At 41.7% G+C, this 125,972-nt stretch overlaps 2 protein-coding genes across 7 annotated transcripts; both read right to left on the bottom strand.

Annotated features, from left to right (window-relative positions):
- Positions 1–16,510: 16,510 nt before the first annotated feature.
- On the bottom strand, positions 16,511–31,573 carry LOC310760245 (uncharacterized protein). Of its 6 annotated transcripts, none has more exons than XR_014546843.1 (6): positions 31,075–31,573; positions 26,159–26,212; positions 24,937–25,118; positions 21,754–22,208; positions 20,174–20,224; positions 19,130–19,328 (listed from the first exon to the last, which is right to left on the bottom strand). XR_014546843.1 is itself a non-coding variant. In XM_083608452.1 (5 exons), exons 1-5 carry the CDS (start codon positions 31,075–31,077, stop codon positions 18,996–18,998), a joined length of 483 nt encoding a protein of 160 aa, XP_083464578.1. In that variant the 5' UTR covers positions 31,078–31,573; the 3' UTR covers positions 16,511–18,995. The 6 variants fall into 6 exon arrangements, 3 of the variants coding, with proteins under 3 accessions (XP_083464578.1, XP_083464577.1, XP_083464579.1); XR_014546844.1 differs by having other exon boundaries at positions 21,754–21,795; XM_083608452.1 differs by lacking the exon at positions 24,937–25,118 and having other exon boundaries at positions 16,511–19,328; positions 21,754–21,795.
- A 5,652-nt stretch (positions 31,574–37,225) lies between these two features.
- LOC310760202 (hormonally up-regulated neu tumor-associated kinase-like) lies at positions 37,226–60,129 on the bottom strand. The gene is made up of 9 exons (XM_083608348.1): positions 59,719–60,129; positions 58,674–58,966; positions 56,805–56,860; positions 55,264–55,402; positions 53,301–53,428; positions 50,505–50,640; positions 49,173–49,350; positions 41,103–41,325; positions 37,226–39,172 (listed from the first exon to the last, which is right to left on the bottom strand). The coding sequence occupies exons 1-9, from the start codon at positions 59,962–59,964 to the stop codon at positions 38,406–38,408; spliced, it is 2,166 nt and encodes a 721-aa protein (XP_083464474.1). The 5' UTR covers positions 59,965–60,129; the 3' UTR covers positions 37,226–38,405.
- Between the last annotated feature and the right edge of the window lie 65,843 nt (positions 60,130–125,972).

Raw genomic sequence — 125,972 nt, 5'->3', positions numbered from 1 at the left:
TATTTCAAGCAGACTAGTATCATGTGTGGTTCAACTGGCTACGGTAGAGTAATGACTGCTACAAGGTGGGTGGAACAAGGGGGAAGAAATGGTGTGTGTGTGTGTGTGTGTGTGTGTGTGTGTGTGTGTCTGTCCCCATAATTAAGAATAAGACAGAAACTATGAACAGACCCCACCCTGTTGGTTTAAAAAATGTATGCACACATAAAGAGGACATCTGTAGGGGCAAAAGGTCAGCTGGGTTTGTCTTTCTCTAGACTTTCTGAAGCAGCCATTGAGTACATTTTTTAACCACAGTCTGAACTTTAGCCGTTTTAGGAGACTTTTAAATGGCAACTTTTGTGGGAGGAATTCAATACTGCTGTGGCTTTTTCTCCATGTATTTGCAGGAAAATCTGAACAATAAAAAAGTTCCTATTGTAAAAGAAGAAGTTAGTCAATGCCTCAGGGCATTGTTCGTTTTAACCTACCATTTTTTCCTCTTTTCCTCCTTGATATATTTTAGAAGGGTGGAGGAATAGTGCCCTTTGCTGATTTTAAAGGTCTTTTTGTCTTGTTTAATTTATGGAACTTGATAAGGGGTTTGATGAAATCACTGGGGTATCACTCATCTATCTCAGTTGCCCAAGGTCTGGTCTTCTAAGAAGTGTAATGAAAACTCCCCAAAGCACATGATTTTTATTCTAAATTTTTATTTATATTCTACAGGACTTTTCTCCTACATGATACTGACAAGTTGGAACATGTGCAGAGGACAGCAAGGGTCTGGAAACCAAGCTTCACGAGGAATGGTTGAGGGAGCTGGGTATGGTTAGCCTGAGTATGGAGACTGAGAGGAGATAATGATGGCCATCTCAAGGGCTGTCACATGGAAGACGGTGCATTTAATTTTTATTTTTTTAATATAACTAATATGAAGATGATTTTGATGCATGTTATTGTTAGATTTTCGACTGAATGATTTTTTTGTAAGTTATTAAACATTCCTGGATGAAAGTGTGAGTATAAAGAATGGGGGGGAATAAAAATTAAATAAATAAAATAGATAAAAATCTTGGGGGGGAAACATGGAAGATGGAGCATGCTTGTTTTCTCCTGCGCTGATGACAAAATGCATTCAACCTAAACATCAGGAAGAACTGATGTTCTAGGAGGCTAAAATACAGGCTATTCAATACAATGCTTCAAGATTATGTTGGTTTGCAAATATGAACAGTGCTTCACCTTCAAAAGAGACAAATGGCTTTCCTAAGCAGAGGATTTTTTTAAAAAATAGTGGAAGGAGGAAAGCAAGACTTCAAATAAAAAATGAATCTCCAGGAGTCTCCTCAGCTTACTGCAAGCTACACTAAAATCAAATCTAGCCATATCATAGTTTTTTGTTATATTGTTCCATTCATAATGTTTCTTCATATGGGATTTCAGCCTTAATTTTTAAAATAATTCTAGTTCAGGCTGAAAAACGGAATCTCCAGAATGAAAAGCCAACAAATTGAACTCCCCTGGGTTGAAAATATCTCTCTTAATTGTTTTTGTTTTAATCTAAGGTTGTTAACAGATGACAACTTCTCTTTGTTCATTTCTCTTTTCCCCCCCCTGAGAAAGCAGAAGGGTTTTTGTGAGTGGAAAAATATAGCAAATATTTCCCGCCCAGCTGTTGTCAAGATGAATTTCAGATGAGAAGAAATGTCTATTCTGCTTTTACACAGTAAGTGATTCCCAACAAGTTTATATTAATGACAAGAAAATGGTTTTCAAGTACTTTGGAATAGGATGGTTATAATTATGTGTCTATGAAATGATGGGTTCCAAATTTTTTGGTAACTTTTTTTGTATGCTGTTGTTTGAATAAATAATATACTTGGTAGAAGGGATAGCAGCATATCCTGTTTGCTCAAGGTCTTGTCCCCTCACCTGGCCAGCCTGTGTAGCAACCATGTGGTGATTTGGCCACAGGATGGTGTTTCTGTGGAAAACTTTCCTGAGGTCAAATCTTAGGTGGGTCCCTGTGCCTTTAAAAAAAGGTCAACCATTTTGGGGGTTCTCTCCCTAAAAAAAGTCAACAACTTTGGGGGTTCTCTCCCTAAAAAAAAGGTTGACAACTCTGGGCAACCTAGGGGTGTGGGGCGGATCTTTGCATCCCAGCGCTGCATTTGTTTAAGACGGCCCTGTGCATATGTATAAGCTTAAAAATAGTTACTATAATTTAAATAGAAATATATCTTATAATCTCATAGGGTGAAGGGTAAGTAAGAAAACAACACAACAAAAACAATGGCCAAGAGGCCTATGTACCAGCTCAGTCTGCTATTCAGATGCTACCTATGATGGACAATTTCAATGCCCCTGATCTCCCTTCATATTTGTAAGTAATTTCCTCCCAAAAGAGATCAGGGCAGTTCTTTGTCTTCAGATAGAAGACTCCTTCAAATACAAGCTTGTCCTATGTGAAGTAGGGTATGTGCCCATACTATCTATCCATGCATCCATCCATGTTGACATATCTCTATTCTGCTTTAGATTCCCCTTTTCACAGACCGATCTCTAGAGAAATATCACATGCATATTTCTTTTGACTATTGACTAGGCCTCAGGAGTCCAAGTCAAAATATTGGTTTTGACCTAAAAAGCCCAATATAGGTCCATGCTGTATAATAGCCCTAAAATTCAGTGTTGTGGAGGGAACACCTTTCTCCAGGTAGGCATGGGCTTCCCATCTAATAAATGCAAGTAGTGTGATATAAAATACTTGGGTTCTGGAGATACTGTGCAACAGGGCCTGATATATTCGGCAATATAATAAACCTGAAGCAAATAAAGACCAGAAAAACTTATAGAAGACCCATCCTCACCAAAAAGAAAAGAAAGAAAAACCCTGAAAGCTACTTAGGAACAAGGGTGTGTCATTACCAAATACAGAAACTTGACATTGTGAGAGGCTAGCAATGAACTAGAAAGATGTGGCTTGCTTTTCCCTTTAATATTGTTCTCCCAAAATGTTTGGATTTTGATCTTTCTACCGGGTTACGGCGTCTTTCCCCTGTTAACCACACATGCCCTGGTTTGCTGCATGCAGTAAGTGAGATTAGCTTAGTTCCCATGCATTAGTGCATCTAAACCACAACAAACTCCTTAAAAACAGCAAGAGTAGGGTTTGGAGGGGGGATTTTTTTTGTTTTATGAACCCCACCATTTGTTCAAATGCTTACTTCCTCTTCCCCATGCCTTGCACTCCTGCTTATCCACAACAACAAAAACTATCTAGTTTGCACCCTCTGTTTGGGTTCTCATTCTCCTTGCCATCCCTTGCTATTTCCTCCCGCAATCCTTGCCAGATCTACAGTATGATCCCTATTGTCATTCACACATGGTCCTTGTTAGCACTTCATTGCTCCACTTCACAAGGCCCACTATCTGGCAGGTTAGTTTAGTGCTGTCAGTGAAAAGTGTCTCTTGTTTTATGCAACTATGGAGTCGGCTTACAGGGAAGATGCCATATACAGCATAGCAAAGTCACTGACAGAAAATCTGTTGGAGCAGCACCTTCTTGGCAATGTGTCTACCACATTTTTCTATACCTGCTTTCAATTTATTGCAAGCCATCATTTTTTACAATGTTATTCAATGTACCTTTCCCAGTATACTCCCAGTGATTAGATCTTCACTATTTATGCCTTTCCAGATGACTTTTCCCCATCCTACAAATGCACAGTTGTGATGTGGTTGTTTTGTGGGATCCAGAGATACTTTTCCCATATAGGGATGGCAGACAAATCAAGTCCAGCCCACATTTAAAGGGGAACCTACCTAATTCACACTTTCCAAAACAATATGCAAACCAAAACACAGACATCCTTTTGAAATTTGCACCTCTCTGAATTTTGCAATGCAGTTCTCCAGCCAAGTAATATGTTAAAAAAAAAAAAAGCCTACTACTAGGGCAAAAGCATACATATAAATGCACATACTGGTGAAAATAACATACAAAACTGCATATTGGGGAAATTACTTTGCAGAACCATGTATATAAGGAGAAATCTGACCTAAAATGTTGGTGAATTTTCATGTTAGAAAACTTTTTGCAAACTGATGTGGAGAACCAGATTTAAGATGGGGAAAATAAGAAATTGAGAGCAACCAAAATTGACACATTTGCCTGTCCTTATCTCAATATAATGCTGCTTCTCTTATAGGCACCTTGCATTTTCCTGGTACTTGTTACAATAATGCCCATTACAGTGATGGATGGAACATAGAATGCCAGTGCTCTTGCATTTGGAGTGCCTGCAATGTGCCTCTTCCCCACTCACCAATGCCTGTGGCATTTACAAAATCAAAAGTATCACAATCATTTTTAAAAGTTTCTTTTTTTAATAAAAAAGAACACTTTTTAGAAGCTGAGTTTTCTCCTGGTGTAGCTCTTTACATTTTTATTTTAAAATGATAACACAGAAAACATTCCCCCTCCCACCACAGAAAAGCCGTACACTTTCATGAACTATTCTTACTTCTTTTCCTTTCTTCACATCCCATCAACACACACAGACATAGACACTGTCATGAACTGGCAATGCGACAGGGATGAGGAAGAGGATCCTGGTGTAGCTGGAACGGGGACACACTGGGGCAAGCTGGGTTTGGGGAAGGAGAGGTTGGCGTAGGAAGTACTTACCAGATGACGGAGAACCGCGAGGGGATGGGAGTCAGTGCACAGGAACTAGAGAAGCAGGACCCGTCACCAGAGCCAGAGGGGCCCATATCTCCACAAACATGATGGGCTATGAGGTGTAGGGAGCAGTGGGAGGGATGCTCTAGGAAGCTGAGGCAGGCAAGGGCCCACAGCCCTGCTCCCTAGCTGGCCAGGTGGAGCTCGCTAGCTCTGGGAGGAAGCGTGTGATTCCTCAGCTGGAGTAGGCTTGGAATAGTGAGGGTCACCTGCCTTGTCAAGCCCAGATGCTGCAATCAGCAGGCAAAGTTTAAAGCAAAAGCAGAGCTGAGGTGCTATGCTGGCTCAGCTTCTTATGTTGGTTGGACCACAGCTTGGATGTTCCAGGGAGCTCTTCAGGACTGTGCTTGTGTGGGACTGACCTCCAGGCACCCTGGCCCCTGGATCACCTGCAGAGGTGGGAATATGGCCTGTCAGGACTGGATTTGCTGGCCTGCTGGACTGTGTGCTAGCATCTACTATGGGATAGTACACTCCAGTGGGGCTTGTCACCAATTAAGAACTTTGGAGTCTCGTTGATTTCGATGGGAGAACTGAGCATGAAAGTTAAGTGCAATGCGTGTTCTTTGTCCATCACACATGCCCTCTCTATTTTTAAAAAGTGGAAACGCTTCACATTCTACCACACTGCAAAGTGCTTTGCTGCTTTCTATGCACGTTCGTACCTCACTTGTGACTCCCTAGATTGCAACTGTTTTCTCCTTTTGCTTTAACTTCCATACCTGAAACCTTCTCCTTACTGAAACATGCTATATTGCACATATTCAAAGCACAGGTGTTTAAACTTATACATGAAACCTGAGCAGAATTGCACTGTCACACCATTCCCACTTTTAAGTTCTCTTTCATCAAAGCAAGAAGCCAGTTCTTTAGAGTGTCTAGATCAAGGGTTCGGTATTCACTGACTCGTGTGTGAATAAAGAGATGAAAAGCAGCCTTTCTGGCAGCGGGTGGCTCAGGAAGCCAAAATGGTGTACACGATCATCTTCAGAAATAACCAGACTTTTCCTTTTGTGTGTGTGCATTATCTCTTGTCATTAAGGTGTGAATATTTCACAATGTCAGATGATTCTGAGCAGAAGATTGGTCCAGTTTTTCTTTATATGGCACAAGAATCACTTGGAGATTAAACACTTGTAAATCCACAAACATGTGGTAAACGAAGCACTGGAGAGCTGTCAGTTACCATTCAAACACTCTGCAGGGCTCCCCTTCTTTTCTTTTCAACACACTCGCATCAAAAGACACCTTGCCAGAGCTTACAGCAAGCCCTTTCTTAAATCAAACCTTCCCCTCAGTCAGGAATGAGAAACCTTTTGCAGGTTGAAGTCCACATCCTCACATAGCTAATCTTCTGGGGACTGCACACTAGTGGTGGGCAGGAGACGGAGTGGATGGGGACCTGATTAACTATTCCTGGTCCCTTTTGTGCATCTCTGGTATGGCGCCTGATAACAACATCTGCACTTCACATCCTTAGTGCCACACATCTGGTTTTCAGGCTTTCAGCTTAGGCAGAAACATAATAGTTGTTACTTCTTCATCCAACCCACAACACACCTCCTTTCTTGTTGGATTTACATTGGCTTAACCATCGTGTCTTCCTTCAAAGAACTCTGGGATGAGGTTGCTTAGAACTTTCTGCTCTGAACAGATTAGTGGTCCCCAACATTCCCTGCTGGGCATGACTGTCAAAACAATTTTAAGTCACCATAAGGACCAACTCAAATATAAAATGGGGGAAAGTGAAAATTTCAACTCCATCAAATGGAGGAAGGGAAGGACAATCTTTCATTGTGGGTGCCTCCAGACGGTCAGTATTTCACAGTAAGAATTCAAGTAAATACCAATAAATTGAGGTTTGCACAATTAAAGTGCTCTGCTGCCCTAGCACAACAAATCTACTTCAAAAAGAAAGGGAATTTTGCATTTATGAAAGCGATGGGAAACTGCATTGAAAAGTGTAGTATGAACAAAGGATTAATGGAAAGATGTTGAAACCTCATACAAGCAAATCAGAATGAAGACTCGCTGTCATATAATCTCCCTAAAAACAAACAAATAAACACTGGCTATAATCTAACCTTGGTGAAAGCTTTGTGCAAGCAAATTGGGATGGATGTTTGATAAATAAATATGTCACCTACAAGAGCCCTCTACATAGTCCATTGCCCCAGGAATTTCTCCCAAGCTTGGGATGATAGATCGTGGGGGGAGATCATGTGGGAGGGCTCAGCTCCCTTTTGCACCCATACCTTTTAATATTAAACTTAGACCCTCACCTTACCCACCATACCTTATATATGAATTAGACAAACAAACAAACATAAGTAGCTCCATCATATCTAGTTGTCTTCATAGATATGCACAAGGACTGCAGGACTCAATAGCAGGAGAAAGCAAGGTTGCTCCGTCTTCCATGTGACAGCCCTTGAGATATTTGAAGATGGCTATCATATCTCTTCTCAGTCTCTTCTTTTCCAGGCTATGTTCCTCATAAGGCTTGGTTTCCAGACCCTTGATCATCTTGGTTGCCCTCCTCTGCACATGTTCCAGCTTGTCAACATCCTTCTTAAATTGTGGCGCCTTCCATTAATCCTACTGCAATACAGATGTGCTATAAATCTGGCAAAAAAAGATAGCTTCTGCTAGTATGAGCCCTTATTCTATTTCCACAGCTCTTCAAATTGCTTTCTACAAAGAAGCATAAAAAAGAACATGGTGCCACTATCTATGCCTTGAGAGTAAAAGTTGGCTACAAGTACCCAACCCCTCCTTTCTTACAGTGACTTCCCCCCTCTAGCGGGGTCAAAGGGAAAATGGGGGGGAGGGACAACAACGACAGAGCAGTAGCTTAGTAGGCATGTGGCATTTCCTCAAGTCATAGGATGGGTTCCCCATCTGAAATCAATAAATAGCAGTTTGGGAGGAATTCTTCAGAAAAATCAGTTGTGAAGTTGACAGTCCTGATGTACTCAAACAATTCTTACAGCTGTGGAGTCCTTAAAGTCAATGAGCTCCAGGCAAAATGACAGTGGGTTCTGGAATCTCTCCCATAGCAGTGTCTGGGCATCAGAATAGAATGTTTACTTGACAATGTTAATTCATTAATCATTGTAGATACTTTTGTTGCACCCGCTTTGAAGCTCGCCACAACTTTTCTTTTCCTTTTCAGATGAAATGTGGTCAATTATAGCAATACATAGTCAGAAGGATCTGTCCCACGTTATGTCTATTTCTTAAGTTCATCAGCCCTCAAGCTCTCAGTTCTCAGTTATTTCTCAGTTCCATAGGACTTAAAGAAATGATGCTTGTCTTTGAGGGGATATAGATCTTGATGAACCAGCAGCAACCTGCAGTTGCTAGTATATATGATCTCCCAGTGCCCAGAAGTGGGTACTACTGAAGCACCAGTGGTATGTTAAGATGAGTGTGCTATTTTAAGCATGTTACTGGAACAAGGCACTTGGAAAAAGCAATAAACATGTGGCTAAAGTAGGGCTGGATGAATCTGTCACAATTTTGACTTCTTTCACTTTTTCCTTTTTCTAGTCTTACTTCCAGTCCTCCATACTTTCAATTCTTGTGAACATTCAGCAGCACTTTACTGTGAATTTCTCCCAATGGACAATTTTGGTATGCAACTTTGCCTAAAATACACATTTTTGTAAAGCAATTTCCATTTGATATGTTATTTTCACACACATATGCACATCTTAATGCACATTTTGCCCTTTTGTATGCATTTTATATAAATTACTTGACTGGAGAACTGCATAGCAAAATTCAGACAAGTGCAACCGTATTACAGCCGTATTACAGGTAGTGAATTATTTTGCATTAGGTACGTTTTCCTTTAAATATGGACTAGACTTGATTTGTCTGCCATCCCTATATGGAGAAAGTATATCTGGATCCCACACAACAACCACATCACAACTGTGCATTTGTAGGATGGGAAAGAGTCACTACAGGCCTATCAGAAAATTGGTGGTAGCACTGATCAGACGTTTTGGAGGGGCAACTGGATTGTCCTCTCTCACTTGGCCTTCCTACTAATCAACTCACCAGCACAAATGGTGGTTTTCTGAAAGGGCTAAGTGTATTAAGCTATGCATTCAACCTTGGTTTGGGTATTACCAGTTCACATGTTTGGTACAATTGGTTGTATGCAACCCACTCAGCCAAGAAAATTATGTTTGCCAAGAAGCAATATGTTGTTTGTGGGGGGGAAACCTCATATTTCCCTCCCCCTCTTATCTGGCTGCTTGGTTAAGTCTCCAACTTCTGCTTAAAAATCTCCAAGGAAGGAGAGTCCACCACCTCTTGTGGGATTCTGTTCCAGTAAAAATACAGTAATAACAACTGGTTGTTATTCACGGCTCCTAGAATCGCTGACTGAGGTGGCCATCTCACTCTGCTAATGGTAGGGCAGGCCTGGCCCTGACTTCTATATCCAGCAGACCTTCCAAGTGTCCCTTATTTAGAGAAGCCTTCCCGGTTTCTGATTTGAACCCAAAATGTGCCACTTTTCCTTAGGATGTCCCTATTTTCATTGGATAAATGTTGGAAGGTTTGGAGTTTTCTAGCCGACGAGCCATCTGAAGGCAATCCTGTATAGGGAAGTTTTTTAATTTTTTTTTAATATGTTGCAAGCTGCCCAGAGTGGCTGGGGTAACTCAGTAAGATGTGTGGGGTATAAACAGTAAAATTATCATTATGGAATGGGACATTCCTATTTTCATCAGAGAAATGTTGGAGGGTATGTATTCATACGGTTTTATTTAGTGATACAACTACAGCCATTAATTTAAAACAGTGCTGAAGTTCTCCTGCAACCTAAATGTAGCTTTTGGATTTATACATGCTGAATGATTGAAATCTCTTGATAATGTCCTAAATTTCCTTTTTGAATGTTCAAACCATTTGATTTTATAGGAGGGTTCTATATACTGCACTCGCTGTCCTGTGTGCCTTCTTTTGCAATTCTTAAAGTCCAAGGAGGCTGCTTTCCATCAATTTTAAAGTTCTTTTTATCTCTATTTGCTGACATTTTAACTCGCTATGTAATGCTTGATATAGCTGTGTTTGCAAAAGACTGGCAGCCACAGGCGGAAGTTCAGTCTGCAGCATCTGCCCACCATCTTGCTGCGCAGCTGCTAATTACCTTGACGTGCAAATTTGCCAGAAAGACGTTATTAAAGTATTTCCAAGGGCCAGATCTGTTTCCTTCCCTAGGAGAGAGAGAATGCTGAAATTATCTTGACAAAACCTCTAGCTTTGAGTACATCTGGCTTCTCTTGAACAGTCTTCAACCAGAGCCATGTCAACCAAGCTATGTTCCAAGTTATGAACCAAGCTTTGTTCGTTGGGGTTTGAAGAGTCTGCAACTTTCTTACAACTGCTTAGCACATGATTAGGTTTGCACACTGATATAACTCTCGAGTATAAAATCAAATGACCTTAGATGCTTGCCATCATGTTGGATGAATCCTCATGCCACAGGAACTAGCCAATGACTGGGGCTTCTTGCTGCAACGATGCCACAGGCACTCAACACATTTGGTAAAGTTTCTTACACGGAATGAAAGGCCCGTGTACAAATTTTGTCATGTGTGAACTCTTTCACTGGCCATGAGTGTAACTAATTTGGTAGTCATTCGTGACTGTATATGTGTCACATAGCAGCCAATTAGTAATATCCTTATCCTTTCAGCTTTCATGGAATACATAGCCAGATAACACACACACAAAACTTCACATTAGGCTGCAAAGTGGCTGAAAACTCGCCACACACCAATACCGTAGATTCTGGCATATAAAACGACTTTTTAACACCGGAAAATCCTCTAAAAAGTTGGGGGTTGTCTTATACGCTGGGTATGGGTTCACTGGGCAGCGGCAGTGGGCAGCGGGCTTCACGCCAGGAGGAAGCTGCCCAGCGAAGCTGCCACGTACAAGACTGGGCGTATAAGTCGACCCCCCAAATTGGTAGCTGCCAATTTGGGGGGTTGTCTTATACGCCCAGTCGCCTAATACGCCGGAATCTATGGTACATTGACCAAGCAATTCTAGCTTTCGATACAGTCTGATTTCCACCGGTATTTTCTGATATATTCTTTTTTCAGGATCGTTGGAGAAATAAGTATCCTGGAATACAGTAGGGTTTATTCCAAGTAAGTGTGCATGTGATAGTAGCCCTACAATGCAATGCTATGGTTGTGTACTCAGAGTAAGCCCTATTGAATTCAAGGGGGCATACTTCTGAGTGGGTGTGCAAAAGATTGCAGCCTTAGGCAGCTAATGTAGAGTTCTGGGACAAGAATAGAGGAAGCCTTTCATCTCTGTTAAATAATGCTCTTCATAAATATTAACCTATTTATATAATAAATATTACTTAATATACTTTAGAAATATTCTGTTGTTTGGGGCTTAAAAAGAAATTCACTTTGTCTGTGTGTGTCTATATCTATCTATCTGTCTGTCTATCTATCTATCTATCTATCTATCTATCTATCTATCATCTATCTATATAGAATTCTGTTTCCCTTTCTGTCTTAGGTTCAATAGAGTGAGTATGGCTTTTATGCCAAGAATAATCTAGAATTTGAAATCAGATCAAGCGTTTTCTTGCTATTGAATAAACAACACAAGCAGCCTGGAATTTTACCTTTTGGGCCATTGTTACCTATTTTGACAGTTTACAGTCACTCACTTATAAAAGGGTGAAGTATTTTGCATTTATATCTCTAGACTATATTTGTACCGGTCCTTCGTCATGCTGGCAATGGACTCTGCATGCTCCAGGGCTAGAGAAACATAGGCAGGAAGCAGGCTGAGCCAAGTGGGCTTGTAGTGATGGATTGAAGTGAGCTGAGTTGGCAGCAGTGGGTGGGATGAGCAAGAGGGGTGATACTGCAGTATGGGCAAGGGAGCAGAAGGTGGAGGAGGTGAGGGAGATGGGCTGGTGGCAGCAGCCCAGGTCAAGCGATAACAGGGGCTCAGGCAAGTTATGGAGGTTTGACGAGGAGTAAGGGGAGGGGAGAGTTTGGTGAGGAGTAGTGAGGGAGGGGCTTTGGGGTAACAAAGTGAGAAGGTGCATCAGCCCCTGGTCAACTGATATCAGAAGTGAAGCTGAAATGTTCTCAGTTGATTGTGGCAAAAAAGTTTGACCTCGCTCTGCAAGGCACCTTGAACTGTGATAGCCAACCGACCAGTCATATGAGGCGCACACATGCACACACATTCTATTAGATGATATTCCCCTTCTTGCTATGGATTAACTGGCACGAACATAAAGGTCTACATCTGTATTAAAGATGTTACTGATTACTAAATGAATAATGCAGACAACTGTCATAGCCTGGAGAGTTAGTGCTTTATGTGCATATACATCAATATTTTCTTCACATCAAGGACTGGCTGAGCATCCTAGATTAACCCTTGAAACAGAGAACCATTTTACCATAGCAAATTTGGGTCAAGGATATCCTTCAGTGAATCTTCACCAGTTACTATTCTCTTATTAATGGTAATTTACCAGCACAGGCTGTGCAGTGCTTATTGTCAAGCAATTTACTTGTGTTTAAGGAGGCTACTCTTGAACGTAATGGCAAATAAATTAATCCTTTGTCCACACAAACCACTGTGCATACAGTCAGTTTTCTCTTGAGCGCTTTAGCACTGCTGTCATTTATATATATATAAAAGCACCAGTGATTATTGTCAAGTGGGTGAGAAAGAGAGGAAGGCGCCAGCTACAAACCTGTCACATGGTATCCTAACACCCCAAAGGTTCTAAGAGAAACAGGAGTTTGGCGCAACCCTGCATGGAATTTTCTTGAAAGCAAGCGCCTGGATGTGGGTGTTGTGTTGGCGGGTTTGCCAGCCTTTGAATGCCTTGTTAGCTGTGGTGATGCAGGCCAACAGATGTACAGTTTGGGGGCTGCCAATTATACAGCTGGAAAGAGAGTTTTGCAATTATTTGCGTTCCAGCCTTTGGCAAATATCCAAGCAGATCCTACCAATTTTATAGGAACTTGCACATACACGTATGGCCAGAATCCAAACCACTGTGATACCAGTTGTGTGCGTCATCCAGTTTTGTACAGCAAACTCCTTATGAAATGTAAGGGGTTTTTTTTTGTTTTTTTAAAAAAGTACTTTGTGGTAACTTGCCATGGGGGTCAGCTGCTTTAAAAAAGCAAAATAATAATAATAATAATAATAATAATAATAATAATAATAATAATATACCACTGGAATAAGAGTTTATCCATACCTTTTGCCTTGCTCTTTCCAGGTATGGGTCCACAGCTCTGTGTCTGAGTGCCTCCCCCCCCGTGAAAACTCATTCTTTAAAGCTGAATTGGAGCAAATGGAAATTTAGGTTTCCTGCAGATCCTCGTTTACTCTGATTGAGCCTTAAATAGCGGGTTTTCACAGGGAAACTTCAGTGCAAATAGGAGGGTGCACTCAGACACAGAGCTTTAAAGTGCAGTCTATGCCTGGATAAGTCCTAACACAGGCCCCTTGAATGCACATAAACAGATTTTTGGAGTCCAAGATGATGAGGAAGACCAGTCTTGAACATAGTTTAGAGCTTCCCTTAGTAGTGTAGTGGCCTTATTAATTGCAGTGTAGTGATTTCAGGTGAACGAATGTAGATACCAATTCTTCTTTACATATGCTGGAAGCTTCCTTCGATTGCATAGGTTTACAGTTTGGTAAGGTTTTTGTGCTTTGGTCAATCTAAAGAGCACATAATATTTTAAAAATGTATTTGCTGTTCTCAAATCTAAAGAATTATTCTTTCATTAGATCAGGGTGGGGAACATTCCATCACGGGGAACCTTGGGGGGTTGTGTGCCAGTGGTGGGTGGGGCCACAGGCAAAAGTGGGCAAAAAAAAAAAAGTAGATCACATTCACCCGGTGCTATACCAGCTGCACTGGCTCGCGGTAGAGTACAGGATCAGGTTTAAGGTGCTGGTTTTAACCTTTAAAGCCCTATACGTCCTAGGACCCTCATACCTATGGGACTGCCTCTCCTGGTATGTCCCATGGAGGACCTTACGGTCTTCAAACAAAAACACCTTGGAGGTCTCGGGCCACAGAGAGGTTAGGCTGGCCTCAACCAGAGCCAGGGCTTTTTCAGCTGTGGCTCCCATCTGGTGGAACGCTCTGTCACAAGAGACTAGGGCCCTGTGGGACTTGACATCTTTCCGCAGGGCCTGCAAGACAGAGCTGTTCCACCAGGCCTTTGGCCAAGGCACAGCCTGACCTTTCGTAATTCTTCACAGAACTCTAGCCCAATGGTTGCCATCAATTTGATTCAAACTGATTTTATAATGAATTGATTTCAGAATGTTGTATTACTTTACTGTTGTTAGCCACTCTGAGCCCGGCTTTGGCTGGGGAGGGCGGGATATAAATAATTTTTTTAATTATTATTTATTATTACTTGAAGCAATTGATGTGACTCTTACCTTCATACAGTAGGCTATTCCAGTCATGCAAAAGTCAGTAGTTTATACGTGTCCCTGCCCACATCTCTCCATCATTCAGCCAGTCATTGCTATAGTTCCTCATCCCTTTTCAGCCATGCTTAGTGAAGGGTGTAGCCTGGGAAAAAGGTGTATCCTAAAGAGAGCCCTGAGAACCAAATATAAAGACCTAGAGGGCTACGTTTGAGCCCTGGGCCTGAGGTTCCTCACCTTTGCATTGGAACTTCCTGCATCTGACAAAATGCACACAGGAACCGTAGATCAGATCTACCTTTCTGAGGGCAGAGAGAGAGCTCCAGTACTTAGAAAAGCAGGCCCAGTCTTGGATTCCTCACTCCTTTCTACTACCAGCATCTCTTGATCCCAGCACTGGAGCTCCAGTATCAGAAGGCCCATAAAGGCAGCATTCTGGGGCTGTTTCAGGAAGCAGGTTGGATCCAAGGGATCCTAAGGCATTACAACCCTCTGGCATGCCCCAAACTAGAGAGATGGCTAGTTAGCCTTTTTCTAATGGGAGGGAAACTTTTTTAAAAAGGACATAGGAATGTGAAGTGTTTCTCTGTAATCACTTCTGCCCTGCTAGCTTGAGCTCATCAGGGTGTTGGATAGACCTACTTTTATATTTATACTACCACCATGGGATTGCACCGTCCATACATTAATGTACCTGCTGCTTCTTTTGCATTTATTATTATTATTATTATTATTAACTTGCATTGATTTTTTTTTTTGTAACCGGCCTTGAAATCCTAGATAAATGTTTAAAGAAAACCAGTAAGCATTGGTTTTTGAGCTCCTGTAATATACTTTGGTTATCCTCAATTAAACAATGCAGTACTATGCTGATCTTATCAGCCTTAAATGTGACAGCTCAGCTCAACTCAACTGGGGAAATGCATTAACACCAAACTATTTAGTTCACATCATGATTCTCTCCTGCTCAGTTATGTCCTTTTTAGCATCTGCGAGCAGTGATGAATTATGAATGCAGTTCATCAGAAACCTGATGAGTTGCATTAGTCTGCAGTTATTATATCCTTCAGAAACATAAGTCAGGCATTGCTCTGGTTTTCATGTGTGCAATGTCAAGGAATCTCAAGTTTCATATCACAGTAGAATTATAACAAACATACAGGGAGCAATGAAACAATACCAGTGTCATATACAAGTAGGGATGTGGGAGAAATTTGATTCATTTCACATTTAAAGGTGAGCCTAATTAATGTGAAATAATGTGTGAACTAAAACACTGCCATTCTTCAAAATTGGCACTTCTCTGAATTTTGCAATGCAGTTTACCAGATAAGTAATACGTACAAAAATGCATATACTGTGGTGAAGTGTGCATTAGTGAAAATAGCATACAGAAATACATTATATTAGGGGAAATTGTTCTGCAGAGATGCATATTCAGCCTCTGAACTTAATGAATCTGCTGGTGAACTTTTTTGAGAACTTTCTAAAAATAAGTGCAAATCACTGTGATAATGTGGAGAACCTAACCTGGAAAAAAGAGAAACAGAGAGAAACCATAACTGACAGATTCACCCATCCCTACCAGGATTCCCTCAGTGGAAAAAATAAAAATAAATTCTGAATTCAGGAGTTCAACAATATTCTGAAATCCAAAAATTGGATAACTCCTAAAGACTTGTAAACTCCAATTTTAGTTGCAAGGCAATATATGCTCTAACTAAAAGCCCACTATGGCTCCCTTTCCTCCCCTGAACAACCCAATGACAAGGCACAAAGCCTGAGGGCATTTCACTGTTTGTGGGTGGAATTCAATAATATGCAGACAAACTCAGTTTACACAATAAACATTGATTTGGTGCGCTTGTGCAACAAACCCACTTTCCACGAAATCAGACTTTTTGTAATAAAGAAAGGGGAAATGCACTGGAAGTTGTGGAACAACACATGCTTGTTGCAACATTGTCTAACTTTGATGCAAACAAATAAGAATGAATTCTCAATAAATTTCCATTATCATCTAACCTTCTTGCATATTTTGTGTAAATAAATCATGATTAATGCTGTGTAAACAGGTTATCTGAAAGTGACCTGAACGTGTAAGGAAAGTAATCCTTTATTAATTAATGTGTTTGTTTGGCTTGGAAATCCTATACTTGACTACATATAGACTATGAACATTTCAAAAGCCTGTAGATCATATTTAACAAGAAGACTATGGTATTTTTTTAATAATATGTGTGTTTTACTGGATCAAATATTAGTTATTTTCAAATGCTATCTTTGTCTTGCCCAATCTCAGGGTGGAGCATTCTGAAGCCCATAACTGCAACCCAGTGATAGATAAAAACACTTAATAGAACAAAGACACACAAATCTGCTAGAAACAGATTACTGAATCTTTAGCACATTTCATGTGGAAATAAATCCCACTGAGATCAATGTGATTCAGTGCATTTCAGTTGAGGATTGGGCTAGAGTTCACCTTGATTTCAACAGAACTGAAGTGTACTAGACTTTTCCTGGAAAAAACACTTTGATCATTTATTATGATTTTTCTTGGTAGAAAGACCCGGATTCCACAAAAGTGTAAATGTGTGGTATAACATTTATGGTAAATGGCTTTCTGTATCCACCAAGAGAGTTTCATTTCCTGCCAATGACCCACCACCTCCCCTCTCATTTTCTATTTCAGGACTGCCACTCTGGAACATAGGAAACTTCTCTTATACTGAGTCAGGCTGCTGGCAAATTTCCCACAGTGCCCGAGACAGTGACAAGCATTTATTTCATTTGCAGACTGCTTTTCATTCAAAAATCAGAATAGTTTACAAAATTGGATAAACAATAAAATACAACCATCTCAGCACCTCACTAAAATTAGAAAATACTTGCAATCACAATACAAGTAGCAGACACAGGGCAGAGCACCTAGTGTCTGGAGGGTCCTAAAGTCTAGACCAGGCTTCTGCAACCTCGGCCCTCCAGATGTTTTTGGCCTACAACTCCTATGATCCCTAGCTAGCAGGACCAGTGGTCAGGGATGATGGGAACTGTAGTCTCAAAACATCTGGAGGGCCGAGGTTGAAGAAGCCTGGTCCAGATGAATAGATGCATCTTAAGCTGACAAGAGAGCACTAATGATGCTTGACACACCTGCAAAGGCAGGAAGATAAGATGCGACTCTATGCAGCTAGATGCATGCATACAGCTTGTTTGTTTTTGCAGGTCAACCTTTATTGTCCTTTTCTCCTCTTCCCCATTTTTGTGAGAGAAGAATCCCAAAGGTTTTGTGTACATGCAAATACCCAAGCTCATAAGTTACTTTTTGTATGCGAGTAACTATATCCAGTGCTAGCCAAGCAAAATAATTGTCATGCAAGAACATCCCCTGCTGTCTCCTCCCCATTGCAGTCCCTTGTGGCCCCTGCTAAAAGCATCCCATGAGTAAAGCTGCGCTGCACTGCACTGGGAGAGGCAGTTTGCAGTAGTGGGATTCTTCCTCCTTAGTGTGACTCTACTGGATACCCAATGCAAGGCATATACAAGGAGAGGGAGAGTAAGCCTTTGCAGTGCTCCAGTGCATGTTCAAGATTTGCAGCCTACAGCATGTTGGGCATGTTGGTGCACTGACAATCTGTTACAAGAGAATGGGCAGAAATGTTACATCTTGGAAAGCTGCAAGGGCAATTTCTGGAGACGAAAACCATACCATTGGAAGCAAATATGTGCTTAATGAAACATTTGGAGTCTGTTAGTTTTAGTGTGCTTTTTGCTTGTTATGAGTACACGAGGTTCTAACGTTCTCCTAAACCCTTCTTAGCAAAATAAGGGTTATTTTGCTTTCCACTGCACACTAAGTTCCCACCCTCATCTGAGACATGTGTTGATTGGCAAGGATTCTACCTTAATGTGCTGAGAAAGAAATGATTTCCTGCAGGGCTAGATCTCACCTGCAGGCTGCTCGTCGTTTCAGAAAAGAAAGAGGAAGCCGGAAAAGCTATGACAGCCTGGATATGCCTTGGGGGACATTACATTGCCAACCCTGATCTCATGGAGCTAAATACACTTAGGCATAGGTAAAGGTGTCTAGAGGCCTCCCCACTTGTTAACTGAACTGAAATAATGATTATGGTGTTATGTACCCTGAGCTGATGGGATAGATTAGGAGTCTATCAAATAATAAAGACATCACAGAGTTTCTTAGTTCACATTGCCAGTGAAAGTATTTCATATCTATGATTGTACACACACAAATTTCAACAAAGAACTGTAGAAATGTGGAATGGGAAGAGCGAGGAGGTATGAGTCTATTACTGATGAAGAACACAACAGAACTTTCTGAAAGTTTCTCATAAAATGACTGGCTGCCAAAGTACACCCCCCCCCAGTTGCCAGCCCTGCAGCAAAGGGGGGTGTATAGATTGTGGTAACTTGTTGCAAAAGGACTTGTCTGCAGACCACCTTGGTCAACTCCTGCATTACTGCTGCTTCAAAATGGCTGCTGACCACGGTATGAATATTCGCCTCCTTTTCAGTTTCTGAAGATCATGAAAGTGGGTCAATATCATTTGTGGAATGAAAACAACAAACAATTTGTTTTAAGAAAATAATTCGGGAGCGGTAGCTTAAGCCGCTCATTAGGTGATTTGACTGTCGTTAAGCACCGAGAAGGAACGAGAGGAGGGGAAGAACCAAACTTGCTTCAGGGTGACACCAGGTCACAGGAAAACACAGCTGAAGCTCCCCAGCCCTGTTATAATGACACACAAGGGAGCAAACACCAAATTAGCTAGGCAGTGGGCCTTGAGATGTAGCTGAGCGGCCAAAGGGATCCTGGGACAGGCTGAGCAGATTCTGTTTGTGTCCAAAGAAAACTGACACAGGCAACACATCTGCTGATCATTAAAGAACTCTCAATGTGGCTGAAAGGCTCAATAATATATTTTAAATTGTACGAACAAATTGTCACTGGCTCTTGCTTTCTCTTCACGACAGTGAGTAACAATAAACTTCCAGCCAAGGTCAGCACAGCCAGTGTTTCATTCAGGAAAGAAGAACGGGCCTTCAACATATTTCCAGTTAACACACCAATTGTATCGCCCAGTATAAGAATCATTAAAGCCTGGCAATGGAGAAAAGAAGGGTTGTTGTTGTTGTTATGGCACATTTAACTTCCTGACTTTAAAAACAACTAACTAAATGGAACCTAAAGTTTCTGCTCTAGCTGGCTAGGCATTACATAGTGTTATATGGAATTGCCATGTGTGTAAGAGAAAGTCATCAATTCAGTAGGATTTTAGTAACTCCACCCTTACCCTTGGAGAATTGCTGAATCCAGTAAACTGAAAGAAACAGCAGGTGTGCCCCAGAGACCAGCCGGGTCTCATAATTGGAAATTGGTTTCATAAGGTTTGCTCTCTTCTTGTCCAGTAGATGAGAGTGGGGAAATTGATCGGTCAGAATTACAGCAAAAGCAGTTCTTACACGAAACAGCTGAAAACAGCATTGTATTATAGCTAGGCTGGAAAGGTGACTTCTTTTGGTTTGACTGTTGTCCTGTTTTGTGTGCAGGGAACTCGAGAACTAGATCAGGGACAGTGCTTCCAATTGCCCATACAAAGACATTCATGTGTACAATCACTCAAGGAACACATGCATAAAGCACAGCCTACCACCCTCTCCCTGTGCACGTTCCTTGAATCTGATTCTCGAACTTCATTTTAGAAATCTGACCAGCAAATTTTTTAACGGGCCAACAAATGATTATATACATGGCTTGAATCAGATCAGAGACATCACACACTATATTCTGCTGTACTGCCCTTTATATGATTCACCCAGGGATAGATTCTTCTGTTCATTTCAGAAGGTCAGTCAGATGGTTTCAAAATTAGATGGCTGCTGGCCAATGAGACATTTTAAGTTATGAAAATTTGCAGCTCTGAAAATGTATATGTTTTGACTTACCCTTGGACTGTCTTGGTTGTTTGGCAGGATTTGTATTGTAATGACCACTGGCTATAAACAACAATAATAATAAAAACGTAGGCTGTGTACATGCAACATTTTATTCTAAACTCACTGGAGCCCTGAGTACTTCCACATAGTCCACACAAAATCTAGATCTATTGCATATTCTTTCCCCCTGAAAAGCACTTCCTGAGAAACTATTTCTTTTCAAAAACACAAGCTCACTGCAGATTGATTCTGCATGACTCCACTGTTTGCCCCTTTGAAAGCAGATGTAAGCAATGACAGTGCAGGTGGGTGTATGCCAAGATGGCAATTACCACTTCCTTCTTCCTTGACAGAGAACACATGTAGGGAGGAAAAGGTGTGGACAATCTATCCGCTTGAAAGCATGGGGCCAAACAATCCCCCCCCCCTTTCCATTGCTTTCTAGGCATGGGTCTGAGAGGTTTTGCCTTTGGCCTGCCACTTTCATCCAGAAAACCTGCTCTTTAGGACTAAAGTGGAACAAACTGCAATATGCGGAAAACCCAATTGCCATTCTGTTCTGATTTAATGCTAGAAAAATGCAACCTGTGCTGCTGATAGTAGTGTGACTCATGCAACACGTTGGCGATTAATATACACAGAATAATAAATTATACATTCTTTATCAAGCTTCTGAGAAAAATACAAAACATTAAACAAAGCCACAGAGACTTGCGAACTACCCAACCTTGCAGGTAGCACACTCCCAAGATAGTTTTCTGGGCTTCTTCAGTGGTCTAATCTCAAAGTCTTGATACATATATTGTTATTCAATCTTATAGAGAATACTCTTTCTTGGCTTAAGCTTAAGAGACTACCTGCAAGCCCTAGTAAAAGGGCCCCCCTGGGGGCGAACAGCAGCCTCTTGATTACTTGGACTGCCAGGGCAAAACAGGTGCAAAACGCCGGCACCCTGTCGTCTGCAACTTCATTAACATCTATCTACAACTCCACTAGCATCTCTGGGTATTGTGAATCACACCAAACTTACCTTTTGTTGGTATCTTCATGAACTTATCTAAAAGACTGAGTTAAGCATTTGAAAAATCTATTGAAACCAGACATTGTAAGTTCATCTTAGGTTGGGTAGTTCACAAGTCTCTGTGGCTTTGTTTTAATGTTTTGTATTCTAATTTATTATTAATTTATTATTCTGTGTATATTAATCACCATTCTGTTCTGATTTAGCACTAAAAATGGGTTTCCCCAGGGGGGAAAGTGGCAGGAAAAATGGAAGTATGGATAAACCCATGTATCATGAAGCTATACCCACCCTTGTAGACAGCAGGCTCTAGAATAATTCTAGATTGAAAGCAGCATGTTGAGGATGAGCACCAATGATTCTGGATGGAGAAAAACCACATTTTTGTCCTGTAAACAGGTTAGTGTGTATGCCGCCTAAAAATAATGTAGGATCTCTACAACAGAAGATTGGAGAGGAGGTACCTGTGGCTGCATAGGAATGTGATTATTGCACTAGAAACTCATTGCACATAATATCAAGAAAATATATTTTTGAAATTGAGAGTGCAAGATAGCAGAGTGCCTACCAATAACCAGCTGTCTCTTCCACTTCCATCATCTATGGGAATCTGATTCAACGAAAAGAAAAGAAAAAACGGGGTAGTATACATATAGTATTCAATATACACAGTATATTGAAAGGGAGCTAAATAAAGTGTCATTTATAAAAAGGAAAGGAAATACAGGATTATGGACAAAAGGCACTGAACTGGGCTTGCAGTATATCCAGATTTATCTAAAGAACAGCCTTTGTCTTTATTTCTGAGAAATAAAGACAAGCAGCACTAAAAAGAAAATGTCACAGATTCTTCAGATGCAGCTCTAAAGTTTTGCCCAACCCAGCTTTGAAAATATAGCTAATAAAACTGCACGTGCTTAAGGTCTCATATGGGATTTCCATAAAGTAAAATCCTTCCCGAAAGGTGTTTCATATTCTCTGGAAGCCAAAAGGATGCAAGATGAAACCTTAAGAATGAAGCACCTGAAAACAATGACAAATGTTATTTCCATTGCATCAGTGCATTGCGGTATCTAGTGGAGTATTGTCTACACTGACGGGCAGCAGATCTCCAGGGTTCCTGGTAGTGGTCTCCCCCTGCCCTACCTGGAGATGAGCTAGGGGTTTCTGAATGCAAGGCAGATGCTCTGCCCTTCCTCAAGCTGTGTTCGATGAAAAAGCCATCCCCTTTCCCATCACACTCCCCTTCCCTCTTTTGATTATGGGCCTGTGGGCAATGCCTTTCCTCTCTGTTGATCTATGCGTATCTCTTTTCTTTTTAAAACATATAAATAATAAATATTATTAACAGTACTACTAGTTTTGGCATTATCATCTCATTTTCCTTGACAAGTGATATGAAACAGAAACATGCAATCTGAAGAGGTTTTGTTTGGGGTTTTTTTTTGTTATATCTGGCTAGGATTAGATAGTGGTGGTGGGGGAGAGTGTGCACTTCTATTAAAAGACAGCTTGCAATGCAAGAGACTGTGAGAAGTGGAGAAATTGTTTTTACACACAACGTTAGTGATTGTCTTCCACTTTCTCCTAATTTGTTCTCTGGAGCCTAATACATTTGTTCTCTGGAGCCTAAACAGTGCTTAAGGCTCCTGTTATTTGTCAAATGCCTGTCGATTGGCCAATGTGAACTCACTCAGGTCACCAGTCATTATCTCTCCTACTCCAGGGAAGGGCTGGCTGGGACCTGCTGAATGGGGACGGCTCTATTTTGAGCAGTAGGCTTGAGGCCTCCCCAGCGGTGGCTCTGCTCAGAAGTAAACACTCAGACTTGCTGAAAAATAGGTGTGCTTAAAAGCACCCCCCCCCAATATTGGCAGGCATAAACTTCCCAGCAGCAGAAAGATTCACTGAGAGCTGTGATCAGCAGGACATTTAGCTTGTTCCTTTTCCTGGGGCACAGAATTGATTGGTGTGAACATGTCCCAAAAATATGAGTCCATTTGGGGAGGATTCTATAGATAACAGCAACAGAGAAGTATTAATCACATCAGGCTGTGCTGGCTTGCCCTGTGTTTCTGCTACACCTTTTCAGAGATGTGTGTGAAAATACCTCGAGTTTGCCTTAAGGAAGGTTTATAGAGAGAGTTTGCTCTCATTCACTCATCACCACATACTTTGGTATCCATAACAAGGGTGTGGAAACAGATATTGCTATCCAATATCATGACCCCAGGACAAGAAGATCAGTGGCTGATGAACCAATCTGTCAACAAGTTTTAGAGCAGAGGAGCCCGATGAAAATAACCAGCTCCCAATTTCGTTTCTTATATATTCTATTTGAAATAATGGTATATCATAACCAGCACCCATATAAACATTGTTCCATTTGACCACCCCCCCAAAAATGGAGAATTGAGATGGAATGAGACAATCAGGTCCTGGGACAGTGGAATAGTCAGTTTTCGTTTATGTACACATTATCAGATAAAATGAAACAGAGTGAATAGGGGTGTGGATGTCATGTTGCAAATGTGTAGTTAAAAATAAGGGCTCTGGTAATACAAGAGCATGGATGCTGCAATGACCATGAAGAGGTACAGAAGGAAACACCTGTCCACACCAATCATGTAAAATGTTGTACCACTCAAGAAGCACAAATATTTGCATGAAAAAAATCCAGGAAGTGCAATGGTGTGACAGTTCATGGGCTGTAATGGTATGAGCTGCTCATGATATTTGTTTGTTTGTTTGTTTGTGTCCAGTTGCTTACTGGTCAATAGCATTTGGGCGGTAGTTTCCAAAAAACACCATGAGTTAGATCAGGTGTTGAGAACCTGTGTTTATGTTGCTGAACTACAATTCTCATCAGCCCCAGCAAGCAAGGCCAGGGAAGATGGGAGCTGTGGTTCAAGTCCATGGACAAAGCCATGGTGTATACTCCTGAAGGGAGAATGCCATTTAACAGATCTGCCTGTGTCTTCATTTTATAGCTTTTTAAAAAAACAACAATTCCTGCCATGTGGCTCATTCTGCATTCCATCACACCCCGGAAAGAGCAAACACAATAATAGCTAACCATGTTCCTCAAGCATTTCATCTTGACATGTTCTGACTTGTATATTGAGCAATTATGAGGTGATGTTTCAGTATGGCCTCTGTGATTGGGACATATCTCATTTTGAAATGATTTGCAGTCTGTACTTTCTGGAGATATCTTCCTTCCTCATTTCCCCATTTATGAGTAGACAAAATCAGTTTTGCTCTAAATACACTAAATGTCTCATAATGCAAGATGCTCCCTGTTAACAAGGCTGTATGTAGATCAGGGACTGGAGAATCTATGGCACTCCAGCTGATGTTGGGCCCCAACTTCCTTAGCCCCAGAAAGCATGACCAATGGTCAGAGATGGGCCCTGTAATCTGACAGGGTACCTAGTTCCTGATCTCTGATCTTGTTGGTGAGACCAAACGTTCACTTTGTATTGTACCTAACACCAGCAGTATATTCCCTTGTTTTTATTTAGGCATTTGTCTTTTTTGAGCTTTTGCATCTAGGGTTTTAAAAAATGCGGCTTTGATGTAAATTGCATCAGCTGATAGTCAGGATTACAGCAGACTTCAGGAGCACTGACATGTTACATTCAATAAGTGTACAATCTGTGCACCTGTATATACAAATAGTTGATCTGTACAAATCAACAAGCATATGCTCTTTCACACAACCGTGTACATGTATAGAGAGAGCTTGCACCTGTGTTCAGTGTAACTTGCACTAGGGAGAGATTTGAATCTTTTCCTCCTGCAGAAAATCACATTTCCAAAACTGATACTTTGCTTGGGGTGGTGTTGGTCAAATCCACCACTGGAGTAAATACAAAAATACGCTTAATGACATGTCTAGTTTGGCCCTTGATTATGAATGAGAAGAGAAAGCTGGAACAAAAAAGAGAGACAAAAAACAGTATTTCTGAGACTTCCCTTTAGCTGCTAGGACTACCACCTTTTCTTGACAGCAGCTTTGAACTTTTAGAAGCTGCCTGAGCAGCAAAAAGTTCAGCAGCTTCTGCTTTCCAACACCTCAAGACAGGAGAAAGCTGTAGTTCTTTCTGCTTGTGCCTTTGCTAAAGTTGCAGTAAGACGGGTGGGGGAAATGATCACCCTGTAAGCCATGCAAGCGTGGGTGGGCCTCCAGATGTTGTTGGGCTACATCCCAAGATGACGCAGCCAATGGCCAAGGATGATGTGAGTTGCGATTCAGTAACAACAGGAGTGCCACCCAAGGATACTTATGACAAACTGTGGTGACAACATTGTGTAAAATGAGCACTCCCTGCCCCCCATACAGATAATATCTGAAGTGCTCTAGCTGGTCAACCAAATCAATGCTTGTTCCAGATTTGAGGGTCTTTGGGTGAGATTCTCTCAGTGGACCCATCTCACTAAGTACCCGCCTCTTCTGTGTACAGTTGTTACTGCCCATTCAGTGGTTTCTTCCTTTGGGCCTAGTTATACCATCTCCTAAAGAAGGTGTGCTGGCAAGATGTGTTGTGGTTACTGCTCCTTGTTTTGTTCCTCCCAATGCTCATTCACTTGGTGAGGGCAGGTGAACAGGCAGCGGCAGAAGCAAAGAGAAGGAGGAGGCCAGGAGGCTCTAGGGATTGGCTGTACCCCTCCCCCCAATTGGGGCATGGGCCTAGGAAGGTGCCTGACTTTGCCAACCTCTGGTGCTGGTCCTTAACCAAATCCATGATGACCAGTTAAGAGGATCTGGTGGATGCTTTCACCATTTGTCAGTACAGGGAAATATTAGAGAACCTATCAAAAAGAGTGGGGCAGATAAATGCACCTTTCAATGACCACCTGCTGAATCCCCAATACTATTATGGGAGATTGCACAGAGCAGCTTTCTTAGGTCCCATGACCTGTTTATCACAATAATCTTTCTCTTCTGGTATTATCTTGTACAGTCATACCTTGGGTTGAAGTTGCTTCAGGTTGAGTGCTTTCGGGTTGCGCTCCGCGGCGACCTGGAAGTAACAGAAGGTGTTAATTCCGGGTTTTGCTGCTTGCGCATGCGCAGACAGTCAAAATGACGTAATGCGCATGCACAGAAGTGGCAAATCGCGACCTGAGCACACGCAGACACGGGTTGCATTCGCTTCTGGATGCGAACGGGGCTCCGGAATGGATCCTGTTTGTATCCAGAGGTACCACTGTATATGGTGATGTTTTAATAGACTTTGATTTTAGGTGGCTTTAAAATAATAGGCAAAAAAATGTGCCTTAAAATCACCTGGACTACAATCCAGCACACACAAGCAGTTTAAATTCTATCACAAATCAATTGGATTTTAGAGGCCTAATTGTGTGCAGGATGGCAGCCAAACCATTTAAAAAACAGATCCGTCAGAGCTGAGCAACTGCAGAGATTTGTGTCTCTTGAAAAACAGTTAATCCCCCCGCAGTGTGTGTTTCTAGTAAAAGTTTAATAATTCAACTTATTTAGGAAGATAACTCATCTGGAATGCCAACGATGATCTGAAACACTGTTTAAGAAATGTTTAAACTATGTGTGCAAAACCTACAGGAATATGTCTTTAATAATCTTCTGGGATTTTTTTCTCTTTTTTTAAAATGCAGTTAGAATCTCATTAAATCTAAATAGAAAGCTTACTCGGGAAACAATTTAAAAATAGATATTGAAACCCAAGAATTCACACTCTTCTGTATTTGTTCTCATTACAATGCACACCTAAGAATTTGGTAATTTTTTCCAGGTGCTTGAAAATAAAAACTGGTTTGCATTTGTAGTTAGTTTCAGATTTTAAAGTAAACAGGGTACTTGAACTGAAGGACATGGTTTGTCCATAATATACATCCCATCTGGGAATGTTTAATTTTAAACACATCATTAAAAAGCAGCCAGTTTAATGTTTTTAAAGAAATTCCCTACCATGGTAAAACATTTGGAGGAAATTTCCTTTTAGTTAGGAACACTAAGAATTTTTTCTTTCTTTTTAGAGCTCTAGTTCAGACAGGCACAATGGGGTGAAAACACAGATGTAGTAAGTGGGAATTACTTTTCACAAGGAGGAGGGGAGGAAAAGAAATGAAGGTGAAAGGCCCAAAAACCTGAGGAGGAAAATGCATGTTTGGGTATGCTGAGGAAAAGTTAATGCAATGTGATGCTTGAACTCACTGTAGGAGAAACACCCTTCACCTGTGAGGATTTTCCTATCCAGATATCACGGCGCTGTTGCACTGTGGCTTGGTCTGCAAACACTTGCAGGTGATCATATTTATCTCACTGCTGTAAAAAATCAGGGCTAGCCAAAAGTAGTCCCCATTTTGCTGGGTGTAAAATCAGCACCATTTGGGTCAGTTTGGGGGGGTGTTGTGAAATTCGGAGGTGGAGAAATTTAAATCAAAGGCTGTCATATGAGAACGCTCAGCTCAGCATTAGTACAAAGCTTTGGCACATAGGTGCAGAGAGCTTGCAGAAATATCAGTGCAAAAAAAAATATGTTCCTTTTCTCTCTCTGCACCTATGTGCCAAAGCTTTGTACTAATGCTGAGCTGAGAGTTCTCATATGATAGCCTTACACAAGCACACCAGGGTGAAATGGCAAAGCTGCCACTGATTTGCCATTTTGGGATGCAGATGTGTGTTGACAGATACTGTGAAGGCTTTAATCTGTCAAGGTCTTAGTGCAATATTTTCTGTTTGGAATATTTCAGATTGGTCACCAGCGAAGCAGCAATATATGGTGGAGCATTCACAAGGTCAATTGTCAGGCAAGCTTGGCAATGCACTGCAACGTCACCTCACTGCTGTCCTATAAATATAACCATGTGAGTGTGCGTTGAGTGGGCTTGGATCAAATGATTTTTAATTGAGTTTCAGGCATTTAGATCTTGGCTCTAGCCAAGGACCTCCCCAAGCCTATTGACTAGCTTGTAGTGCAAAGTGTAGTGCAAAGTGGTTGGCGTCTTAGCTATATGACAGAAGTGGGAATCATAAGAATGAATTTATAAAACTATACTGATTGTAGGAACTAGGAAGCTCTAGGGTACAGAAGTAGTACCCAGAAGCATACAAAGGGGTTTGTGAAACTGTCCCTGCTGAGTATATAGGTCAGGCCCACCACCCTCTGCAAAAATAACCTACCAAACTATGGGGTGTATGACATATATGTTGGTGATGTGCCACCGTTGTCGTGGAAAGATCAAACACAGGGGAAGCCTCCCATCCTTCTCACACCACGGCACAAAGGTGTGTGATCTTTTTCGCCCTTCCTCCTCACCTCGCTCTCACTCTGGACACTTCGAGTACTTAGGTTGCATAAAATGTAGTAATTTATAATGTGGCTATTGTGGTAAAGTGATTTTTTTGTGGGGGGGCATTGATACAGCTCCTTGCCAAGGATGCAAGGGACACCAGGTACGCCTCTGGTAGTACCATGGGGGGGTAGTTTAGAGAGGAGTAAAAAATCCACTTTGATGTCTAAGTTGATTAGCTTGAAAAATGATAAAAGTAGGGACTTGTGTTTGATTTTGTACCTATTCTGTAAGAAAGCATGAAGACTGACAGTCAGGCACCTGTAAGCCATATGCTTTAAATAAATCTTGTAGCTAGTCTTAGAGCTACTTTTCCTCATATTTCTCTCAGGGGGAAAAAATCACACAAGATCCAGAGTTGGATTCCACAGATGTGGCAGAAATTAACAAAGGGTGCAATCCTAAGCATATGTACTAGGGGTGTTTACCAACCACAGTATTTGACTTGCATCTGTAGCTTTAGGAAACCGTCTGATCTGTCATAAAATAAAATACACATCCCCCTGCTACTTCAACATCCTCTCCTTTCTTGAGCTTTGAGCATTTCCCTCAGGAAGTTTGGCTTCATTTCTTGGGATGGGGGTGCGGGGTGGCTGTGGCAAATTTTTTTGGGAATGGCCGTTCCCACAGAGCCACCCAGAAGCTGAAGGAGAAGCTCAAGCCCCCTTGAGACACTTTGTTAGCAGTGCAACCCGGCTTGGAAATGTGATCACCCTGACTGATCACATGACAGTGCACACACACCATTTGAATGGCATTGCCCATCAACTGGGGGGGAAGCCCCCCTCAAATATTTTATTGGGGGGGAAAGACCCCTTGGCCCCTAGGAGTTGGCTCCTATACGCCTGAGGCAGTTGTGGCAGTTGGTACAGCTATGACAGTCTTAACTGTTAGAGCAGCAGGTATGCTCTGTTGTGCTGCTGTCTGCCTCAGAGTTAGTCAGTCTGTAACAGCCTGCAACCGTATTTATCTTTGATACAAATCTATGTAATATGTATTAGTAATATAAGTAACACCCAGCTGTGGTATATTTAATCTGCAAGTGCAAGTACACAAAGTAAAAGTTATTTGTTATTTAAACTTTAAAAGAGAGTGTCTTGAATAGTTTTTATCGGACGGAACCAATTATAGGGCCTGTCTTCTACATAACTCTGTAAAGGGGAGCTAATTCCCATAAAAAGGTAGCTCCACTGAAACAAATGAATGACATTTCTTAGCTAAACATTTATAGAGCTGAGCTACTGATTGATTGTGGAAATTATCAATCTAGCTGAGCGCTTAGTCACCCTGTCACTTTAAAGTGTCTATCTGAGTGAAAAGCAATGCTCATCAATGTGAGAGAACCTATTGCATATAAGCTGAAGATTTTTATAGCCCTTGTATTACTCATGGCTCACCAATATTAAGGCAAAATTGGGTTCTGTTGCTCACTGGGTACATTTCCTGTGGAAATGGCAGTATGGCTGCTTGTAACTTTTATTGGTTTTAAAAGTTTTTATACATGAGGCAAATAGCACCACATTTTCTAGAGGCTGGCATCCTGGAAAGGCTTAGGAGTTTTCCACCTGCATGACTGGAAAGCAGATGATTAAGTTTAAGTGCAATGTAGCCCTCGCTGTCACCTTTCTGAACCTTTGACCCAATACAGTTAACAGAGCATTAAAAATGTAACAGCGTTCATCTTGTGGCCTCCCACAGAGATCTCATCTGAGGGAACATTTCTGCTCCAAGCTGGTATATGTCCTTGAGCGGAGAATGTGTCCGGAAGGGCAGGAATTCTACCGGCCATTTCTGATCCATCTTCTTCTCTGTTTCTCCTAACTACTCTTACCCCTCCCTAGACCACAGTTCCCAACCCCCACACCATACATCACCATTTCTCCTGTTCCCCCAATACCTGTCCATTCACCCGCTGTCACCCATCGCCCTCCTTTGTATCCATGACTATGCCCTTTTGTCTCTCATCTCTTAATTTAAACAATGGTCTCACTCCATATATATCCTGTAAATCACAAAGTTCTGCAGGAAAGGCCCTCCTATATATCATCTTCTCAAGAGGCCCATTCTGTGCAGTGTAAGAACTGGGTCTTCAGCATGGTGGAACCTACCCTTTGGAACTTATTCCCTCAGACCAGAACCATCTCTACTGTCATTCCGGCACCTATTGAATGCCTTCCTTTTCCCACAACTGAAAATCTTGATCCCAGTTCTGGTCTCTGTTGGATTTGTGACTGTTCTTACATATGAGTGTCCGTAATTGTTTTAAAACTGTTTTCATTGATGTAAATATATGAAATTGTAATTTCTTTTATTACTGATGTTTTCATTGTGCAATCACTTTTAGATATTTTCTGGGAAGCAATGAATAAATGGCAGTTCATGGGAAGCAATTAATAAATGGCAATAAATAAAGAACAGCTCCTCTGTGCCATGCCTCTTCTGTCCTTCCTTTCTACCATCTAAGGGTTGCCAGGTCTCTAGGTTTGATTTAAAGTTTCAGGGTTTTAGATTTAAGGGCTATTATCTGTGGGTCAGAATAACACCGGCTTACCATTTCCTGTAAGGTTTTGCAATTTGCTTCTCCCACAATCCATCAGGCTTCAGCCTGCAGCACCAGGAACAGTCCAACCTTCCACCTTACCACCAGGAGCAATCCTATGCCCACAACAGAAACAAGGCTCAATTCCTATCCCACCAGGCACCAAGCTAGTTTTGGCAGGCACTGTGGTGTTTGCCCTCCTAGGTGACATCATGCTGGGTCATAAGGAAAGGGTTAAATGAGTGTGAAGTGATTGGCCAGTGGGAACCCAAGGGGAGGAGTTAGAGTTACAGTTAGAGTTGTTAAGGAGTCAGTCGGGTGTTAGAGAAGAGAGAGGGAGGATAAGTCTGTGGGTTGGGATAGTTTGATGTGAGAGAGTGAGAGAATCTGTTAAGAGGAGTCAGATAGACAGTTGGGATAATCAGTTAGAAGTTATTAGAAAGGTATAGGCTGGTAAAGAAACTAAGATTAAGAAACTGACAAGAAAAATTATCTGAAACCATAAACTTGTTAATGCTTGTACAATAAACTTGTTTATTTGGTTTAATGTTAACAACTGTCTGGACTCCGTGTGTACCTGAGAGAAACGGGTTGGTGGCAGCGGGGAAGCAATCACAGTGGTGGCACAGGGACCAATAGACCATCAAACGTCCGGGGACCCTGTGGGCACCATTCCTTAGCTACCAAGCCCATCTTCTGCATACCTAGCCTTAAGAGATTTTGCAACCCTACTCTCCCTTTCCCTTCTCCCTCATCTCCTTTGATTCATTTTAGAATTTCAATGTGCTTCAGTTAAAAAACAAACAAAAAACACCCCTTCAATAAAATATATATACGGTATATATGCAGAAATGCACAGTCATTACCAAAGAATTCATCCTTTGATCTCTATCAGCCATAGATACTCAGCAGATTGCGTGTAAGAAGTGAACGAATGGGAAGTGGCTTCTCTCACTGGTGAATATGAGCAGCCGTCTTCTTTTTCATTGGCTTCTGATTTGGAGAGCGTATTCATAAGCCGTAATGTGAGAGTCTTCGGGGGATGGTTCATTCATTTCAATCTCTCTTCACCATTTTACACGAGGTGGATGTCGCTGCACTGAAAAAGCTATCTGGTGTCAGAACGCCTTCTCAATTATTCAGAGGCTATTTAGAGGCTAAACAAAATTTCCCTGACTGCTAAATTATTAACTGTACTGTATTTTTATGGCTAAAAGGACAGTGTGGTTAGGGTTGCATTATAAAAAGCAATGGATAGTCCTGAGTAACTGTCTTCTATTTAAATCTATCTATCTTAGGCATCCCTTAATCAGGAGGGATGAATTGGTCAACATTGGCTTATCTTGGGTTCTCATTTCCCCAGTCTTAGGTTCAGTTCACACCATTTCCACCTCAGTTTGCAAATCTTTGATAAAAGCCTTCATAAAAAGATTATATGCATTTTTGTGTGCATTTCACCTAATTTACACATTGTTGCATATGATTTGTACATGTTGTTGCAAGTAATTTCCCTAAGATAATCAATTTCTATATATTATTTTATTAGCTAATGTAATAATATTTGTGTGCACTTCCTCCAATATAGGTTTCTTAAACTGTTTTTTTTTTGGGGGGGGGGAGTTAGAAGCCTGTGCTTCAAGTTTTGAAGGATACATATCGCTGGATTACATATCGCTTTGGGAAGTGCAGTGATCTGTGGGCCTGACAAGATGTCTCGGGAAGTGTGCTGTCTCCCCGGGGCTAAGATCCAAGATGTAACTGAACGACTGCAAGGAATCATAAAACCCACTGACAAATACCCCTTCCTCTTGGTTCATGTGGGAACCAATGACACTGCAAGCAATAGCCTCCAGAAGATCAAAAGAGATTACGAGGCTCTGGGCAGGAAATTGAAGCAATTAAATGCACAAATTGTCATCTCATCTGTCCTCCCAGTTGAACGACGTGGCCCAGGGAGAGAGGGAAAAATAGTGGAAGTGAACAACTGGCTTCGCAAATGGTGTAAACAGGAGCGGTTTGGATTCTTAGATCACGGAATGCAGTTTCTTGAAGATGGACTTCTGGCAAGCGATGGGCTGCACCTCACAACGGTTGGGAGGAATGTTTTTGCAAAAAATCTCAGAAACCTCATCAGGAGGGCTTTAAACTGACTAATGTGGGGGAGGGAGACAGTGCTCCTGAAGGTAGGAGTCTATCAATTGATGAAGATGATCATCCAAATGTCATAGACCAAATGGAGCAAACAGCACGCAGACCTAGTGGTGGGAGGAAAAAATCCTTAAATAAGAGACACGGGGGAATGATTAATGGACTTCAATGTCTGTACACTAATGCACAAAGTATGGGAAATAAACAAGATGAGCTTGAGCTCTTGGTACAGCAAACTAAATATGACATAATAGGAATCACTGAAACCTGGTGGGATAAGTCCCACGATTGGAATGTAATAATGGAGGGATACAATCTATTTCAGAGAAACAGACCAGACAAGAAAGGAGGAGGAGTGGCGTTATATGTCAGGGATGTGTATACCTGTGAAGAGATCCAAGATTTAGAACCTCAAAGCCAAAGTGAAAGCATTTGGGTCAAAATTAAGGGAGAGAAGAATAACAGTGACCTCATTGTGGGAGTTTATTATAGATCCCCAAGCCAAACAGAGGACATAGATGATGCCTTCCTGGAACAGATGGCCAAGCATGCAAAAGGAAGGGAGATAGTAGTAATGGGGGACTTCAATTACCCGGATATTTGTTGGATGTCAAACTCAGCCAAGAGCATAAGGTCAAACAGATTCCTCACTGGCCTTGCAGACAACTTCATTGTCCAGAAAGTGGGAGAAGCAACAAGAGGAACAGCCATTTTAGATCTGGTCCTAACCAATGTTGATGACCTGGTTAGTGGGGTAGAAGTGGAAGGATCATTAGGCGCGAGTGATCATGCTCTTCTGAAGTTTACTATACAGCGGAAAGGAGCAGCCAAGCATACTAGGACTCAATTTCTCGACTTTAAGAAAGCCGACTTCATAAAACTTAGGGAAGTGCTTGGTGAGATCCCATGGACAGTAATACTAAAAGGAAAGGGAGTTCATGATGGCTGGGAGTTTGTTAAGAGGGAGATAGTAAAAGCACAACTTCAGGCAATACCAATGAGACGGAAACATGGAAGGTGCCTAAAGAAGCCAGGGTGGCTATCTAAAGAACTTTTAACTGAGTTAAGATTAAAAAAGGATGTGTACAAAAAATTGAAAAGGGGGGAAACCACCAAAGAGGAATTCAAACAAATAGCCAGCACGTGTAGACACAAAGTCAGAAAAGCTAAAGCACAGAATGAACTCAGGCTTGCTAGAGAGGTTAAAAGCAACAAAAAAGGCTTTTATGGGTATGTTCGTAGCAAAAGGAAGAACAAAGAAACAGTGGGGTCACTCAGAGGAGAAGATGGTGAAATGCAAACAGGGGACACAGAAAGGGCTGAACTCCTCAATGCCTTCTTTGCCTCAGTCTTCTCCGATAAAGAAAACAATGCCCGACCTGAAGAATTTGGAGCAAATGATTCAGCAGAGGAAACACAGCCCAGAATAACTAAGGAGATAGTACAAGAATACTTGGCTAGTCTAGATGTATTCAAGTCTCCAGGGCCAGATGAACTGCATCCAAGAGTATTAAAAGAACTGGCAGATGTGATTTCAGAACCACTGGCAGTCATCTTTGAGAATTCCTGGAGAACAGGCGAAGTCCCGGCAGACTGGAGGAGGGCAAATGTTGTCCCTATTTTCAAAAAGGGGAAAAGAGAGGACCCAAATAATTACCGCCCAGTCAGTCTGACATCAATACCAGGGAAGATTCTGGAGCAGATCATTAAGCAAACAGTCTGTGAGCACCTAGAAAGGAATGCTGTGATCACCAATAGTCAGCATGGATTTCTGAAAAATAAGTCATGTCAGACTAACCTGATCTCGTTTTTTGACAGAATTACAAGCCTGGTAGATGAAGGGAACGCAGTGGATGTAGCCTACCTTGATTTCAGCAAGGCATTTGACAAGGTGCCCCATGATATTCTTGTAAAGAAGCTGGTAAAATGCGGTCTTGACTATGCTACCACTCAGTGGATTTGTAACTGGCTGACTGACCGAACCCAAAGGGTGCTCATCAATGGTTCCTCTTCATCCTGGAGAAGAGTGACTAGTGGGGTGCCACAGGGTTCTGTCTTGGGCCCGGTCTTATTCAACATCTTTATCAACGACTTGGATGATGGACTCAAGGGCATCCTGATCAAATTTGCAGATGACACCAAACTGGGAGGGGTGGCTAACACCCCAGAGGACAGGATCACACTTCAAAACGACCTTGACAGATTAGAGAACTGGGCCAAAACAAACAAGATGAATTTTAACAGGGAGAAATGTAAAGTATTGCACTTGGGCAAAAAAAATGAGAGGCACAAATACAAGATGGGTGACACCTGGCTTGAGAGCAGTACATGTGAAAAGGATCTAGGAGTCTTGGTTGACCACAAACTTGACATGAGCCAACAGTGTGACGCGGCAGCTAAAAAAGCCAATGCAATTCTGGGCTGCATCAATAGGAGTATAGCATCTAGATCAAGGGAAGTAATAGTGCCACTGTATTCTGCTCTGGTCAGACCTCACCTGGAGTACTGTGTCCAGTTCTGGGCACCACAGTTCAAGAAGGACATTGACAAACTGGAACGTGTCCAGAGGAGGGCAACCAAAATGGTCAAAGGCCTGGAAACGATGCCTTATGAGGAACGGCTAAGGGAGCTGGGCATGTTTAGCCTGGAGAAGAGGAGGTTAAGGGGTGATATGATAGCCATGTTCAAATATATAAAAGGATGTCACATAGAGGAGGGAGAAAGGTTGTTTTCTGCTGCTCCAGAGAAGCGGACACGGAGCAATGGTTCCAAACTACAAGAAAGAAGATTCCACCTAAACATTAGGAAGAACTTCCTGACAGTAAGAGCTGTTCGACAGTGGAACTTGCTGCCAAGGAGTGTGGTGGAGTCTCCTTCTTTGGAGGTCTTTAAGCAGAGGCTTGACAACCATATGTCAGGAGTGCTCTGATGGTGTTTCCTGCTTGGCAGGGGGTTGGACTCGATGGCCCTTGTGGTCTCTTCCAACTCTATGATTCTATGATTCTATGATTCTATGATTCTATGAAATTAGTGAGATCTGCATAAAAATGTGAAACAAATAGGTTTCTCACCCATCCCTACCTGAGCAGAGGAGAGAGAGAATGAGAGAGAATATGATCCAATGCAAAGGACAGAATTATGATGTATAAGGAAATATGTTTTGATAAGTGAAGCTTTTTCACCTCTGAATGGCAGGCTGAATGGCAGGCTGAAAAAAACCAACCTTGCATCTGGTCATCAGTGACAGAAAAATGACAAACCGTATTTTTCGCTCCATAAGATGCACTTTTTTCTTTCTAAAAAGTAAGGGGAAATGTCTGTGCATCTTATGAAGCGAATGCTGCGCGGAGGAGGGACGGACGGGAGCCATGCCTCCCGTCCATCCCTCCTCTGAGGCTCGCTTTAAAGCGGGAAAGGAGCCGCCTACACGGGTGTAAAGCAAGCACAGCGGGAGCTGTGTAACCCCTCCGCCCCCGTGCTCGGCCGCCCCATTGGGATGGATGTGCACGCCCGCACCACCCCCTTGGGACAACACTTGCGTGGGCAACGGCCCACATCCCCACTGGTGACGTGCCACCATGCAAGACCCTCCCTCCGCCACTGGTCTTGCTGGGACAGTAATTTAATGCCACTGTTGACTGCTGTTCACTTTACATGGTTGAAATATTATTCTGATATACCGGTAGTTTATTAAATAGTTTAGTACAACATTTGATTCAGAATATTTTTTTCTTGTTTTCCTCCTCTAAAAACCAGGTGCGTCTTATGGTCAGGTAAGTCTTATGGAGCGAAAAACACGGTATATTATTTTGGGGGTGGGGTGGGGTGGGGTGGGAAAATTGGGGGTGACATCCATGTTGACATTTGAAGTCAAAAGTGGGTCCTGGATCAGGAAAGGTTTGAAATCTATGAGTCTCCGTGTTTATGAGTAAAGGGCAGAGGTGACAGAATATGGACATTACTAGTGCATGAAGTGCCAGAGTCCTAGCAGATGTCACAATGAGTAGAACTTTCATTTTTTATTTTTAAAAACTATTTATTTTTACAAAAAAAAACACCCACTGCAACATATGGTGTATTATATATTCGGATTTGACAGAGGTGGTTACAAATAATTTGCTTATGAAACTTTGTTCATCCTCATTCCAAAAAATTGTGACATGTGTGCCAGTTCACTTGGTTTCTTTCGTCATTAAATAAAGCCACACCATACAAAATCATCTCCCTAGTCCAGCCACCTCAGTATTCAAATTTGTTTAGACTGTTGTCAGCTACTGAATTATTCTAAACATAGTTAAACCATTCTTGTACCATACACCCACTCTCATGTTTCCAGTGCTTTGCCTTTACCTCTCTTGAAGTTTACAGTATAAAAGGTTAACATCTCTTTAAATGGTATTGTTTGGGGTAATGTTGGCCAGGGAGTTGCAGTTGAAGTCAATTCATGAGTTCTCCAATATGAGCTAAGATTTTATACCCAGGCTCCCAAGTCCAACTCTGGGATTCATCCAAACTGTGAAGGGATAGATCCACATGGCACAGGAGGAACATGAGCAGTGGTATTGCATTCTTGCTATTAAAAAATATCTGCCACAGGCTCACGATTACAATGCAAGTTCTCTGTTGGGAAGTATTCATGCATATGACTTAGATAACTTAGGTGTACCAGAAAGTGCTCACCAATAAATTGTTAGTCCACAGGACACATTTTTGATTTTTAACATGAATATGGATTCTCATAATAACAAAGAAAGAAAGAAACAGTGAATTTCAAGTACCTACAGTTGTGTAAACATTTTTTTTTAAATAAAATAACCACATTTAACTATTTGGCACAGGATTCACAAATGAGTTCTGTGAAAATAGAAATAGAAACAAAAAAACTGCCAGCTATTGAATATTCATTTCCTCCTTTGTGGATGTTAGTTGCATTTTGTTCCATTGAAATCAACCTATTGTGGGTCTTGTGGGGTGTGTGTGAGAGAGTTTTATTCTTTTGTTATAATGTGCACAACTAACTTGGACTCATTTGTTCTGTACTCTGTGTTACCAGTTACTCCCACTCCATTTCCCTTCTCCTGTCACAATCTTCCTAGCTATTTGCCAAACACTTTGTCTCTTCATTTTTTTGCACTTTTTTGCACATACACACATACACCCCACTGCTACTCATTTAGTATATTGCATTGCAAACATTATGCAAAATCTAGTCTTAAAATCTCAGGTTTTTTCCCTGACCTTGTTTGATATGGTGGAGATAATACTGGAAGATTCAAGTCCACATCTTTAGGTGTGTGTTTGAGTTGTACAAAGTTCCTCTTAACCTTGCCACTGTTGAAGAAGTCTTTTGACTTTTCTTTGGATTGCTTCAAGCTTCTTACCATAAGTGTTTGTTGTGGGGTCATGGGGAAAATTGGCAGTCTTGACCCGTTGACAAAAAATGGAGATGAGCCATTGGGTTGTTGCTGTGATAGTCCCATCAATGAAATCTTTTTAGTGATGGGGTCCCTCAGGGCAACTTGTCTCAGCCTTGGTAAAGGTGAGAGGTGTGGTGATTCCATAATCAAGAGAGCTGAGCTTTCTTTTTCCTGGTATTGCCATGGTAGAGATGGAAGATTCTCATCCATTGCTTTCAGAAGATCCTTGACTCTTGTGTCTGGGCAAACCATAGGACTTTGGTCTACCAGTCTGTTTTCAATTGCTGACCTTGGTGTTAGTCTACTTGCACATGACATTAAGGACCTCTGAGCCTGGTGGTTCATAGAATATGCTGGGTTATTTCCTAAAGCAGAAGGTGGCTTCTCAGATAAATATGATTTTCTCTCTTCTGAAAAACCTTTAATATCTTCTATATTTTCCTGCGGGTCCAGTTGTGTGTAATTTAATGGCTCACATGAAAAATATTTATTTGGAGATTTAGGAGGTTCAAAATGAACCAATTCTCTGTCTGCAAACTTGGAAACTAAATGGAATATAGAGTATATGAAATCAGTTTATGTAGAAATTATAGTTGCAGTAAAGAGTAGAGATATCACTATGTGTTATACTTCAAATTTGTGATTGACATTTGGTATGATGATAAGATTTTTGGACGTTGCTCTTTCAAAATGATAATAAAAGGTAAAAAAATTGGTAAAAATAAGAAGGGGTACACTAAGTGTTGGGGGAATACTGTTTAGCTCTATCTTGCCCCCCATGTCATTCAACATCTACATGAAACCATTGAGTAATGCTAGTAAATACAAACTTGCACTTTATATTTTGCAGAGAATATTACGCTCTGACTTGTTTTTGCAATGAAATACTCCCTCTTACAAGCATTAAGGGTGCAATGTATGTCCCTTTAAGTTATTTAAAAGTGGGAGCTAAAACCTTTCATAGTTGCCACTTCCAATATTTAAAAAGACACGTGCTGAATTGTATACATATGCACCTTCCAGACTTCATGAGAGGCCCAGTTATATCATCTGCTCATCAAGTTCAGATATAAATTTTATGTCATGACTGGCCATGAGTCACAACACATCTGGGTTAATTGTAGGTGAGAAATGACAACGAGTTGGATCGAGGGTTCCTGTGAGAGTATCTCCACTCATGGGACACTTCTCCTGCAGGAAGAAGGAAGCTAAGGTTTGCTGATTTCTCCTTCTCTTAGTATTCCAAAGGTGTTCTGGAAAGTTAGGGGACACTCTGGAACAGTGTGAAAGGTGGGCAAGGGGGCAAAAGGCAAAAAGAGGAACTATTAAAAAATCCTCTCCTTCCTCTTCCAGGAGCTCATACTGGCCTATCCTTTCCCTTTAAAACAATAAGCTAAGGTGCTCTGATGTAAGTTAAGGTTAAAAACAGTTAATCCCCCCCCCCAAAAAAAAGAAAATGAAAGAAAGAAAAAATTCTTAGCATGACATAGATAAAACATATATGCTTTACATATCTGCTTTTCAAATACAATATCTATAAAGCACAAAACCAGATTGATAGAAACCCATACTGTATTTTGTGATATATCATACTTTTTCTACAATAAAACAAATACCAGTTTTCATTAAATGGGGAACAGTGGAGATAGATATTTCTATTATTGCTTGCTTGTGAGATTTTAGAGGCATCTGACTGGCCACTGTTAGAGCCAGAGTGCTGTGCTTTCAGTCTGATTCAGCAAGGCACTTTAAACATGTGTGACCATATACCTTTGTTTGATTTTTGGACAAAAGAAACCACTACGCTCTTGCAAGTACCTGTATTGGTTCTCTTGTGCCTCTAAATAAAGTGCTGGAAAAAGGGAGGGGAATTGTTTCATCTTTGTTTTCCTTCTTTCATTCCGACACAACGAATCAGCTTTGCTATTAATGCACGCTGATATGCTTTAGCTAGCCACTTGCTCATGGAGGGCATTACCTGTAATTGCCAGGTTTTTTGCATGGAGTGCCCCTACAACAGCAGCAGTAACAGTGCTGCCTACCATGTAACTTTGGGGTAAGAAACCTTTTTTTAGTTTGAGGGCCTCATTCCTTTCTGAGGGCCACATTCCAGTACAGTGTGGGGCCAGAGGGGAAGGTGTGTAGAGCACCAAATGCAAACTTTACCTTTTTATTGGAGGCCAGTTTCTAAACACACACTCCCCTCTCTATCTTCCATTCAAACAAGCAAGACATTACCAGAGTTCAAGGAAACATTCTAGCCAGGCAAAAACATTCAGGGTGTGCAGCAGGGTCATTGAAAGGTATGGCCTGGGGAGAATTCTGAGAGCCACATAGAAGCCTGGGCCTGAAATTCCCCCCTCCTGATGTAACTTATCTCCCTTGGTTACCTTAATTTCAATTAAAGTCCCACTCACCCCAGCCTTTGTACAGTTAACCGCATTCCAGATTATGAAGATAAACAGCACATATTACCTTCTGGTAAAATTCCTTGGTTTTCCAGAGTGATGGCAATTTCATCTTCCTGGATAGCATATGGCATTTCTGAGTTCAGGACAGAAGGAAACACTTTATTCTCACAGCTTTTCAAGTTTTCTGTTGTAACCTGTTCTGTCTTTTGAGAAGCTGGCATATCATCTGCATCTTGGCTTAGGCTCCCAGGAAGTTTAACATCAAACTTTTCTGAGGTACTTTCCTTCTGTAGACATATCAGACACCGGTAATACTACCATACATGGAAAAGCTGAAGTGATAAGAAACTGCAACGTGGTAAGTTCAGGTATCTAGGTGGGATGTAGACTTTGTTACTAGACTAGGGTAGGCTAAGAAGAGGGGTCCAATGTGAAAAGCTAGTCGTGATCAAGTTAAGTCCCTTTGGTTTCAGAGGGAACTAGGTTCAACAAACTTAGTCTGCAGCTAAACTGGCTGACTCTAAATCTGTGAAGACTGGTATTGTGACCGCAAAGACTATGGAATGGGATGTTTACATTTTTTGCAATAAATAATCTATGTACAATAAAACCAACAGTATAAAAACAAGGGTTGTTATGAGAAATTCCTTTTCTCCAGCTGCACTTGGTATCTGCTGGTAGAGCCATAACCCAAATACAGGGAACCGTCTTATACTGAGCCAGACCATTAGTCCACTGAGCAGAGTATTGTCTATTGTGACTGGCAGCAGCTCTCCAGGCTCTTTGGCACACGTTTTTCACACCACTTACAGCTGCAGGTACCATGGAATGAAGCTGGGATCTTCTGCATGCAAAACATGTCCTCTAACACTTAACTACATGCCTTGTGTCAGGAGCCGGAGTCAGGGGCAGGTCAGTAACAAAACACCTGGTGTCAGTGAAGTTAACTCGTTATTCAAAGAAACCAAAGCAGTGCGGGCCTAGTGATTGCAGCAACACTTCCCAGGAGGTCTAGCCCCAATGAGGCTCCTCCCCGCTCAGGTCCTACCTTAGCAATCTAAGGCAACTTCATCTTGTCTGTCTTTGCTTCGCCGTATTCATTCCTCTCTGTGTTCTGGGAGACCGGGTGGGAGGGGAACTGATCACAGCAAGGGTAGGAGACTCCCTGGATTCTTCAGCAGCCTGTCTCCTGGCCCCCCTCCTCTCCTGCCTCTGAGTCTGTCCAACTCTCTGCCACAGTTTCCTCCTGCTCACGAAATCCTGCTACCTCTTCAGCTTCCAACACCTCCTTCTCCCACTCTGTTCCCTCTTCTCCCTCTGATCATTCATCATCGTCCCACCACCAAGCCCCTGGCTCTGAGCCTTGTTCCCTTGAGGGTTCCCCAGCTGAGGCCTCCCCCCACGCTTTTGCATCCAGCCAGTCCATGACACCTTGTTGGACACACCTTTTCATGTAGGTATTCGGGTGAGGACTGTAGGTTGGATTTGGCCCTAAGGGCTGAACTTTTGCAATTGGTTGAATAGTTTTTTTTAATTGATGTTTTGATTTTATTTGCTATTTTATGTACTTTTGTGCACCACCTGCCAGATCCTTGTGGATGAAGGGCAGTGTAGAAAAACAGCCTATAACTAAATACATAAACAAATCTTCTGAGTAAAAAAAGCCAAAGATAGCAACGTTGATGTATAATGCTGACATGTCTTAATAGATAGTTGGACACTGAATCCAATATAATACAATATTAAACCTTGACAGCCACCGTTTTTACAGGAAAAGTTTTCCTTGTTAATCTATCCTATAGAAATCTTTATTCGAAGCAAGTAAAATTTATAGGCTGACTGGCTCTCCCAATGCTTGAATGAATTTTGAGCCTTAGTAGAGTACATTAAAAGACTGAGTCTGTTGGAATCTGAAACACTTTGGGAATCTGAAACTCCTGTGGGTTCATCTGTCCCTATCAAATATTTTCAAAACTTGCAGAAATGCGGTTATATCCGTTATCTTCAAGGACTTTCTGTCCTTGAGCAATTTGGGTAAGTTTTTTTTTTAAAAACCAACAACAACTGTACTGCTCAAACCACACTGCATCAGTGGGGAATAAGAGATGACATAAGTATTTTAGCCAAAGCAATCAAAGCGTCTCTCAGGATTTTGCACACTCCTGGTTAAGAAAACAAATTTTCATCTTAGATTTTGCAAACTGTCACGTTATATACAGTACATCAGAAAACTTGCCATGGCTCGTTTTTATAGCCAGGCCTCTTAAGAGCTAATTGGTTAAGCACCTGGGCAGGAAGCTTTTTGGCAGGAACACTATTTCTGCAAGGCTTAACTATAAAGTTTTGGATGGCAAATTGTAATCATTAGGCTCTCTTTTCTACAACAAAACACATAAAATGCAAACAGGTTGCTTGGAGAAATCACAGTGTGTAAAAGGACAGGCCATGTTTTATGCTTATCCAATAATTTATGGCTCAAGCCTGATCGTGGAAAAAGGGTTTCGGTTGCCTGTAGTCATTTAAAAGCCAAATTTCCAGTAGGTTTTCCCACCAAACAAAATTACTATCATGCCTAAAACTAAATCTTTTGTGACCAGCTGTTTGCAGTCAGGATTTTAGAAAGTGAGAAGTTAAACTTTAATAAATCGAACCTTTAGGGTCTTTCCAGAAAAGAGTTTTATTGGACAACCAAAGCACAGTTATGACTTAGTTGATGAGGGGGTGGGGAATCAAATCTCTTTCCTCATGTCTACTGTGGGAAATCATATTCTCTCAATACTCAAACAGCATTTTTTTTGGCAATGAGAAAATGTCACACACACCACTCAGTTAGCCTATCTATTAGAACCTGTAGTGTTCTGTGTAGTATATTTACAGTACATCACTTTCATAGGCACCTACTAGCTAGTTCTTGTGACATCACTGGTGTTGAGCAACACCTAATTCCCAACATGTCTGCACAGGCATTTATAGTGTGTGTGGTGTTTTTTTAATTGTTTTTAGGACAATTATTTTACTAGTTTTTAAAAACTTATGCAGAAGCTGACTGCTATATCATGTCAGTACAGTATTGTTCCTCAGCAATGCCCATATGCATTATTATTATTATTATTATTATTATTATTATTATTATTAATTAAATTTATATACCATCCTTCACCAAAAGATCTCAGGGAGTTGTACAACATTAGAAACACATTGCAAAACATCAATGATAAAACATAATAAAAGCATAGTAAAAAGCATACTGAGAGACAGCCTAATAGTAAAATGGCATCTAAAGACATGTAACGATGGCACCAGGTGAGCCTCTCTAAGGAGAGCATTCCACAATCGGGGAGCCACCACAAAAAAGTCCCAATCTCTTGTTGCCACCCTTTGAACCTCTCTGAGAGAGGGGACATAGAGAAGGGCCTCAGATGACAAGCACAAGGTCTGGGTTTGTTCGTATGGGGAGAGGTGGTCCTTAAGGTATTGAGGTCCTGAGCCATGTAAGGCTTTATAGGTCAACACCAGCACTTGGAATTGGGCCTGAAAACTAATCGGCAGCCATTGGAGTTGTGCCAGGATTGGTATTATATGCTCAAACCGTAGACCAAATGGCCCCTCTCTTTCCCCTGAACCCACCATTCCCCAGGGTCTCAACTCAGCAGCTTGTGCGTACAGCCTTATGGAGAAGCAATCAGGAAGGAATGGATTCTGTTGGGGTTTTTTTTTTAATGTGCAAATGGTTAATGGCTTGATGCAATAGTACATAAAATGCAGCAAAATAAACTTTTCCATTCTCCCCCTCCACTGCCCCAAACAGTTCAATAATGTTGAGAACAGCCACTCCAAGACATGTTGCTCTCTGAGTCAAAGGAGACAATGGGATGACCCGATTCAGCTTATAGAAGCCCACTGGACTGACCGTTGACTCTTACTTTGACACTGGCAGTAGGACACCATGGTCCTTAATAATTGTGGGCAGTAGGCTGCATGGAACATAAATCTCTGTCCTTCAGCACCTCACCATTGCTCCCTGCCCCTCAGCATTTGCTGTCTGAGACGGTTGCCCCATTCTACCTAATGGCAGAGCCAGCTCTAATGCTGAAGATCAGTGAATGCTGCTGCCCTCTGCTGAACTGTATTATGCCTAAAGCAATGTGAAGTTGTACAAAAGTTCTGCCTGTGGTTTTTATCACTGATGACCATTTCATACATTCAGTCTTAGCCATCAGATTTTGCATTCGCTGAGTGAGGAACAATAGATGTGCGAACTTGCTGCTATCCTGAGAATTTATTGTAAGACTTGTCCATATATCTTGGATAAACAAAAGTCAAGGGGAAAATAAAGTTAGCTAGATGGCTTTCTTGATGAGCCTAAAAGCCGACGTGAGAGAGAAAGTATTTACGGCAATGTAAAAGAAGTACAACTTGGAATGACAGGTGAAATTCACAAGGGAACTGTTTAGAGTTAATATCAGAAGAATTTATGAAGAGAAGACCTTTTGACTTTTTGGTTAGTGCACAAATGGAGTTGAAAGCACTCATGAAGTCCTCACTAAGCACTAGTTAAAGGACCACAGGGAACAGATCTGCTGGGGTAGCGATACAGAGAACATGAGGATAGTAGAAGATTTCAGCCTTGAACTTCCAAGGTTCTGTTTTTTTCTGTCTGATTCAAATGCAGGTCAAGGGATTCTTAAGTTGCTCCATAGTGTCCCCATCGGAGCATTAAGATGCGCCTTGTTTAAATTCATATTGCATTTTATTTTACAACCCAAACAGGAGGCTAGTGAAAGTATCTGGCTTTCTCCGTTATCCATGTCAGAAAATAAATCCCAATGATTTTTTTTTAATGTTCTCCTTTTTATATAGGATGCATAGCTGCTTGTAAAGCATTTATGAAATCCAATCTAGAGGGAAAATATGACTTCAGCATAGGACTTTACTGGAAAGTTATTTAGCTTATTTGAAGTTTTCAGTTATTTATTCAATAGCACTTTGTTGTAAATTATTTGTTTCGAGTGTTCAGATATCAATGGGTTCATTGTGTCTGCACCTCACTCCAGGCATGGCAGAATGTCAAGAGGATGAAGCAAAAGTGATATCTGGCTTGTGGTCAACATTTAAACACAACAGAATACTGGCATTTGCAATATCTCTTGCAAAAATTAAGATGGTCATACTGATATCTGCCATGTTTCCAACAAATCTGTCTTGCATTCATCTTGCACCAAGGTGTTTTCATGGTTGTCATGTTTACACATTCATATGAATGAAAATTAGGTATTATTATATTGGTGATCACTTTCACAGCATTTCACCCTTTTTGCCAAATCATCTTCTGCAATTGTGCTAAACTCTGCAACGGGGTTTATATCAACCAATGTGATGGCACTGTTATAGTGTGAAATCTTACAGTATCAGTTACAGAATGAACTTCGCATGCAAAATGGTAATCTAGCCTTAAGACTACAAAACCCATGATGCTGTACATCCTGGTGTGAAATAAACATGTGCTTGCTGCAACCACCTCCACCCTATAATGTGTCCATGAGCAAAATCGCATGTAGAGAAATCATAGAATTGTAGTATTGGAAGGGACCATGGGGATCATCTAATCCTGCCCCCTGCAATTCCCCCGGCATATTTCACATGTCACTACATGATCCCTTGGTTGTGTTGGAATACAGGAGAACAGGCAAATATCAAGTGAGTCTTTGAAACAGCTTCATTACAAAATGCCTGAAAGTTCCTATGAGCAAGAATTAAAACCCTAACAAGGCCCATCTAATGTTTGAACCACTCTCCACCTGAGCATATGTAGTAACCATTAGGCAGTAAAAAATAATGAAAAGTGTCTAAAATCTTTGGAGAGGCTGCACACAAACCATAAATTAAAGCATATTTCATGCACCTTTAAACCACAAGACTTTCCCCAAAGAATCATGGGAATTAACAGAGCTACAATTCTGAGTACCCTTAGCAACTTACAGTTCCCAGAAGTCTTTAGGGAAAGTTGCTCACATTATTCCTTTTGTGACAAGAGCTGTTTCTGGAACTACTCCTGTGAGCTGACTTTATGAAGACAAGAAACTATATTTTGGCCATTGGTCCTTCCAGCTTAGTATTGTCTACCAAATGGCAGTGGCTTTCCAGGGCTTCAGACCAAGAGAAATTGAACCACCCTTGCCCCCAACTGAACTTTAGAGGCACCTGAACTTTCCGGGAAGGTTGCAAAATAATTAAGTATGCCAAAGCAATATACTGAAAATTTGCACAGAGCCATAACTTCATGAGTCAAACTTATCAAAACAAGCTTTCGCCCTGGATTGGACATTCTAATGTGTATTCTAAGAAATGTTGGTTTTGGTCAAATATTTCCAAACCATTTACACTTTTAAAGTTAGATTTTGGCTTCCTGTCTACACAGAGCAAGATGTTTATGACTGAGCTGCTAGCCTCTTAAGAGTGATGGTTACCAGTGAGGGAAAACATAAAGATGCCTAAAGTAATTTGGCTCTAAGTAAGTACCAAGATGTCCCCCTGCCTGTTTATTTGTTTAATAAGCCCTGAATCTCTGCATTAAAAACTCAGGGCTAAAATGAAACATGTACTATACGGCCTTGCAACCTCTCAAAGAAAACAATGAGAAATCCTTAAAATGTTTGAGGTTTCCAGTGTGATCTGCTTCACACCTTCCCTGACACTGAGATATTATTGTTTTATTCATTATTTCACTCCAACAAGCAGAGTTCAAAAGAGCTTAAAATGTCCAAAACTAGCACCAAAACATACAACTAACACCAACATAACCCAACCAAAAATGATAACGTGACAGCAAGGTAAATTGCCAAGGCAGAAGCTTGCATAACATACACAAAAACAACTTTTGTGTCAAGCAAGAATGCTTTTCTAGCTACTAGCAAACACAAGTTAATCTGCTCCAGGTCATTTTAAGCAACTCTTTACTTTCCAAGTGGGAAAGCTACTTGCTTTAAACAAAAATGATACCAATAAACATGCATAGGCTGTGTGTACACCATACATTTAAAGAACATTGTTTTCTACGTAGAATCCTGAGAACTTTAACTCTGTGAGGGGGTAAGCTACAATCCCCAGGATTCTTTGGCAGAAATGATGTGCTTTAAATGTGTGGCGTGTATGCCGTCTTGGTGCTCAGCACTTTCCAAGTACCAAAGGACAGGGCTTGCAAAGCCCCTTGTGCAGTATTTCCCAAGTGTCTGACAAACAGCTGTTTTTCGTGTGCTCAGAAAACACTGCACAAGAGGATTTGCAAGTCTTATGCTTGGTGACTGGGTACTAAGTTTTCGATCATATTATAATGTCGGATAACTGACTGGTGGGTGGTCCAACTTACCTGTCAAAGTTGGCCCTTGAGGATGGGGAATTTATTGTTTTTTTTTACTTAAAATCATTTATAAACCATGCAATATTTTCAAAATCTCTACTGATCTGGGCCACTGGTCCAAAAAGGTTTCCCACTCCTGCTCTAAGTTAAAGTAGTATTCAGTCTAAGAACCATGATTGTTCCCTAGGACAACTCAGATTTCCACCCCACACCTCTGTCATCTGACAAACAACTCCCTTAGAAACTTCAGAGAGACCATGTCTATTAACAAGCCAGAATATCCATCCTCTGCTCCTGCCAAATGTTGCCCACTCCATCAATGTAGGACCAAGCTGGGCAGGTGCAGTATCCACAATATTTCATCGCCCTTCATTAGAGATGTTTGGCTTGCAGCATCCTTAGCTCTCCCCATTGCCCAAACACCAACCCTTCAACACCAGGAAAAGGAATGATAAAATGCAGCCATATTTACTCTCTGGGATCGAAGACCACCAAATGTGCATTGCAAGCATAGCTCCCCAATGGTTCTGCCACCCCCACCCCCTTCTTGGGATGCAGAAATCTAAACCAGGGAAGGAAGATCTAGTAAACCCAAGGAAGGAAGATCTAGAAACTAATAACCTGACTTACAGCTAGCTAGAAATACATTGACTTAAAATCCACTGAGAACTCGCTTCCCAGGAGTTCAAGAAACGATGCAGGCCCCATGTTTTCAGAACTGCAGGCAAGGTGCAGGCAACATGCAGTCACTAATCCAGTCATTGATTCATACCTCACCTTCATTGTCCCGTGTTCTTTCTGATATCTAATTAATTTCTTCAATAGCAAGTAGTATGTTGCCATTATATAAGATGGCTTGTTGTTTATCAAGACACTGACAACATCCGAAAGATTGAGCTCCAGTGTTTCCGTCATGTAACTCAAAACAACAGGATTCAGCTCATCAGGGCGAAGTCTGAAAAACAAGATGCTTTGGTAACAGGGATGGAGGGAACCCTTGGGCTCAATCTGGAACTGAGCTCACTCAACAAAGTTATTCCCCTCCACAACAAAAGAACCCTTGTTTTCTTCCTGATCCCAATTTCAAAATTTATCTGAACACCTCCTCCAAATCTCCCTTGAGTCCCCCAACCTGCCTATAAGCGCCTAAACCCTGCCTCACCCACCATTTCTCCAATCTTATTGCTGCAGTAGAGCAACAATGGTAATGGGTTGGATCTCAGTAGAGGTCTACGGGTAAACGTACATATTATGTCATTTGTATAATTACTGCCACGCAGTTATATGTTCAGCCAGTAACACTACATCAATGTAAATTTTTTTTGAGAACAACTGTGTAAATCAATGGCAGAGCATCTGCTTTGCATGCAGAAGGTCCTTAGCTCAATCCCTGGCGTCGCCAGGAAAGGCTGGGAATGTCTCTCTCTGAAATGCAGGTAACCCACTGTCACTCACGTATAGAGTCCCCACCAGCAATCTGAAGTGGAACAGCTCAGACAATGGTTGTTGGCCTCAGTCAGTGAAAGTTCTGTATACAGTGGTACCTCGGGTTACATACACTTCAGGTTACATACGCTTCAGGTTACAGACTCCGCTAACCCAGAAATAGTGCTTCAGGTTAAGAACTTTGCTTCAGGATAAGAAGAGAAATCGTGCTCCGGCAGCGCAGCAGCAGCAGGAGGCCCCATTAGCTAAAGTGGTGCTTCAGGTTAAGAACAGTTTCAGGTTAAGTACGGACCTCTGGAACGAATTAAGTACTTAACCCAAGGTACCACTGTATTAATTTAAAAAACACACGTTTCAGTCCTAAGCTTAGGCGTAGGACACTTCTCCTGTAGGACAATGTTGTCCTAAGAATGCTATTCGAAATAAAGTAGGACAGAACCAATTTATTCAAATTCTGCCAGGCTTTAAAAGTTTTAAGAGGAACCAGAAAGTGCCTTCAACAGGCTTGGATTGGACTTTATATGTGCCCCATTAAAATGACCCAGTTCCAGTTTTGTTTTGTTTTAAAGGAAGGACTAGAATTAATTGCATTGGTCTTAAGCCTAGGAAATGCTATTCAGAAAGCGAAAATGAACAAAGAAGACAAAATTTGAAAAGAATTACCTATTTTTATATGTACATGGATTCAGTGGTTTCCTGATATTACCGTCATTCAGCCATTTGTCTTTCATTGCCTCTTTAATAGCAGGTCTCTTAGCTGGATCAGGTTCAAGTAAAAAGTGCATGAAATGAACGGCTCCTGGGCAGAAATTCCAACAAAACAATGTTAGCTATAGCAATAGCCTGCATTACAGTTTATCTTTCTCTGGCCTTAGACCTCGTACTTGCTAAGTTCACATCAGCAGAGACATGCCCTCAGAGGATTTAATTTTGTTAACTATTTGATAAACAGGTGTTTAATGTCCCAAGTTCAATTCCCAGCATCTCCATGTATGACTGGGAAAGAGACTCCCTACCTAAAAACCTGGAGAGTCAGTGCTAGAAAGGTGTGGTTCAAGGGTTCCCAAAGTGTGGTCTGTGGACCAGCAGTAGTCCATGAGCATCATTCAGACTCATGAATTCATGCATTACACAACAAGCTTTATACTTCCATTTGTACTTTATATATATACTTAAGTTCCTTTTAGAACCCATTGTAGGTGGCCTAATTTTTAATGCTTAAAATAGTAAGCTTTGAAGTTCTAAACACTGACACCACAGTATAACCAGAATGAGTCATGGGGTGCTTTTGCAACCCACCTAATTTACCTAAGCTGTTGTAGGGACTCCAAAGCTTAAATCAAGAGCTCTGCAGCCTGTTTAACCAAATGAGAATCCCAGGACAACCTTTGTTGAAATATTAGACCTCCTTTCAGGCACATAAGGAAATAGAAGGGAGAACAATAAAATTCCACAGTTAACAGGCAGTATGTAGCCTCTAGATTGACTATGTTTGGCACATACATTATGAACATGACCTTCATCTGGTCAAAAGAGCAGTGAATTCTGCCAGTGCCTCCAGGCCTGGACTTTAGATCTTCCTTAAGTCTACCTTCAGCAAATTACTTCGAGAACCCTGGGGTAGGGAAGCACATTCCACTCCCAGCCTAAATTTGGGTAGAGCTGTCCAAGTTTGGCCTTGTCTGGACCTGACAACTATAATGTTGCAGGGTGGCAGACAACACTTCCAATAACAGTGGTACTCTATTTGACCTGGGCTGCTTGGTAATTCAATAGGTATAGGAGCAGCAGAAGCATAAAGCTGCCTTGGCAGGTCACTGCCCTGTTTTTAAGTCATGATGGGTGACCTCACTACATGTTGGGTTAGCCAGATTGAGATGCATGCAGAATTGCTGTGAACACAGTAGTAGTAGGAGCCGACTGCTGCTTCGCAGGTAAGATTCACCTTTTGTTGTGCGGGCAGGACAGTCCCTCCCCTTACCTAGCCAATCCCCTGGCAACTCCTCCCCAGGTGGGATTGGGTGATTGGCTGAGGTAGGCGGAGACCTCCAGGTATGCAGCCTGGGGAGGATGAAGCCAGCCCGAACTACCAGGAGTCACACTGGGATCCGGAGGCTGCGCGCGACCATGCAGAAGGCGCCCCCATTAGATGTGGGACCGGTTATTCTTTGAACCCCACCCATCAGACTAGGTTGCGCCAGCCACTCTGGGCGGCTACCAGTAATTACAGAAACATAATAAAGCCACAAACATTTTTTTAAAAAAAACTTTGGTTTTGTAACAAAAACCAACCCAAATCTTTTTTGAATGGAAGTTGTGCATAAATGGCTTTCCTGTTCTCATCAAGTAACATAGTGACCAGCACAACTTGTCTCTCACTGCAGATGGTGTTTCTGAGTTGTCCCATCCACCTAGTCATAATGATTTCATAATCATTGTCATTAATACATTGCCAAAAAGGAGGAGAAACTGCATCAGCATTTTCTTTCACACAAAACTTTATTAGCATAAAATTTAAATAAGCTTATATATTTAAAATTATGGAAAAGCCATGAAGCAGTGGCAGGTCGTTCAAAATGGTACAGGAAGGTGGTGTTTTAGCTGTGGCTCATTTTGCAAGACGCCATGAGTAGCATTCAAAAGTGGTACTCGTGACACTAGTGATGCTAGCATAGCTTCCATCCTCAGAGAAACATGCACAATAGTTCTCTTTGCTGGACCAAGCATCACTGTTATTTGACAGCTGTCACTGGTGGACTGAGCATTTGCAAATACTGTTTAATGACAATGAATGCCTGTTGGCTGTGGCTGGGTCACCTGGGAGGATTAACAATGTCTGGTCAGTGTGCTCAGGAAATGCCCTGGGAAGATAGATCCAAAGATGCTTGAAAAGAAAAAAGCCACTCATTTCAAAATAAATCACAAACAAGTGCTTCATAGATGTTGTTACTCCTTAACAAGATTAATGGCAGATGAAATCACAACTTATTTGTGTCACATTTTCGATGAACATTAAGCATTATGAGAACAATCCAGCCAAAGTTAAGTTCAGAGAGTTCAATGGGAGTGTTAAGCATGTACCCACATCTTTTCCAAGGAAGACAAGCAGGGCCGGTTCTACCATTAGACGGAGTTTAGTGGGTGGCTCAGGCAGTTTATTTTGGGTGTCCTGAAAAGGCAACAAATGCCTACAATTTATTATACTATGATTGTAATTTGACCACCAGGGAAAGGTATTTGTGCTTTTGAGTTTTTCTGCTCAGGTGCCAAAATAACTTAGCGGGCCTTGGGTAGTACGTCCCTTAATCTGTAGCTAGGGAGTGGGAGGGTGTGGCATTCACAGCTCTGCCTCTGGCAACAAAATGTCTTGGGCTGACCCTGAAGTCAAAGGAACTCAAAAGTGCTTACTTTGGCTGGATCAAACTCCATGTGTATAATACAAAGCCAGGTATGGTTTACCAGTGGAAATGTCAGATGGAATGGGATTCATTTCACCGTTCACCATCTTGAGGTGCAACTGCTTGATATTAAATGGTTCCACAGTGAAGGGCAACGTGCCGGTTAGCATGGCAAACATGCTAACTCCTCTGCCAGGGAGAAAGATAGTAACAGTCACATCAGTGGAGCAAGAAGAGTTTCATAAAATGCATGTGTGATGCTTGGGAATACAGTGGTACCTCGGGTTACATACACTTCAGGTTAAAGTCTCCGCTAACCCAGAAATATTACCTAGGGTTAAGAATTTTGCTTCAGGGTGAGAACAGAAATCGTGCTCCGGTGGCACAGTGAGAGGCCCCATTAGCTAAAGTGCTGCTTCAGGTTAAGAACAGTTTCAGGTTAAGAACGGACCTCCGGAACGAATTAAGTACTTAACCCGAGGTACCACTGTACAGTGATAGATTGATGTGTGTTAGCATTATATACTTTGTCAACCAAGTTGCTACTATCAGCCAAACTTGATGGTTTCTGCTCACATCCATACACGATAGAATAAGCAAGCAATCTACAAGAATCTACTCTAGGCCCTTTCCACACAATTGTTCTTTTTTCTGCGTGCCTGGTGCACCTCCACCCCATTACATACTACATGACTATTTAGAAGCAAGCTGTGCATTTAGTGACTCTTAGAATGGAATCTGCCAGTTGTCAATTGTAGAATATGTTTCCTCCCATTCCCCAGCAGTCTTACCTCATCCCACGCTGTACAGGAGCCTCTGGCCATCCAGAGAGCCCCTCAAGGGGGTGCGGTTGGAAAAAAAATATTCCCTAATTTCCTCACATTAACTTAACTTAGGTTCCAAGCCTAAAGGAAACTGCAGCATCAGATTTAAGACGCTTTGGAGGACTGTAATGTGATTAGCTTTCATCCACCATCAGCTGCATTTACAGAACACCTGCTTTATTCCAGTTTTCATGCCCTCGGTTTCAGAGGGATGGAAGAGCTGTAGCATGTGACAGTCAATAAATCCCCATGCTTCATGTCTTGTCTGTTTCCAGTCACAAGTCAACCTCACAACTTATTGTTGCTCCCTATTAACATCTTGTATACTCACGCCTCTCTCACCCTCAAATTTTCCATGCTTTAGGAATTCCACATTCTGGTAGGGTGTTGAAAAGAGGCCTTGGTAGTCCTAAAGGCACTCACTTTCATATATCACCAACACCAAGTAATTTAACATATACAATGATTGCAGTGTAAAAATCTAATGCTATGTGAGTCTAGAGATCAAAGTATTCTTATTTTTACTCTCATTGTAAAAATCAAGAAACCCACTTGCTGTTTTTGAGGTGCATTTAACTTCATTTAGTATACTGATGTCTAAAGCTCCAACTAAGTTTTTCTGTCTCTCTCACACATTTAAAATTAAAATTATCATCTTCGAGGCCCCCATTCTCTTGAACATTGCTGGGATATAATTGATAAATGTAATTCTTGGAGACTGGATGTGACTAGATATTATCAGCAATGTAAAAAGAAATATCTGAAGAAGTGTGCATGGACACGAAAGCTTATACCCAGAACAAACATAGTTGGTCTCTAAGGTGCTACTGGACAATTTTTTAATTTATTTCGACTGTGTCAGACCAACACAGCTACCTACCTGAAAGTAAAAATAAATAGTTTGATTTATAAATATCTGAGTTTGTTTGCTTATTTATTTAAGATATCTATACCGCACCCTTCATTATAAAATTCCAGGGCACTGTACAGAATACTTTTTCCTTACAGGTCCAGATAAAGTACATGTTCGAGTATATAATGTGCATGTAAATTTCTTGAATACTTTCTTTGTGGGGGAAGAAGGGGCTGCCAGGGGAATTGTTCAAAATCACAAGCCCATCATTTGCTGGCAGGAACACCACATGACGAGAACTCTGCTAAAGTACTGTAGGAGCAATATAATATTCACAATCTACTTACATGGACCAGACATCGACTTTGGGTCCATATTTTTTATGAGCCAGGAGTTCTGGGGCTGCATAGGCTGGACTCCCACATTGAGTGTTTAGCAGTTCTTGAGAAAGGCCCTCAAACTTCATGATGTTACTCAGTCCAAAATCTGAAGAAACAAACACATAGAAAATTATATATTTTCACACACAAACATACATCTTGGGGATATCTTTAATGTTTAGATTGACCAGTTAACCAAAGCAAGCAACATTCTAATCTAAATGAGACTGGTGCAGCCTGTTTTCATATTATATCACTCCCCACTTTCTCCTGGGTGTCACTAGAGATGGACCTTGGAATAAATCCCAGGGTGCAGCAGCCCAGTGTCCACTATATGAGGGTGGCAGGTAATGAGGACAGTGGCAAGTGTGCACCTTTCCAAGTGATGACTCTTCAAAAGTCAACTTGGGCAGCATCTTACCATTCAAAACATGTGAGGAGAAAAAGAGGGGAATGATTGTTTATAAAAAACATGAAAGAATAGGGCTAAGCAGTGTGGGCTGCCCAGTAACAACACTTGGTCACTGGTTTCATTTTTGTGAAACATGAAGTCTAACCCAACTCCTCTGGAGTTTCTATAGACTGAGGTGGACTTTTGCTTAAAGACTTTTGTTAAGATAAAATGTGTTATTTTGGGTATGAGCCTAGTCTGCTCAATTAATTTAAACAAGCAGAAAGAGAGTGTGGCAGAATCCTCCCTGGGTACCAGGGCAAAGGAGTAATGTATAAACAGGGGGTGGGGAAGGGAAGGCCGCACCAGGGTCTTTGGCTGTTGATCATGGTGTGCAGTGATGAGGCCATTACCTCGCGCCAGAGCCTGATCTAAGCCCAGCCTGGAGTCCAGAAAACTTTCAGATGTTCAGAAGCATATTGAGGAAATTAATCTGTTTATTATGGATTCTTTCTGGGGTGTATTGTGATGGTGGGAGAGATGTCCTTACACTCCTAGGTCCTTCTGTCCAGAGGGCATACATTTATCTTATGTTGAGTATCCTCTGCAGTAGGAGTGGTGATTTTTTTTTCATCCGCAAGCCTGCATACCCTTGTGGGAAGTTTTCCAGGGGCCACACGACAGTGGTGGCATTGGGTGGGGCCAGAGGCAAAAGTGGAAGTGTTTAGAGGCCCCCCAAAAGAGTGGGTGAAACAAGACCTGTGACTCATATCATTGCATAGTAAGCTATATTCCAGCCATGCAAAAGTCAGAGGTTTCTATGACAGCCACCCATATCTCTCCACCCAGGCAAGGAAGAAGCACAGTTCAAAAACAGGTCTGGGGAGAGAAGGGGGAGGCCAGGGGAGTGGGCATGGCTGGGAAGAGTTCTGAGGTCCTAGCAGAGAGGCCTGTGGGGCCACTCCCAGCCCCCAGCTTTAGGTTCTCCACTCTGGCCATCACAACCCACAGACACCATAGCTGTTTATTTGGCCACTAGTTGTTATGTATAAGTGCAAGGCAACAAAAAACAATCTCTGCAGAAGAGAGTTGTATGTCTGCCATACAGTACACCTACCAACGATTCTGATGTTGTTGTTTTCATCCAGAAGAAAATTTTCAATCTTCAGATCTCTAAACAAAGCAGGAGAGAAAGTAAATGTGTTGTGTTGAAATACATGATTGGATCCAGAGTTTCTGTGAGTAAAATTCCATTCATTGGGCATGGTGGGGAGGTGATTTTCATCAGTTCAGCATGCAATTCCCTTGGACACTCCAGACGTATGGCAACCCATGTTGGCAGTGTTGTTTTTGGCAGAAAAGCTCAACAATTTTGGGATTTTCACTTTTTGAAATATGGCAACCCTAGGTTGGCACTGGGGGATGTGGACAGGAAGTGAATTGGTGGAAATCCAGAGCAAATCTGGATCTAGCACATACTATTTTGCTCTGCAAATAATGTTAAACTAACCTTTCTGAGTGTAATAACTTAATTGCACTAGAGCTCCCCAGAGACTTGTTGCCTTATAACAATATTTTCCAGCACAGTATGCAGCTAATGCTGGACCTTGGCACTGAAGTCCAGAAACCTGAAGCCTCTCTCCCTCCCACCCACCCACCCACCAAGCAAAAATTACCACAGACTGACATATTATGGGGCAGTGGGAAGCAGGCCTGGGATCAGTACCTGGGCTGGCACAGGTATGCCAGGCCCTAACAGGGACTGATGATGGCTTTCTCTATGAGGCCAGAATTAGACTACAAAGCTCATGTTCCAGGGGGAAGAGAAAGTGGGAGTTTCAGGAAGGTGCGTTGGGGGGGGGATAAACCCCCTCAAACTACAAATTGCTAGTGACTTGAACAAACTAATCCCTTCTATCTCTCAACTCCAGTTTAGCACCTGAGGCAAAAAGTTTCTGCTAGTGGTAGCAGAAGTAGCAGCAGCAGCAGCAATAATAATGATAATAGCAACAACAACCAGAAATTTGCTTCCTCTTCACGGCAGCCAAAGTCGGTTGTCTGAGGTAACTACCTCACACTGCCTAACAGAGGCGCTGACCCTGTGCTCCACATATAATGACCCACTTGTCAAAATGATGGACATTTTTGCTCATTCTCCTAATAAATCCCAGTTTGCACTCAAAACCATACTTGTTTACTTTAACACTGTGTGTGTACACTGAGCTAGCCTGAGACATTTCATTACCTGAAGCAGTAAATCCAAATGCTGTGGGGGTTTTTTTTCTCTCTCTCTCTTTCCAACAGTAAGGATGTAATAACAAATTAAATGGCAAGGTGCCGTGCTTTCATCTGTCCCATGAGATATTCACTTCACCCTAATGGTTTCACTGCCTTAAGGCTGCATGGGTGCTCTATGTGAGTAAATAATTTGATATTTCTGAAATACAGTGGTACCTCGGTTTAAGAATAGCCCTGTTTACAAACTATTTGGTATACGAACTCTGCAAAACTGGAAGTAGCGTTCTGGTTAGTGAACTTTACCTTGGTCTAAGAACGGAAGCTGAGCAGTGGAAGGGCGCCGGTGGCAGGAGGCCTCATTAGGGAAAGCGCGCCTCAGTTTAAGAACGGTTTCAGTTTAAGAACGGACTTCCGGAACAGATTAAGTTCATAAACCGAGGTACCACTGTATATACCGGGGTGCCCAAACCTTTTTCAAAGAGGGCCAGATTTGATGAAGTGAACATGTGTGAGTTGTTGGGCTTTTTTAAGGATTGAAGTTGCTGAGGGTTTTTAAGGATTTTTTAGTCCCTGAAACGGACTTTGGACATGCCTGGTATATACATATGGCATAATTGATAAAGTTAAGCACTTAATAATCCCACTAATTTGAATGGAAGACTTCAGCAGATACTTTCATGAAACGAGTGGGGCGGAGTTTTATCATGCCCCCTGAAATATAAATCTGAGGGAAGGAAATCTGCTGTACCTGTGGACAATCCCATGATGATGCAAATGTTCTACTGCAGACATTATCTGCCTGGTATATTTCTTGACTTCCCTTTCTTCCAGTTTCTTTTTTTCGCAGATTCTGTCCATGAGATCTCCCCCTAGGCACAGTTCCATCACCATGTAATAGGAGTTTTCCGTCTCCAATGTTTCATAGAGCTGAACAATATTGGGATGTTTAATCATCTGATGTATCCTAGGTTCCCGCTTCATATTTTTTAAAACATAGGAGTCTTGCTTGGCTTTTTTCTTGTCTATGACTTTTATGGCTACCTAAATAACAAAAATGCTGTCAATACTTTTTTTATAATACAGACAACCCACTTTTCTTTAGCAGCACAGTGTTAAAGACAAAAATGTATTTTATAAATATGTATTATTTACCACTGATGGGATCAAGATGCAGTTTTTCTGCTAGTGGTTTGCATGCAATAAGTCATAATATTCAATGTCGGTAGCTTTGTAAGTTTTTGATTTCAGTTAATATATGCTAAAATTAGATCATGATATAATGATGATCTAATAATTTGTTCCAGCAAAAGTGTTCCTTGTGCAACACACAGTGGAATGTCTGCACGTACAGACATACACCGCCTCCCAAATTCTACACTTCTGCTAGATAACTTGAATGTAGAATTTCTCAAGGAAGATAAGCAGTGTATCCATCAACACATTTACAAAAATGTAGGTGCACAGCCACTTCAGATACTCAGAATCAAACAGGAATCAAACAAGTTTCATTGGTATCACAAATAGCAAAACAGTGATTCATAAAAGTTAGGAAAAACATCTAATTATACACAGCACACAACATACCTAACACAATAATATTAACATATTAGATCTGGTGCAATATTCCAGAGCATGATAGCAGGTAAATATATTACTATTATGGGCATTGCTGCTTCAGCTAAATAAAGCACCAGGTTGCAGATGAAGAAACAAAGCCCTAAACTTCTTCAGCATACATCACCATGAAATTAGCGGCAAACATTCCTCACTCTGTTCTAGCCTTATCCATTTACCTTCTCCCCAGTGGGGATGTGAAAGCCCTCCATCACTTTGGCAAAGGAGCCCTTGTTGATCATTTTGCCCACTAGGTAATTCCCAACTTGCTTGGTATGGGGGAAATTCTTCCTAGACTCTTGGGACATCTTGCTGAAGCAAAGAGGTATATCCCTATGGTTTGTTCCCCACTCTGGTAATATCCTTTCCTGGTTTGCTTGATCCATTCCTCTGTCATCTGGAGCAGCTTTGATTGCCGCAGGCATCCCTGGGGGAGTGAGACTGGCTGATCACACCCCAGTTCCCGAAGACTGCTGCTTCCCAGAGGCAACACAGAATGGTGTGTTGTGCCTGTAGGTCTTGAGGTACAATGGCCAAGTCATTGGCCGCGCCGTGTGTGATCATCCTCCCTTGGAGGCTAGTTTTTCATCACTGATCTCTATCTGCCAGCATGCAGGCCTGCTCAAGCAGAACCAAGCTGGAGATTATTAACCTAACCTGATACACGATGTCAATTAATGCCCCAGAACTGACAGCTCCGATGTCACATAATCTCATGGAACAAACCCTTCCCATTTACAGAGGCCAACATTAGCACCAAGGGCTCTGTTCACCAGCCCTGAACACCAATCAGCTAAATTAGAGTGTCGCTCGCTTTACCTGTATTTCCAGAGATAAACAGCGCGTCCATTCCTCGTGTAAAGGCATCAGGGTATCTCAAGTGAACGCAGAGTTTAGTTAAACAGAAGGTGGTGCTAGCATGTGTTCAGAGCGGCTTGACCCCAATGTGCTGCTGGTCCTCTGCCCTCATCCACCTCAAGAATCCTCTGGGGAACTGCACTCTCACCTCACGCTGGGTGAGAGATTCATGCTGTTCTCCCGGACGCCCATGAACTCACTAACTGATTCATACCTCTTAGTAATCGCTGGGAACTAACTACACATGATGTTAACTGCATGGCTTGCAATCACATTTCCGCCCCTTTATTCCAGTGGGTTGAACGTCCCATTTTTGTGTGCTTTGTTGACAATGAACATCACATTGCTCACCCCCACAAAGGGGGGTGGGGGTGGAATGACAAAGAGATCGCAAGCAAGACAATTAAACCCTTAGACCCTATCTGTGCTCTACATTTGTTTGTTTGTTTGTTTGTTTGTTTGTTTTGAGCATAAAGTAATAGAATTGTAGAGTTGGAAGGGACCACAAAGGTCATCTTGGCCAACCCCTGCAATACAGGAATTGTTTGTCCAATACGGGACTTGAACCCACAACCCTGAGATTAAGAGTCTCATGCGCTACCGACTGAGCTATCCCAGGAGATATTTAAATCAGGGTCATTCTACTTTAAACAAACATGGCTTCCTGGGAACTGGGTGGAGGATAGAGGGGTGTGTGCAAGTGTAGGAACGTAGCCTTCTGTGCAAAGGTCAAATTCGAATCCGGTGCTTCATCCCCCTTTGCCTATGGCTCCACACACCATTAGCAAGTGCTCTCCTCCAGAAGGTTGAAGTGAAGAAAATGTGGCCTTCATACTCAAAGCTTTCCCACCACCATAATAATAATAATAATAATAATAATAATAATAATAATTATTATTTATACCCCACCCATCTGGCTGGGTTTCCCCAGCCACTCTGGGCGGCTTCCAACAAAACACTAAAATGCAATACCTTATTAAACATTAAAAGCGTCCCTAAACAGGGCTGCCTTCAGATGTCTTCTAAAAGTTTGGTAGCTATTTTTCTCTTTGACATCTGGTGGGAGGGCGTTCCACAGGGAGGGCGCCACTACCAAGAAGGCCCTCTGCCTGGTTCCCTGTAACTTGGCTTCTCGCAGCGAGGGAACCACCAGAAGGCCCTCGGCACTGGACCTCAGTGTCCAGGCAGAACGATGGAGGTGGAGATGCTCCTTCACCATGGATCTATTCTTGGTGTTTGCACACTCCCCACCATGCTCCCTGGTTTGAGAAACGCTTGGCAGATCCACACCATACATTCAAAGCACATTCAATGTAAAATTCTCCAAGAAATCCTGGGAACTGTCACTTGTCAAGAGTACATGAATGCAGTGTAGTTTTTAGAGGCTCTGTGGGGGCCGAGGCACTGCAGTGCCAGGATTTTTTGAGGGAAGTCATGTGCATTAAATGTATGCTGCGGATCAGTCCATTCTTCAAGCAAAACAATCACTCACAAATGAAAGGACCGTGAGGGAGTGGTGGCTTCTTCTACACATTCTTCCACCCCTTCTAGCACCACCTAATCCATTTGCTCCTCTTCTGAAAACCAAAGTAAAAAAGATGGATGGATGTGAATAGTACCAGTCAATAAAGAAGAAAAAGAAACACAGCATGAAATAGAACCCCCCATATTTTTCGACACATTTCAAAAGAAATCCAGGGAGTGGGGTGGAAGCTTCCTTAAGCGCAGAACAAACTTTAAAACATGATACACAGCTAAACTAACTATTGCTATGTTTGGGGAAGAGCCCAATCTGACACCTGGGAGGGGGGAACCTGACATTGCGCACACTGCCAAATATTTTTAAAGCCTTTTTTTTTTTTGGAAGACGAGAGACTTCAAAAGGAACAAATAAAAATGAACAAATATGCCAAAAGCAGCAAAACTCAGCATTGGGGAGTATATTACAGAATGAATACAGACCAGTTAATGAGGAAATGCTACAGAGGAATCATGCAGCTCAAAATCAAATGCAACAATGATCACATTATTCTTAGAGAGGGGCCTCACCAGATTTAAACAGGTACAACAGACACTCCTTCTTCCCAAAGAGTCTTGGAGGTTGTAGTCCTGCAAAGAGAGCTATGGAACCATAACAGGGAATCCTCAGAGAAACATTGACTTTGGTCTAGACTTTGCTCCCAGTGGCTGACTCTCCCACCTGCACCTCCTTTTGCTCTTCAAAAACCTGCTCCACAGGGCAGTGGGGAATCCTCTGGGATATTGAGGTGGGCATCAGAGGGGGAGGGGGAGGGATCACAAAAATTGCCACCTCCCTCCACCCTTCTGCTAGGGAAATCGCTTCACTGGAACCCATGCTTTCCATAGATGGAAGAAAGGAGCTCTTTCATTGGTGGAAATCTAAGTTTGGATCCAACTGGATGGGTGAACCAGTCTGTTTTGGTTTCTCTCAGCTTTTCATTTTTGCAATCTTTAGCTCAGTCCTTCGCATTTCTACATTAGTTTGTGTGATTTTTAAAAGAAGTCCTTATGAAAATTCAGTAGCATTTTAGTTTGGATTTCTTCTAATAAGCACATTTTTCTATGGAACTTTGTCTAACTTGGGAGTCTAACCCTGAATCACTCCAGAACCCAGCCTAGAGCAATCCAGGGCTGATTCCACCTGACTTTCTCTGGATCCCTCTGAATTGGCTTTTTCAGAGTCCTAGTGGAAAATTCTGTGCAAAGCCTATTGAAAGGAATGGCTGCCATGCAAGAGTACTGCAGATCCCATTCCTTTCAAGGGGTCTTTTGGGACATCCGTAGACTCAGGTGTGTCCACACATCTCCCTGTGTCCACCCGTGGTCTAAAAAGCACAACTTTAGGTAATATGGTGCAACTTTGCATCCAGTCAGTAGCATTCTATATTGCTCATAGCAAGTGTGCATGAAAGAGTTCTCAATGTCATGTACGAAGGAAATCTATTTGGAGGTTGAGAATGTGTTTGCTTTTTATCTCCCATCCCTGTATTAGCTTGCAGTTCTATGGACAATCCTGGCTTCCCAGCTCTTGAAGTTTCCCTTCCTCTCTGGATCAATAAATTCAGCAACACATCAGTCCTAGATAGCAAATGTGCATCTGCAAAAGATGGCAAATTCCTGTGGGTTTCTGCCCTGGCACAAAGAAGTGTTTGATCTGTATACGATGTCATGGCTGACGAGTGATACATTATCCTCATCTGAGATTGTTAGTTCAATAGCAGATGGCCCAGTCCTTAATTTTAACATCAGACCGAACTGTTTTTGATTCACTGAGAAGCTGGCTTTCCAATGTATTATAAAGTGCCCTTATCTTATCTTTTCATTTTTCTTCTTCCAGCTACTTGTTTTGGGATAGCTGTTGGCTTTTTCCAGCTGAAACAGTGTTGTTCAATCCATTTCGGATGTGAGAATTTGCAATAACAACAACAACATATGTTTGATACCTTTCACATTCCAGCCTGTGTAATACATAACGTGCCTGGATTTAATGGTGGAGCTAAACATTTCATGGAGCTCTGTATTTTTGTTCTTTTTCTTTTCTATTATGCAGTGTAACAACTGAGGTTGCAGTTGGAAGGATAGAACTAATGTAGTGAAAAAGAGACGTCTTTAAAAAATCATTTAAAAACCCTGGAATTACCCATTCGGTGCAGAAAGATCCTGCAACATCACTGCTATATGTGCAAAATATGCTTTTCATATGTGAAACTTAATTTGCTTTGTTTTAAATCTGTTCCTAAGGTGAATACAAAAGCTACATAGGCTGGGAACTATTTGAGTGAGATATGTTTAGGTTTACTTTTAAGAAGTCCACTTTCTTTCCTGAAACTTGGCTGGATGTGACTCTAAGTTTGAGAGAGGAATCTTCCGATATTGGATTCAAAAGTGGGCTAAGCTAATTTGATCCAGGTGGATCATGACCTAGATTAGATCATGAGTCCATTTTATATCATGAGTCCAAAACTATCTTTAAAAGCTCCAGATTATGTTATCCAGCTGCCCTCAGCCTGGAACAGCTCCTGCATGTAGCTCCTTGCTGCCAGACTTTTTTTTTTATTTACAATAGAGTAAGTCCCCCTGGGAGCAACAGGACTTGCCCTATTGGGGCAACCATATTTTTTTGTGTCCAATTCCCTCTTGGAGTGATGTAACATCATCAAGTCCCACCACTCCCAGAGAACTTGCTTGCCCTCTGGTGCCACCTATGGCTCTGTTATTAGTGGGCATAGCCAATGAAGTTGTCCCATTAATGCAAGAACTTTTACTTGTGCAACACAACTTCCCCATCATCTCCTGCTCCTGCATGTGTCCCCAAATTTGTTTTGAAGTTTCCCACAATGCTCCAGAGCAGATATGTGGTGTGGCAGGGTGCACGGGAATAGGAGAAAGAGAGAAAGCAACAACTTGAAATTTAATACTGTTCCTAATATCTTATATGTATTTGGTAAATAACTCTTGATATTACTTATATGGTTTCATTTTCCTATGAGTTGACCTGTTTTTTCTTTGGGTCAGACCTTTTTCACCATATTCCCCCACAAGATTGAGCAATATTTACCTAAGCAAAGGCACCACTTGCCTATAGAATGGGCACATGTATTCACACACACAAAGCTAAAGCTCAACTGTACTGGAAAAAGAGTTTTATTTGAGGCAGTGGGAAAATGGATCTCACAGCCCAGCTGAATCTCTTTCAGGCGTATCTATAAAATTAAAAGATAGAATTTATATCCATAGCTAAACTCTAATACAGTCGTTATGACTTGTTTTTTTATAAATGGTTCAATGGCTAACACACAATTCTACAAAAATAAAAATTAAGGACCAAAAACCAAACAATCCCAGAAACATATGAGGCCAAAATAACAGCCCAACATCCTAGGCCTTATTCAGTCATTTGACAAGATGCCAAAAGTGGTCTAGATTTGAAATGGATGGGGGGGGGGAATCCGACCAAACAAAAATCTTTCTTAAAAAGCAACAAAGCATTTTGACATTTCTGAGGAGCTTTATTTGAAAGAAGGACATTACAACTGTATAAAAGATGTTTGGTTGTGTGTGTTTTTTTATCAGCCTTCGTAAAACCGAGCAGTGCTTATACATGTGTAAACAGAAATCCCCGAGCTGAGCTGGTGATTTGCTTTATAAATCAGATAATTAAGGATGTGGCTGAGGGAGGCTCAGTATTTACCATTGCCTTTTATTTACTATTTAATAGCTAAACGTGTTATGCTGTATAAATCTTGAAACAGCTTGATTGTAAAACATGTTCTCTAAAGTCAATGGGCCTTCCCTACTGAGTCCTAAAACTCGTGAAAAATGGGCAGTATCAATAAACACCAACCTTTGTACCAATAAATATGTTCCCCTCATTACTTGGTGAGCCAGAGTCATGCAGATATTAAAGGCCCCATTCTCCCTTATATAGCAATTACATGTGCAGTGAGGGAAGAAATCCAGTTTAGGGCAACACTTTGCTAAGTTTCCGGTATTAGTTTCTAGGGTGGAGAGAGAAGACATAATCATCCCATACAAAAGAAGCCAAGTGATTTGCCTCCATTTCATAGGTATTTACCAGAAGATGTGGGTCACTGTTTCATCTTCACCCACGCCCATTGTGCCCCTCCATTGCTCCTGCTATCCCTATTTTTTCTCTGCTCTATCTAAGAATGAGGGAGAAATTAGATTTTGTTTTCATTTTAATGAGAAATGGACTAATTCATACTTCTTGAACCAATATTCAAAGCAAAACGCAGTCACCCTTTGAAATTCACATTTCTCTGAATTTTGGGATAGCGTGCTCCAACCACACAGTGTGCACAAAAATCCATATAGTAGAAGAAAAGTATACATAAATTGTATATATTGGTGAAAATAAACAGTCACAAATGCATTGCATTGGAGGAATTACTTGCAAAAATGCATATTAGTCAAACTACATATAAAAAAATGTGTTTATTAGGGGAAATTTGCACTAACATGTTTACAAATTATCATGAGGATTAAAAGAAAAATTACAGAGTGCTGAGGCGATGCACGGAACTGAATTTAAGATGGGAAAAATGAAGATTCAGAGGAACCAAAACTGACAAATTTGCCCATCCGTAATAAATCATCCCCAAAACATGTGTGTGTTTTTGCACAGACATGTAAATTACTAATTCACAATGCCTCCAGACTCAGTTCTGTTACTCAGTAAGTAACATATTCCAGTGCCTTAAAATAAATATGGCAACCCCTCTGCATGTGACTTGTGGCAGTATTGAAACCTTGGACTGACTTTTGAAATGAACTTGTTGATAAAATTTGCCCAACTCGCATTTATTCTTTTATGCTGCATTTGGAGGTTCGCGGGGTAGGATGACAGGTTCAGAAGATCAGCCATTTTAATTCTGTGCTTTCCTCCACAAACCCATGCTATTTTGGGGTCAGGTAAGTGATTCTGGATTCGATCAATAACTGTGAGACATTTCGGTTCAATCCCACTTGTTGAAGATTTGAAGGGTGTTTCTGTCTACACTTGTCCTTACAAGGGGATTACTAAGGGTGTTCTCATTTTCTTCTTTATCTCCAATGGGAGCTTCCCTTCTTATGCAAGCAGCAGCCCTGGAAGGCTGTGTGTGTAAAATCTGGATCAGGACTACGTTGTGAAGGGAAAGTGATTTAACCCTTTATCTCTGCTACAGCCCCAGTCCAGATCTCTCTGATTTATGTGACTATTTACTAAACTTCAAGAAGCACGATTGTTGCCACATCTCGTTTGCCCCTAAGAAGATTCCATTGTCTAGATAAGCCCCCGTGTCATTTTCCATAGGGTATCTGTCTCTTTCCTTGCTACCATAAAATGCATTTCCCCAGAATGACAACTATAAAACCAAATATGCTGGCTTGATATGAACTGTTGCAAACGTTTGACAAAACTTTGCACCTCACAGCAACTGCTTCTGCTTTAGCCTTAAAAAAATTATCATGATGAAAGCATGCTCATAATTTCATATATCCATATATCCTCAGTCCATCAAAACACACACACACACAAACACCCTCCCAGTCAAACTGTCAGCAACAGCAAAAAGCTCTTTGGAGAGAGATGGTGGGGTGGAAAGCAGGACTAAATATAAAATGTTATGGCCTAGCAAGAGATTCATCAGGTGAGTTCCTGCTCTTCTGTTTTAGATTTGCTTCCTTTCAGGTAGGACTGGGGCCACTATTATAGGCTTTGGCAACCTGGCATTATTCAGAGATTTTGGACTTCAACTCCCATTAGCCCCAGGCAGTAATAATAAGGATGATGATTAATCACCACCATCATCAACTTATTTATACCCCACCCATTTGGCTGGGTAGCAACCTGCTGCTTACCTGACCTCCTGCTGGTGCACCTGCACTGCATTGACCTAACCACTGCCTCCCACTTCCTGGTACGCTACAGTGATGGGTAATGAAAGATCAGGTTACAGGAGGTCAGACAAAGAGCTCTGCCCTGCCAACCACTACTGGTTGCAGCACAGCACAACTAATGGGAAGTGTAGTCCAAAACATTTGGAGGGTTCCAGGCTGATGAAGATTGGACTGGGACCATTTTAGACTTAACACGTGATTCCATTCCCTGCATATGAACGAAACAGGTAGTCCATTTTCAGAGGAGGTGTTATTTGCCCATTCTTGAAGAAACAAAGAGCAGCAGAAGAAGAAAGTCCTCACAACCCTCACCACCAAACATTGTCAGTCTTTTGTTTCCCATATGGAGAGCAAGTTTTGCTGCTCAAGCTTCACCTTTGCCCTTTCTATTTTTTATTTCCAGCATGGGTTTCATTCATTCCTTTTTCATATGCTCCATATGGGTGTCTGCCACCAGACAAGGAGCAAGCTTTGCACGTTTGATGAAAAGAACAGCCCTGATCAATTACTCACCGCCAACGGTTTTCACAACAAATATATTATTTGGGGAGGGGTGGGGAGGTTATATATATACGTGAATTATTGCTTTGAACAGGCAGAGCCAAATTTCCCTTTGCATTTACAAGAGATGACTTGGTGGACGTCTTGAGGAATTCACCAGTGTACATTAAAGAAGTGTGAGACAGTTTGCATAAATATGCAGGCTTCGTGTTTTGGCCAAATGCATTAAGAATTTATTTTTCAGGACTTCTCTTGTTTTCTTGAATTACAACATTTGAGCAATATACTATAATTCTGCAAGCAGAATTGGAGAGTTTGACATTATGTGGTCCTTGAAACAGTATACATTCATAAAAAATTATTGTGCACTGTTGCAAAAAAAGGGAGAAAATTAAGGCACAGGCTGTGGGGAAAAACAACACGAGTCCTTCTTCTATTTTTATTGTTTTACAACAACCATGTTGTTTTCAGCATTACAGCCGGTAAAATAATTTCTGTCTATGGAGGAGTGATATATTGCTCTTTTAAAACAAGGCTTATGCTTCTCCCCCTCCCCTTCTTCTCCGGGGCCCTGGCGTATGGATGTATGGAGAGGTGCCTACCTAATTGGCCACAAGAGAGGATTAAATTAAATAAAATCACAATCCACAGGGGGGCTCTAAATATGGCTTTTTAATTTGAAAAAAAAAATGTGGGTTACAGTGTAATTCAAGCTTTTCAAGGTTTATTAGTGCATAGCTGTTCACACAGCTTGCAAAGCCCTGGTCTCTGGGTGTGTGATGAGATGCTGGCCAACATTAGCACCAAAAGATGAACCACTTGCCGACAGCTGCAAAACACCCTTTGTTTGTGTGACACAACAACAAAAGTTCTACTGTCAATGGCACATGTCAGAACACTGTGATGAAGGTAGCAATGGACTACATTCGGCAGCTGATCCTTGAGGTGGAATCCACTGGAGGGGAGGCAGGGGACAGTCTGAAACGACCCCTTCAATGAAGATGTTGCAAAGAGAGACGTGAGCAAATGCCAGCCATTCCCCCCCCCCCATGTGTTCTCTGCAATTAAAACCCAAACAGCCGGCTTTGGGGTGACTAATTGCCGTGGAAGGAGAAGGAAGCAAGAGCGTTGGTTGCTGTGAAGCTGTTAATGGAGAACTTATGGAGAGAAAGTCCGAGCCCTCTTGTCCAAATTGGAATGTGATGGAAATCTGTTGGAAGGTGATGACAGAAATGAAGTAAAACAGTTGTTTCCTGATCCGTGTGCCAGATGTGTCACATACTGTGATAAATAAGATCTGCATCTTACACTCCAGAAACTGGGGAATATTATGAGCGTTTATTACAGCAAGGTACTCAAAAAAATAAAATGTACTTGAAATGCGCTGTTACTTCTGGCATCAAGCAGTGCACAATTATTGCTCAATGCCTGGAGCTGCTAATTCTTTTGTTTAGCTTCAAACCAACAAAGCCTATTAAAAGCTTATATTCAATTTATTGTTAAGGTATTTATTAACTGATTATGAAAAGACATTAAAGGGTTCATAATTAAATGGTAACATTGGCCCTTAAGTTGATTATCCTCCCCAAGTCTTCTCCTCTCCTACTGAATGGATATCCATGCAACAAAATATATTTGTTGTTAATTGAAACAGCGCTAGCCTGAGAGTTGACAACCCTATCTACAACTTAAACCAAAATAATTGGGTTTATATAAATTTCCCATCTGGGTGTTCATTAGCTCATTCATATCTATATTTATTTTTCATCTTATTTTATATCCCACCCTTCCACCCAGAGGTGCCCAGGGCAACAAACAACAAATAATGAAACAATAAAAAACATCTTAAAAGCAATTCTAATACAGGTGTAGAATGGGGAAGATCTCAACTTAAAACATTTATGGAGAGAGCAAGTTGGTCAGTAGGTGCCCAAAGGACACAGAGGCTTCTGTCTAATATTCAAAGGAAGCGAATTCCAAAAGGTAAGTGCCACAACATTAGAGGACTGATTCCTACACTGCGCAGAAAGGGCATCTTGATAAAATGGTATACCTGTATGAACCCATTACCTTCAGAGCCCAGTGACTGATTGGCCCAAGCCTGATCCAGGTAAAGGCGATCATTGTTTATGGGGTTCTGTGCCTCCTGCAAGGCAGGAGCCAGAACTGGAGGATGGGGAGGGGTCTGGGAAGTCAGAGGTGGTGGAGGAAAGACAGGACATACCTGGAGCTGAGGGCGAGATAGTGCCCGAAGAAGGGGGCAGAATCATATAATAATAATAATAATAATATCTTTATTGTCATTGCCCCCTCTCAGGGACAACGAAATTACTTGACTGCTCCATAAAAACACTAATTAAAACAATACAGTATAGTACAGCAAGGAAGATTAGATGACTTTCAAAGTCCAGGCTTGCCATTCAGGGCTGAGATCGCTCTGGAGAAGAAGCTGTTCTTAAGACGGCTCGTTCTTGTCTTCATCGTCCTGTATCTCCGACCCGACGGCAGGAGCTCGAAGAGACAGTGACCAGGATGCGATGGATCTTTTACTATGTCCAGTGCCTTCCTATGGCACCTTGTGGCATAAATCTGCTCTAAGGTGGAAAGTGGGCAGCCAACAATGCTCTCTGCTGCCTTAACAACTCTGCACAACCCCATCCTGTCCTGGGTAGTACAGCTTCCGTACCACACACATAAGCCATAAGTGAGCACGCTCTCAATGGCACAGTGATAGAAGGCAAGCAGCAGTTTCTGCGGAAGATGGTTTTTCCTTAGAATTCTCAAAAAGTACAGTCTCTGCTGCGCCTTCTTCACAAGCCCCCTTGTGTTGACACTCCAGGACAGATCCTCTTGTAATTCAATGCCCAAAAATCTGAACGTTGTTACCCTCTCCACACAGATCCCATCAATCAAAAGTGGCTGGATATTGCTCTTCTGTCTCCTGAAGTCCACCACAAGCTCCTTTGTCTTCCTTGTATTTATGAGCAAGTTGTTAGCTCTGCACCACTCTGTCAGCCGCTCCACCTCATCTCTATAGTCCGTTTCACCCTCCCTTTCAGGGATGGGCCCAATCACGGTTGTGTCATCTGCAAATTTGACAACCCTATTACTAGGGTGAGCAGCGACACAATCGTACGTGTAGAGAATATAAAGGAGCGGACTGAGTACGCATCCCTGTGGTGTTCCTATGTTAGTCTTAAGCATTTTAGAGGTATAAGGGCCCAACTGAACCCTCTGGGAGCGGTCTGACAAAAAGTCCAGTATCCACCCACAAAGTGATAACGGAAGCCCCAGATCTTCCAGTTTAGACATCAGACGTTGTGGTAGAATGGTATTAAATGCCGAGCTGAAATCTAAAAAAAGCAGTCTGGCATAACCCCCCCCCCGCTGCTCCAAATGTGCAAGGACGGCATGGAGGGCAATCGCCACAGCGTCCTCTGTCGATCTTTTCGTTTTATAAGCAAATTGGAATGTGTCCAGTCCCTCTGGTAGGCAGGCAATGACATGATTTCATACCAGCTTTTCAAAGCACTTCATGATTATAGGTGTGAGTGCTACTGGACGAAAGTCATTCAGATCTTCCGGGTTAGGTTTTTTTGCTATTGGAACGATAATAGAGGACTTTAGGCAGGATGGAACAATAGCCTGGGCTAGGGATCGATTTAAAATCCCAGTGAAAACTCCTGCTAGTTGATCTGCACAGTCTCTCAATACCCTTCCAGCTACCCCATCTGGCCCTGTGGCCTTCCTTGGGTTGATTCCCTTCAACACCTTCCTCATCTCTTCTTTTTCCACAGAGACTGCTACATTCCTTTGTACTGATGATGGTGATGGTAGTGATGATGGCAAAGCCTTCCCAGGGAGTGGTGGTGGTGGTGGTAAAGCCTCAGCAGGTGTTGCTGCAGATGTTACTTCAAAACGGGCAAAAAAGGCATTCAAATCCTCTGCGAGGGATGCCCCTCCCTCGTCTGCCAGGGAATCCTTGGATTTATACCCTGTTAATTCTTGTACACCTTGCCACACCTGCCTGGTGCTGTTACTTTGTAGATGATTCTCCAGCTGCTGTCTATATGCCTCCTTTGCTACACGGATACCTCTCTTTAGATCCGCTCTAGCTAAGCTGTACAGTGACTTATTTCCGCTTCTGAAAGCAGTATTTCTTGCCTTTAGCAACCCCTGGACCTCCCTTGTCATCCAGGGCTTCCTGTTTGGGTAGATCTTTATCCGGCGCCTCTGTGTTACATTGTCAGTGCAGAACCTGATATAGTCCAACACTTGCTCAATATGAGTCTCTATATCCTGTTGGGCGAATACCTCCCAATCGGTGTCATGAAAACAGTCTTGTAGTTGTTGGGATGCTTCAGCTGGCCATATTGTAATATCCCTCTTTATAGCTGGAGTCCGTTTCCTCAATGGAATATATTCAGGAGTCAGGAGCAGGGACACATGATCAGATTGGCCTAGATGTGCCAATGGTTCGGCCTTATAGACCTGTTTGACATTTGTATACAGCCTGTCCAGAGTCTTTTCTCCCCTGGTTGCACACTTTATGTGTTGATAGAATATCCGTCCCCTCTCTTGCTGTCTCCTGGACCAGGAAGGGCTTCAAGAGGCAGGCATAGCAAAAACTTCCATGTAGGAGAAATTGCAGGTTGCTTGCACTCGTGCTGTCAGACAAAGGTACTTGAATTTGGGCTAGAAGTGTGGCCACCCATTGCACCAACAGTCCAGCTCAGAGTACAAGCCCAGGGAGGGGCACCAGCTACCTAGCCACCAGAAGCATGTGTGTTTCATGCATCTTACAAGCAGGGCTGAGTTTAGATGAAGAGAGGCCTTAGGCTCCTCCACTTGTGAGGCCCCTCCCCATCCCCCACCCTCACGACTAGAAGAAAATGGAAGAGTGTTATAAACAAAATTGTGTGAAGCCAAGGATGATGACGGGTATTTAAAATTCTGCAATTCACAATTTCTGCTCTAAAGGACGTAAGATATTATTGTTAAATACCATGGTCATTTAAAAAGAATGCATAAAATTAACACTGAAAAACTTTTGCAATAGCTGAACTTTGTAAACATTTTGTGAAATAAGCATTATTTTTTAGGAAAATGAAGTTGTAATGTTATCCTGGGCAGGCCGCAGGCAATCTCATCCTTTATTTCCGCACTATGGCTGCAGACCAAAGCACTCGTCAGGAGAGCTGTAAGATTCAGGTGAGGGTTAGATGCCTTGTCAATCCCAGCAGGTATATAACAGGATGGGCAGGCCAGGTCTTCCTGTTATATACCTGCTGGGATTGACAAGGCATCTAACCCTCACCTGAATCTCATAGCTCTCCTGACGAGTGCTTTGGTCTGCAGCCACAGTGTGGAAATAAAGGATGAAATTTCCCACCAGGCACTCTACTATTCAAATTAGGCTCCAGTGTTTTTGTTACAATCCCCTTCTCAATTAAGTAATCAATTTTAATCTAGAATTCATATTCTCAAAACTTTCTTATTTGTTAATTCGAGCAAGTAAACTACTGCTCTCACTTCATTACAAACAGTATTTCTATCTGCAACACACTTGAGCAAACCTGCTCCTCTTCCTTTCATAGATATTTTGTTGCCATTTGCAACTGTAACTGCCTGTGATTAGTTATCGTTTAACTCTTGGGGAAAATAATTAGCATCACAAGTCATGTGCATGGAAGTTGCCGAACCAATTAACCAGCTAGAAGGATTACTTTTAATAGCACCAGTTTTCCTATAACTTGATGTTGCTTGATAGTTCTGATGTATGCCTCGCTCTTCCCAGGCCTCCTCTCTTTTGGCCTGTATTTTGGAGCTTTATAATTTAGGAAGACTTTGGAAGAACGGGTTGACAAGTCTTACAGGCACTGACGTATGAGCGGATTTTATTTGCTGCTATTCTGGGCTTCTGGTGCACCAGGGTTTATACCAGTGTAATAGAGTTGGCCAGCATGCCAGAAGGGATACAATTTATGAGCTTTCTCCATTATTTGCACGGCAGGGGGTGTTCAGTCAACAGTGCAAAGGCTGAGCTGAAGCGTTCAGCTGCTTTCAGCAATAGGGGTCGCTGTTTGGTAGTACCCAATTGGTTAGCTGTCAGATTCTAGAGCTTCCTATTGGTGGCTCTTAGGTAATTCAGAAAACACAGAGTCCATTCATAAAACACAGTGTTCTTTCATAAAGCAGTAACATAAATATCCATTGCTACATGTTGGGTGTATATTTCAGTGGTTGAACGTACAGGTTTATGACCATGCTGTTGTGTAGTGCTTATGCAACTGTGAATAAAAGATGACTGGGCTCATTGTCTCGGGGTCTGGGGGGGTGACAAAACTGATTTACAATAAGTGCCCCCCCTTATTTCCCTAACAAGTCCTTGAGTCTGTACTCTGAATAGTGACACCAAGGACCTTCTCAGTCCAACCCCTGCACAGTCTCATCAAGGCTGACCTTAAGGCAATTGGAGCAATTTGGCCAAATTGGGCCACTCCAAAATGGCCCCCCACACCAGGGCAATCTAGATGGATTTTATTTATATCTATAAGATTTTGCAGACCTTGGCTGTGAACTGGGGCCCTACAAAAAAATAATAATCAAGTTGTGCCCCACTGCTTCAAATTGGGCCCCACTGGCTAGCTCTGAGTCTCATAGTTGCTGGGCCTGAGTTGCCCTGCCCTTGCATGAAGTCTTGGGTTTGCAATTTTGGGAGAGGGGAGACTCCTCGCTGGGGATTGGGTGGGCTGGCGAAGCCCCCTAGATTTAGAGGCCATGGGCTTCAGCCTACTTAGCCTATACATAAATCCGGCACTGCTTACAAGGTACTGTTAGTTCATGCTTTGCCAGTAAAGAATTAAACTACCAGCCTTTTGTTCTCCTTTGGCTGGGTATGCTCAGCCAAAGACTGAGATGATCTTTCAGGTATCCTGGTCTCCCAAATTCATACACTAAAACCAGCACCTTGAGCTCAGCCCTGTAGCTAATTGGCAGCCACTGCAATCCTTTCGACAGCAGGGTAATGTGTTGGCGATAGCCTACCCCAGTGAGAAGTCAACAACTCCATTTTGCACCAACCTCAAGGGCAGCCCCACACAGAGAACATTGTAGTAATCCAGCCTGAAGGTCAGCAGTGCATGGACAGTGGTCAGGCTATCCTGCTCCAGCCCAAGCTGGTAGAAGGCACTTTAGTCACTGATATCATCTGATCCTCAGGAGCACTCCCAGGGCACACATTTTTATTAGTTGTGGGAAGCAATTAAAAAAAATAAATTAAGGGAGGGGAGGGAAATTCATTTTAACAGATAATCATGCAGGATGGATTTATGAAATGTATTATTACAAATGTATTTATAAAATGTTTTATTTGCCACCATGTAATAACTAGCAATAAACAGATCATTTTGAAGAAATTAAAAACTGCCTCCCATTTATTCTCACAAAGCTGGTTGATTTGGCCATGATTTCCTCCCTTCCTTCCTGTTTCTTCTTCAGTCTGGGTTAGTGTTGGACCTTCCTTTTGTTAAGCTCATAACACCATCATGGCCACTTGAAAGCTTGCACTGACAATGGCTTTGTTTGCCAGGAGTAATAAACCCTTAAGTTTCATTATTTTTTCAATCAGCAGCCTTACCAGACTCTGTTTCTGCATTCGGCTGCAATCTAATAACCAAACTCCAGCAATGACATCAGGTCAGACTTGGCCCACTGGGATTTGGGGGAGATAATGATCTGGCCCACCAACTAGATCCTGTTCCCCACTGCTAGAGTAGCATTTCTATGCTCTGAAAATTCATCTTCCCCACTCAGTGATTTTGCAGCACAAGTTTGCCCAAGTCATTAAAAAAATATATTGTGCAGAAACACTGGTGCAGATCAGCTCTGCATGATTTGACAGGAGTAGAGTTTGCACATATACCAGGATTATTGGCCACTTTAAAAATTTTTCCTCTTGCATCACTGCAGGCAATGGAGTCAGGCCATGAACTCTTTCCAAAGTCTATTGGTAAATCTTACGAGTGTGGATTGGAGAGGTACAAATGACTCTTTAAGCCTTCTCACAACTTTCTTTATGATCTCTCCACTTATATTAGATAGAAACGATTAGGAAGGAAAGTGTGGCCGCTGAGCCCTGCTTTGCAAGCTGAGATTTTGGGCTTCACATATGTATAGTCAGGTCTTTGCAAGAAGTTATTTGCTGAGAGGAATAGCAGGTAAGAGAAGCCAAGAACAATTTAATCAAATGTGTATTACTGGAAATATCCAAGAACAAACCACTGGCTCCTCAGCGTCCCTTCGGACCAACACCAGTTTTGGAAGTTTCAAACTTTGCGTAGTTGACATCTTCTTACATTTCTAAGAAAGGGAAGGTGGAGGAGTGAGTGGTTAGCAAAAGGGGAATGGAGCTGCATGTGAGACTAATCTAAGAAACACATTAGGCAATTCACAAGCCTTGTTTTTAACCTTCGTCCAGTAAAAAAGAAAAGATGGAGTTTCTATAAAAGCTCTGCAATTTTCACGTTTTCAGAAGAAATCATCTCATGCCAAGTAATGCAGTCAGGCACTTACTTACATTCCACGTACATGTGCCAAGGGTTATATCCCAGGCTTGGTGTGCTAGTAAAATTGGTAGTGTAAATCCAGATAAGGTGTTTAACCACCTCCAAGCTGAGTAATGGGAAGGGATAAAACGCCAGTTTTAAAAGCTTCTCTAGAAATGGACTGCCATGGGTTGTGCTGTCACTTACAGAAGCATAGCAAAGCAGGGAGATAAATGATACCGTAGTTGTACTTGGGAAATATTTCAAAGAGGCAACTCTTCTGTCAGGGATGGGCGACCTGTGACCCTACAGATGTTGCTAAACCCCACCCCCCATCAGCCCCAGCTAGCATGGCCAATAGTTAAGAATGATGGGATTTGTAGTTCAGCAACATCTGGAGTCCTCCACCCCTGATCTAAGTACTACAGAACCTAGATTTCCTCTTTAAAAGTACCCAGGAGCCAAAATGGACAAGCTCCCTTGTACCAGAATAGCAAAAAGCTTTAGGAATAAGCGTGTTGCAAAAAGGTATAGAGAAATCTACCAGTTTTTGTTTCTGCCCATTTCTCATTTTTCCAGACTTAAGATCAGTTTCCCTAATTAGTACATCAGTTTGATGGTTTATTTGTTTTTAAAAAGTGCTACACAAACATTTGTACAGATTTCTCCTAATATGAATATTTTTGTACACATTTCCCCCTGTTATAATGCATTTTCTGTGTTATTTTCACTAATATATTCGCTTTGTGTGCACTTCCTCAATACACACTTTTTGGTATGCTTGCCTTGGTTGGAGAATTTTGTGAAGTGGAAATTTCAAAGGATAGCTGTGTTTAAGTTCAAGAAGTGCAAATTAGGTAGGTTTGCATTATAATGCCTCCCCCGCCTCTAGCTACAATGACAGAAAACTCTGCCTGTTGACCTAACTATGGATGGGCTCCAGAGGTCATTTCTTTTTGTTTTTAAGACACTGAGATCTGTTGTGTATGATGGGCTTAATATGATGGGCACCTTTATCCATACAGGGGAATCAACTACTATCATGGAGCTGGATGATGTGTGTTCAGATCTATGTCCTGCCCCCTGCTTTGATCTTTTCGCAGGGACAGTGCAGCCAACAGAAATGGGAGGCAATAGCAGCAGGGAAGTTTTGTATCAAAGCCAAATAATGCAGCTGCAGAATTCTGATAAATAACACTCAAGGATACCAAGTTATTTATGTCGGCAGGATAAGTATGTATCTCTTCTGTGGTCTCTATCAGGTCAACATATCTATTCCCTTCTATGAAATCTCATATTCATTTTTTTTTTAAATAATTTTTATTAACTGGCCAATCACATCAAATTAAATCACATCACATAAATTCCAAATTACAAAGCCAAATTTTTTTAAATTTTGTTGGGGGAACCCATACTTCAAGATCCAAAGGGGGATTCAAATCATCTTCTTATTACTGCGTTAGTGTCCAAATCAGTCCCAATCAGTCCAGACAAAGTTCATAATTCTATCCAGTCTTATCTTGGTGTTTCCACATCATATCTTGTTCATATAATTTCTCTTTTTCTTTTACGATCTCTTCTGTTAGTCTCCTTAAGCCGATAAGCAAATATAATAATCCTGTGTGAATTTCCCGTTCTTCCAATCTAAGTCCAGATGGTTTCCATATATCTCCTTCGTAGATAACATCACTCTTTCCATCATAAATCAGGCATTTTTCGCTCTTAAATCCCACAGAGGAGTTTATCCACGATATGTAAACAGCACTATTTCTCTCTTTCTCCTCCCAGACCCAAGAGCTCCAACAATGCCTCCCAAGATGGCGACGGCATTTTTAACTGCGTCATTCCAAAACTCTTAACTTTCCAGCTTCGTCTTGAAACATTGCTTTGGTTCGAAAGTTTATCTCCACACAGCCTTAAATCACAGCTTAAGTCCTTAAAGTTCTGACTTATTAGGGGAGGGGATTCTTGTTAAATCACGTAAAAAGGAATGGAAGGTTTCTCCCCCCTCCCCCCTCAGTCATTTGCAATACCGTATCTTGTCGTATCTTCTCATATTTTATTCTTGCCTTGTTATCAGAGATCTCTTCTTTCAGCAGTCTTTACTCCCCCTTTTTCCTTGAAGTATGTGCAATTTATCTCGTCCAAATTGTTTCTTTTGAAGATTCTTGCAAACTAGAGGCGCGGATCAGAGACGGCATCAAGGAGTGCCGAAATCCCACAGGAGGGCTTTGTGCCTAGTGCCCCCACCCCCACAAATTCGGGGGTGGTATAGGGCACAGCAGGCAAGGGCCGTCCCCCCCATAATCCTGGGGGGGTTAAGAAGGCTAATTACCCCCATCATAGCCTCCAAATTACCTCGTGTGGGTCGGAGAGATGTTATTGTCAGCCATCTTCCGATGCGCCACCTAGTGGCCCCCCCTGAAATCTCATATTCAAATGCTGGTATCTGCTTCAAAGCTTCCATACCATATACTCTTATAACTGCTTGAAGAATCATGGCTTCCCACAAAGAACCCTGGGTACTGCAGTTTGTTAACAGTGCTGAGAGCTGTTAGGAGACCCTCCTCACAGAGCTACAATTCTCAACACCCTTAACGATGTGCCCTCTGCTTACCCCTAACCCCAGCAATCAGGCTGAGGGAAAAACCTTCTGTTGGCTACAATAGAATATTTATTTCAAGGAAGCAGGGTGGAAACCTGTGGGCACAGGAGAAGACTGCTATGGGCAGACAAGTCTGTGGATGCCATGTTGCTGACCTATGGTATTAACCAACCTTCTAAATATTGTCATTTTCAGAATTTCACCACCCATATAGACCGTGCCTCATAAGTAGCTGTATATCACGGAACATGTGTTGTAAGGTTAAGCCAGAACAGTCCTATCGCAACCAGTTCTGTAGCATGTTCTTTGAGCCTGCCATTATGTGCCCTTCTTTCTCTCTCTCTTGTTGGAGGACAATAAACCTATTGCCTTGCAGCAGGCCAGATGCAACTGTCTCCTATGGTTACCACAGTTCCTGTCAAAAACAACCGTTTTCATGTAGAGCAGCTGATAATACATGCTGTGTAAAATTGTCACTGCTGTGCTTTGGCACCATTTATTTCACTTCTATTTGCCACACACGCACACACACACTATATATATATATATATATATATATATATATATATATATATATAATATCTGTTTATAGCACTCAAATAACTTGGCTCGTGTTGGTGTTACAAAGAGTGTAGAGTGCATGTACTAAGTGATTTGGTCCCACCGGGACAGTGTGTTTCTAACAGTGAGACAAGAAAGGTGAGGGGTTAAAGTAATGAACCACTTTCTGTTGGCTCAGATGCAAGGTGAAGAGAGCTTTTGTTGCTTGGCATCACACCTCTCGGGTTTTTTTACTGAGATGTGTTCTGATTCCCAACCAGTGTGGTGTCTCGCAGGCTGCGTTTTGAGAAGTTCATGTTGAGAGTTTAAACAAGACCCCCCCCCAAAAAGCATACCTTTGCAGCATAGCTAAATGACTGGCAACCATCTTTCTTCACTGCTATGGTGATGCAGTTCAGACACTTACTGCCTAGTGACAGGTTTCACATGGTGGAGGAGTGGGTGCATGTTCTCCACACACACACCCTCAGGCATACCATGTGACTTAAGTTATTTGTCATGTCGCTGCTCCCCATCGAGGCCAGATTTCCATGAAATGTCCATCAAAAAAGAGGGTGGGCGGTCAAGGGCCAACAAAGAGGCTTTTGTTTATGCAGGCCTGCACATGGTGGGAGGCTATGCACACTCCTTCGTTACAGAAAGACTCCAGCATATCTGAAGCAAACCAACAAGACTTCTTGGGCCATGTGTTAAGGCAGACTCCCACTAAGTAGTTGCTTTCACATGGCAGGTACACTAGATATTGTCACTTCCCCTTTTGCATCCTCAGATTCATGTGAAGAGTCTATTTTCTAAAATATACAAATTATCTCTAAAATCTCAGTATCAAATTTTTAAACCCTCAGTGTACATGATAGTTTAGCTGTGTAGCATAGGACCTAGGGGCAAGCATGTTGGAGAATTTCATTAGAAACAGAAGCAGAAATAGCTGCTGTTTGCATTTTCATTCCAGGTCCAGAATGAAAATCAGTCCACAGGATTTGATTGGTATTCTGTCCCATTATTGTGTGAGTCAGATAGGTAGCTGTGTTGGTCTGATGCAGTCGAAATATATAAAAAAATAAAAAATAAATTGTCCAGTAGCACCTTAGAGACCAACTACAGTAAGTTTGTTCTGGGTGTAAGAAGAAGTGTGCATGCACACAAAAGCTTATACCCAAAACAAACTTAGTTGCTCTCTAAGGTGCTACTTGACAATTTTTTATTTTTTATATATATTTCGGCCATTATTGTGTGGGGGGTTTTTTTAGAAAAGACTGAAACCAATATTTAATTAATGACTCTTTTCATACACATTGTTATGATGTTTCCTTTACATTGAAATGAACAGTGTGGAAATATTTACATCATGAATTACATAAAATTCATAGCCTATGCAAATAATTACACAAACTATGTTAGAATCATAGAATCATAGAATCATAGAGTTGGAAGAGACCACAAGGGCCATCGAGTCCAACCCCCTGCCAAGCAGAGTTAAATAGCAGAGAGACAAATAATGTAATCTTTGGCAGAAACCGAAATGCAGCAAAACAAACAGCACTGATTGTGACGAAGACAAGTTGGAATAGAAATCGCTGCCTTCTTATCTCCCTGCTTGTTAACTGAACAGTCTTTCAAACTGTGCATGTGGGGGGGGGGTGTTATTATTTTTTTGTGTTATTATGGTATGTATCTTGTGTGTGTTTTTATTGTAAACCACCCTGTGAACTTCAGATGAAGGGTGTTATAGAAATAATAATAATAATAATAATAATAATAATAATAATAATAATATAGCTGCAGTCCAGGCATAGCAGAGGCATTATCAGAATTCAGGGACATATTCCAGCCAACCACACTGTTTGCTGCAGGAATAAAAGTGGCAGTTTCTATCACTTGCAGGGCATTCCTATATATTACGACATGGGAACAGCAAGAGTGGCATCTCCCTTATCAGCAATACTTTCTTCTCATAAAGTGTCGACAATGCAACCTTATACATGCCTACTTAGAAGCCGATCCCTCTGGGTTAAGTGGGACTTGCTCCCAGGCAAATGCATATAGGATTGCCGCCATCAAGGCATCTAAATGAAACCTTCTTAAGCCCATCAGAAAACTGACACATGATCTACAACTCTAGTTATAACATTTAACTCTCAAATCTTATCCTAATCTCTTCGATAGTCATGCATATTAGCCATTCATACTATTATTTTTATTTCCCCTGAAAAAGTGAGAGGTGTTCCGTTCCCTGAAAGAGTAATTTGAAATGTGTTCGAAATAAAGTTTAATGCCTAGTTAAACGTTATGAGTTCTCTTTCATGTGGAGCTTATGATTTATTTCCACAAGATATAAAAATAGAACCCACTGTCTCATTATAAGTAAAAGCGGGGAGAAATCCTGTCCTCATTATGACTAATATCCTATTACTGTACTATTGCCTTATGTTTCAGCATTTTAATAACTTGTCATTGAAAGAAATACCTCAAGTGAATAATACACACTCCCTGATTGACTATGTGGCTATAATTCAATCAAGGGTCTCTACTGACATCATAAGCCAAAAGGGGTCAGCCTGAGGGTTTATGAATGGCAGAAAAACTCTGTGATTGAATTATAACTTTGTTATTCAATCTGAGAACACATTTTCTTATTTATAGTATATAGAAAAATCTTATGAACTCCCCACCCCCACCCTCACCCCATTCAGGTGAAAGCAATATATCAAAATGCAGCAAGGCAACCATTTCTAATATTCAAGATGTGAAATCTCTTATACAGGAGAGAATGATTAATGCGGACATGACAGGAGGTTATTGAAGGTGTGATTGGGAGGAAGAAGGAGCAGAGCATGAGGAAATTAAAAGGAATATTTCATTGAAAAGTAATCAGAGTTTATTTCTTTCCTGGAAATGCTATTAGATAACTATAGTAACACAGAAACACAACCTAAACTGAAATTGTCACAATCCTGCTCCTAGGTTATTTCCAGTTAGTGTAATATTTAGAATTGAGTCAGCATTTTATATCCTTAAGAATAGAAAAAGAGCTGTGCTGGGTCAGACTAAAGGCCCACCTAATTCAGCTTTCTTCTTGCAGTAATAGTCAATGAAACTGGGTATTTCCCCTCGTTGCTGGGATGGGGGAAATGTAGCCTTCCATGTGTTGTTGGACTCCAACTCCCATCAGCCCCATCCAGGGTGGCCAACCACCTGTGATGATGGGCATTGTAGTCCAGCAACATATGGAGGGCCATCGCTTCCCAACCCTGCCCTGTGGTATTCAGACTCACATGGAAGTGTCACAGCTAATCTCCACTGATACATCTATCCTATATGAATTTTCTTTCTTTTCAAACCAAAAACTAAGGTAGTGGCAATCACCATTTATCAGGGGATGGAAAACCTGTGACCCTCCATCATCCCTGATGATTAGCCATACTGGCTGGACCTGATGGGAGTTGAAGTGCAGCAACATTGGGAGAGGGAGTTATGTTTCTGCTTAAGTTCAAGCATTGGATTTAAATTGTTACAAACAGCCTACTAGTAGGTAGTATCTATCTCGCTACAGTCGTACCTTGGAAGCTGAACAGAATCCATTCCGGAAGTCCGTTCGACTTCCAAAACGTTCAGTTACCAAGGTGCTGCTTCCGATTGGCTGCAGGAGCTTCCTGCACGCAATTGGAAGCCGCTGAAGCCACGTTCCAAAGAACGTTCACAAACTGGAACACTCACTTCTGGGTTTGCAGTGTTTGGCAGCCAAAACGTTCAAATTCAAAGGTACGACTGTATTATCTAGCTAGCTAGCTAGCTATCAATGTAGCTAACATTTATTTAAACACATAAATACACATCAGCCATCATTCTGATACTACACTATCCTTGTGAATAGTTGGGAGCAAGCAAGTTCCTTTCCAGTGTTTTTAATCATACATGGGCATTATGGTTGTTTGTTGCTGTCATTATTGATATATACATAAAAAGTATATTCTGTGCGTCTATGCTCCTGCTTGTTAGTTCTTAAACAGGGATGTGTACATCCAAATGCGTAGGTTATGGATGATGGGAGTTGCAGGCCACCAATATCCGGAGAGCCTCAGGTTCCACATCCTGTTGTTAGATGTGCACATGGACCTTCATTATACCTGTTTGAACCCAGGTGGGACGTTTTTCCAATCCAGCACCCTTCTCCCATCTTTTCGATACTTTGGATCTCATTTCCAGTGTAGCAGTTAATAAAACATGTGAGCTGGCAAGAATCCCCGCTTCCAAATTTATTAAGGTTTTTGTCTCACAGTGTTACTTTTTTCCCTTTGGTTTTGATGGTCTGTCAAATGCAATGAATCAATTTTCAGAAATAAAAAAGAATGTTGGAAACCAAAGTCTACCCAGTAATTGGAACAAGAGTCTCATAATTTCAAGCTCCCGAGAGAAGCTACATTGGGGTGGGGAATAATATAGGTTTTTAAAAAGTGGTCTATATAAAAATCACAGATCATTGACTGAAAAGAGAGTTGCAATTATTTTTAATATTTACAGTGAAGCAAGACATTTAATAAAAGTATAATAAATCTAAGGGTGGGTTCAAGTCAATACACATGTAATACAGTACCATAACCTTATCTTGAAGGACCTCTTTCTTTTTTTCTAAATCTGCGCAGAGGGTTCCTTTCCAAATAATCTTAGTTCTTTTCATAAAAAGCTGAAGTTTGTCCTTTGGAGAACACCTCTGAAATTCCATTACAGCAGGCACAAAACCCCAAAACGAGGAGCAGGGGAGAAAGTGGGAGTCACATGTGAAGCTGCCTTTAGACTGCACCTTCTTAAAAGCCAGACCATTAGGGATGTCAGGCACCAGGTCCATTGGCAGACCAACTCTGCATCACAAAGATGAAGGCTGGCAACATCAACCCTGCTATGTGGGAATCCCTTGCAGACAACCACAGTGCCTGGAGACAGACAGTCAGGTGGTGTATCCATAGCAGTGACAAGAGAAGGAATGACCTCTGGGAGGAGCGCAGAGAGAAGAAACACCGTGGTGCATCTGCAGCAGCACAACCAGACACCTTCACCTGCCCCAGCTGCAGCAAAACATGTCTCTCCCACATCTACAGCCACAGCAGGTGCAGCAACCTTCCAACAGTTTGACCTCACCCCCAAAGATGCACTCCTCCAACAACCAACAACAGAGATTTCCATTCTTAGCCTGGAAACAGCACCCATATACATGCTCTAAGTGGAACTGCAGCCCCTGTGCCTCTCAGTTTGCTGCTCCATCTTCCCTATGGTCTTCTCCTTCAATTGCCAGAGGGTATATTAGATTCATGCTAACATGGCAGGGTAGGGTGAAGGACTGGAGATTGGGAGTATAGGGAACCCTGTACAGGGAAGTTGTTAATGTTTGATGTCTTACTGTGTTTTAATTTGTTGGCAGCCACATAGAGTGGCTGGGGCAAACCAGCCAGATGGGTGGAATAATAATAATAATAATAATAATAATAATAATAATAATAATAGTTGTTACTAGCTGAAGGACAGAATGGCAATGGCAGGCTCACTCAAAGCATTTAAAGGTATGGGGATCTGGCAACGATATAAACAAATAATGTGGATAATGATGGAGCCAGAGGGGCTTTATCACAGACTCCCTTGAGCTCTTTAGCCATCTCTTCTTGCTCTATCCTCAATGGATCAGATAAACAGTTTATTTTGCCTTTCTGAATTGAATGCTGCCAACAGATCCCCATTTTGCAGTGCAATCCTCTTCCTGTCTGCTTAGAAGTAAATTCCGTCGAGGGCCATGGTACTTACAACCAGGTAAGGGAGTACAAGATACCAGGCTACTTGGCACAATCCTAACCATGTCTACTGAGAAGTAGGTCCTACTGAAGTCAATGGAGTTTACTCCCAGTTAAATGGGTTTAGGGGTGCAATCCTAATCACCTTTAGCATATCCTGAAACATACCCAGCATGTCCTCCCAGAAATATGTGAGTTACATTTGATAACTGTTGCTGTGCAATGGTAAGGGTTTGCTTCTCCTTAACGGCACATTTCCTTCCCCCGAGTTGGTAAAATAATAAAAATAAGAAACGAGTTTTCCAATCACAGCTCCCAAATTGGGCCTGAAACTCTGGGTTGGCTCAAGATTTCTGCTGAGGCTCTCCACAGACTTTCCGGCATGATTTTCCCCCTTCGACCTGGAATGTTGCCATTGTTGCCTTGTCAAAGGTCAGCCTTTTGCCATAACTCCTTTTCATTACATGGAACTGGCTTCTGGGAATGCAGAAGCCGTAAGCTGGCTTCCCGCCGCCCCCTTCCTGGTACTTTCTCCCATTAAGCTGCTGTTCATCTCTGCTCTCTATTTGAGCTAAGGAGGCAGCTGCAAAAGGAGAAGAAAGGAAGTCGTTACTTTGGTGCCTGTGGGAGAGGCATTGATGTTGCAACAGAGCTTATCAACAACTTCCACAGGCCCATGAATTCATGGAATTATTTTGCTCCCTGGGGTTCCACCAGTTTTGTTAAGTTTCCAATCGGCTCTACTTTTCATTTCGACACACTCAACACTGGCTTATGAGAAGGAGAACACCTGAGGAAATTAGGCGAGGGAAGCCATTGTTCCACATAGTCAACAGAACTTCATAGTTTTTGTTTTTATGCGCACATAAATGCAACCGTCCATTTATAATGTGCACTGATTTACAGGAAAAAAATATTTATGTCCTGTCTTTCTATCCATCGGGATCCACATGGTTTAACAATATAAAATTAATACAATTAAAAATGCAATAGGGATAGCAGAATTGTTTTAAATGCCCAGCAACAACAGTGAGTAGCATAATGAGAATCAGTTAGGAAAAATAGCACAAGCCCTTTTAAAGTCTTAGGGTCTGACTGAGGGCATTCCTCTCTATGGAAATTTGAGAGGTGCCAATTACATACATACATACATACATACATACATACATAATATATCGTTTTATTTGTATGTCACCTTTCCATGGTTCAAAACATGCTGAAGGCAGCTTAGATCATAAACAATATATAAAACATCAAAAAGTACACAACCAAATTGAACATTACCATGTAAATTATAGTAAGATCTAAAATAGATATACTAAAAATATCAATAACAGCAACAGCCACTTGCCAACAAAACTCCATAAATAACACTCAGCCCCAGGGCCTTGCTCTCCCAAGCCAGATGGAAAAGGCCTGCAAGGCAGGGAACATGACTTTCAGGACTCACAGACAAGATCGTCTATACTAAATTTCTGATGCCTTCTGAACACTTTTTTCCCCTCTAGACAAGCTTTCTCAGAAAATTGATCCCATCCATGTACAGCTAAATTCTTATACTGTTTCATTGCATATTGATATTTTAAATTCTGTATATCACTCTGAACATTTCTAAATACAAAGTTATTAATGAGTGTTCATAAATAAATTACAAAGAGAGAGAGAGAGCAAGCATGATGGTTGACTCTGTTTCTCTACTGACTCTATTTCACTACTGGCGCTATGCCTCATAGTGTTTTCCGTCCTCCTGCTTCTCTTTTGAAGCATGGGTGGGTCAGGGCCTAGCCTTTTAATATCTTATGAGAACTATCAAACTCTGGGAACAGAATGAAACATTGCTCCGAACTGCTAAAATCACAGCTTGTAATGCCTTGCTGTAGTCTCTCAAATGTTAACAAATTCTACCACTTTCACACATCTGCCTTAGGTGAAATCACACCTTTCTGTGGTGAAAGCAACTAGATTGATGTTTTCACAGAGAAAACCACAAAAGGCAATGAATAATTCGGGGTGGGGGGGAACCACACCTGTATTGCATCAACACCACACTTTTTTATTTCAAGCAAAACGTACTGTAATGCCATATGATGAAGGTAAAATGTGAGGAAATCCCACTATTGGATGGATGGACCCAACCACCTCCTGCTTCTCCAAAGAACGTCAAGATTTGTACAGTGCCTGTGAATTTAATTGCTTCATTCTAATCTTCTGCTCCCACCCTTTTCCTTTTCCTGTTAAGCCCTTCTCAGCCAAAGCACGTTTCACTATTCTGAAATGATTCATCTCTCCTTCCAGCTTTCCAGTTATCTGTTTCTCTTCTCCACTTCCTAACATTCCCTGTTATATACGCTCTCCTGGTCTCCAAATGTTGCTCCAGTTACTGTTTGATGGTGGAATTTCCCAGGAAATCTAGGCCAAAGGGTTTGTACATGGATCTGGATTAATATCCTTTTGCCTTATTTGTATTATATTTGATATCAAAGCCAACACTCTATAAAAGCTGTATAAAAAGGCTGGTTCAGTATCTTCACCCCTGAAGGGCTTTCATAAAAGCAATTGGATAGAAGGATGTTTCCAATCTTCCACTAAAATGTTTATGAAACATCCTGTGGATCCAACAGCCTACATTTTGAAGAGAACGTTATAAGGTCAACAACAGCAAAAACTGGAAGGAGATAAATTTTCTGGTGGTGTTATCTTTCTCAGTAGCTAGAGAAATGACGCAGCAGGTGAGATGTTGCTTTAAATCTCTGCTAAACAAACCCAGAGGAGGAGACCTTGAAAACCTTTTCTTTGGCTGCTTCACTTCACAGTATCTTTCCACATATAAAATGTTAGAGATTAAAAAAAAACTGGCTCCCAAGACCCAAGACTTAGATCTCAGGACCCTTTAAATAATAAGATCTGGGTAAAATTGGTGAAGTAGTAGAATTTTATTAAAGGAAAAACATCATTGCGCAAGGATGGGTGACCAATACAGGCACACTTGGATCAGGAAAAACACAGGTTATAAAGTCCCTTGTCCGGCCGAAAGTCCCTCCTCTACACGCCCACAGGAAAAGGCTGAAGAGTTTACAGCGTATCCCGTCCCGCTTATTAACATATTATCATCCTACTTTCTTCGTTACTCATTGTACAAATATGGTCAAAGCCTCCCTAATATAAATTGATTGATGCATAAGCAGTATATTTTTATTGCAAGATTGCCCTACTTATATACGTGTTGACCGCAGGCTGCCCTAGTTACTAAGTGTTAACCACCATTTGTTTATAATGCAAGCATAAGCCAGTTCCTTATCTGATAAAGTTAAGAAGACAAACCCCAATTTGACCACCAGTCACAGGTACATGCAGCCTTCGTATCTGGGTTCCTTACCACAAGCTACAGGTCTTTCGGGTGTGAGATGGTTTTGTGTCTAGGCTCCTAACCGCAGGCTACATACTTCCTGTGTATCCTTTAGGTGAGAGCTGCTTCCATGTCTAAGGCTAACCCTCGTGGTTACCTTATCAGCTATAAGCTATCAAATTCTATGTTCACTAATATCCTAGCATACAGCTGCTCTTTAGACCTTTAGACTTTTATGAAAAAGCAAACAGAAGCATCATGTAATGATGCTAAGAGCATCATTAAAATGACGAAGTCTTAGAAAGGCAAAAAGTTGCTTAGAAACATCCTATTCAAAAATGATCAAACTATAGATTGAGATAGGTGTATAATAATAAGAAGCATTAATAAAACATTCTTATAATAAGAAGCATGAATAAAAGTATCCTTATCCTAGGGAAATAATGAAAAGGCAACATATTGGCAACATACTTCTTACATGAAATAGCATCTAAACAACAATAAAAATAAAAATAATACACATTAACTTTTTCCAGGCCTTCAGAGCCTGCAAAATGTTACCTGCAAAATTTATTGCTGGTTATTTTTCTGTGTTTTATTGTGCATTTGTGCTTTTAACTGTGATTTAAAGTTGTTTTTTTTTTTTTTTTTTTTTTTTATAATATATTTATTAAAGTTTTCAAATAAAACATATATCAAATAAGCACTTATCGTTGTCCATTTAACATCTTTCAATTGTTACATGGGACTCCCCCACACCTCCCGCATACACTTACATCATTATTAAATTATTTTCAAGCAAATTATCATTTAACTCATCTTAATTAATAATCTTAATTTGGTTTGACATATAATTCGACTTTAAATCTATTTTAATGGTAGACAATTGTCTGCACTGGCATCCTATTCAGCACTCAGCCAAATTACAATATTTTTGTAAATAAGTCTTAAATTTCCTCCAGTCTTCTTCCATCCTTTCTTCTCCCTGGTCTCGAATTCTGCCGGTCATCTCGGCTAGTTGCATATAGTCCATCAGTTGCATCTGCCATTCTTCCACAGTGGGTAGCTCCTGAGTTTTCCAATTCTTGGCAATTAATATTCTTGCTGCTGTTGTTGCGTACAAAAAGAATGTTCTGTCCTCTTTTAACACACTCTGGCCGACAATACCCAGGAGAAAGGCCTCTGCTTTCTTAGTAAAGGTGTATTTAAACACCTTTTTTAATTCATTATATATTTTCTCCCAAAAGGCCTTCACTCTAGGGCAGGTCCACCAGAGGTGAAAAAATGTTCCTTCATTTTCCTTACACTTCCAACATTTGCTATCAGACGAATGGTATATTTTAGCCAGTTTGACAGGGGTCATGTACCATCTATACATCATTTTCATCACATTTTCCTTCAACGCATTACATGCAGTGAAGTTCAGCGATTTAAAGTTGTTTTAATGTTATTTCATGATAATTGCAAACTGGCTTAAAAGAATAATTGATGAAAGAAAGAAAGAAAGGAAGGAAGGAAGGAAGGAAGGAAGGAAGGAATCCAAAGATCACCACAGCTTCCCTTCAAATCTACCATCTTTAGTCACTGTGTTTCCATTGTAGAACCAATATAACTCCACTTCATGTTAAACACTTTCCAGAATTTTCTGTTTATGGTCTATGAATGGACTTCCCCCCCTTTCCTCCCCCCCCCCTTTGCTATGGAGGGCTTATTAGAGCAGTTTTATTGGTACTTTCACACATTTTCTTTGTTAAAGTCTAGTTTAGAAGCTAGTTTCAGAAGCTTGTAAACAGGAGGTGTAGCAATTTGTTTGGCAGTCATTTCATACACCCCTCCTGGTGAAAACAATTGGGTTACATGGGTGGCTTCTCCACTCGAGCAAAAAGCACGTGCACCTCCTCCATTTTGAAAGGAAGCCAAAGTGGAAGGCAGCTGCCCTGTTGCCACCAGCATATTGAGCCTGTGGTTTCAGAGCACGATTAGAGGTGCCTGAAATATGTTAGAGGAGCCAAAGGGGAAATGCTAGGGTCCAAACCTTACTTGAAAGAGCTGAGCCCTTCAGAAATCACTGATGTAATGGAAGGGCATTTTTATACAAGTTTAAATTGGCTTTCTCCCAATGTGTGAATGTTAAACCAATACATTAATTCAATATACATTTGATTTTTTTCTTCTGCAAACTGACCTACGTCAACAACATTCACACATGGTCCAAGTAGCAAGAGAAGAACTCAGCTGCACTTCGGGTGTGAAGGAACGTCACATCTACATTATTGCAATTTATATATAGAATGGTACCATCTGGGATAGGGAGGTGGGTGGCCAAGGATGATGTGATACTTCGTGTTTTGTTTGTTGTTCTAACTTAATTGTCTTCTTGTATAATTAATAATAAAATCCAATAAAATATTTTAATATAAAAGAAACATCATATTTAATATAGGGTGAACCTTTCAAAAGTGGAATAGAAATAGGAGAGTTTTCAAAACAGTAAGATACTTGAAACTGTGTGAATCTTTCTTTCTTGCACTCACTCATATATAGGGATAGATGGTTTCTCTAGGTTTCTCGTTTTTCCAGGCTTCAGTTCTTGACATTTCTGCATCAGTTTGCATTTTCAAAAGATGTCTCAGTGAAAATTTGCCAGCATTTTAGTGCAACTTTTCTCCACATATACACATATTTCTATGCCGTTTTGCCTGCTCAACATATATTTGCTAGCAATTTCCTCATATGCACTTTAAATGTTATTTTCACTAGTATATGCATTATTATGCATACTTCTCCCAATATACTCATTTTTGTACACATTATTTAGTTGTGAAGCTGCATTACAAATGTGTGAGTAGTGTGAATTTCAAAGGATAGCTGGGCTTCTGTTCATGTATTGTTTTGGAAAGTACACTTATTTTTTAAATTCTATTTCTATACCGCCCTTCTCCCGAGGATCACAGGGTGGTTTACAACATAAAAACACAAAAATACATAACATGGTAACAAACAAAAACCAGGTAGGTTGACATTAATATCAGGTAGGCTCACATTAAAATTCTAACGAAATCGAATTTCTCCTTCATCCCTACTCACATATTCAGTTATATCTCCACAATAGCTATGTAGATGATGACTTTGGTGTAAGCAGAAAGGGAAATGGTATCTGGGGGAGAGAATACTGCAGGATTGTCCAGTCTTTTTTGATCCTGCAATTTTCCCCACATAGACTATCAAGGGGGAAAGATCAATACAGAAATCACGTGTTGTGTGCTGGGTGGACATTGCAGAAAGTGACTAATGAGGGCTTATCCAATAGAAATTATCATTAAAATATAAATTTTGATTATGATGATGATGGAATCAAATCCGTAGCTTTTTCTGCAGAGCCCTCTGATTTCTTAAGCAAGACTCACTGAGAGTCATGGTGCTCAGAGGCTGTAAGCCTAGAGGTTGTTAGCTTTCTTCTATAACTCTCCAGATAGTATATGTATGTATTTAGAATATGTATATATTTATTCAGGTTGGAGAGAGCAGCCTTCTCTGTTAATAGCTATGGTATTGTATAACAAGTCGACAAGCATCAAATTGCTCCTATGTTGAAATATGTTGTTCTTAGAGCTACTGAGAGTGAGTTTCCCTTGACAAGAAACACAGATGTTTGAAACACAGAGGGAATTCTGGGAGATTTAAACATAGTATTCCCCCCACCCAATAAGTTGTTCTGCACAAGTTTAAGGCTCCAAAAGGCATACGTAAGTGCACTCAGAGAAATCAATGGATCCAATAGCACAATACATATGCTTGGAGTAAGCTGAGTTCAATGGGGCTTACTCTCAGGTAAGCATGTATAGGATTGCAGCCTAAGGATGTTTAGGACTCTCTACCCCCCTCTCTTCAACTGCTTCTCTTAGTATTGGGCAAACTCCCTATAACAGGCACAATCCATCAAGCGTTATTTCTCATGAAATCCAATCTGAAATCAGTTTGAATCCCATTTGAAATGTCTTATTTGTAATTAACCATGTGCTAACCATGTCAGTATTAACCATGTTAAGCCTCATTCCACTTTCAACAGGATGGGAGTCATAGCAAACTTTAAATATGGTCTTCAAACTAAAACTGTGTGTGTGCCTGTAACATACACATAGCATATGTACAGAATTATAGGCAAAAGTTTTCTCCAACACATACTTTTAAGAGGTGATTTCGAGACTATTTTTTGGGAAGAAGAAAAAAAGTTAGCGGCATAAGCGAAAAGTTAAAAACATTTTTTAAACTGTTCCAAGCCAACACCTTTTTTGGGCTTTTATCATGGCTTCCTCACCATTTGAGACATTTATTTAAGTTATTAAAAATTCCCTAAAATTCACAGCTGAAAAGTTGGCTTCTGTTTTTTCTACCAAGCTAACTCACCTGATTTGTCAGAACAGCTTGAAAATGAAGTGCTAACTGGTGGATTTTATTGAAAGGAAACCAAGTGGAACAACATATGTATTTTCTTAGGAAACTAAAAAGCTCACAGTCCTGTGCCATTCCTTGGGGTAAATTCTTTGTTATGAATTACAACCTGCTTACTGATGAGTTGTTAATAAAAAGTGGAGCTGCTGGGCCATTATTTTTTTCCACACAGTATACCTAGCATTGTTGGGTTTTTTATTTTATTTTTTAAAAAAATGGGGTTTCATTAATGCACTGAGTGTGAATAAATCTGTTTCCCATTTGTAATTGTTTTCCCTTCAACTAGACATTAATTTACTGCCAGATCTAACACTCTTCTATTTTCTAGTACCCAAGCAAACTGAAGATTTCAAAAACAAAAACAAAACAAATCTCAAAGAGATTGTGCTGCATGGGAGATTAAAATGATAGACACAAGACATCCAAGTGTCTTTTGTTTCCTCACAGACCATCCAAGGGTCCAGGATCATGAGAAAGGGGCAGCGGGGTTCTTGTGAGGCCCCAGCCATGTTTGGCATAAAGAGACGCCAGCTGGCCTCGCACACAGCCAAGAAAACGGGCCGAAGGAAAACGTCAAGGGAAAGTAGAAACAGATGGTAACCTGAGGTGGCAGTATGGCTTTATTTACTGTGGCGGCTTTCTTATTTATTTATTTGGCTTTATTTATTTATTTAATTCGAGAAATGCATCTGCTCCCACTGGGGAGTCTCTTCAGTTTTACTCATTACTGCTGGCTAATCAAGTTCTCCAAATGAGGGAGGGGAAATATATCAGGTTGGTTTTGAGCGCTTTGGGTTTATCAAATGATAACTTTATGTGCTGCCCAATGGAGGTTAAAGTGAGTCTGGAAAACATATGCTCAAAATCTCTTGGTGTTACTCTATTCCGGTGGTTGGTTGGGAGTGGGGCGGAGGGTGGTGGGGCAGAACAGGGGCAGGAGGTTTTAGACAGATATTTTAGACTGAAATTGCAACCTCCTTCCAGGCCCATCTGAGGGATTCCATATTTCAGAAGAGTGAAGATTTTAGAAAGAAGAAATATGGAGTGCCATTTTCCATGATTCCTGAAAGAAAACAAATGGCCACCTATGGCCTTAATGTGGTATCCAATGGACAAGTCGTTGTTTTGCTGCTTGAAGCCATGATTCAGAATCTTGAGAATCATCAGCTTTCAATAAAAGAGAGGGAAATGGCATGTTTCTTTACTTAACATTTTACTAAATATCACTCTCTCACTTCATAAAGTGAAGTGTCTCACATACAGATGCACTGGGCACCAAAATGGAGATGAGATAGGGATGGAGGCCTCAGAGAAAGGAGAGATCCAAGGTTTTTCAAAAAGGAAGGCCTACCTCCTCACAAAAACACATCCACACTACAAACCAAGTCATACGTAGGTGGAAATTTGCTTTTATCCCTGTGGATGAATTGTGCACGACAGTGCAGGATGGGTTGGAGAGGGAAGGGACAAGGAGTGGTGGCATGAGCAAGTTTTTATCAGGATGCATAAAGAATTCCTTTTTGAAAAGCCTAGGAGTTCCTCCTTTCTCTGATGCCTCACAAGCCAAATGAGAAGCCCTGGTGGACCTAATTTGGCCCGAGAGATGGAGGTTTCATACTGTTCATTAAAAGTAAGGAGAGGGAATGGAAGGGATGAGTGTTTTGGTGACTAGCAGGAGTGAGATTACTCCAAGCCCTCCGACTGGCTTTTTACTATTCATAAAGTGGCTGTGTCCTACATGTGAATGTACTGGGCATGAAAAAGAAGAAAGAGAGAGGGACAGAGTAAGGATAAATCAAAAGGGAAGGCACACCAGAGGCAGGGATGGAGGACTGTACATGCACACTGCCCTCATGAAAACATTGATATGTCAGAGAGTTGGGTATGAGGCTGAAGAGAACACTATTTGCTTCTCTTGAGTCTTGAATCTAAAGGCAAGGGAGTCTGGAGTCTTCACACACTCCTTGATGCAATCCTCACCAACCCCAAAGTGTAGGAGCTAGAGGCTGCAGAATCGGACAATGGCATTTTAAGAAACAGATAGTTCCTCATAGTTCCTCACCATCTCATCTGATGCAGACCAGCCTTTATAAGGCCTAAAAATGCTATTGAGGCAACACTCTCCTTGGATAATTTAATTCCAGTCAGAAGGTGCCACAGTGACCTGTCCAGGGTCCTGACAGGCCTGGCCTACCTTCATTGGATATTAAAATACATACATATGATGGCTTAAAAGACTTGAAACCAAAAACCCATTGTAGTTTGTCTAAGATGAAATGCAATGCTTGGACATTCTGAAACTTGCCTAATAATTAAAAGAAAAAGGAAAAAAAGCCCCCAATAAAATTCTCAAGAGGCACTCTGAAGATTGTTCTGGGAACCTTATTAGAGGTTCTCTAGGCTTCTGATAAAATCTTCATTGAAACAAATATGTGACACTGTAGTAGCCAAACAGCCCAGAAGGAAAGGGTTCTCTCTCCTCCCTGCACACACACTGCATACCACGGACTTCACTTAAAAAAAAAGTGGGGGGGGGGTGGCTGATTGATATTCCACATTCCTCTCACCCACATTTAGTGTGACCAATAAATATGCTTAATTATGAGCAACCCCCCCAACCACTTATACTGCATTGGCACACCCTATAATGGTAGCCTGTTTCGGTTCCATAGCTTTTGGTGTCCTTTTGATATAAGAATTAATAGCAAAAGGACCTCAGAGGGCTTCTTGGGTGGGCATGTATATATTTCTCCAGTCCACTGCTGTTGTTTTCATATTTTGGCAAATGGAACGTACTAATCCTTAAACCCATTTCAAATTATTTCTAAAATTTGGGTAGATGGGATTACCAATATGCATTCTCTGGGAAAAGTGAAACCGGGTAAGTGTTTGTGTTGGAGGGGGTGAAGCGGGGAAAGGAAATGCTTTCAAATCACACGACTCCATTGTAGACCAAGGTAGAGTTTGGTATGAATTGCTTTTACTCCAGAGGCCTACCCTATCCCCATCTGCTGTGTCTTTAATAGGTAACACAACAAATCCCGTTCTTTCTTCCTCTCTGTCTTGGGAGCTGCTGCCTTGACTTCCCCAAAGGTGCTGGGCTTCACACGGCTTGTAAAAAGCTGTTTGGCAGCTAAGAGAAAATGATGCAGACACATTTTTCATCCTGACCTCCTCCCACCCCCTAGTCCCCCACTCCTAACCACAGTTAATTCTTCCCTTTTGCCCTGTGTTATAGGACTTACGTCCGGAAACAATAGGAGCCTAGCACCTTCCCATATGATCTCCTTCTTCGTTTTAGCTGCTTGTAAAAACCTATCCCAGTCCCTGGAGTCCCGACGAGTAATAAGTACAGTGCCTCCAGCATTGCCTTCTCCAGATGGGATTCTCATCGGGATTGAGTCTGCGAACTGAACTCAAACGAGGAGCTTCGGAAAAATCAACAGCCAACCTGTCTGGCAATAGTTTACTGCACAATATCTGTATCCAGCTTCCTGACTGGATCTCTTCAAAACAGGGATATTCCATTGTTTCAGTAGTTTTTCAGGGTTACCAGCCAGATCCCTGATGCAAAGGGAACATTTTCAGTTAAGAGCTGCCACTCATGCTTTTGGCTGAAGGGAAATCTCATCATACACCACCTGTGTTATTAGGCCAGGCAGGGCACATTGGCAGGAAGAGAGCAGATGCCAAAGGAGGCTTTGGGGGCCTAGGAAAGCAGGGAGGCTACACAGACTGAAGGGGGTTTGGAAGAGAGATAGAAACTGTTTGGTGGCCGAGCCAAAATTTATCAGAAAGGAATGCTCAGACTTTTGAAATTATATATTTCCCCCTTCAAACTCCTGTAATCCTATTGAAGAATTTCACTCCTCCCCTGGGGAACATTTTGCAGAAAGGCCCCCACACCCGCAATTACATTTTAATATTGATGGAGGAAACGATGGACTGGACCCCTACTTCTTCCAGCCCTCCTCTGTTAGCCCATACCTACCTGGGAACTTCATGGGCTTTGAGCAACAATAAGGGAGTGAAAATTTCTCAGAAGAAAATTTCTGAGAAAAAAACTGCTGGTGAATTTATCATCATTATTATTATTTTGCTGAATTGTGACATGGTTGGCAAGGGCAGGTGAATTGGCATGAGAAGTGAAAGGCAGGACTAGGCGCCAAGCAGGGACAACTTGCCATGCAGTCATTTCAGCCCCTGCCTCTGATGGCAATAGCATCACAAGAGGTAAAACCTCACAAGAGCCATAACTGTCTATTTAAAACCTGGGTGGGACTTAGATCGAGGTTACTCACCCCTATCAGGTTTGGCCCTTTCAAAAGCTATTGAGTATATATTGCTTAATTGAAATGGTAGAGTCCTAGCCACTGTGAGGCATGAACAAATCTGGTATGAACACACTGCATTCTGAGACATGAGCACACAGGGCAATGGGCTTTCAAATATTACATCAAATATATGCAGGTCTGCCATGTGGAGACACTTTCCACCTTCCTTCATGCTGGAGCTGTGAAACTATAAAACTTAAAAGGTTCAAGTGAATGCATGGCAAATGAGTGAGGTTATGCAAATTAATTTCTGTATATGATGATGGTTAGATTTCGTATTCACCCTTTAACCATAATGGCAGGTGGGTTACAGCCATTTAAAAATACAACATTAAAATCGGTTTCAAGCAAGTTACAGTGAAAAGTATGTATCTCAGCTGTCAAAGAACAGGATAAAGAGGTTTGCCTATATTTTGGAGTGCATCAAGAATTCTTTGACTAAAAGACAGATTTTTTTAATGCAAAATGTGGACGCTGACCCCATGCATCCACTTGCATTTGCACCTATATGTAAAAAGGCCTGTTTAAGGTATTTTATAATCACTCAGGACCAGTTCCTCTTCCCTTTTTCTTATTTTTGCAGAAAAGATCCTTAAGCAGGGTACTAAACTCCAGCCACTTTCTACTTGTGCAACTCTCTGTTATTGTGTAACATTTTCTGGGTGTATTTTTCCAAGAGGGAAAACAGTTCTATGAGGATGAGAGCTACGCAGAGAAGAACACAAGAATTCAGAGCTTGTGATCCCAATAAAGAAACCTCAGAATAGTCAGAAATGCACCTGCAACCTTTACAGTCATCTTGGGTGTTTTTGATCTGGGATGACTTTATGTAATGTTGTTTGACATGATGCAGTCCCATGTAGTGTGGGTGGCAAAATATGTGTCTGCAGCTACCTTGACCCTGTAGAAGATGCCATGGAGGAAAAAAGTGGAGAACCCTCTATCTTGCTGTAATTGTCTCTACTCCAAGCTATATTTTCATGCATATGTCTTATTCTTTTTGTCACTAGATGGCAGCATGATGGATACATTCACAGCATTTCTCAACCATTGATGCTTGGGGAGGCAAATATTTTAAGTGATGTAATCTGTTTAGGACATAGCACATAGCAATGAGTGAAAACATAATCACCAGCTCACCTCATGTTCATTTCTGAAGATTTATTACAGTGCTGCTGTCATTTGCAATGTAGCATCTGTGTTGTATGTGTGCTGTATTGCAAATAGGTGAATGCACGAATACTATGGGAGGCTGCTTGGTTTGTCTGGCCCGGGAATGTCACTCCAGATGTTGTTGATGTTGCCCCATTTCCCATCAATTTCAATCAGTGAGGTCTATGAGTCAGGAATGCTGGAGTCAGCAACATCTAGAGAGCAGTGGCGCCATGTCCTAGGGGCTGAGTTCATTTGCCCCCCCCCCCCATAATTTTTTTGGGGGGGCGGGCAGGAGGAGGAGGAGGAAACCAAATGCCAGAAAAGAGTAGCTGCTGGCTATTGAGGCTGCACTGGAGCCATGTTCAGTTCTGCTACTGGCTCCTCCCAACTCTCTCTCTCTCTCTCTCTCTCTCTCTCTCGGCAATTCAAGAGATTACAATGGATAAATTACCGGTAATTTGAGCACCAAAAATATGAGTTTTTGAATGGCATTAGCTTTTGCATAAAATGAAATACTAAAATATGACTGGCAATATGATAGCAGCTGCAAAAATTATTATAACTAAGAAGTAAAAAAGAATGAGCAACCCATCCATAGAAAACTGGCTTCAGAAAGTCTGGTATGTAAATGCTCGTGTGTAAAATTATTCCTATGGTACATGAGTGCTTGGGGGGAAGAAAAAAAAGCAATTCAAAGGTTTGTGGAAACATGGCAGTGATTTGTAGAACGTTGGAACTCAACAGAGGACTGATGACAATCCACGCTCAGATTTTTCAGATGTTTACATTCAGGAGTGATGTACATTGGCTACATATATTTTTGTACTTGATCTTTTTTAAAAAAAAAAAAATAATGCATTATATAATTCTCTTAGCCCTGCATAAACAACAACAGATTGCCAGAAAATCCCAATCCAATTTTGTGGATCCAGTTTGACCACATTACAAGCTTCAGAAGAGACTGAGTTTCTTCTGTGAGCCACTGATTGATGTTCCATCAATTGTATAAAGATGATCGGTGATCCCTTGAGTTTTTACTGGCACAGCACACTTTCTAGAGAATACAGATGTTGGAGAGGGGAGAGGTTGCTTCAGTGTGAAGTGAGAAAAGTTTCCTTATAAAATGATATCATACGTGATTGGTGAGCCAGGTTGAAGTGTGCTTTAGAAGGCTAAAATGATGCCCATCCCTTTTCATGGACTGTGTTTTTATAACACCCTAATTAACTGAAAAGTCTTCATCAGAAAACAGCTTTCTGCATGCATGTCTCCTGTTTTTCAGACCCTGTGGACAATGATTCATTCTCTCTCTCTCTCTCTCTCTCTGGCTTTTATTATATGATTTTTTTTTCGCTCACTACAGGAAAGTACTAATAATTCACACACAATATCCAAAAGCGATCTTTTTGCATAAATGTAGTTCTATTTTATAAAGCAATGCAAAGCAGTTGAAAATTTAGCCAGTTTCATATGTTTAAAAGGCAAATTATTATTAACTGGACTGCATTTTGAGTGTTTGGGGGGGTTCTTCAGCAGTCTCCCCCCCCCAGACTGATTGTGCTGCTACCCAGGAGGTGGGGCAGGATGGGGTGTGCTGGCAACATCCTGACATGAAGCAAACAGCTACAAAGAACATCCCATTAAGTCAGCAGCGCTTAATTCCAAGTAATTTTCCAGTTTCTAAGCCATGCTTAGAAAGCATCTTTCCCATATGGATTGGCTCTACTGCCAATGTAGAAGGGTGGGAGAGGTAGAGAGAACCACCTAGTAGTTATTGGGATTGCAGGAGTGACGGACCAAGCATGCACCTCCTACACTAAGCATGGGGAGAGAGAACTTGGTGTTAGATTCACAGCGCAAAACCCTATACATCTCTACTGATTGAATTCATTGTGTCTTACCTCCAGGTAAGTAGGTATAGGACTGCAGACTTAGTCCAAAAAAATGCCCCCATGACTGTGAGCTGATTATCTCTATCAGCTAAAACAGTGCTAATTCGGAGGAGTGAACATGGTGTCCTCCAGATGTTGTGCGTTGGCTATGCTGGGGGGTGCTGATGGTAGTTGGAGTTCAACATCTGGAGGATGCTAGGTTGGCAACCCAGGCATTCAGCGTAGCATGCAATTTCTAGTTATATTATAAGATCACCCACTGGCAGTGCAATCCTTGTCCCAACTCAGAAGTAAACCAATTTGAAATGAATAGGACTGCTTGCCAGGTAAGTGTGTTTGTGTATATTTATATAGTGCGTATACACATATAAAGGATTTCAGCCTAAAGTGCTTAAATCCATAGGTCTCTAAAGCAGCAGCTACAAAGACCTTTGGAGAGACCCATGATTGAAATCTCTCTCTCTCTCTCTGAGTGCGATGACTCAATGAGAAAATGGCTTTCAGCTCCAGATTGACTTTGGATTTTGTATTTGCAGCTGTTAACATAAACAGAGTTCTCAGCAGGGCTGCAGCATTGTTTTTTGTTACATGGACAGAAAACTATGCATGGCAATCTGCAGATAGCTTGGAATTTAAGTGCAGTGGTGGATTTAAAAACTCACGCCTGAGAATGCTACATGTTCAGAAGTCTTTATCATATTATATCACCTACTTATTTCACTAGACAGAGCTAGTGAAATTGCACGATGTCTTACTTTGCAAAGCTCCTAGATGCCTTTCAATGGCGATGGTAAGTCGCATCCAACAGTGTCATTTACACTGTTCTCTGTGGTGGGGCGCAGCATTGCAAGCATGGTTAACTTGGTGCATGGAGCCTGTGTGATAAAGGGAGTAGACTCGGGAAACCTAGGCTCAGACCCCCACTAGGGCATGAAGTTTATTGTGGGAGATCATTGGCCAGTCTCTGTGTCTTGTGTGTCTCTGTGTCTTGGCCACCCTCACCCCCATGGGACTGTCATGGGGATACAACAGATATGTGTTACATTCTGGACCTGTTTCAATCAAGGTTATAGAATCACAGCAGGGGAGGAGTACAAATCCAATCATCCTTGACCATTGGCCATGCTGGCCTCGGGCTGATGGGAGTTGGAGTCTGGCAACATCCAGAAGGCCACTAGTTCCTCACCCTTATGGATCAAGACTTTATAAGACAATTTTATAAGTGAAGGTTTTTACACAGTTTTTTCTCAGTCTGTGGCTTCTCTCCAGAGGGAATGGGTGTTACTCTTAAACTATTTTGCATAGTATGTATTCATTTTTGTACATTTATATCCTGCCTCTCTTCCAGCATGGAACGCAAGATGGTGTACATGTGGGTCCCAGGTACTCACCCATCAGGCATTAGCCAAACTAGGCCTGCTTCTCCAGCAAGGTGTGTGCCTTCAGATCATGCCTTGTGGCCATAAGTAACACAGCACAACAAGACTGCATCCTGTTGCTGCACACTTGGGAGGAGGACAGGCTATGAACAGAACCGGGCATGCCTTATTTTCCTCAGTTGTTGTTTTTTCAATCCACAGTGGCAAAAAGAAGGCCGCAGTGCCAATACCAGCCCAAAGTTAGTTGGCTGCAAATAGTTGGAGTGATGTTTAAGCCATGGAAGGAGACCTGAAAGAGTCTTTAGGCATCCAGGATGTCTAATATCTCAGAACACTTCATTTTAAGACAGAATTTCATACGGAAAATATCCCTGTAAAATTATATGAGGAAAACTGGGCCCTGGTGGGACTCTTTAAAAAGTAATTACTTTTCCTCCCATGACCTCGGTTTGATCTTACAGAATCCAAAGAGTTTATGTTTGAGTTGTGTAACTCTCTGGCAGGAGAGCTGTGTGCTGGAGCTGCGTTCAAATGGGACCCGAGAACAGGGTTAAAGAGCCCGAGGGAAGAGATCACTAATAGTGGTGCATCTGTTAAGTATTCTTGCTGTCCATTTTGGGGGGATTGCTTCTGTCTGAAGTGTATTTTCGAGTTGGCCCAAATTGGCTTGGCCCATTAGCAGATGCTCAAGGTCATCTAGCAACTTGCCACATAATATACTCTCTCATCTCCAGCCCTGCAGAAACTGATGAATTATTTGCTCTGTCCAAATAGTCCTTGGACTGCAGTCATACCTTTGAAGAATGAAGGCCTCAGGCCAGGATTCCAAGGGGCGTATGCCCTTGTTTCACACATGCACATTCCATCAAGACACTTTAAAGGGATAATGCTGCCAGTACATGTGAGGTATTTTCTCCTGGGTTTCCTTTGAAACTGCTTTCGTGTCTATTCCTGAGGGCAGCTCTTGAAAACAAATATGTCTGAGGAAGATGTCATTCTCCGTGTAGTGTTGTGGTTAGAGTCTTAGACTAGGAGTGTGGAGACGCGTGTTCAAATTGTATTCTGCCATGGAGCAGACCTTGGGACAGTCTCTATCTCTCTCAGCCTAGTCTGCCTCACAGGGCTGTTGTGCGATGAAATGGGGAAGAATGGTGTCATCTCAAACACCTTGGAGGAAAAGTGAGATTAAATGTACAACAGTATTTGGGAATATTTACAAATGTTTGGGAGTATGCTGTGATGCCTCTGATTTTGACTGCATTGTCTGGAGGCTTTCATGTTGGGCTACCTGAGGGAACTGGCACAAGATAACAATAATGCCCTCCAGCTGTGGACAAGACAACCCTTTTCTTAGCCAATTATGGATGCCACATGAAGTTAGTCCTCTTTTGCTGGGGTTTTAACAACTCAAATCTCTCCCTCCCTCCCTCCTGTTGCATTTTTTCTATTTCTAGCTTCGGTTTGACTGTTGCTTCATGGAAAGCAGAGTTTTAAAAACTAGGGAGCAATTCTAAGGTCCCTAGAAGGGTGTCTGGGGAGATGTTGGGTGTTGTAGACCACCTGCAGAGAGGGAGGTCTATAGTAAGGTTACCAGATTTTTTTTCCAATGAATCCGGGGACAGTTCATTGAAATGAGTTGGAATGATAGGATTTTGTCAGGGGACTGATTTGTAAATCTGGGGACTGTCCCTGGGAAACGGGGATGTCTGGTAACATTAGTCCATAGACACAGTAAGAAGTGCACCACCAGAGGTCTTCTCAATATAGCAGTGAAAAGTTGAGCCACCATCACTCCTCCATTGTCAGTGCTCTTACAATGGTAAGGGGAGAGCAGGGGATAAAGACTCTCCTCCTGCAAGAGGGGAGGGGTTGTGGGCGGGATCCGATCTCCGCCTCAAGCAGGGGGCATTAGCCCCCTGCCACCCACTCACCTGGCTGGTGCACCACGCCCACGGGCAAGCGCCCAACCAGGCGGCTTGGAGGGGGCGTGGATGGCAGCTTAACTTGCTGCTGCGCCAGCCACGCGGCCTCACTTTTCGCCGTCCCGTCGCGAGTCACCCACCCTCCACTCCCTTAGAGCTCAGAGCTTCAGTTTCTCTCTTTGCCTTGCTATGGACCTTAGGTTGGTCACCCAGGTTGTCCAGGGGGCCTGGTAGGAATTTTTCCATTTGGCATTAGGCGTTGTGGTAGCAACCGTCACAACTTTCGTGGTATTGGTGGGTAGGTTAGGCATTGGAATAATGTGTTTGTGGTGTGTGGAAGAGCTAGGTGTGGCCATAGCCTACGCCTTCAATTTTTGGGTATTCTGTTAAAGGAATCCGGCGGTCGTGGATCCTGTCCGATGCCTGTGTGGCGGGGGGCCATGGCACGACCCTCGGTGACATCAGGGGAGAGCTTAGAGTTGGATTAGCATCAACAGGCTCCACCTACTGGTGAATAAACCCCCTTTTAGACTCACCCCTCTCCAAGTGAGTTGTGGCCTTTTCTTGCCCATTAACCTTATATTACGTGTCTGTGTGTCTTCATTCCACTAAGCGGGGATCGGGTCCTCGAACCACAAGTAAAGAGTGGGTTACAGGGAAACCTTATATTCACAGAATCAAAAGCTTCCCCATTTCTTCAAGGCCACCTCCCCTGAAGAAGGGAGGAAAGCTACACCAGCCCTCGTGTCTTACTTGCCAAAACACTTTACAACTGCCTGTTTATTTGAACGAAGCCATGCCTCAGAGTGTGTGTTGTGGGGGGGGGGAGAAATAGGTGTTCGTACCAGAAGTCAAAGACTGCATTCAGAGTGGATTACATGCATGTTTTTAAAAAGTGTTAATGTGTTAATCTGCTGGTTACTTGATCCAGGCAAAATGCCATGATATTCCACATGAGCAAAATACCACGGTTGTTGGAAGTTTCCTATAAATATTACCCACTGTGTTTCCACATTTGAAGAGCTGGTCTTGTCTATTAAAATCAACACACCGGAATGGGTATCTGGAGATAAGCAATATTATTGCATTTAGATTTATAAACTCAAAATTAAAAAACCCTCTTCATTGTATTAAATAAAGTGGAAGGGAATATTAATCTTCTTGTGATTTCATTTGCCGAATGTGAATATTTCATCTGTGCCTTCCAGCAGTAAAAGCACATAGTACCACATGTTTGACCACTGTGTCCAATAACGTTAGGTTCTCTGTACTGTACTGAGTCCAAAAACAAAACAGTGAGCATGGGAGGCAACGCAAGAAAGATATTGATTTACAGTGAAATAGGCCTTACACTAAATAAAAAGCTCATTCACGATTAAAACATCCAGATTTATACAGTACTCCTGACTCAGTTAAACAAAGAAAAATTACTTTTTGACAAAAAGAAATCTCAGTGTGTTTAGACCACACATAGTGCATCTATTCATTGTAGATGTATCACTGGATTCCTGTCAGGAAATTGGCAGAAGCTTTTGAATGCAAGTTAACGACTGTTATTGTTAATGGTGGATTAAATGGGCTGGCTTGAATACATAGGAAGTAGCCTCTACTTGTATTTTGTCCTGTATTGCACTACTTTGGGGACCTCTTGACTGAAAAGCAACACAAAAATGAACTCTATTTCTGAATAAGAACAGCATCATATTGGCTTCCACCCCCTGCCTACTTGAGGCTGTGGACTTCTTGGATTACAGCAGAATTTGAAAAAGAGGAACCTAAGCATGAAGATATTAATAATATTAATGGTCTTTGGGGAGAGAAATTGGGGGGGGGACCTAACTTGTATTTAGAAAGCATTTGTCCTCAAGCAAAAAGGCTTCATCTTTTCAGACACCAAAACCTAAACACTTTAAGCCTCTCATGTTGTTAAGTGCTACTCTGGATATTTCTGTTGGCTTTTCAAGGAACTGAATCCTGTGCATAGTGGCAGATGTGTGTGACTGAAAAGCCATGATTTTGAACCTGGTATGCCCAAGATTTTAAGAATCTAACATCCATGGACAGGTAACACCTTAAGACCAACTAAAATGACACAAAATGGTGAGCAAGCCTTTGCGTTCTTTAGAACTCTTCAGTGACTATTAAACAAAGCAGGGCAAGGGGATCTGGCTTGATGCTGAAGTCACAGTGGCTTCGGCGAGTCAATCTTCAGAAAGAGCATGAGAGGAAAAGGCTACTTAAATAATTTGATTCCAGTCTACTGTGTGCTAAGCAAGTTTCAAGTTGCACCTGAAGACTGCTGAAGTGGTCCTTAATTACAGTACTTCATCATAAGTTCAGCTAATTCTTCATAACCTTCCTTGTTTTGTGTGAGGGAGGTGGGGAGAGGGAGACCTGAAAAATATGACCCTGAAACCAATAAAACTTTGAGGAGGAAATACAGGTGGAGGCAGCTGCAGTCAATCACTGCAGCACTCTTCTTCCTACCCCTCCCCAAACAGGTAAACATGGGTGAGTCAGAAGTGGAATGTTGTGGTGATGGTGAGGCAGAGAAGACAAAATGGCTACCGGGAGCAAAAGTGCAATTGTGTTTGGAGCATTACACTGAGGAAGGACGAGGACAGAGTTGAACAAGGCAAGGGTGAAGGGAGAAGGAGTATGGAAATCCTGGAAGGCTACAGCAGCAGCCAAGTTGCCAGTGGCAGAACCTGGGTTCTCAAATCTCAGCGATGCCAAAATTCAGTGCCCCCAGCCTCTCACCTTCCATTCTGCATAATGGCTGTGGTGCCGCCTGCGGTATTCCCGAGGCTCCACACCCAGTGCGATCAAACTGGTTGTGCTCCCCTAAATCAGCCTCTGCAAGTAGCAGAGAGAGGACAGGAGGGATAAAAGGCAATTGGAGCTAGTAGTATTGGGAAATAGGTTTGAGGAGGAAGCTCAGTGGTGAGCCAGACTTTGTTTATTAAGTTAACTGGAGTTATAGGGGAAGCCCACTGATCAGAACCATCCCTCTCTTCCTCAGGCCCTGAAGTAAGGGTGCACACCGCGACTCTGCAGGTTCTGTCTAGAGATGTTTCATTACTTGTGTTGCTGTAGCTCTGGGGACTGAAGAGGCTTGAACACTGTTTTTGGTCAAATTGTGTCTGTAGCAAGTCTCCCAAGTCTACTCAAATTTTTCATTCAAGGGTCTGGACTTTCCTCCCAGTGATTCTCCCTGCCTAATTGGACTTCTTCCAACTTCACAAGTAGGATGGTGTGCACCCAGCAGTACAATTAAAACAGAGAATGAGGCAAATGTTCCTTTGATTTTTGTTTGTTTGATTGTTTGTTTGTTTACTGGTATGCCTTTTTGTTCATGCTTTTAAAAAATATTTTTGGATCCCACTGCGCCAAAATTAGCATTTTCATATTTCGCATTCCTGCCCCGCCCCCCGCAAGTGGCCAACCCATCCAAATTAATGTTACCTCTTTTTAAAAACTCAGATACAGCTATATTATAATTCTGTATCAATACCATCTGAATTTCCATAGCACCATGTTTTGTAATCTGAAGCAAAGTTTCCTTATTATCTTTTGTCCCAGAAGGTAACATTATATTTCAGGATGTTTCAACTGAAACCTATTGAGAAAATTCTGCTAATAGAAATGTTATCAAGTAATTAACAAAGTGGCCTAAATGTTCTTTCCCCCTTTGTGTTTCTGAAAAAAAGAAAGGAAACTAAGCATAAACCCAGGTCAAATCTATGAAAATTATTACATTCTGGTATGTTGCCAACATATTCCATAACAAAGATTTAAAAGTTAATCGTCTAGGAGATTAGAAATTGGGGTCAGTTACAGATCTGTGAAAAGTGATTTCTCTACCTTAAGATGGAACAGCTGAAATTAATAAAACACATTATTCTCTAACCCCACCCCACACCCCCGCTTCGAGCTCTAATTGAACTTTTTAGTGTGTAGGCCAAAGCTGCTCAGGTTGGTTGGATGGCACCATTCCCTGGTGAAAAAATACACTAGGGAGGAAAGCTTAAAAGGAAATAGGTATTACAGTTTATCTTGGAAAATTAAAACCAACTAATTTACATGTTGAAAACAAAATGCAGTGTTAACAGTACAAACCTATCTCGCGCATCGCTATTCAGAAGTAAATCTCACTAATGAGCCCAAGAAGATTTACTTCTTTGAGCTATGTCTTTGTTTTATTTAGAAAAATGTAAAAATGGCTTTATGTTTCCGTGTACATAAAATAATATAAACTAATTACAGCCGTAGGAATTCAGTCTAAATTACAAAGATTGTCCTTAATAGCTCAGAATAGGGTAGGGCTGGAACATCGAAACAACTGAAAAGCTTAATTTCCCCTTCCAAAGCTTTGAAATCAACTCAAGAGAAGTGTCTTACATAATATATAAAATAGCAAGTGAAGAGAGTGGTCATCATAAGTCCTACTTTAGAGAGCAGCAAAGTCCTCTGTTTGAAGGACTTGTCTCTTCTAAGTCATGTTAAAGGTAAAGTACCATATGAAGGGAGATTAAGGGACTTAAAGTTGCCCAACAACACAAGGGATGGCTGAATCTTTCATTTCCTCATTTTTTGGGGGGGGTGTCTAAAAATTAGTTTTCCACATGTCCAGATCAGTTTGCAATTTTTAAAAACCTCCTGAAATTTCACCAGCATTTTAGTATGAATTTCTTCTCATACACAGTTTTGCCTTACTTGGGAGTCTTGACCTTTTGCATACACAGAGCTGTGTCTCTACCTAAGGAAGAACAGAAAAACACATCCCCTCACTAACTACAAAGAAACAGCAAAATACAGAGACAAGCTGCTTTTGCTTGGGGCTTTTGTTCTCTGTGTTACAGGATTTGTATGTGTAACTGCAGTATTACATAAACTTACATAGACAAAGCAAGCACAAAGCAAATGGATCAAGGCTTAGAAACATGCTGAGAGAAAAAAAAGGAGGACAATCTTCAGCTGGGCCAAGGAGCGATACAGTCTTGGCCACATGTAGCCACACCAGGCTAAGCTGCAATTGGTTTGTGTTTTGTGCCAAACAAAACCTTTGGCTCTGTTGTGACAAACGACAACCTGGGCTCCTCTGACAGCAATTCATTGCGGAGACTCTTGAACTTCACAGCAGAGGCTGGGGGAAGAAACAAAGGCTGCTAATGAAAGATTGCTGTTTGTGGCCCAAGGAAATGCACACTCAGTCAGATATCGGCTGGCCACCAGAACAAAAGAACATGAAGGCCGAAGAGGTCCAGGCATACTGAGATGCCTGCCCGGCATGGCCTAGGTTTAAAGTAGCCCCTCATCCCTTCCTCAACGATGCTCTGAAAAGCAAAGGGAATGGAGGCTGACCTTTCTCCAGCTTGTCACATGATGATGGTAGGAAGAAGATTCCATAAGATGAGCAAACATGTTGTTGACATTAGCAATGATGATGCAGATGAATGGGCATTCCAGGGGATTTGGGTTGTGGCTTAGTGGCAGAACATTTGGTTTGCATGCAGAGCGTCCCTGGTTCAATCCCTGGCAACCAGTGCTGGCTGGTATCCTGGTTGGGACTGGTAGGGTGGAATGCAGGGAAACCAACAGTGGGTGGAGCCAGTATGACAAGTGGGGCCAACTAGTTCTAGTTATGTCCTAGCATCCTCCCTGCTGTGTTCTACAAGGGCAACACTGAGATGGAGGACGTTGACAAGCAGCAGCACCCCGTGGGATGGTTGCAAGTAAGCAAACGGGCAGGTGAGGGCTGGCTGGCAGGCTGGGGGGGGGGTAGACTGAGGATGGTGCAGTATCTCCAGATAGGACTGGGAATGCCCCCTTGTCCAAATCCCTGAAGAACTACTCCCAGCTAGTGTACACAGTGGTGAGCTAGGTTGGCCAATGGTCTGACTCAGGATAAGGCGGCTTCCTATGGTAGATGGGCGGCAGCCTTAACCCTTGGTTTGTTGCATTTCTATTATGCCTTTCCTTCCAAGAAGCTCAGGGCGGCAAGTGCCAAAGTGATAGAACAATGCTAGTACAGTGGTACCTCGGGTTACATACGCTTCAGGTTACAGACGCCGCTAACCCAGAAATAGTGCTTCAGGTTAAGAACTTTGCTTCAGGATGAGAACAGAAATTGTGCTCCGGCGGCGCAGCAGCAGCAGGAAGCCCCATTAGCTAAAGTGGTGCTTCAGGTTAAGAACAGTTTCAGGTTAAGAATGGACCTCCAGAACGAATTAAGTACTTAACCCGAGGTACCACTGTAAAAATAAAATAGAGCAAAGGCAGATTTAAAACAATTAAAAACCTCTAAAAGGAATTAATAGCACTAAAAGTATCTAAAACACATAAAACCATCACATACCCTCACAGTTAATAATCTCAAGGTAGCCAGAATCAATATCTTTCATCCATCAAATGTCTGGGTGAACAATTTATTTTTTAAGTTCTTCCTAAATGTTAATAATGAGGGAATAAATTAGGAAGGATTCTGATCCTGATGAACAACGGGAACTGACAGACAACACACACTTTAAGCAAAAAAAGACACTGGAAGGTCAAGAAGGTTCTGGGAATTAAAAAAGAAAAGAAAAGAAAATCCACATTTCACCTTTGGAAAGAAAAACGGACCTTTGACAAAATAATCCAGATAATACAGGCCAACAGCATGCCACCATTTTATAAGATGATGTGATGGTTCCACATGATTTAGAGAGTGCTTTTAGTAACAGTAGTTTGCCTTGTAAAAGAAAGATTTGATTCCACCAGGAAACCCTTTTTCCCAGATATTAAAGCCAGCCCCATGGTGACAAGCCTGGCAGCCAACCAAGAAAAGGCTATAACGGAACCTGCACAGTGCAAGGGAACAGCTCATGTAACCTCGGGATTCCATAGATCAGGCCGTGCAAATGACATAGGCTCACACAGCGGAGCTGGTCTGGTCACTTAATCCCAACAGGTGTTGTACAGACATGCTGTGCATTAAGGATTTGCTCTTGGGCTGAAGATAAAAAAAATATCAGACATGCTGGTGGAAGAATTTCTCTCTCTTTTAAGGAAGCCTATGTTCTCTGCTTGATCCAAAATTATCTTTCACATAACAAATAGCATGCCCTCATTTGTGTTTTGTGTACTGCAAGGAGGAGGGAGGAAGCTAAATTCGAAACGGTCTTTTATGCAGCCCAGTTGGCTTAAAGAAATTAATAAAGACTGCTTCTAGCAGCTGCTTAAAACAATTAGACTCTCTTCAAGGAAAGCCTCACAGACTACACAGAGCCTTATGAAAATAATCCTTTCAATTAGTGTGTGGTCACTGGTGCACCTGCAACAGAGACTTGTCCAAGAGGGAGTATCTGCTCATGTCAATGAGAACAATTCATGGATTCATCATTGGGGCCTCTCTTTTTTCATATTGCCACATTTACACAGATGTTAATCCCTGGGGTGCAAACACCAGAAGGATAACCCTTCTGTAATCCAAAGAGCATGAGAAACATGAGTTCAGATCAGGAAAGCTATTAATTTTCATGTATATTTGAGCAAACTCTTATTTTTCCTTATGCACACTTATAGATTGGCTGTGGCTAATATTCCTATGGCATTACACAAGACAATATTGTTCCATAGAAAAGAATATCATCGTATTCCCTGTGAACAATGACATAACCTAAATTATTACACGCATATAAAACAACAAGCCTGAACTCACTTCCAGCTGTGTAACTTTATCACCTGTCCCATACTTGTGAATGAACTCATCAAGATGGAGAGATAATAACTTGTTTGAGTTTTGGTTGAATTTCAAACTACTGACAGCATTTTGGCTTGGTCAGCAAGGAGGATTGATATTGCATATGCCATAAACGGCCTTCTCATGATAGAAGAGAAGTCTGTCAGTTTAACACAGACATCACTTGTGCGGTATGGCATATACCACAGTTATGCAGTTTCATTGAAACCCAAGGAACCATGTCAGTTTAAGAGCTCTGTGAAAGATGCTGTGGACAGTTCATTGAATGTGTGATATAAAATAGCTAGTATGGAACTGGGAAGTGATAGGTCCTAAAAGTTTCCATGTTCCATGTTTCCCTTTGGAATTACACTCCACACACTCATGGATCACTACAGAGCTTGGGCCTAAAAGTATAACAAGTCACAAATATTCCTACCATGTAACAGCAGCAGGTAACAGCAGTGGTGACCACCATCATGGCCACCACCATCTTCCTCTCCAACTCCTATTCCATTTCTGTTTTTCCCTTAACAGATTACCAGAGGCACAGTACGTAAGTTGGATCCAGGTCATTAATCACATTTAATTCCCATTGGGTGATGTACAGACTAAGTTAGTTGTACTTGCTTCCTGTTGAAATCAATGGGATTTAAGCTAAGTCATAACCTGATCCGTTATCAGTCAAACCATGTTAATTCAGAGTGGATACAACCTATGGAAATCAATAGGGATAAAGTGAGTCGTGGCTATTTTCATCGTGATTTCAAGTGTGATTAACTCAATCTGGATCTAACCCTATATCAAAGTTTCTGGGCTGTTAACCAATACCTGAAGTAGCGTCTCCGCCCCCATCATTCAGCCCAGACACTGAGGTCTTCTGGTGGTTCCCTCACTGTGAAAAGTGAGGTTATAAGCAACCAGGCAGAGGGCCTTCTTGATAGTGGCGCCCACCCTGTAGAACGCCCTCCCATCCGATGCCAAGGAAATAAACAACTATCTGACTTTTAGAAGACATCTGAATGCAACCCTGTATTGGGAAATTTTTAATGTCTAATGTTTTGTTTATGTGCTGTAAGATGCCCAGAGTGGCTGGGGAAACCCAACCAGACGGGCAGGGTATAAATAATAAAATTATTATTTTTACAGTATATCAGAAAGAAATTATTCAAAGTCATTTAAGTGTCATTTTACCACATACTCATGCACCCTGAGCTTCTGCTCAATGGGAAAGGGAATATCCAATTGCATCCATGTGAATGCAAAGAATCACTGAATCCAGGCATGTTTCTGTCCCTCATGATTGTTGAAAATGGCACAGATTGAAGCATTGACACCAGCATATCAGAAACCAGAAATGTTTGGGGAGAGGAAAGATTGTTATTCAAAACATGCAGTTTCCTAGCCAACCCTTTAAGTTGCCAACTCGATAACAGCATATACTGTCTCTCTGTGCTGTTAATGTTGGATACATTTTTAGACCATTGGACATGCATTCTTCAATGCAGATGAATTTCTTTCACTCTGCCAACTTCAGCACTCTTCCGTTAGATAAGTTAAGGCAAATGATTTACACCCTTCAGTTGTGGGAGCACAATATTTTAACCTTTCCCAGAAAAATGAAACAGGCTTGTGCTTTCTTCTTCATGTAGGCATTGAATCCACTTTTGCAATATGTAGTCTGTGTCTTTAATGAATGGGAACTTTGCCTACATAGATTTCGGGATGAGGTATCCTATGAAACACAGCAGAAGACTCCATGCCCAGAGCAACATATTATTTTCAAATATCAACAACCCTCAGTTCTGAGGAAATGAGAACAACCCTTGATTCCAAGCACATATATCATATGAAACAGGAGAGGACAAGAATAAGAATTTCAAATGAATTGCATATTTGCTTCTACGATTTTTCTTTTATAACTTCCCCATATGTTGTACTGCTGTGTCTGCATTCAGTGTCTGTGTTTTCTGTTTTTTCCTCCTTACATTTTAAGCTCTGCCTCTTTACACACAGACATTTTTATCAGGAAAAAGAGGGGTTACAGCTAAAACTTTCTCATGTTTCAATTGCTAGTAAATCTCACAGTCTCAGAAAACAGAAGGGTGTTTAAGAAAGGCATGATGCCACATCACCCAGAACTTCAGCAGTTTTACTTGTTCTAAACTTTAGTGGTCCCACACTGGCTTTGCACCACTGCAATGTGATCAGGATTCTGAAACCAGCATCCAAGCTCTCCTGCCTAAATTTTGGTTTCTCTTGCAAGTGCTGCCCATTATGTTTACACCCAAACAATTTAAAAATTGGCAGTGTTCAATAAACAAGTTTATTCATGAAGGGGGGAAAGCACGACTAGGCTCTAGAATTATATATGGAAGTGTCCAAAATGGCAGGCTTGGACTCTCACATCTCCAGACTTATTACAACGCCTTCCAACTAAAGCATTTGATGTCACTGATCCACGGGTAAACAGGTAAACCATGGATATAGAAATTTCAGATCCTGCATATAGAGCCTATCCCTTTCTTCCCTCCTCACTCACTAGAACCCATACTTTTGTCAACCCTTTTTCCCACACCATTCTACATGTGTGGAAAGCAAAGTTTTAAAAAATGGCTCCCCCAATATCTCCCCTTCACCCTCTTCGCTTTCATCCATCTTTTAAAGAAGCATGGCAATGCTTAGATTGGGATGGGTGGGAACAGGTGGGCCTAGTGACTCTAGTCTTCAACCAGGCTTTCTGTCCTGGCTGTGATGTGCTGTGGTTCTATATTCAGTAATACACTGCATAGATGAAGAAGTGAGCAACATCATGGGAGGAACGTTTCCAGCTATCCCACTCCCTGCCTTTGAAAGCCTTGCAAGTTGCTGCAAAAGAAGGCTGGTGAACAACATCATGAATGTTTCGAGAAACAAATTGAAACTCTCAAGTTTGTTACTTTTACTATTGCCAGGAGGTATATTGTTGTTAATGTGATCTGGTTATATTTATGGTACTGAAACATTGATTTTTGTATGTTGTTACATTGGATATTGTGATGCTTTATCATGCTATTATGAACTGGTTCTTGTGGTGGCTGATTTTGAGATGTATTCCTTTCTTCTATCTTGTAAGCTGCTTTGAACTTGATTCTTTTGGTTGAAAAGTGGCATGCAAATAAGATTATGATTGAATAATAATAATAATAATAATAATAATAATAATAATAATAATAATATATTATTTATACCCCGCCCATCTGACTGGGCTTCCCCAGCCGCTCTGGGTGGCTTCCAACAAAATATTAAAATACAGTAATGCATCAAACATTAAATGCTTCCCTAAACAGGACTGCCTTCAGATGTCTTCTAAAAGTCTTGTAGTTGTTGTTTTCTTTGACATCTGGTGGGAGGGCGTTCCACAGGGTGGGTGCCACTACGGAGAAGGCCCTCTGCCTGGTTCCCTGTAACTTGGCTTCTTGCAGTTAAGGAACCGCCAGAAGGCCCTCGGCGCTGGACCTCAGTCTCCAGGTAGAATGATGGGGGTGGAGATTGGGTGTTAAAGTATATTGTTGTTGCTGTTTATTGTGTTTTACAGTGTGGTGACCCAGTCCCCAGATCATGTGTGATGTAGTGAGGGATGTATATATTCCAGACATTCACAAAAGCTGTTGGAAGATATTTACCAAATTTTGGGTATTCAAGATGCAATTCTGTAGCCATGTACCTGGGAGCAAATCCTACTGAACTCAAAGGGACTTTCTTCTCAGTGGACATCTATAAGATTGTGCTGTAAAACTGAACAAAATCACATTATTCTAGAGAATGACACGGGCATATGTTTCTACACCATTTTGGATTTTCAAGGAGCAACTGAGATAAATAGCAATGGTCTTAGATTATTGCTTTACTAGCTCCACAATCTGGGGTTGGCAAAGAGTGGTTCCATGGAAGGAAAAGAACAAAACTCTGCATGACTGTGGGAATTAACACTGTGATGTACCCCTGGTGACTGAGCAAAATAATATTTTGCCAAAGCTCTTCCTTTATTATTATGACAAGACTTGTGCAGTTTGCATTTCTTCTTCTTCTCTGTATCTCAGACATGTTTCAGAGGAAGCTTATGTGATTCATCCAAGGATTATTTGCTGGGTTGGGACTCACCAGGGACCTGACTCCAGAGGATAAAGTGCAAGATACATGCAAAGCAGCATTCAACCATAGTTTTGATGACAAAGGGAATTAAATAAAACCAGAGTGATGAAACCCTGACATGTTTATGGTGAGGTAGTCCAGGCAGCTGATTAATTGTTACAAAAACAGTATCTTGGCAGTAAATATGCAGAAGTCACAATGAAGACTGATAGAAATGTTTAATATTAGCAAAATGCTTGCAGCGAGGCAAATCCAGGTATGGAGGCGTTGGTTATATATGCTGAAAGTCCAGTCTAGGAATAAGCATCCCTCCTTCGAAGAAGAAGAAGAGTTTGGATTTGATATCCCACTTTATCACTACCCGAAGGAGTCTCAAAGTGGCTAACATTCTCCTTTCCCTTCCTCCCCCACAACAAACACTCTGTGAGGTGAGTGGGGCTGAGAGACTTCAGAGAAGTGTGACTAGCCCAAGGTCATCCAGCAGCTGCATGTGGAGGAGCGGAGACTCGAACCCGGTTCACCAGATTATGAGACTACCGCTCTTAACCACTACACCACTACACCACACTGGCTTTGATGCAATTTCATACTTGAATCAAGCCCTGCTGACAAATTGTTGTTCTGAAGTGAATGTTTGAACCAAAAAACACTACAGTGTGGTGATGTAGAAAAGAAGTTAAGATCCCCAGGCTGCAATTTTTACCTGCTGCAAAGGTTTCAGGGGGCGTGCAGAATTGAGGCTTAGGTAAGTGCTAGGGAATTTGTAAGCTTCTTCACTTAGCACAAGGGTGTTCCCACCCCACCCAGATTTGTACTGTGATTGAATTACAATTATTTCCTTCCTTTACTGCTTGCTGGATTTCATTTTGGCATATTCTAAATGGAGCAGCGTTTGCTTCTTTAAATTTTGTTATAAGTTTTCACTATCCACGCAAGTGAAAGCCAAAATGTGTGTCTATTTCATAATCACTATCAGAATGCCCAAGTCACGTTTCTTTGTTTCTGTGGTTTTTGATGTCGCCAGAAAAGCCTTCAGCAGTTCTGTCTGTGCCAGCTGTGGAGCATTTAGCATCTCTATAAAAAGTAAGAATGAGAATTTGCTTGTACATCTGAAGCTGTTCATTATTATATTCAAATGAGGGGGGGGTAAGGGAAAAACAGCGCATTGTACAAACTCCTTAAACAGAATGCCTCTTGGGAGGAATGAGGAATGAGCTGTGTGGTTTGAATTCAAGCTTTTGAATAACAACAATAATAATAAAATATTCAGAATGGGAGCTGTGCCTTTCTTTCCACAAGTCTTTTAGCCCTTGTCTTCCCCAAGTATAGCACCCAATCGGTCTTTGTCTCTCAGATGGCAGGGTAATGTGAACCAATCTGTATTCTCAGCCCAGATTTCAAAATGTTGGGTTTGGTTTTTTCCCTTTGACACATTGCCAGAGGCACTTTGGGAACAGAGACTCCCTCTCCCTTATATTCCACAAGCAATTTTAATCTTGTGTGAGAAACAGATCCTGTCGTCTTGCAAAAGTTAGCTGTGGGGGATAATAGGAAAAGCCTGGATAGGGATCTGAGCTGGGTGGAGATATTAGAGTTGACAACCAACATGCCACCCATTTCCTATTAGTTGGTAGCCATTATTTGCTAAAGCCACAGGCATTAACTCCTTAGCATTACCTTTTATGCCATCCTTACTAACTATACCCCACAAATCACTAACAGATCTACTTCAAATTGTGCTTAATATCCTGTGAGGATTGCAAACACTTCACCCACTCAGCGTATGGATTTGACACGCAACATGATAAATGGTTGCTTGTTGTATTTTGAGGCTAGGGTTGTCTCAAATGCAAAGGGAGCTTTCCTTCAAGTCGGTAGGCTGATGCCTGTGGGGAGATCCTGATACCTCCCCAGTTCAATTTTGTGTTCCTTGCCTGGTCCATCAAGAGTCAGGGCAGAATTTCTCTCCCTTCTCACCAATGGTTTGGGTTGCCACTGAGAGGTCCTGCCCCAGATGGCTCTTGAGTGTCACATGCAGTGGGGGCGGGATCTTCTATATAACTTCTTTTGTTGTGCTGCACCTGGTGGAATTCTCTCTTGATCTTCATTGATGACCTTACATGCAAATACCCAGACTAAATTGAGAGCCCCCTCACGTCACCCAACCAGGAATCCAGGAGGAGTTATTGCACTTGTGGTTTGAGCGGATTCCTGCAGCAAATGCTTCAGCAGCACACATCCAGCACTGACACAGTTCCTCAGCCCCCATTCACCATGCCATCCACCACAACATCACTTTCAGACATGCCAAGTGGGAAACTTTGAGCTTGAACTGAAGTGTGAATGTTTCAGTTTCACTTTTGTCCTTCAGTTTCACTTATACAATGAAATGGGCGGAAAAGCATCTTTCAATCTAACCTTTATGTAGTAGATTTCCAGTCCAACCAGCTGTAAGTCTTTTAAGACTTAGGAGCATCTTGTTAAATTCTGAATTTGAGGTTTCTGATTATTATTATTATTATTCTGTAGCCAACATTATTATTTTATTTTTAGTGCAGTGGTGTTGAGCTTTCTCTGAAATAGACATTATTTTCAGCAAGGCATGCTTTGCAGCTATTGAAATTATCATCTCAATAAATGCTATGAAAATAGTGCTGTTTACAAAACTAGGAATAGCTATTTATGAAGCTGCAATCCTATGCTCATTTGCCAGAGAGTAAGCCCAGCACTGCCCACTCTAACCAACTGAAATTCTTTGGAGTCCCGGGCAGAGGCCTTTCCCCATCACCTGCTACCTGATCTCTTAATAAAAAATAAATACAGTAAATATCTGAGAACTCCTGCCAGTGTGTTTGCACCGTGCCAATCTCATCACCTGCTCTCCTTCCCAGTAAGCCAAAGCGATGCTGGTGATGAGAGGTCAGGCAAGTGTTGCTGTCCTACCCCACCAATATATGTTGATCACGTTTTATTTGTTAGATCCAATGAATTGGCTTACAAGGCCTTGCAGGGACCACATGCAACTCATGGGAGCAACCATTGATCTGCCCCGCTGTTGTAGGGTTGATCATGTTCAGAATATCAAGCAGACCATGATGGATCAGATGAAAGGCTTATCTAGTCCAGCCTCCTGTTTCTCACAGCAGCCAGGCTTTGGTTATGAGGGCACGAGGGCAAGAGTCCTCTCCAACTGTTGCTCCCCAGCAACTGGTAATTCAAATACACATGCTTCTGAACCCAGAGGTAGAATAGACATTAATGTACCAATCTTCCGTGCCACTGGGGCAGAGCCAGTCTTTGATGGGATTTGTCACCTCTGGCCCTAGTTATGAAAGTTTGATTTGTAGTACATGTGTGTATTTGCAGGGGGTGGTAGAATTAGTGCATTGGCATCAAAGACTGGAAGTGCTGGAAAATGTGCTGAGCTTCAGTGTCACTAAAATAAACACTTAGTGGAGGAAAGAAGCCTTAGCTATCCATGTCACTGATAGTGTGGAGTTTGAATTTCCCACCTCTTCCTACTAGGGTCTTGTCATCTTAGCAGATCCTAGTGCTATTACAAGGTACCAAGTTTCCCTCTGGCAACAGCATTAGAACTTTTACACTCAGTCGGGGGTTGGAATAAATGCCCATTTAGATCCCTTCCAACTCAATTCTATAATTATATATTATGTGAATTCTACTGTTTCAGGAAGGTCCTCATAGTACAGCATAGCATAAGGACGTATGTGTTGAACTGGTCTTCCTTTGGTTGTGGGTTGAGCAGTGCAACACTGCAGATGTCACCAAAAAGCCAACTAAAGTGTGTGCTTTGCCATTTCCTGCGCTTCTCCCAACTAGAATTGAAACACTGATCAATGCATCAAAAAGAAGTCAGCAGGGAAATGTTGCCTTGTATATTCTTAGTGTATCATTGGGAATTGAGAGTTCCGAAATAGTAGTGGTGCAGAGCAGAGATGATTTATTGTGCCTTTTGCAATGAAAGCATATTTGCCAGTGAGCATTTGGCAACAATGAAGCCTGTGGGGGAATCTAAGCATAAGTAGGATTTTGGTACGGTACTAAATAGGGAATGAAAAGCAAGCCATAAACAGCTCCCTACGCTAGACGTTTAGCACAGAGAGGGGCAGCAGCTCTGTATTTAAGAGGTGCACATGTTTTAATTAGGCACGTTTTCAATGACATAGTAAATGATTTTTTGATTTATTTATTTTTAAAAAACCCTTTTAAGGAAGGCCTTAATTCTTTCTTGCATACACAGGCTCCTCACAGAAGTAGGGATGGAGGACTATTTTGTTTGATCCCCATTTGGGGGCCTTTACCCCCTTGGCTCTCTTCATTTCTGCTTTGCCTAACCTTGTGTGGTGCTGGGTCTCGTACCTTGATGTCTTGTCCTCCACCTACCAACTCTCCTTGATGGCATTGAGAAGCATGGGGTGAGCCATTATTATTAGCTCTGGGAACATGGGAAGGGACCTTAAACTATCTTATACTGAGTCACACCCAGTGTTGTTGTTTTTTAAGTTGTTACCGTAAGTGTCACACATTTTAACAACAAAAAGAGGTGCCAGTGCTGTGTACCCTTGAGTACCACCAGAAAAAAGCACTGGTCACACCATTGGTTTGTCTAGCTCAGTCTTTTCTAATAATAATAATAATAATAATAATAATAATAATAATAATAATAATAATTTTTATTAAATTTTCTGTTTTACAATTTCAAATAAACATTTTACAAACTTTAAAATATCCATTGACTTCCCTTCTTCTCCTTCCATGGTTCGTTTTACCAGGCAGAGGGCCTTCTCAGTAGTGGCACCCGCCCTGTGGAATGCCCTCCCATCAGATGTCAAGGAAATAATCAACTATCTGTCTCTTAGAAGACATCTGAAGGCAGCCCTGTTTAGGGAAGTTTTTTATGTTTGATGTTTTATCATGTTTTTAATATTCTGTTGGGAGCCCCCCAGAGTGGCTGGGGTATAAATTATTATTATTATTATTATTATTATTATTATTATTATTATTACTACTACTACTACTACTACTACTATTATTACTACTACTACTACTACTACTACTACTTATATCCCTGCATATTTTACAATAACCATTCAAAACAATTTTCCACTATTACGTCCATCAAAAATTATGGACGTTTTCAGCATTTTCAGCTGTACACAGTTATTTTCCATATACTCAAGAAACGTTTTCCAATCTTTTTCGTCTAGCTCAGTTTTGTCTACAGAGGCATACCTAGGGGTTGGCAAGGGTGGCTCCTGCCAAAGCAGAAAGCTGGGGGGGGGGCATAAATCATTCCACTACAATCTGTCTCAGAGTGGCTAGGAGCCCGCCCACCCCTCTATGCACTCCCTGGGCCACTCCTCTGCTGCGCTGGGTGGCCGGGTGAGGTGAGCCGGCTTCTCTGTGTGCCTCGGCAGAGGCATCTGGTCACTGGCATGGGCTGTTGCAGCAGCCCTGTGGCGCCCCCTCCCTAGCTGGCCAGCAGTGCTATTAGAAGTGTGAGCGGTGTGTGGACTCAGAGGGAAGAAATGTGGAAAGAGGGGATGAGAGGTGCAGGAGGAGGAAAAAGGAAGGAAGGAGAAGGCAGAAAGGAAAGTGTTGAGTGGAGGGAGAAAGGCAGGCAGGTGGTCCGATCAAGATCAGAGTGGGGTGGGGTGGGGAGAGCAGAGCAGACCTGACCCTGATGGCCACGAAGGAAGTCCCTGACGGAGCATGAAAGGTGATAAAAAGCAAACTTTACTAGTTTTTGGCCCATGGTCTTGCCCAGCTTTTGAGGCACTGATACAGGTCCTTGCCAAGGGCGCAAGGGAGCCTAGGTACACCTCTGGTTCCCTACACTGGCAGCTCTCTCCAGCATTTCAGATTGGAGACCCTGCTAGCCATCCCTGGAGTAGAGAGTGATTGGATCTGGGAACTTCTGCATACAGAATAGATGCTCCTCCGTTGTCCCATGGCCCATCCCCATAGGCCATGGCAAATATACCCGTGTTTTTCAGGAGAGAAACAAGCAAATATTGTTGTTGCTCTATGGTGGTGGTGGTGGCGATGCTTGTATGTGGGTGTTATGTACTGAAGTTCTCACCCTGGGCCAGCAGGGGGATACTGTAGATAGTTATGCAAATAAGGGATCGAAAGTGACGTTCAGTGATTGGATAGTTTTAGAAAGTTGTTACAATTATGTGTACTGGAGCTCTATATAAGCAGGCTGACTGAACCCTTCAGCTCAGTTCTGTTCTGGCCTCTGAAGAAGCAAGAGCTGTTTGAAGAATCGCTGTGTTGTCTGATATGTTCACCCACAACTTAACAGTGATGGATAGTGTTGTAGCAACCTAAAAGGGGGGGGGCAAGCAGCAAATTCAAGAATGACCCTGAGGGAGGAGTTGCCACCCCAAATTCGTCAGGCAAGAATAACATATTTTGGTCACTGTAATAACTTTTTCTCTTTAGCTTATTCCTACATTGTTGTAACAGCCCCCACAACCCACATTGTGTGTGTCTGTGTGTCAGAATCAGTATATTTTTGTTTTGTTTTACAGGCTTGGGATTAGTTTGAGGAACATCTCAGCTTGGCGATGTTAGCTGGACATATCTATGGAAAGCCCATTTTCCATAAACATGGTAATTTTCTTGTGATTTTGCACACACAAAAAAGCTTAACAACTTTGCCCAAAAAAGCTCTTTCCGAATTTCCACTGTGGCAACCCAACTTAAGGTGCCGGGGGGGGGGGGGCGGGCAGGGAAGGGAGATGTTTATACAGGCCAGCCTGGACTTGTGAAAAATACAAGAAAACTCTGCTTACAGGGAATTTTCACTCCCCCTTCCTGAATGGGATAAAGTTATGAGCTAAGATTGAAAATGAGTTCATTTCCAGCATCTGGGGAATTATAGAATTTAATATTCCCCAGACAGATAAAAGGGATAAGAGAAAAATATGTTTTCCTGATGTTTCCAAATAGGTCAGAAAGCTCAAGTAAATGTGGCCTGTTTTTCTGAAAAAAGCAGAGAGAGAGAGTGAAATGTCTTGTTGGGATTTTTATTTTTTATTTTTCGCTTTCATGGTTTAGACTTTACAAGTCAGGGAAACAAAAGCTCTGATTTTTTTTTGTGGCAGCTGTCAACAATTTAAAGACATTCAAGAAAAGAACTGACAGCCTGGTCCGATCTCTTGGTTTTAGAGTCCCAGGGAGGCAAAGTCTTGCTTGCAGTGCTGTAGTTAGAGCAGCCTGGATGTGCCTGCCTGACGCATCTGGGCAAAGCATTGCAGCTGCACATGGTCCTACCTGCTTCTGTGGTTAGGATGATCAGATGCAGTTGTGAATTAAGTATCCACCCTCCTAATACTCCAGCTGAAGTGGGGGATTGGCTTTCCCGCTCCGTCCAGCTCTTTGATGTGACAAGTTGCACCTGCCCCAAGGCTCACTTCTACACAATTGCTAAAAAAATGCAGAAAACCTGCACCTGGTAACTCTATTATTTTCCCATGGCTCCTCAGTCCCAATGGATGATAGCCTCCACCAATCCACATCCAAGCCATGGGTAGTATTCAGCACTAGTCCTACTCAGAGTAGCCCCGTTGAAGTTCATGGAGACAGCTAACTTAGGTTCATTAATGTGACTGGGTCTATGTGGGAAAAGCGCCCTCCTTGCAGATATTTGCTCTGAACACAGAGACGGCAGTGCTAGTCAGTGCACATGCTGTCGGAGTGTTTGGCTACTCAGTATGGTCCCATTCCTGCTCACATGTTGGTCTTACAAACGGGCATAACTTCTGAATGGGGCATTATGATAAATACACCATTTTCGAGGACTTTGGGGTGGGAGATCAGCAGCTATGGCAGCAATTTCCATCAGTACTCCAAAGTGAAGAGAGAGGAGGTTTAATCCTTTTCTCTCCCACTATGGTCCAGACAAAAATATCCTCCATGTCTACTAAAGGTAAAGGTAAAGAACCCCTGACAGTTAAGTCCAGTCGCGAACAACTCTTGGGTTGTGGCACTCATCTTGCTTTACTGGCTGAGGGAGCCAACATTTGTCCACAGACAGTTTTCCCGGGTCATGTGGCCAGCATGACTAAGCTGCTTCTGGCGAAACCAGACAGCGTATGGAAATGCCATTTACCTTCCCGACGGAGCGGTACCTATTTATCTACTTGCACTTTGACATGCTTTCGAACTGCTAGGTGGGCAGGAGCAGGGACCGAGCAACGGGAGCTCACCCCATCACGGGGATTCGAACCGCCAACCTTCTGATCAGCAAGCCCAAGGTTCAGTGGTTTACACCACAGCGTCACCCGTGTCCTAGCAGCCCCAAAAGATGTCAGTGGAGGCTTTCAAAATAGGAGGCCTCTCTCTCTCTCTGTGTGTGTGTGTGTGTGTGTGTGTGTGTACGCACGAACGCACGCGCAGCAGGGTGGTTTTTGTCAGGAGCAGAGAGAGGAAGGAAAGGCATTGAACATCCCCACCCCACACAATGAAGTTCTGAAGAAAATCATCCATGATCTTGATGAAACACACACCACCTGTGCCTAGTCGTCCCCCCCCCCCCGACATGGTTGCAAGTGGCACAGGTAGAGTAATGTCTAATTTGGCCTCAAGTTCATACATTCAGACAATAAAAAAGGGAAGAAAGGAAGACAGGAAGATAGTGAACCCATGAAGTACTGTTATGAACCAGAAATGAGGAAGGCCACTACAGTCCCTGTTACATGTTTCATTTTCCAGGGTATGCACAAGAAGTTTGAGGCGTGCACCTAAAAAACTAAAGTTGGATCGCAACAAGTGTAGTTTTGCCAACATGTGTCATGTGCATGTACATTCAAGAGGGGGCTTTTATTGGCTGCAGCTTACAGAGTGCACACTTGGGAGCAGACCCAGGTTCACCTCTGCATAATGTGTGAAATGGCTCTAGAGTCAAGCCAAGCCAAGACAAAAAAGAAAAAAGGGGAAAGACCACATTAAAGGCAGATGGTCTTTCCCATTGACCGACAGCACTCAGTGTAGCCTTTGGAAGAGAACTCATTCTGCACAGCCACCTACATTGTTCTAGTTTCCCCCCCTTAAAATTGAAATCGGAGAATCCCTTTAGTTTAAGAAGATGGAAATCATGAGGAATGGACTGGCAATTATAGCTTAACTCTTTGATGTGATTTCGTAGCCAGGAGTAATAGGAACTTGATTGCCATGTACTGATCCTGCAGAACTAAAGACATGATGGAACCCAGTATGTTTCCGTACATTGCAATGGTGTAATGATTTTTAACAAGAGGCTCAAATACAGCAACCTTCCCCTGTGAATTTGGTTCGGGGACATGGATAAATGCACATCGAAGGACAACAAAGTGAAGTGGAAATTTGGTGTTCATACAAAGTGCTTGAGCAAAAAAAAGTATTTGTGGAAATAAATTGATGGGGGGGGAGTTGCTTCTGTGTTGTTTGCCCTATGATCCCCGTATTTGCTAGAATAATTTGGTAGTGCTTCAAGTACATATTCTAACGTGTCTATGGTAATGTAGGGTACTAAAAAGTTTTCGTGTGTTTTTTTAAGCACAGCATGCCCCAATTGCTCTTTCAATCTGGAAACTGTTAATAAAAATATTTCGGGAATAATTGAAACATTTCACACATACAGAATTGATGGGGGATATTTTTAGATCTAAAACATGCACACCCGTCCACCATTTGTAAAACGGATCATGTTAAAAGAGAAGTCTGATTTGCTGACATTCCTTTGGACTGGAGAATACCTGACTGATATCAGTAACCAATTCCACATTAATCAGTGAAGGGAACAAAGAGCAATGGC

The sequence above is a fragment of the Podarcis filfolensis genome (assembly GCF_964270895.1).
Source record: "Podarcis filfolensis genome assembly, chromosome: 3".
NCBI lineage: Eukaryota > Metazoa > Chordata > Lepidosauria > Squamata > Lacertidae > Podarcis > Podarcis filfolensis.
Note: the sequence above shows the minus strand (reverse complement) of the source record. Positions and strands in the feature narration are given on the sequence as shown.

Bases quoted from the DNA above. Each gene is read 5' to 3' on its own strand.
- LOC310760245 (XM_083608451.1), bottom strand. From the start codon at position 30,570: ATGATATATAGGAGGGCCTTTCCTGCAGAACTTTGTGATTTACAGGAT. The intron at 21,796-26,158 runs GTATGACTGTAC...TCGTTGAATCAG, and splicing joins TGAAGCAACTTCAACCCAAG to ATTCCCATAGATGATGGAAG. The intron at 19,329-20,173 runs GTAAGTCAAAAC...CTCCATTGCCAG, and splicing joins ACAACCAAGACAGTCCAAGG to GCTTTAATGATTCTTATACT.
- LOC310760202 (XM_083608348.1), bottom strand. From the start codon at position 59,964: ATGCCTGCGGCAATCAAAGCTGCTCCAGATGACAGAGGAATGGATCAA. The intron at 56,861-58,673 runs GTACAGCAGATT...TGCTTTGTTTAG, and splicing joins CATCATGGGATTGTCCACAG to AGATCTGAAGATTGAAAATT. The intron at 50,641-53,300 runs GTAAACCATACC...ATTTCTGCCCAG, and splicing joins TCCATCTGACATTTCCACTG to GAGCCGTTCATTTCATGCAC.